We start from the raw sequence: 144,179 nt of genomic DNA, 5'->3' as shown, positions 1-144,179 counted from the left end.
AAAAACTAGATATAAGTGAGTTGTCTTCTATCAGAGATTCCATATCTCTCAAATTGTAAGTCTTAAATTCTTTGATTAAAAACCTTTAATTTGAAAAATAGATTGTCAACCTCCAAACTTTTGTTTACTCAGAAATTCCTCAGACTAGGTATCCATAGCAAGCAAAAAAATCATAATGAGATCAAGGTATTAACTCAAATGCATTTCCCAGCTTGTATGCATAACATTTTCCACAAAATGTTGCTGTCATAGTTCCGATAAATGAGACAGTTCAAACAAAATGCAGGCATTTTGACAGTTGCATTTTTCCTGCTTGCCTAACATTGTTTCCCAGAATTACAAACCCGCCTTTTTAATGGTGCAGGTTTCTCAGCAACTACTTTGTCCATTTGTTAATTGATTTTGATGGTAGTTGAATTGCCAACAGCATTATTGATCTATTTGGTGCTACTCTAATTGGATCTGTTTTCTCCCAGTTTTCTTCATAGCAAAAGTTTGACAGTTCCCAGTGCCCAACCCTTGGAAGGTTTCAACACAGGGGAATGTATGTTGCAACATACTGTAGTGCTTATGCCAAACCCATAGTGCAAAATATGTGACATCTGCCCCAGTTTTGACAACTGCCTGAGGAGCAGCATTCTTATGATATTGTCATCAAATTCTTGCCACACCATATCAAGGAGGAAAGTCTCACAGGGAGGGCAGAGCAAGAGAGTGTCTGTTCAATCAATCAAAATTTGTTGACATCATGACAAAGAAAGGTAAGGCAGATAGAAAGTTATAGAAGCCCAGTCCCCAAATCCAAACTATGAAAGTTCCACAGGTCCAGTCAACTTTACCTGTTTTATACCATATAATGACAAATGCAGCATCTGATCAAACTTGAGTAATACACACAGGACACAAACTTGAGTAATCTACAGGACAGTGCTCCCTGCCCCTCGCCATATTTTGTTGTTGGAAAAGACTTAAATCCAGTCTGAGCCAGTTGGGGGAGGAAATATGGGAAATATTGTAGATGAAGAAGGATTGTTTACAGCACAGGGCTTTTAAATGTTGGTTTGGCAAAAATGGAGGTTTCCTGTGATTTAAGTAAGTCAATGTAGACCCTAGAGTCACATTTGGTACCTTACATATTCAAATGAATGAAACTATCACTGGGAAAAACAAAAAGAATGCTTAATATAAATTTAATAAAATCAAATCAAATCAGAAAGCCAAAACAAGCAAAGAAAGAGAAAATACCTTCATTTGAAAGAGAAAATACTTGTTTTAAGAAATTAAGGTACCTACTTCAAACACAGCTGGTAGTCTAGTAACTTTGTAGCTTACCCATTCTCTCCTTTTTGTCCGTTCTACCAATAAATGTTTGCCATATATGGTGCTAAGCTCCCACCATTCATATTTATCCATTTTCAAAGCTGTATTTTGAATTGTAGGCACATGCTTAATTAGTATACAAAAAAGCAACATACTCTGCTAAGATATTCAATGACTGTTTCCAATCAACACAGGTGTAACAGTCTAAATGTGATTTTGGCCGTGGCACAACTGCTCTTGAAAAAGATATAGTGAAAAGTAATGATCCCATGAGCCCCCTAAAAGCCCCCGGTCTGTTTTATGCAGCCCCCAGTCTGTTTTATACAATTCAAATTCAGCTACAAATCACATTTTCAACAATGACATTTTGCTGTTGGGAATACCGCATGGAATAAAATTGGTGTTCCAAGCCTTTCCAAAGCTTAATGAACCTATTTTCCACAGCCCCTCTCCCAAAGCTGAATTTTGCTTTTGCCCCAACTCATCCAAAAAGAAAGTGAATGGGCCTGTATTTAATTTACTCGAAATCTATCCAAAGCATCAATCAAGTCTTCAGGACTGTTCTGATGCATATTAATTGAAAAATCCAGCATTGGATTTTTGAAAAATTGAAAAAAATCAATTTGACACTGCATTGAAAAATTTCTTTGACTTAGTGGAGGAACACAAACTATTTCTCCATAGGATTGTTCTATTTATGAAATATAGGAGCTATTTTCTTGAAGAATTACTTTCTTGAAGCACCTGAATGGTTTCTACTGGACAAGCTGGTTATGAGTCCTTCTAGATAGGAGGACAAATCATATGGCTATCTCTTCTCATTTTTATATAGAACTAATAATAGTGTTCTGAAAGTCCAGGTTTATGCTTTCAGCACATTTAGAATGAATTTCAATAAGGCAGGATATGGTAAGCTACCATATAGCCTTCTAGATCATAGCTTTTCAACCAGTGGTACGGGTACCACCTGTGGTACATTGGCACCTGGCAGGTGCTACGCAAACATCCTAGAAAAGTGGTAGCAGGGGAGGGGAATGAGCTGAACCAGTGGCAGCACTGCACAAGCCTGAGCGAGAGACAGCTGGAGCTGCAGGGCTGTCGGCTCAGCAGAAGTGCCAGGATCAATGCCGCTTTCCAGCTGATCAGCACTTGTTCGGGGCTGTCAGGGCTCAGTGGAAGTGCCAGGATCAGTGCCAGGCTCCAGCTGGAGCTCGGCACTGATCCTGGTGCTTCTGCTGAGCCCTGAAGAAGCACCAATCAGCTGGAAAGCAGCACTGATCCTGGCACTTCTGAGCCTAGAAGAAGCACTGATCAGCTGGAATGTTGCAGCATCTCCAGGGTCTTGTGATTTACATTCAGATGCTTGGCAACTGATTCATATTTATGACAGTCACAGTGTCCCAGCACCGTGTGAAGTGACCAAAACCTGCTGCAACCACCCACCAGTTGGGGGGGGAATAAAAACCAAACAGCCCACCCCCACCCCATCCCTGCTGCCAATCCTCAATAGAAATGCTCACAACAATGAAAACCTCAGACAGGAGGAAGAGCGCCACCGGGCGGGCAGGCAGGTGTCTTGCTCAGCTGTGGTTTGAGGGGCACTTTTTTCAGGGCCATTGTAACTTTGAACAGTCACTAAGTGAATTGTTGTAAGTCGAGGACTACCTGTACATCACTTTTTTCCTTTTTTTTGTCATCACTTTTTTGACATCTTGCTAGGCGACTGGTGGTACTTGGATATTGCCATATCCTAAAAGTGGTACGGTGAGTGAAAAGGTTGAAAAGCCCTGTTCTAGATGTTTTTAAACTCTAATTCCCAACAGCCTACAACAGCTTGATCAGTGGTGGGGGATGCTGGAAATTATAGTCACCAATATCCAGAGCCCAGCCATTCCCTATCATGCAATTTAATAAACTCACAGGGTATCCTTATGAGACCATTAGCTAACGTATCATTGCTTGCTTGCTTGGATGCTGGCATTAGCTTAGTCTACTCTACTATTTAATGGTTGTAATTTCAGCAGATAGGTTCACACACAGGTTTAACCATGACTATGAGGCCTCGTGGCTGCATTTGGTTAATATGTTAAACTTGATTAAATTTAAATTTGATTAATTTTTATGGCCTGGTTTTGAATAGAAACCCAGCTCTTTTAGTTAACATAGCACATTATGTCAGTCTAAACAATAGCTTAACTTGGAAATGAATCTCTTGTATTTTATTGTTGGCTTTGACTCCCTTTATTATTATACTAATGCTATTTTTCTTCTCTGTACATGTTGACTTCAGACTTGAAAGATCATCCAGTCCAATTACTTAATAATACAAGAGTGGTGTTGCCACAGTATCCACAATAGGAAGTCATCCACAAAACTGTTCTTAAAAACAATACTAGAGAATCATAGAGAATCTGCCACTTCAAAAAGCTTGTATTATAGGAAATTCATGTCAGATATGCTCTAGTTCCTGCTTCATGAAAACATTGGTTTACGCCTATTTGCAGAGCAACACAGAACAAATTTACTTCATCTACACATCTTTCAATCATCACAATAAAATCAGTTACAGAACCAAATTCTATATTGGTTGATCATTAAACTGCAACTGCATTCAAGGCATTTCCCTGATAACCTGCTTTAATCGTATTCTCTTCTCCACCTTTTCCTTTTTTTATAACAAATGGTGGCTTATTAAAACAGTATGTCAAAGGAACTGCATGTTACTGGTATAAACCAGTTCTTAAAAATATTTGCCAGCCCTAGACACACCTTTCCACGGAATCATTCTTCATTATTCAATAACCTGCCTCTGCCCCTTTACCTGTGCAGAACAGGTATTGAGGTCCTGAACCTAAATGAGGTGTTTTCTCTCACCAATGCTGCTTTGTGTCTCATGATTCACAGGAAGAGCTAAAAGTATAGCAAATATATCACTTACTTTTATTGAACAATTTAGGACCGTATTTCTCAACTTGGCAACCTGAAGATGTGTGAACCTCAACTCTTGTTGAAGTCCACACATCGTCAAGTTGCCAAAGTTGAGAAACACTGATCTAGGAAAATAAGTAATGCAGTATATAAGGGATATCCACTTGCCTCAACTGAAGATGCTGCAATATCCTTTGCCTCATCAATTTCTCAACAATATCTTTGCAAAGATGCATCTATAGTCATTTCCTAACAAAGAGGCTATCATATAAAAGACCCCATTTTCTAGGCTCATTAAAAGTTAAAATATTCATGCTAGGTAAGATATTGTTGTTGTTGTTAGTTGCAAAGTCATGTCCGACCCATCGTGACCCCATGGACAACATTCATCCAGGCCTTCCTGTCCTCTACCATCTTCTGGAATCCATTTAAGCTCACGCCTACTGCTTCAGTGACTCCATCCAGTCACCTCATTCTCTCTTGTCCCCTTCTTCTCTTGCCCTCAACCTTTCCCAGCATTAGGCTCTTCTCCAGTGAGTCCTCATTAGGTGGCCAAAGCATTTGAGTTTCAACATCAGGATCTGGCCTTCTAAAGAGCAGTCAGGGTTGATCTCCTCTAGGACTGACCGATTTAATCACCTTGCAGTCCAAGGGACTCACAGGAATCTTCTCCAGCACCATAGTTCAAAGGCCTCAATTCTTTGGTGCTCAGCCTTTCTTATGGTCCAACTTTCACAGCCATACATTGCAATTCGGAAGACCATAGCCTTGACTATATGCACTTTTGTTGGCAGGGTGATGTCTCTGCTTTTTCGTGTGCTATCTAGATTTGCCATGGCTTTCCTCCCCAGAAGCAAGCATCTTTTAATTTCTTGGCTGCAGTGCCCATCTGTGGTGATCTTGGAGCCCAGGAAAATAAAATCTGTCACTACCTCCATTTCTTCCCCATCTATTTGCCAGGAATTGAGAGGGCCGGATGCCATGATCTTGGTTTTCTTGATGTTAACTTTCAAGCCAACTTTTGCACTCTCCTTATTCACACACAAGAGGCTCTAGTTCCTCTTCACTTTCTGCCATTAGAGTGGTATCATCTGCATATTTTACACTGTTGATATTTCCCCTGGCAATCTTAATTCCAACTTTTGATTCATCTAGCCCTGCCTTTCTCATGATGTGCTCTGCATATAAATTAAACAGGCAGGTTGACAGTATACAGCCTTGCCAGACTCCTTTCCCAATTTTGAACCAATCAGTGGTTCCGTGTCCAGTTCTCACAGTTGCTTCTTGACCTGCATATAGGTTTATTAAGAGACAAATAAGATGGTACTCCCATCTCTTTAAGAACTTGCCACAGTTTGTTGTGATCCACACAATCAAAGGCTTTTGTTCTGTACCAGCCTGCTACCGGCCCTGCAGCAAAAGCAGGGACAACCCCTTTACAAACGGCAAGAGGCTGGAATAAAGCCTGCCAAATTTATTAACATAAAACAGAGCAAGACAAGACACCAGCCATGAAAAAGGAGCTATGAAACAGGAACTATCCAAGCGGTTGCCTTCAGCAAACCAGCCCTCTCACACATTCCCCTTAAATACAGTTTAGGGCGTGGCCTCTCTCTGCCTCCTTCCGAGGTGCCCCATTGCCTTCCTCTGTTTACTCCTGATTGACTGCCTCCTGCATCGGGCGTCCTTGAACAGGGCCAGCTGTGAGTCATCTTCATCCACGCTGTCAGGCTCACACAGCTGGGTCTCCATCGTGACCAAGTGGGAGGGGCCCGGCTGAGGGCTCTGCGGAGCCTCAAGGCTATCATCAGCAAGCTCTTCAACACCCCCCTCCTCCTCCTCTGAGTCGTCCGACCCAACTGCCGAACCCACAGGCTGACCCTGAATCACAACAGCTTTAGCATAGTCAATGAAGCAGAAGTAGAAGTTTTTCTGGAACTCCCTAGCTTTCTCCATGATCCAGCATATGTTGGCAATTTGATCTCTAGTTCCTCTGATTCTTCGAAATCCTGCCTGTACTTCTGGTAGTTCTCGATCTACATACTGCTGGAGTCTAGCTTGTAGGATTTTAAGCATAACTTTACTAGCATGTGAAATGAGTGCAATGGTGTGATAGTTTGAACATTCTTTGGCACTGCCTTTCTTTGGAATTGGAATGTTTGGCACTGCCTTTCTTTGGAATTGGAATGTAAACTGATCTTTTCCAATCCTGTGGCCACTGTTGAGTTTTCCAAATTTGCTGGCAAATTGAGTGTAGCACTTTTACTGCATCGTCTTTTAAGATTTTGAATGGCTCAGCTGGAATACTATCACCTCCACTAGCTTTGATGTTGCTCAGCTTTCCTATGGCCCACTTCACTTCACATTCTAGGATGGCTGGCTCGAGGTCAGTGACCACCTCATTGTGGTTATCAGGGAAGTTAAGCTCATTCTTGTATAGTTCTTCTGTGTAATTTTGCCATCTCTTTTGAATCTCTTCTGCCTCTGTTAGGTCCCTGCCATTTTGGTCCTTTATCATGCCCATTTTTGCATGAAACATTCCCTTCATCTCTCCAATTTTCTTGAAGAGATCTCTGGTCCTCCCTATTCTATTGTTTTCTTCTATTTCTTTGCACTGTTCATTTAAGAAGGCATTCTTATCTCTTCTAGCTATTCTCTGGAATTCTGCATTCAATTTGGTGTATCTTTCTTTTTCTCTCATGTCTTTCACTTCCCTCCTTTCCTCAGCTATTTGCAAAGCTTCCTCAGACAGCCATTTTGCTTTCTTGCATTTCTTTTTCTTTGGGATGGTTTTAGTTGCTACTTCTTGTACAATTTTACGAACCTCCATCCATAGTTCATCAGGCACTCTATCTATCTGATCTAATTCCTTAAATCTATTTGTCACCTCTACTGTATATTCATCAGGGATATGATTTAGTTCATACCTGATTGGCCTAGTGCTTTTCCCTACTTTCTTCAGTTTAAGCCTAAATTTTGCAATGAGAAGCTCTTGGTCTGAGCCACAGTCAGCTCCTGGTCTTGTTTTTACTGACTGTATAGAGCTTCTCCATCTTTGGCTGCAGAGCACATAGTCAATCTGATTTCTGTATTGGCCGTCTGGTGATGTCCATGTGTAGAGCCATCTCTTGCGTTGTTGGAAAAGAGTGTTTGCTATCACCATCGTATTCTCTTGACAAAATTCTATCAGCCTGTGCCCTGCTTCATTTTGTACTCCAAGGCCAAACTTGCCTGTTATTCTGGTTATCTTTTGGCTTCCTACTTTAGCATTCCAATCCCCCATGATGATAAGGACATCATTTTTTGGTGTTAGTTCTATAAGGTGATGTAGGGCTTCATAGAACATGTCAATTTTATCCTCTTCAGAACTGGTGGTTGGGCCATAGATTTGGACTACTGTGATATGGAATGGTTTGCCTTGGATTCGAAGTGAGATCATTCTGTCATTTGGGGGATTGTATCCCAGTATTGCTTTTCCTACTCTTTTATTGACTATGAAGGCTACTCCATTTCTTCTGAGGGATTCTTGCCCACAGTAGTATACCTGATGATCATCTGAATTAAATTCACCCATTCCTGTCCATTTTAGTTTGCTGATTCCTAAGATGTTGATGTTCAGTCTTGTCATCTCTTGTTTGACCACGTGTAGCTTGCCTTGATTCATGGATCTTACATTCCAGGTTCCTATGGAGAAAAAATCTTTACAGCATCAGACTTTCCTTTCACCACCAGATACATCCACAGCTGAGTGTCATTTCGGCTTTGGCCCAGTCGCTTCATTCTTTCTGGCGCTACTAGTACTAGCCCTCTGCTCTTCCCCAGTAGCATATTGGACGCCTTCCGACCTGAGGGGCTTATCTTCCAACGTCATAATTTTTTGCCGTTTGGTACTGTCCATGTGGTTTTCATGGCAAAGATACTGGAGTGGGTTGCCATTTCCTTCTCCAATGGATCACGTTTTGTCGGAACTCTCTGCTATGACCTGTCCGTCTTGGGTGGCCCTGCACGGCATAGCTCTTAGTTTCATTGAATTATGCAAACCCCTTCGACACGACAAGGCAGTAATCCATGAAGGGGAGGTAAGATATACTACTCAGCTAATAAATTCCACAGGGCAGTCCTTTCCACATCAGGAACAATGTGACAAAGTATAGGCTGCCAAACATAGTCCTCAAAATGTAAAATCATATCATGGAGTCTAGAGGGGTCCCTTGCTCAGTGCAAGAATCAGATTAAAGTCTTCTGGCTGTTTACAGGAATGCATCCATTGTAGCAGAGACCATCCACCTGATAACTAGTTTAATGGTAAAATTACTCTGTTTGGAAGTTTTTCCTAATATTCAAATATAATCTGCCTTCCTGTAATTTAAACTTATCATTCAATGTGCTGAATTGGTAGAGAAGATTCTTGGCTTTTTTCAGTCTGGCTCTTCTTCAGATACTTGCAGAGTCACGTTCCTTCAATTTCCCTTCTTAATAACAAACCGATCCTTCAATCTTTCATCTGAAGATTTAATTTCTAGTCCCCTGATCAACTGCTTGCATTTTTCTGAATGTGCTCCAGGGTGTCTGAATTAAAGTTGCTGCCTAGAACTGGAGACCATAATCACAGAGTAAACCAGAGAATCAACCACACAGATATTTAAAGGAAATAATTTTTGGGGTCCCTTTTGTTCAGAATTCAGGCCCTAGAATAGGAGGGAAACAGCACTGACCATTCTGATGGATATTCTCAATTATTGAATTGAATTGAAATTGAATTGAATTTATTGAATTTATATACCACCCTTTTCCCGTAGGACTCAGGGCGGTTTACAAAGTATTTAAAAACGTCAATACAATACAAGAGTTAAAAACAGTTAAAATAATTAAATTTGATCCCTGAAAAATATAAAACCCCAATTAAAAAACTTTCAGCCTGGGCCGGAAAGCTCAAAGAGCCAGGTCTTCAGGTCCCGGCGGAATGACCGAAGGTCGGGGGCAGTCCTAAGCTCCACGGGCAGCTGGTTCCAAAGGGCAAGCGCACCCACTGAGAAGGCCCTCCCCCTGGGTGTCATCCGCCGACAGTCTTTATAATTAGGATCGCTTTCTTACTGAGCCTGTCATTGGCATTCAAGTAGTATTGTCTGTAGTGTTATTATTGCTCAGACTGGGAGAGATTTCTGTTTGAAAGTGTCTGTTTATTGCCCTGATAGATTTGTTGTAAATAAATAAACTAAAGAAGACTTAAAAACTGTACTATGCATAGCCTAAAATTGCACTCTACTTTGTTGTGGCCATATCATATTGATATCTGATATTCAATTATCATTTCAAGTTTTTTTCACAACTACCATTAACCAAATATGTGATTTCAGCTTCCTAATGCGAAAAGCTTTGCATCTGTCATTATGAGTTTTCTAACTATTTATCTATCCCATCCAATGTTATGTCATTTGCTCATCCAAGCCATTAATAAATAATCTGTCAGTGTTGAATGGGGAACCTGACACATCTGAAGAAGTTATCTCCTTCCAGTATGTTGGGGAACTTTAAATGATTATTGAATCAAATATCAATATACTATACAATATACTATACAATATACACTATCTAGGCCTGACTAAAATGCAATAGTAATCAGAATGTCATGGAGCACTTGTCAAATTCTTTAATATATCCCCTCTCACTATTACAATGACAAATCAAAAATGAAATAAGTTAGTTTGATAAGGCGTTATAGATTAATCCATGCTGATTTCTAATGATCATGACATTGTTTTCAAGGTGCTCACAAAGCAACTGCTTTATGAATTTTTCTAGAACAGGGATTTTCAACCAGTGGTACGGGTACCACCTGTGGTACATTGGCACCTGGCAGGTGGTACACGACCATCCTAGAAAAGTGGTAGCGGGGGAGGGGAATGAGCTGAACTGGTGGCAGCACCACACAAGCCTGAGCAAGAGACGGCGGGAGCTGCAGGGCTGTCAGGGCTCAGCGGAAGCGCCAGGATCAGCACTTCGGGGTTGTCAGGGCTCAGTGGAAGCACCAGGATCAGCGCCAGGATCCAGCTGGAATGTTGCAGCATCTCCAGGGTCTTGTGATTTACATTCAGATGTTTGGCAACTGATTCATATTTATGACGGTCACAGTTTCCCAGGGTCATGTGAAGTGACCAAAACCTGCTGCAACCACCCAGCAGATGGGAGAAATAAAAACCAACACCCCCACCCCACCCCACCCCCGCTGCCAATCCTCAACAGAAATGCTCACAACAATGAAAACCTTGGACAGGAGGAAAAGCGCAGTTGGGCGGGCAGGCAGGTGTCTTGCTTGGCTGTGGCTTGGGGGCACTTTTTTCAGTGTCATTGTAACTTTGAATAGTCACTAAGTGAACTGTTGTAAGTTGAGGACTACTTGTACTTCATCACTTTTTTCCTTTTTTTTTCATCATCAAGTTTTTGACACCTTGCTAGGCGACTGGTAGTACTCGGATGTTACCATATCCTAAAAGTGGTACAATGGGTGAAAAGATTGAAAAGCCCTGCTCTAGAATCCCAGTACCAATGTCAGACTGGCTGGTTTAACATTCTCATTCTGTTTCCTCTTGGTTGAAAATAGGGACATTTGTATTCCTGTAGTCATTGAGCAATTTATTCAGTCTCCAGGACTTCTCCAGGATAATGTTGATGCTTAGTCAAAACACCTCAGCAAATCTTCCCTACCTTGCAATTCATCTAGTTCTGGACATTTCAATTCAAAATAAAGGAGTATTCCCTTAGGTAACCTGCTCCTATTCTGAGCCTTTATAGTTGTGTGATGGAATGTATATTCTACAGTTGGTGGAAAGTTTTTCTATGTTCTCACTGAACAACTGATTCGCTGATTTATTTTGTCCTTAACAACCTTCACCAAACACTAAGGTGAGTTATCATCAGGAATTTTTTTAAAAGGAATTTTTTTGTGATGTGTTTTTTTAAAAAGAACAATTTCTAAGATTTTCCCCGAAAGTCATTGCTAATAATTTCCCTGTAGATGGAACCATGAGGAAACAATCTGGCTGAACAGGCTCCAGGGTTGGTCATCACCTGTTCGCGTTCCTCCCTCCCTCCCTCCCTCTTTTGTACCTCTTTTTCTCTGCCCTAAATCTCCATGTGTTCAGCCTACCCTGGAATATTTCATCCTAAATTCTAATGACAAATGCACCCACAAAAATCTTCCTGTATTTTTCCTTTCTTTCACTGGCAGCTTTATTTTTCTTTTGTTTTTGTTTTTACCTATAACAATTCCTAACATAGAATTAGTTGGTGTACATAATTTCCATCAAGTACTCCATCATTACATCCTTTTTAGACCAGTCATTATCAGTTCGGACCACCAAGTGAAGTTACAATTTTAAAAAATTAGATATTTACTACCTAATTTATGCTTTGCCTAGAATAATGATTTTTCCTTACACAGACATGCATCGCTACCTTTCCCAATCCTTTTTGAAGTATTTGAAATCATTTTAATCACTCAAAGTAATGTAGTATTCCAAGTAGAAGAGAATATTTATAGCTCAGGGTCGAGTGTGAAATTCTTGGTTCTCTCTGAGACTGATGGTTTGCTGGCAAATGTTTCATTACCCAACTAGATAACATCATCAATCTAATTTAATGATGTCAACAAACTTGGCCACATCATTATTCATGTTGGTAGATTACTTCATTGAAGAAAATGAAAAAAAACCCTCCTCCATCTAAAAGTTGAACTTGAAGCTTTTTATTGTACAATTTACATAACTGTAAATTACAATTTATTGTCCATTTACATAAAAGGCATTGTAATACAAATATATTTTAAGGTAGATATACTGAGTTTCCTTCACTATCTTCTAACAAAGACTTGTAATCCGGGGGTCAAAGATTAGGAGTAAATATTAATAAATTTACTGTTAACATGTAATAAAGTACATTATTTTTATATAAGATTTCTAAAGAAAGTTCTTTACAAAAAACACACACACACATATGTCTGTAAAATCCATAGAACATGGGGTTTAAGAAGATTTCCATCTCAGCAGAGAGAACACCATATGGATGACATAAGTCAGTGTGACTGCATATGCAAAAACCTAGAAGAGAAGAGAAGAGGATTTAGCTTGGCAGTCACAGTTATGTGCTCTGGCAGTCATTTTCTAATTTTCTCCTGGCTTTTCCTGACCTTTTTGCAGAACAGCAGCCTTACAGTGCATCATTTTTTCTTGTCTTTGCTATTAATCTTCTGTCCCAGCATAAAAACATTTTCTGTTTAGCCCCTTCTCTCTTCTTAAAGGTAAAGGTAAAGGTTCCCCCGCACATGCGTGCTAGTCGTTTCCGACTCTAGGGGCCGGTGCTCATCTCCGTTTCAAAGCCGAAGAGCCAGCGCTTGTCCAAGGACGTCTCCGTGGTCATGTGGCTGGCATGACTAGACGCCAAAGGCGCACGGAATGCTGTTACCTTCCCACCAGAGTGGTCCCTATTTTTCTACTTGCATTTTTACGTGCTTTCGAACTGCTAGGTTGGCAGAAGCTGGGACGAGTAACAGGCGCTCACTCTGCTACATGGCACTCAGGATTTGACCCGCCAAACTGCCGACCTTTTGATCGACAAGTTCAGCATCCTAACCCACTGAGCCACCGCGTCTCTCTTCTTACTTTAGTACAATCAGCTTTTGGGATCATAGGCACATTAATTGTATGCTGATTTTATATATACACACATGATCACAGCATAACTATCAGCCGATCCACCGCAATTGGATGGTATTACTATTGCAGAGTATTAACAATTGCTTCTAACTATGAGGATCTGCTCTTCTAATGTTTGTGTAAATTGTACATATATATCCACTGTATCCATGTTGCTTTGCAGATGTACTCTAAGATTGTAATACTAAATATTATTAACACTTAAAGTTTAAGAGCACTTCTACACTACCAGACTCTCCATCTCCCAATATCTCTGATTCCAGGTTAAAATGTTCCCCAAATTTATCGAGACTATTTGAATACCTTCCACAATCATATCCTAGGCTCAAGGACACATTGGTGTGTTTGGGAGTTCATAGAGCAGACATGTCAAACACAAGGCCCGGGGGCCAGATCCGGCCCGCGAAGTGGTTTCATGTGGCCCGCGAAGCTATCCTGGAAACAGTGAGGGAACGGCCCCCACTGCCTTGGCCCTGGCCCAGAGACCCTCCTTCTGCCAGACACCCTCAGATCTGTCCCACTCCTACCCAGGCCCCCATAGGCACCCTTGATGCAAATGATGAAGAGCTGGCCATGCCCACCCAGTAGGCCACGCCCACCCTGGCCATACCCACCCGGCCCCTTGAGGGCAACGGCAATGCTGATGCGGCCCTCAATGAAATTGAGTTTGACACCCCTGAGGATCAATAGCTAATCAGTGCTTGTCTTTCTGGCTGATCTTCTACTCATAGACTTGCTTTTGTAAGAATAAAATTAAAGGAGACCCAGAGGATAAACTGTCTGGAGATCTTAGTGAAGGTCTAACTTTAATAATTAACTCATAATATAATAAGCTGTATCGCAATAGCTAACCACTGGTCACAAAGCTATATCATCACCAGGGGTCTTATGTCTGACACAGGGCTGGCGAGTTCCTAAATCTATTGCAGCATCCAATAACCTGAAAAGCAGAACTAAGTAGGTATGACTATCTCACTGAAATGAATAGAACTTTGTTTAGTTTTAGCTGGCCACACTTTGGGGATTTTATGAGATTTGCCACAGGGCAAATGTTTATACTATATTAATGAAATAAATGTGAATAATCGTATACTCAGCTGAGTATCTTACAAAGAAACTTTAGAATCTGTATTAATTGGGGTTCTCACTGGTATAATTTAGATGAGGAATTTCAGGTTATACAAGAGTGGACTCTCTAAACATGTTCAATTGAATGAATATGTTAGAGGTGCCACAATCCCTACATAAGCAGAATTTATTATCAAGGCCAAAGTGGTGGTTCCTGAAAGTAACATGAGTTAATCAGCATCAAAGAGCTGAGACAAAGGCAATGCACAGCAATAAAGATCTGTCTTCAACCCCCCACACACCTAGTCACGACCCTTCACCTCAATGTTAATTCCTCACAGGAAACTAATTCTGATTCTTATTTATTTATTAACGAAAAATGTAAGAAGTCATATCTATTATTACTGTAATAAGTTATGTTCAGCCTCATGTGTTCCTCTATATAACATTCTAAGATTTAGAAACTGCAATTCCTAACATATGTAATATATATGATACAGGCTTAAGCTTTCTTCCCGTATTTGGGTAGACTGGGTGCCTCAGAAAAAAACACTTGTTATATATCTCCTCCCCGAGTCTCCTCCCTCCCTGACACAGCTAGCAAAGTGAGAAGAGCCTGTGGCCTAGAGGTTAATACAGCTGCCTAATGTGCAAGCAACCCAGGTTCAAATCTCAGAAGGGTATGGCTAGCTTATGAGAGCCAAAAAGCTTAAAATAGCTGTATCAGTCTCCCTTTAACTCTTTGTTGACAATTCAAATTTATATATTTTATATATATGTGCTAAATTTTTGGATTGCTAACAAAGTGTTAAAGGGGGACTTTAACTCTTCGTTAGCAATCTAAAAATTTAGCACACAAAATGATGTCACAGTAGCAACTGCTGCCTGTGGATGGCCCTAGATTGGGCTGATACAGGCAAAAGATTTGTGTATCAAAAAACACTCAAGACTCTGTGTGTGTGTGTGTGTGTGTGTGTGTGTGTGTGTGTGTGTGTGTGTGTAAAAATTTTTTTGGATTGCTAACAAAGAATTAGAGGGAGACTGATATGGCCATTTCAAACTCATTTGTTCTCATCAGTCAGCCATACCCTTCTGAGATTCGAACCTGGGCCAATTGCACATTAGGCAGTTGTTTAACCTCTAGGCCACAGGCTCTTTCTCGCTTTGTTAGCTGAGAGGCAAGGGAGATATGTGTTAAGTATTTGTTGAGTATTTTAGAATACCTTGCAAGGCCCAAATACGGGCCAAATCTTATTGCCTGTATCAGCCTAACCTAAGGCCGTCAACAAGCTGTAGTCACAACTGTGACAACTCATTATTTGTGTAATTATTTTTTTTGGATTGCTAACAAAGAATTAGAGGGAGGCTGATATGGCCATTTCAAACTCATTTGTTCTCATCAGTCAGCCATACCCTTCTGAGATTCGAACCTGGGCCGATTGCACATTAGGCAGTTGTTTAACCTCTATGCCACAGGCTCTTTCTCGCTTTGTTAGCTGAGAGGCAAGGGAGATATTTGTTAAGTATTTTAGAATACCTTGCAAGGCCTTAGGCTGATTCAAACCTGGGCTGATTATATATTAGGCAGTTGTTTTAACTTCCTGAGCCAGGAAGTTAAAACAACAATCTCAGGTATTTGTCAAGGCTTTTTGAATGTACCTTGCTAATTAACTCTTTCATTCCTGCTTTGGCCTGTCTCAAGGCTTATCCACAGGATATAGTCAACTATGACAGCTCATTATTTGTGCAAATTATTCAAATTGCTAATAAAGAATATATATATATATATGCAAAGGTTCCTGCACACATGCGTGCTAGTCGTTTCCGACTCTAGGGGCTGGTGCTCATCTCCGTTTCAAAGCTGAAGAGCCAGCGCTTGTCCGAGGACGTCTCCGTGGTCATGTGGCCAGCATGACTAAATGCCAAAGGCACACGGAACGCTGTTACCTTCCCACCGTAGTGGTCCCTATTTACATACTTTTGAACTGCTAGGTTGGCAAAAGCTGGGATGAGTAACAGGCGCTCACTCTGTTACATGGCACTCAGGATTCGACCTGCCAAACTGCCGACCTTCCGATCGACAAGCTCAGCATCCTAACACACACTCTCTCTCTCTCTCTCTCTCTCTCTCTCTCTCTCTCTATATATATATATATATATATATATATATATATATATATATATATATATATATATATATATATATATATATGTAAATTACTAACAAAGAATTAAGGGAGACTGAAATGCATTTCAAACTTATTAGTTTTCATCAGTCAGCCATACCCTTCTGAGATTCGAACCTGGGCTGATTGCACATTAGGCAGTTGTTTTTACCTCTTGAGCCACAGGATCTCTCTCGCTTTGTTAGCTTCTGCAAGGGAAGATATGTGTCAAATACTTGTTAACTATTTAAATTACCTTGCTAGGCCCCAAACATGGGGCAAATCTTTATTTCCTGTTTCAGCCTATCTTGAAGGCCATCGAACAGGCAGTAGTCACACCGGACAGCTCATATATATATATGGGGTTTTTTACGTTTTTTACTTTTTTACGTTTTATATATGTTTTTGTAGATTTTCACGGGTACAGGTATATAGGTCTTTGCGTATTCAGGTCTTTTCCCGTGTAAGTTTGATAGTGTCTTGGTGACGTTTCGACGAGGTCTCACTCATCTTCTTCAGGCTGGTGTCTTCGGCTTTGTGCTTGTGTGAGCAAAGCGTGATTGGAGCTGCCATCTCTCTATAAATATCAAGACAGCCTTCGGCACCGACCAAAAAATAGCCAACATCTTAAGAAACCCCAAAGACAAGATCCAGCTTGAAAACCAAGGAGTCTATGAAATACCATGCAAAATCTGCCCAGCCACATACATTGGACAAACTAATAAGAGAATAAATGCACGCATTGCAGAACACAAGAACGCAGTCAGAAAAGAGGAAAAAACTTCCTCCCTTTTCCAGCACCTTAAAGCAACAGGACATGAAATTGACTTTGAAGGAACAAAATTAATCTCCAAAACTGAACACTACAACAAGAGAATAATTATGGAAGCCATCGAAATAGAGAAACACCCCCACAACATGAATAAATGTGATGATACCTCCCACCTACCAGACATCTGGAAACTAGCCCTAGTCAACAATAGAGTTCCAGCCATGAAAACCGACACCAGACCCACAGCAACACAGGACACCACCACCAATCATCCTCACCAGACTCAAACCAAAACCCACCCCATAGACGAAATGCAACCACCATCCAGAAGCCAAACCACGGCGGCATCTCCAGCTGCTGCACCCCCCACGACCCCACACAAAGCAAACTGACACATGCCATGAACACAAGGCCAGACCACAAACTCAAAGCCAAACCAAAGCCCGGGATGTTACACCACAGCCTTCTGCTCAGGACATTATATCACAGAACTCAGGAGGTTACAGTGCTAAAGCTCAGGATGTCACAACACAGCCAACCACCCAGGATGTTGCAGCACAGAACTCAGGATATCACTACACTAGAGCTCAGGATGTCATCACACAGCCCATTATCCAGGTCGTTACAGCACAAAAGACTAATGGGCACACAGCCAACACCTCAGGCACACAGGATGTTACAAAACAGCCGACTAATCCACAAACAATAAGCCCATCAACCAATCAACATGTAACTACACAGCCAACCAACCCGCTTACAGCAAGAAAGCCAACACTCCACACACCCTCACCAATATTTATAGAGAGACGGCAGCTCTGATCACGCTTTGCTCACACAAGCACGAAGCCAAAGACACCAGCCTGAAGATGACGAAAGCCACCAGCCTGATGATGACGGATGGGATTCCGTCGAAACGTTGCTCCTACATATATATATATATATATATATATATATATATATATATATATATATATATATATATATATATATTATCTATACACTCTTTTTCTCTATAGAGTCACCCAGAGATGAGGACGAACTCAATACATGATATACATAGACAGTTTGTTTGGGATCTTGAATTAAGCCCCAATTACTTCCAAACCATGCCAAAGGGTGTTATATATTTGCAATAAACTTCAAATCACAGCCAAAGAATGAGCAGTTCTTAAATCACTAATGTCCGTAATGTCAATTTCTTTTATGACTATATATGCCTATCATTTGAGGAGAACCATAATTCAGAGGCACAGCACATTCTGGTTTCAGAAAATTCCAGATTCAACCCTGAGAACTACCGGTAATTATCCATGAAAAAAAACTGTAGGTAAGCAGATACTATTGGGATAAACACACAAATAAACACACAAATAGCCTCACCCATTATAAAACACGTTTTTAACAAAAGTCTTCATTGCAAGCAGAGCTGTCATCCAATCAGAAATAGCCTTATATCTGTTACTCCATTAGCTGAATTTGCATATAAAGGTAAAAAATAGCTCTGAAGCAGCACCCAAATATATGAGAAACTGGCAAGATGTTACTTTAAGACAGTAATTGTCTCTGACATTTTTATATTTTAATAATAAAATAAGAAATTGCTACAAAATTAATCAAAAAAATTGTACCCTAAAAAAAATCCAGTTCATCTTAATTTGTAAATTAAACCCAGTTCTCTTTCTGTTTCCCAGTGCATATGGAAAGCAGCAGATTGAAGAAGACTGGCCTAATTAATGAATCATTTCAATTCTAGTTGAAGGTTATATACTCACCACAGCTGCTATATCTATTTGGTAGTTCTTGAATTCACCCACAATCTTCATGCCTATTGTAATGTAGGCTTGCAAAACTGCTGCACTCAAATAGAAAAGTGATGCAATTACCTGGTAGAAAGCATCCTAGGGGAAAAAGACACCAGAAAAACAAGTCTTAAGAACTCTGCAAATTTTGCTATTTATAGGACAGCCACCAACATTCCCCTGTCACCCTTGTGCCACTATAAGCACCTAATATGAGCAGATAGCTCAGTTTGCATTCCTTTTCAACAATGACCATTTATAAAATGCTGTAACATCTGTAATTACTTTTCCTATTTGTGCCAAGCATGGCACATCAATACCCCAGCCTCCTTTTGCTTATGCAATGTTCTCAAGTTGTTGCCTTCTGTTCATCTATAAGCCATACTGAATCAGCTTGAACTCAACTTAAGAGGAGACTGGACAGTCATTTGTCCAAAACGGATAAGGTTTCCTGCCTGAGCAGGGGGTTGGACTAGATGACCTCCAAGGTCCCTTCCACCACCACCACCACCATCATCATCATCATCATCATTATCATCATCATCATCATCATCATCATTATTATCTCAGAAAAATGCTAAGAAGAATGCTGTGGCTGAATAATTCACTATGCAAATGGTGACAATAGAAGAAATTTGTTTTCTGAGCTGCTATCTGAATTATTTCATTGATGGACTGCTGGCACAAGGTTGGTTTTAGTATGTAGTGGTACAAGTGGCCAAAGCATGGTGAGCTTGATTATGAGGACTTCAAGAGTTAAATCCTATACAAGTTAAAAATGAAAAATGTAGTAACAAAACTTATTGAACGATGATTTTAAAAATTATAACATTATTGAGTTTTGCTGCCTGTACATTGAAGAAAATTCATGACTTATCTTGCTGTCATTGTATTTTTCAGTGGGTGAAGGAAGGCAAAAGAGGATCAGTTATGCTTGATTTAATACTAACCAACAGGGAATATTTGCTTGAGGAAGTGGAAGTAGCAGAAAGAACAGGAAAAGCTACCAACCGTCTGACGTTGGAATTCTTGATTTTGACCGAAATGAAATGTGTCTCTTGGTCTTTAGAAAAAGAAACCCTGAGCAACAATGAGTAAGATTTCATGGCAGGAAAAATTAATGAAAAAGAAGTTCCAGATGGATAGGAATGCCTAAAAAAGAAATACTAAAAGCATAATAGCAATCAAACAATTCCACTGGGTGAGGGGAAAAATAGAAGACAAATAAAAGAAGCAAATATGGCAAATATTCCAATTCTATTCTATTCTATTCTATTCTATTCTATTCTATTCTATTCTATTCTATTCTATTCTATTCTATTCTATTCTATTCTATTCTAAAATCAATTTCTTCACAGTGATATTTGAGAATATATTGAAATAGTACTTGATTACAAATTATGCAGATCAATAGTATGATGTGGCTGCAAACAAATGAAAATCTGGTCTACATCAATAGAAATACAGTTTCTAAATCACGAACAGTAGAATCTGCATTGATTAGACTCCATCCTGAGTTTTGGTTTGCACACAAAATTTTAGGAAGGTTTCAGAAAAACTGAAGGGCTAGAATAAAAGAGGATCATGATTAATGGTCAGCTTAATCAAAATGTCATGCTAGAATGATTGATCCATTTGCAGACATAACTAATGAATGAAGTCATTCCAGAATGAGCAGGAAGACCTTTTCCATCCCAAATCATTGGATCAAACATGGGCATAGAATGACTAGGAGGACATAAGAGTTGCAGAGATGAGTAGTTCAACCATTAATTCTGAGGTATGGAGGCATTGTAGAAGACTAGAATCTGAAGATAATATTCCAGAGATCAATGAAAACAGTGTGTCACAACATCTCATTTCCAAACTGGAAATAAACTGTAATGATGTCCAGATTTGGACTTACTGAAAATTGTACAGAGGCTATCATATTGTTCTGATATGTATTGTAAGTAGAGAGAAGAAAAAGGGCTAGTTTGATTCAGTTCATTAATATAGCTTTTGACTCAATGTTCTCTCTAGCCAAGAACCACAATTGCTAACATCTTCCCACAGACCTACATCTCAATAAAAAAAAGATTACTAGTTATCATTTCTTAATTATGCACCTAAGGAAAAATTGCTTTATATTGTCTGTTATTTTAATTATTCTTAACTAAGAAGAAAATTCAGGGTTATAAATCTAAGTTTTCCTTAGGTGTATAATTTGGGACTGAAAATTTGTTAAATAAATAATAGTAAGTATGGTAATTTATCATTTGATGGTATGAATCTTGCATATGATACATGAATGAAAACTGATGAAGGGAATGGAACTTATAAGGGTGAATGAGCTGGACACATCCACGAGCTCCAATGTTAGGATTTCTGGAACATTCTGATAAGGAAACAAAAATTACTACACTGACATCATTTGAAGCCATTTGCTTCAATACTTTGAGGATGCATCTTCCTTTTGTATAGCTCACCAATTTATCTGCATCATGTGAGTTAAACTCAGGAGTGAAGAAGGATATAATGCATTGTTGTAAGATCTGGCAATATGGAAAGAGGTAAGAGTTAACATATGCAGTATTAGTCTCTTTGAAGTGACTTACCAAAGCAACCCAAGAACTTTTTCCACCGTGAGCTCCACATAAATATAAGAGGAAAAGAAGTGTAGAAATTACAAAGCAAAACACTGAGACAAACATCACCCAGCCTTGACCCATATGATCAACAACTTTGGTAGAAGCCACAAGAATCCAGACCAGGCCACCAAAGACCTACAAGAAAATATAAAAATAGTTTATCAGTAATAAATTAACATGGCTAGATTTTCACAGTGTGCTAAACCAGAGGTCCCCAACCTTTTTGGCACCAGGGACTGGTGCCAGGGAGAAAGGTTGTTCCATGGACCAGAGGGAGTGTGGTTTTGAATACTGCTTGCATCCTGAGGATGGAGCTTTGCTTGTTTGTGCAGCCTGCTTTCTGGCATGCTGCAAACTGGTGCCAGTCCACGGACTGGGAGTTGGTGACCCCTATGCTAGACTATGTTAAAATAGACTGGGTAGCTTGTGGTTAAACAAGTTGTAGAAATCCAGACATGTTGCCTTTACAAGTCTTAAACAGATTTAGAAAAATGGCATTAATTTTTTAAAAATTCGTTTATCTCCATACATCCTCCAAGAGTACTGTGGTGTACAAGATTTCCACCATCCTGCTTTATCCTTATAATCAAACACTGAGAGTGTCTACCTCAATGTCACTCTTTTGAATGGAGTGAAAATTTTGTCTTTCTGATTTAGGTTTATATCAATCCCAACACCATACTTATAGTACTGACCGGAATGTGCCTTGAAATTTACAAAACGAGACAGTTTTCTGTGTTTCTGATTAAAATGGTGTCTTTGGGAAAGAATAACAGAATAACAAACTTTGAAGGGATCTTGGAGGTCTTCTAATCCAAGCCTCCTTTCAACCTGATGTTCATCTGAGAATCTGATGAATTCCCCTTCTATCCCCTTGTCTAAATCATTGATGAAGATATTGAAGAATACTGGGCCTAAGACAAAGACTTGGAATACCTCTCTGCATATTTCCCTTCATTTAGATGTAGTTACATTGAGGGCTACACATTGAGTGCAATTGGTCAGCCAATTACAAATCCATCTGGTGGTGATGCTGTCTAACCCACGTTTTCTACCTTATCAAGTAGGAGGTTGTGGTCTACTTTATCAATGTCTATACACCAATGCACAAAGTATGAACAGCAAACAGGGTGAACTAGAAATTCAGGTTAATGAGGGCAGATATGATATTGTTGCCATTACAGAAACATGGTGGGATGAAACCCACAAATGGAACATGCAGCTAGAGGGATTTAAATTATTTAAAAGAAACAGACCAAATAAAAGAGGAGGTGGAGTTGCTCTCTATATAAGAAATAACTACATCTCTACAGAAATAGAGCACAATAATAAAAACTGTAAACTTGAATGTATTTGGGTCAATATAAAAGGGGGGGAATGACATTGCCATAGGTGTACGCAATAGGCCATCCAGCCAAACAGAGGAAATAGATGAACTTTTTGCTAGTCAGCTAACTAAAGTATGTAGGAAGCACATCACAATAGTCAGTGCTTTTTTTGTAAAAGAAAAAGGTGCCAGAACTCACACATGTCATACAACCCGCCTTGCCTACCCCACAATGTTCTATCCAAAAAAGGTGCCAGAACTCCGTACTGAGCGTTCTATGACAAAAAAAGCCCTGACAATAGTAATGGGGGACTTTAACTACCCTGATATCAACTGGGAGACAAACTCCGCACCAAGTGGAAGATCAAACAGATTCCTGACAAAACCTAGCAGACAACTTTGTCACCCAAAAAGTAGAGAAGGGAACTAGGGGATTAGCCATTTTGGATCTAATTTTTACTAACAGAGAGGAAATGATAGAAGGTGTTGAAGCCACAGGAACCTTGGGAGGAACATTATTGAAACACAAGCAATAGAACACAGTCAAACTAGTGTCTTGGACTTTAAGAAAGCTAATTTCAATAAACTTAGAGAGGGCTTAGGAAGAATTCCATGGATGAGAATCCTCAAGGGGAAAACAACTCAAGAAGCTTGGGAAATTTTGAAAAGTGAGATAATAAAAGCCGAGTCTAACACAATACCAACGAAGAGGAAAAATAACAGCTCTCAAAAGAAACTAGCATGGCTGCATAAAGAACTCTCTGACAAATTGAAAGATAAAAAGGACAGGTATAGAAAGTGGGAAGAAGGGCACATAATTAAGTCAGAATATCAGCAAATACCCAAGCCTGCAAAGATGAAGTCAGGAAAGCTAAGGCTCAAAATGAACTAAGGCTTGTGACCAAAGTCAACAATAACAAAAAAAGCTTCTTTCAACATGTTAAAAACAAGAAAAAAAGTGAAGGAAATGATTGGTCCATTACTGGATGAAAGTGGCAAGAAGGCGACAAGCAACAGGGAGAAAGCATAACTATTTAACTTGTTTTTTGCATCTGTCTTTACACAAAGGGAAAAAACAGACCAACCTATCAAAAATAGTGCCATAAAAAACAGAATAGAAACACAAGTTAAGATAGGCAAGAAAATGGTAAGTGAGCACCTGTCCAGCCTAGTTGAGTTCAAATCACCAGGACCAGATGGATTACACCCCAAGGTTCTCAAGGAACTGGCAGATGTGATCTCAGAACCACTGAACTATATTTTTCAAAGATCCTGGAGCACTGGGGAACTACCAGAGGACTGGAAGAGAGCTGATGTAGTTCCCATCTTCAAAAAAGGGGGAAAAATGTATCCAGGAAATTACAGACCTGTCAGCCTGACCTCAATACCTGGGAAGAGTCTGGAAAAGATAATCAAACAATGAATCAGTGAGCACCTAGAGGCAAACAAAGTGATTACTAAAAGCCAACATAGGTTTGTCAAAAACAGATCATGCCAGACAAATCTTATTGCATTCTTTGACCAAGTGACAAAATTAGTGGATCCCAGGAATGCTGTGGATATAATTTACTTGGACTTCAGTAGGGCATTTGATAAAGTAGACCACAACCTACTACTTGATAAGATAGAAAAATATGGGTTAAACAGCATCACCACCAGATGGATTCGTAGCTGGCTGACAGGCCGTACTCAGCGTGTGGTCCTCAAAGGAACCATATCTACATGGAGGGAAGTGTGTAGTGGGGTGCCCCAGGGATCTGTTCTGGGCCCAGTGTTCTTCAACATCTTCATCAACAATTTGGACGAGGGGATAAATGGGGAACTCATCAAATTTGCAGATGACACCAAGCTGGCAGGAATAGCCAGGGCTTTTTTTCTCATAGAACGCTCAGAACGGAGTTCTGGCACCTTTTTCGGATGGAACCTTGTAGGGTAGGCAAGGCGGGTTGTATGACATGTGTGAGTCCTGGCACCTTTTTCTTTAACAAAAAAAGCACTGGGAATAGCCAACACTCCAGAAGACAGGCTTAAGATACAGGAGGATCTGGACAGACTTGAACACTGTACGCTATCTAACAAAATGAAATTCAATGGTGCAAAAAGTAAGGTTCTACATTTAGGCAAGAAAAACCAAATATACATGTATAGTATAGGGGGTAGCTTGCTCAATAGTAGTAACTGTGAGAGGGATCTTGGAGTCCTAGTGGACAATCACTTAAATATGAGCCAGCAGTGTTCTGTAGCTGCCAAAAAAGCCAACACAGTGCTAGGCTGCATTAACAGAGGAATAGAATCAAGATCTCGTGAAGTATTAATACCACTTTACAATGCCTGGTCCAAGAATGCAATAAGATTTGTTTTTGACAAAGCCATGTTGGCTTTTGGTTATGACTTCGTATGCCTCTAGGTTTTTGCTGATTTGTTGTTTGATTATCTTTTCCAGAATCTTCCCAGGTATTGAGGTCAGGCTGATAGGTCTGTAATTTCCTGGATCCATTTTTTTTCCTTTTTTGAAGATGGGAACTACATTAGCTCTTTTCCAGTCCTCTGGTAGTTCCCCAGTGCTCCAGGATCTTTGAAAGATATAGTTCAGTGGTTCTGAGATCACATCTGCCAGTTCCTTGAGAACCTTGGGGTGTAAACCATCTGGTCCTGGTGATTTGAACTCGTCTAGGGTGAAAAGTTGCTCACTTACCATTTTCTTGCCTATTTTAACTTGTTTCTAATGTTTTTTACATTACTGTTTTTGATAGGTTGAACTGTTTTTTTCTCTTTTTGTAAAGACGGATGCAAAAAACAAGTTAAATAGTTCTCCTTCTCCCTGTTGCTTGTCGCCTTCTTGCCACTTTCATCCACTAATGGACCAATCATTTCCTTGACTTTTTTTGGTTTTTTTACATGTTGAAAGAAACTTTTTTTTGTTATTTTTCACACATCTTAGTTCATTTGAAGCTTAGCTTTCCTGACTTCATCTTTGCAGATTCGGGCTATTTGCTGCTATTCTGCCTTAATTATATGCTCCTCTTTCCATTTTTTATACTTGTCCTTTTTATCTTTCAGTTTATCAGAGATGTACTTTCAGTTTAAGATCTCAAACCAAGTCACATGACATGAAAAACTGTAGCTTGATAGCACATTTCCCATGATCACAAATGATGACAAAGAATCTAACTGAAATCCCATAAAGGCAAGCTAAGTACTGGGAGATGTCACTTAAGTGTAATAGATTTGTCATCTAACACTTTGCTTACAGATTTAGGGTTTCAGAAGTTATAAAGCCTCTTCCAGTGAGAAATGGGACAGGATTTTTTCTCCCCCAGCCTGAATGGGCTTCAAGTCATGAGAATAACAAGGGCTATAGGCCAGGTTTGTTACTGGATTCAGGGCTCTGGTGTCCTCAAAATCAGTGGGAGAAGTGAACCAGTAAAACTGTCAAGATCCAGAAAGTATAAACAGAAGTATTGGCAATGTTTTATTTCAATATTGCTTTGCTCAGTTGTGCCCTTTTATCTTTGCTTACAATTTCTGTCTCTCCATCTCTTTGCCTATGTGCCTGCAGCAAAGTAACAAATGCAAGCTTTCGTAGGATGATGCAGGCCTCCTATAACATGGTATAGCTATCTTATTCTCCCACTATTTTCTTTGTTCTAGCACTATTTATTTCAAAAGCACTTGCCCTGATAAGCCTGGTTAAAAGGGGAAACTGGGGTTATTTATTTAAAGGCTTGGCCTAGAGAAGGAATTTCCTGTTCCATTCCATTCATATTCCAGGTGAAAGGATGAAGCACCTTCTCTTCAAAAACAGATTGTGGGAATTTAATTACCTGCCTGAGTGGGTCACTTTCACTTGGAAACAGCTACAACCAGATCCCCTGGAACTTAAAGGAGAATGGAGTATAAATAGGGCAGGTATGTACCCTCTGTTTCCCATCAGGCACCTTGCTACAACTTACTACTGATAGAGTTAACAAGTTATCACATTTGCATGTTGTTTACATTTTTCTTTCATAACAAAGATCCTTGCACAAGGGGCCTAACTATCGGTTTTAATTGAATCACAAATGTGAGCTGGGTGACTATATAAATTTATTAAAGAAATGCAATTAATTGTTACACAGTAATTCTGCGTTGGCTGCAAAAGCAGACATAGGCTTTATTCAAAAACTATCACCCTACTCTAGTTATAAATAATCTTCTTTCCAAACTTCAGTGTAACTATAACAGTCAGCTATACTCCAACCCTTTCCAAGAAAGGAAGAGCTTTGGGTTCAAGGATTCTCAAAACACCTTGCATTTTTGTCATGGGCAGATACACAATATTTCATAGTTTATAAACACTCCCTTTCAAGTAGCTACATTACCACTGCATCAATCTTTCCTTACCCAATTCATTGACTGTGTTTAATGCCTACAAGGTCTTCTACTTTGCATTAGTGTTTGTCAGATAGCAAACAACAGAGAAGCAGCCAGTGACAGACAATTCTAGGATAGGAAAATAGGCTGCATGTACTTAGCTATCAAATGCTTTATCTGAATCTGCTTGGTTGAGCTTTGACAACCATGATTTAGGAGTTTTAAGATGTTTTGAGAACCCAGACAACTGCGATTCAGTAAATACTTTTAAACAAATCATGGCTTCAAATGATGTGTCAATTGGTCAATACTTTATCAGCTCCCCACTTGGGAACAGCTTCCTTATTCCTTGATTTCCCAACCTTGAAAACATTTTCATTTGCCCTTCTCAGTTAGTTTGGTTGCTCAGTTAGTAGTATGGGTTTTTTCAAATCTTCTTGCTTGCAAACATGGATAGAAATTCCTCTTAAAGTACAAGCACTTGGCTGAAACTCTTCCTTCTAGCAGCCACTGTGACAAACAGCAGTGCTGAATCCAACAAGGGTTCTTGTTTTTACCAGTTAGAACCAAAACTCTACAGTTGGAAGCAGAGTCAAGGGGCTAATTAGATGCTATATCTTCTTACACCTTCCCTAGGTTTACTGCTTAATTTACTGTGCAGTTGTCTGGTAAATTGCTCCATTGAGATGGCTGAAATTTGATTTGGGGAGGATTTGTATCAGAGTGCAGGAATTTATCACCCAAGGATTTTGTGAAGACAAAATAGGGAGAGAAAATTCCTCTTAAACTTTCTCATCTTGAATTACTCAGAGTAAGGGCCCTAAATATACAACATTGCTATTTTCCTGGCCTGTGATTTCTATTCTGCTTCAGTTGGGCCAAATCTAAGCAACTTAAAAAGTCATACAAAACAAAAAAACAACATACTATAAACCGCCATCATAGACAAATTTTCCCTAAAAATTGTACCACCTCTTACTCTGAAAACAATACTTCAGCATTATCAAAATAATTATTTTCTATACTATATAATAAACAAAAATAGTACATGGGAACTTTGAAAAGATTGCTCTCTAGTAAAATGCAGTGTTGTTTCTGATGTCTCTTCTAGGTAATAGAGAAAATAATGCCTTCCAATTGTAATTTAAATAATCCCTGTAGAAATTTACCCATAATCTGGATTTCCCTGGACAACATATATGGGACAAGAAGTTGTGACTGAAGACACGCACTTTGTCTGTAGTCTGTCTCATGGCTCTTTTCATTTCAGCCATCATAAGTAGATTAATTTGAATGGGGATGATCCAGGACAATGCATGGATGATTTACCATAGCTTCTTGGAGGAAATCAATAAGAATAGGCAATAGGTCAGCAATTGTGCAGTAGGTGAGAAATCGTGATCACTGTACCCCCCCCCCAATACATCTAAAAGGCAACAGCTTTAGAAAAGGCTGCAGTGTGTGCTCACATTCCAAACCCCACTTCTCCCCTAGGAAGAAATCTTCTCTGTTTCAGGAGTTCAGCTTGTTTGTGGAAAAACAGAAAATAGCGAGGCCCGAGGGAGGCCAGGCCAAGTAGCCCCAGATAATGCAGGCTTTAAGTTTTTGTTGCTAGGTGGAAATATTTGTTTTAAAACACCACAATAACAATATATTATTAGCACTGCTAACATGTACTGTTTAGTTTCCTTGTACTAAATTGTAATCACCAAGTCTTGAGTTTTCTGATCCATTCTTTGAAGGACATCTTTATGGACTCTGCCACAAAAGAGCTTTCTATTGCTTTAGAAGCAACTCTGGAACTGGATGTTCTTATGATATGAGATAGAGATGATAGATAGATAGATAGATAGATAGATAGATAGATAGATAGATAGATAGATAGATAGATAGATAGACAGACAGACAGACAGACAGACAGACAGACAGACAGACAGATGAAAGAAAAAGAAATGATAGCTGGATTGATTGATTGATTGATTGATGAGAGAAAGATCATTTTTGGTATGGCTCAACTATAACTCATCTACAAGTGAAGCAGGGGTGTTTCCTTTTTCACAACATAGTAGAGTTGATGAGTGGCCTGTTTTCCCAGGGGTGCACTCTTGCCTCACCCCACACCCCAAATTCAAGGCAGCCACAATTCTCCCCATCTGCTTCCCCACAAGCCTATTTGTATGGTCTGCAAAAAATATTTCATCCCACTCTCACCAGTGGGAAAACTCGTTACAGCCATTGAGAGAAAGCCCACTTCTCCAGTTCAAGTTCCTGGATGCAGCTAAGAAAATAGGCTTGCTAGCTTTGCATCTGTAATGTATGTGAGTGACATACAGGATAACAACTACAGGAGGCGCTGTGCTGGACAGCTCCGGTAAGGAGCCGCATTCGGCGGGAAAACCTCACAAGCCCATTGGTTGACAGCCTGGCGGGAAACCCAGGTTTGAATCCATTGGCTGAACGCTAGCCAATGGACAGGTACAAAAGGACTCAAAGTAACCTCCTTTCCCCAGTTCGCTTTGTTCCAGTCTGCCGTTCCAATAAAGACCAATTGTAACCTCCACATGTGTTTGTGTTACTGCTTCAAACATAATAGCATCTGTTTCTTTTACTAACTGCTCAGGCTTTCTGGTGAACAGAAACAAATGTATGCATGTGCTGAAAGCCAGGGTGGCACACAGTTTTTTATTTTGTTTCCGGTAAGGGTGGTAGGGTAAGAAGATTTTGTAAATCCAACTGCAGCAGTTCAGGAGACAAACATTTATTATATGCTATCCTGATACCTGTGCTCTACCAATGAGCAGCCGGAGGGGCTCAAAATGGATCTCTGCATGTTCTCAGCAATTAGAGATCAGTGGAAGTGAAGATTATTGTTCTGAATTGTTAGAGAAGGAATGAAAGGGGGAAATCATTGACAGTGCCCTGTAACTGTGGGTAGAGTTACTTGCAGAAGTACAGCAAACGTTTCCACTGCCCATGTTCCAATCATTATTTCACTCATTCCACTTCTCCAGATGACAAGAAGTTCTTGGAGCAAAGATCCAAGAAAGGATGGTGAAAGATTACCAAGTTCTTACTGGTATTTTGTAATATTTGCATCTATTTGCAAATATACAGGTTGAACGTAAAAAGATGAACAACTTAAATATTTTAACAGTCAAGAGCACCAGGAGACTTCAGCAATTTCAAATCTGCCACACTAAGATGTCTATGAGTCCAAATTTGTCTTTTCTTTCTTTGCTTATACTTAAGCTGCTGGTTATGCAATTGCCCTGCTTGGTTTGCAGAAAACAATGTCTTCTTATTAGTAAATTTGTGTTGCTTCCTACTCCTGATGCACATAAAAACAAAAGGCAATGCTTCAGTTGTACAGTTGCAGCTGCAACTTTGACCTCTTCTGCCCTGCAGACACATCTGGTGAAGGGGCAATTCTAGGAGTACAAATTAGGACAAGGAAAGTCCAAACATGCAGAGCCAATTTATCATTATTTTGCTTCTGACCAATGAAGCCAAACCATTCCTTTTCCACTGAACACAGCATTATAGCTAAATGTTCTTACTGAAAATGCATAAACTGTATGTAATATCCAAAGCTGTAGCTTTAGCATATATGGTGAAAAAAACATAATCATTGAGCACCTTAATTTAGCCAGTAGTTGGGTTTGCAGGACATGCATATTCATACCTAACTGAACTCAAGCCAATTTTCTTTGTCTATACAACAGGATGACCCATCAGTTCACCATGGGGGCCTGAATTTCCACAGCACACTAGCCTAAAGTCACTGGCTTCTGGTTCAGTATATCATGAAAACACAACCAGCATGATGGAGGTTCTACACCGTGAATCTAAATTTCAGAAAGTAGGTGAGCACTATAGTACTTGGGAATGAGGAGAGACACACTCAGCAGTTGCTAGTAATGAAAACTGGGACATTACAGAATGATAGGAATGTTTCAATAAGGGCTCTCCCTTTCTCTGAACAATGTCAAAGAGCATAGCTGCCGTGCTTACAGAATAGGCCAAAGTCATTTTTTTTCTTCCATCACAGACCTTAAATGGCATCTACAGTCCTCCTCCTTTTTTTTACAGATGACCCCCCCCCCATTATGGCTTGGACTTGGAACCTACCCCAGGACTTAACTGCAACCAGACTCTACTGTTAGGCAAGAAATACTGTAGATCTGACCTCATGCACAAACTGGATTCCTCTGCCATGTCCTACAATTTGCAATGTGGTGGGACAAGAATAACTGCTGCTGAATACAAAATTGGCTTTCTGAGATACAGTAAAATAGATTGTTTTAAAATATGTGTTGCAAGGTGTGTCACCAGATTGTACAATTCCTTTTGACCACCCCCTGCTCACTGCTTAACAGCAGTTTACTAGTTTCCCTTAGATAGCGGTAGAAACTGTTTAGACCAGACATGTTAAACACAAGGCCCGGGGGCCAGATCCAGCCCGCGAAGTGGTTTCATGTGGCCCGCGAAGCCATCCTGGAAACAGTGAGGGAACGGCCCACACTGCCTTGGCCCTGGCCCACAGACCCTCCTTCTGCCAGAGACCCTCAGTTCTGTCCCACTCCTGCCCAGGCCCCCATAGGCACCCTTGATGTGAACGATATAGAGCTGGCCACGCCCACCCAGTAGGCCATATGCACTCTAGCCATGCCCACCCAGTAGGCCACGCCCACCCAGGCTATAACCACCTGGCCCCCCGAGGGCAACCGCAATGCTGATGTGGCCCTCAATGAAATTGAGTTTGACACCCCTGGTTTAGACATACAGTTTACCCCAATTTGCATCTGTTAATTCACTGAGTTATTATAACACTATCTCCTGAACTTTGGGGGAGAGTAGATTCAGGGCAGAATTTTATAACTTAAGGCAAGCAAGAGATTTCCAGCTTGAACACTGCAGTCACTTGCAGGAATGAAAACTGAATGCAAGTTGACATTTAAATATTTTCTACCCCCACTTTTCCCCAAGTCATCTTGTTGCCCACTTTTTTTCCAGCTAACTTGAAGCTCAGAAAAAAATGTATCCTAGATTCCCTTCTTCCACTAGCATCTCTCCTCATGTCTCATAACTTTGTCCATGGCCAAGTTGAAGTGCTAGCCCTCCATCCTTGAGTTAGTAAAAAAATTTTTTGAAATGTTCTGTTCCTTATTGCTGGTCCATATCCTATTTCAAGTCACTGGAGTTACCTAACTTCCTTCCAAGATAATGGGTGACAAACTGCTAACACAGCAGCCCCAAACCTTTTGGGCACCAGGGACCAGTTCTGTGGAGAGAGGTTCTTCCATGGACTGGAGAGGGCATGGTCTCATGCGCTGCCTGCATCCTGTAGATGGGGCTTCACTTGTTTGTGCAGAGGAGTTTCTGGCATGCACCAGTGCTGGTCCACAGATTGGGGGTTTGGGACCCCTGTCCTAACAGATTTTTATAAAACTTGTGGCTGTCTTTTTATTCTGCCATGATAATCTGTTTTACTAACAATAGAACAATATTTTAACTGTTTCATTGACATGTGCTGGGAATGTCCTATTGGACAATCACTTAGATATAAGCCAGCAGTGTGCTTCAGCTGCCAAAAAAGCCAACACAGTGCTAGGCTGCATTAACAGAGGGATAGAATCAAGATCACGTGAAGTGTTAATACCACTTTACAATGCCTTGGTAAGGCCACACTTGGAATACTGCACCCAGTTTTGGTCACCACAATGTAAAAAAGATGTTGAGACTCTAGAAAGAGTACAGAGAAGAGCAACAAAGATGATTAGAAGTCTGGAGGCTAAAATATATAAGGAACGGTTGCTGGAATTGGGTATGTCTAGTTTAATGAAGAGAAGGATCAGGGGGGGGGACATGATAGCAGTGTTCCAATATCTCAGGGGTTGCCACAAAGAAGAGGGAGTCAACCTATTCTCCAAAGTGCCTGAAGGCAGGACAAGAAGCAACAGATGGAAACTAATCAGGAGAAAAGCAACCTAGAACTAAGGAGAAACTTCCTGACAGTTAGAACAATTAACTAGTGGAACAACCTTCCTCCAAAAGTGGTGAATCTCCAACACTGGAAGTTTTTAAGAAGAGACTGGACACCCATTTGTCTGAAATGGTATAGGGTTTCCTGCCTGAGCAGGGTGTTGGACTAGATGACCTTCAAGGTCCCTTCCAACTTTTACTGTTGTTGTTGTTGTTGTTATTGTTGTTATTGTTGTTGTTGTTATTATTATTATTATTATTATTATTATTATTATTATTATTATTATTATTATTATTAAAGGCAAGACTGCATGGACAATCAGAAAAATACGTTAATAGGGCATGTTTATGCTGTAGTTAGTTATAAGTGGGGAAAGGCCATTAATGAACTCTTGAGAGTCTTAAGAAGCCCGGCTGGTGCATCAAATTCAATCAATATCCTTTTTTAACTATGGTTAACCAGACACCTTTGAGACATTTGTAGGCTGAGAACTAGTATGCAAAAGTTGAGCAACACTATCACACTTTGCAGTAGCAAATTCTAATGTCTTAACTATTCATTTGTTAAAAATAGAGGGACACAGTTTAGAGACCATGGACTATACTTGGCCTTGGGTTAACAAGCTGAATGTTACATTCCAAAAAGTTGTTATAAATAGGATAAAAAGTTAATGGACTTAGTCAAAATCCAACTTTGATATGATGTAAAGTTCAATATGATTACATAGTATTACTTAAATACAATAAGATTATAACATATTTAATAATTTACTCCTTATTTCACATTAAAAATTACAATTTGGACACATTTCTTTGGAGGGATTAGAGACCATACCCAAACTTTTGGTTGCTTTGGTACTTCAGAGTGCATATAAATACTCTGTTATATGTTGTTTTGTAAATTCTTTTCTTCCTTGAGCTATTTATAATCATTCATTCAATGTCCCATTCTGGCCAGTCATCTCCAGCTCGGAAGCCTTCATGTGTTTGTTTGTCTGTCTGTCTGTCTGTCTCTCTCCCTCATCTCTCTCTCTCTCTCTCTCTCTCTCTCTCTCTCTCTCTCTATATCTATATCTATATCTATATCTATATCTATATCTATATCTATATCTATATCTATATCTATATCTATATCTATATCTATCTATATCTATATCTATATCTATATCTATATCTATATCTATCTATCTATCTATCTATCTATCTATCTATCTATCTATCTATCTATCTATCTATCTATATCCATATCCATATCCATATCCATATCCATATCCATATCTATTTATACTGTATATACACATATATAATATATATATGCCCCAATATGCATCACTTTACATTTTTCATACATGTAATCTTCAACTTACAACAGTTCATTTGGTGATTGTTCAAAGTTACATCATTGAAAAAAGTGACTTATGACCATTTTCCACACTTACAACTGTTGCAACGTCGCCATGGTCATGTGATCAAAATTCAGATGCTTGATAATTGATTCATACTTATGACAGTATGAGTGTCCTGGGGTCCTGTGATTACCTTTTGCGATCTTCTGACAAGCAAAGTAAATGGGTAAGCCAGATTCACTTAACAAACATGTTATTAACTTAACAACTGCAGTGATTTATTTAACAACTATGGCCAAAAAAGGTCATAAAATGGGCCAAACTTCAACAAAGAGCCTTGGTGGAGCAGTGGGCTAATGCCTCCTTAAGTAACACCAGCTGCCTGCAATTAGTGCAGGTTCGCATCCCACCAGGCTCAAGGTTGACTCAGCCTTCCATCCTTCTGAGGTAGGTAAAATGAAGACCCAGATTGTTGGGGGCAATAACCTGACTTTGTAATAATGCCGCTTGGCGGGTGGGCGAAAGCCCTAATAAGCAGGCATATACATAGAATGAAGGCTATTGCTAAGCACATTTGATTTGTGCTTAGATTGTAAGCCGCCCTGAGACTTCGGAGAAGGGCGAGATATAAATGGGATTAAAATAAAAAAAAATAAAAAAATGTCTCACTTATCAACAGAAATTTTGGGCTCAACTGAGGTCTCATAAGTCGAGGATTACCAATACTGAATTATATTTGCCATTTTATTACCATCCTCCCATTCTGGAGAGAGACTGCTGAAACCCATCACTGTCCCCTTTTAACCTTCTAAAAATTTATTAGCATTAACAAATCAGCTATCACCCTTACCTTCATCTTATAATATAAAACAGCACCAAGACTATCCACATAGACTTTCTTGCCTGACCAAGGATATTAAATGTCCCAAATTCAAAGAGGGGTTAGTCAATATATTTGAGTGGTCATGTGAATTTTAAAAGAAATGGCAGATGCATGAGCAGAAGGAGGAGGAGAGAGGAGTTTGCAGTTTAGTAGACTAGGCTTTGTTGATGCACAGTGTAGGAGCATACCTCTACATTCTTGTTAGCTGTACTACAAATTCTTCCAATAAAGTTTGATCTTTTTTTTTAAGACAGCCTGCATCAGTCTATAGCACACTATCTGGTTTAACAGGTTTCTGTCAGCTGCTCCACACAAAAATGAAATGGGCCATTAATTCTTCTTCCTCTTTCCTTCTTCCCAGCACTGGAGCCATAAGTCTGCCCCCCCACTGGTATTGCACCACCCTCTTCTTTATCTTTGCTCACTATCAGGTTCTCTGCTATTGTATCAGGAGGGTGGGAAGCAAATTTTAAACAACCGAACTATGTACCCATTCTCTAATCTTTCACTGAGTAGGCACCACCTCTATAAGTCTTACTATTTGCTATTTCCCCATGGCTGCAGTTTATTATCAGTTTAATGGTGAAAATAAAACTGGGTGTGCTGGGATCTTGGGCTTTTGCAACAAGTACACACTGTGGCCACAGCTTTCCTGCTACCCTTAAGCTTTTGGGGTAGGTATATTTGCCCAAACACAGCAATTGCTGGGGGGAAATAATGTCAGAGTGCATTGCTTTTATGCACAGCAGCTTCTAAACTTCTGTGTTTTTTATTCTTGCCCTGTACACCGCCCTGAGTCCTTCGGGAGAAGGGCGGTATAGAAATATTAATAAATTAAAATTAAATTAAACTACACTCTGGCAACATACTCATTACTTATTTCAAAGTGATAGCACTCCCATTAAGAAGCATCCCATAATGATTCCCATTGGGAATAATAAACTATAAGAAGTCCGGAAAAGTTCTTCATAGTGGCCAAGCAAGGAAGCCTTTAGGTATGAAACCAAGGTGAAAGCACCATCCTACTTCGTCCCTTAGTACCTGATATTGAGAAATATGGTATTTCTCCTGCTGGAGGCAGTATGTCTCATTATCACTAGCAGAGACAGAATACTTCTATTTTACAATCCCCATTTGAGTCCTGTAACAATGCATCATGTTCCATTTTTAACTGTTACTGTCCTTCCTTTCTCCGTTATCTTCGGCTGCAAATGCAGAAACTCCAATGAAATACATTTCTGCAACCCAGTGCTTACTCTCTGTTAACTTTTCCGTTGTTTGATTCATTTAATTTTTTTTAAAAAAAAATCTTGTCTTGAGAGAGAGAGAAATACACAAAGGGTAGATACTTCTGATAAAATGTGTTAAAGTTGGCCTGTAAAAACCTGAGTCATAATCAGGTAGGTGTTAAAGTCCCACATCAATTTGTTTCGAGGAATGGTGAAAGATTCCTCCACACATTCTGCTTGCTTTAACTGAAAGACATCATTAACCTTCTGTTGAGGGCATGAATGCTATTCTCCTCCCAGGTGACCCACCGTGAGGGCAATTTCCATCCATAAATTCTTGCTCTGTTACAAAAACAGTGTTTTTTAACTTCTGCCAGCACTAGCCATTCCAAGTGGCCAGGTTTCAATGAATTGTCCCCAAATAAACTGGCCTCTGTTACTGGCCACCTGAGCCCGCCACAGGCTCACCCCCAGCTCTGGCCCGTGGCCACTTGTTTTCAGAGCTGCTCATCTCTGGTCAGGGTTGTCTTATTGTACCAAAGATCTCCGTTATCTCTCTTGCCAATTTAAGCAAGGCGAGGAATATGGGCAGAGAAGGAAGGAAATCCGGGTGTTTTGGTTTTCCCAGCCCCACGGAGATTCTCTTCCTTCTACAAAGTGCAGAAGGAGAATGCAGGTTTTCTGCTGTCAATTTTTTGATCTTTGTGGCATTGGAGAACTGGTACCAAAGAAGGAATTCCCTATTCTCATTCTCCCCTCAACACACACACACACACACATACAGAGAGAGAGAGAGAGAGAGAGAGAGAGAGAGAGAGAGAGAGAGAGAGAGAGAGAGAGAGAGAGAGAGAGAGAGAGAGAGAGAGAGAGAGAGAGAGAGAGAGACCTCTGATGCAGGCAGAATCTCTGACCAGGCAGAATAAAGGTTGGAAATGCAGCTATGGCTTCTTTAAGGCAGCATAGTATTTTTGTTACTTTCCTTCACTTCCAAGGAGATTATTATGCTGTTTTGTGGAAGAAGTTAGTTTATTTTATCAGAAATACTCACAACGTAAAGCTAAATAAGCACTCTTTGGAATATGGAGGATAATTCCCATTTAAACTAAAATAACAGAGTCCCAGGGTACCACAAGAGGCTGTGATTTAAAAAAAAGTATAATTTTTGAATTTTGCACATTATACTAGTGCTCTTTTTTTTACACACTACAACTTGACTGCTGCTTGTTTACATACTCCAATTTAGCCATATTGCTACTGTTGTAAATGTTGAAAAAGAGGTTTGTGTAGGTTAGAAATATAGAGTGTTTTTCAATAATCCAGGCCACGGTTGTCCCAAAGGTGTTTTTCAAAAGGCAACTGGACTTCCTTGAGTTTGTTTTTTTCCTTGAAGATGCTTTGCTTCTCATCCAAGAACTGAACAAACTTCTTGGATGAGAAGCAAAATGTCTTCAAGGAAAAAAAAATCAAGAAAGTCCAGTTGCCTTTTGAAAAGCATCTTTGGGACAGTGCAGGTTAGAAGTAACTTATATTCTGTCATTTTCACATTTTTTGGCTGTTTTTGTGAAATGGGTTCCCTGAGGTCTGAAAATTATAGGGTAAAAAAGGTTCAGAAAGGCTGCCTTAGACAGACAAGAAACATGCAGACAGCATTATGGAAAAATAAAATAGCAGGTAATATGTCATCATTAGTCTGCTGTGCTATCCAAAGACTGAGAAGGACTTAAATCTGGATTCAAATTGAAAAAATGTCTTGCTTCTCAATAACTTTTGGGGTTGGAAAGGAGAGTGATCTTGCTACATTCATCAGATGTTCAAAAGATGATCAACTCCATCTTATAGATTCAATTTTCCCCATCATACGATCTTCTATAGGTTGGGACCACAGATGCCATAACTTGCTACACACACACCCCTCAATTAATCCTGTTAGCTCTAATCTCAACACATCTGGAAAGAAACAGGAGATGATAACAGTGAGCTGTGGTTGATCTGGTATAGATTAATATTCACATATTTTAATACTTCAGTTGGCATTATTGTGTGAAAATGGATATAACTTTGTTGCTTCTGTATTCACAGTGTTAATCGTCTGCTCAGAAGTCTCTTGTTTACTTACATAGCCACAATACTTTATAGGCAAATCCAAAGTCTTCCACTTGCTTTTTTCCCTTTTAAATCCTTTTAAAAAGCTATTAAAACAGTTTTATAAGTTGCCCAGATTACTGTTGATTTGTTTTTCCCTCTATAAACCTGTCATGAACTTTACTTTCGTTTCCAGATTTCTCACACATCACAGTAATTTTTTAAACTGCAATCTCACATCTGTTGCATGAAATGTTTCTTATATGTAACAATAATTTAAAAAAAACAATATTTTTTTAATAAAAAAAGAAAAAAATGAAAAAACAAATAAAACTGACTATTTCAGCATAAGACGCGTTGTGATTTGAGCAGCTTGAATTCCTCCCTCCTCCCACCAAAACCAGGCATGCAGTACAAGCTATATGAGACCTCTCCAACTGCCCCCTTATTATTATTCTTGACCAAAAACTGGATTTGATGTAAGCATATTCACAGGTTGCTAGATTTCAAACTCCCAAGGACTTAGACCCCATCAAAATATTTTGATTTTACAAGGTTGACTTGGCTTTTAAGCTAGGAATTGATAGAAATCTTATAAGCATGGCACAGCTATATTGATTCACACTGGACAATGCCTCTTCACCAATTTACAAAGTTGACTGGTGAAAGCTTTGAAGATTTTAAATGCCAAAAAGTGTTGAAAGATCAAACCTCTGATGCCATAGGAATGACTTAAAGTTCTAGATCAGACATGTCAAACACAAGGCCCGGGGGCCGGATCTGGCCCGTGAAGTGGTTTCATGTGGCCCGCGAAGCCATCCTGGAAACAGTGAGGGAACAGCCCCCACTGTCTTGGCCCTGGCCCAGAGACCCTCCTTCTGCCAGAGACCCTCAGATCTGTCCCACTCCTGCCCAGGTCCCCATAGGCACCCTTGATGCAAATGATGTAGAGCTGGCCACGCCCACCCAGTAGGCCACGCCCACCCTGGCCATACCCACCCGGCCCACTGAGGGCAACCACAATGCTGATGCGGCCCTCAATGAAATTGAGTTTGACACCCCTGTTCTAGATTGTACACAGCAAAAAAAATAAAAAAGAATATAAAGTTGGATTATTTAACTAAGAATAAACTATTTTTTTGATGTTTCTGGTAACGCCTAAAGGACTTTTCACTGAAATAAAATTCAAAAGCTGCTGATTTGTGGGATGTGAATAGAGAAAACTTAGGCTATGGGGAGAAGAGGTTTTTTTTTATCTGTTACTTTAAATAAGGGTGAAAAGTTAGTATATCTGCTTATGCTGAGTGTCATGAAAGTTGGAAGCCATTTCTTTATTATTGTCTTTGTTGCCTTTTTCTTTTCTCTTATATTTTTGTCTTTTTTTCATTTTTTTCTGCAGTTTCTGCACTTTTATTTTTCTTTTTTCTTCTAGTTAAATTTGTTTGGTTTTTCTATGTTTATTAAAAACTTAAATAAAATTATTAACAAAAACAAACTAGGGAGAAGAGAGGAGAGGAGAGAAGAGGAAGTAAACTTAATCTAAAGAAGTTGTAAATAGATTTATTTCTTGTCAAAAATGGCATAATAATTTTGATTAACAAGTAAAGAAACCATAATTATCAATATTCTGTTCAGTAAATTGTCATGCTATCTGTGAGTTAGAAAGAGTAATTCAGATTATAAATTCAACCCACTGTTTGGTATAGGAATCCAAATTAAAGCACCCCTAAAATATGGCTGCCACTATCAATCCAGTGTCAATGTTTGCAGCATTGACACTAACGACTATTTTGAGAAGATTAGAAAAGCCTGAAGTGAAACCTCATATGTAAAACTAATTGGATAATGTGATTTATGACGTGTAGATAAGGGCAGGGATTGTGTGTGTGTGTGTGTTACGATGGGTTTCGGGGGAGGAGATTTCAGATTCTGGCAACGTCCATGAGTGCAGATGTTTCGTTTCATTATTAAGACTTTTTAGATAAACAATGCTTGCCTTTTGTTTGAACTGTCTCATTTATCGGAACCATGACATCCAGCTGAAATCTGCAGAGGATATGTCTCCTTTAGATAGTTTCAGGAAAAGGGAGCCTATCACTCCAAAGTAAATTATTTTATTGTTAGGTTGTTTTTAATCAAAAAATTTTTAAAGCAGAATATGTTCTCCTACAACTTAAATTTATTTATATGTTTTATATAGTCACGTGGTGGCTCAGTGGGTTAGGACGCTGAGCTTGTTGATCAGAAGGTCGGCAGTTTGGCAGGTTGAATCCCGAGTGCTGCGTAACAGAGTGAGCGCCTGCTACTTGTCCCAGCTTCTGCCAACCTAGCAGTTTGAAAGCACGTAAAAATGCAAGTAGAAAAATAGGGACCACTAAGGTGGGAAGGTAACAGCATTCTCTGCACCTTTGGCATCTAGTCATGCCAGCCACATGACCACAGAGACGTCCTCGGACAAGCGCTGGCTCTTCGGCTTTGAAATGGAGATGAGCACCGGCCCCTAGAGTTGGAAACGACTAGCACACATGTGCGGGGGAACCTTTACCTTTTTACCTTTATATAGTCACCCATCTCATACAAATGATCTGCACAACTTACATGCATTAAAAACCAACTATTCCCCACAACACATAGTCCCAGCATGCCAACGATTCCATTCACAAAAAAATAAATCACAGAGTTCATCTAAAACACCTGACCCAAATGCCTGAGGAAACAGCCAGGTTTTCAATGCCTTGCAAAAGACTAATCAATACCATCTGAATCTCCAGGGGATTCTATTCCATTGGGCAGTCATTGCTAATGAGAAGGGAAATGTAGGCTTTCCACAAGATGGCATTATTTGATAGAAGGGATCCTGAGCATGCCTTCTCTTCTAGATCTGCTGGGGAAAGCAGACACAATGAGAGAAAGATGGTTCTGCAAGTACTCTGGCCCTATGCTATGTAGAGCTTTACAAGTGATAACCATCACCTTCAATTGAATTGAACCCAGAAGCCTACTCAAAGCTAGTACAGCTCACAGAGCAGTGAGGATATAGTGGAATAGCAAGAAAGGCCAGAAACTGCTCATAATACTACATTCTGGACCAATTGCAGCTTCCAGGTGCTCTTCAATGGTGGTTTCATATACTGCAGAGTGTATTAGAGTAACCCAAATGGGAGGTGATTAAGGAGAGAGTCACCATGAGCAGGGACTCCAGATCCAAGGGTAGAACTAGTGTGCGCAAGATGAACCCGTGCAAAAGCCCCCTTGGCTATGGCTGCCATTTGATCTTTATGCGGAAGCAAGGAGGACCCCTAAACTCTGCATCAACTTTAACTGGGGAAGTGCACCATCACTCAGAATTAAGATTCAAAGTCCCAAGAACTGGGGTGCCCTAGAACCCACAGCCATTCTATCTTACCAGGAGTGGGCTGAAAGTTATTCTTCCTCTCCAGACTATCATAGTCTCCAAGCAATGGTTGGCCCAGAGTGGAGAAGTACATTGATGATAGTGCATCCCATGTTGATGATTATCTTGCCCAGTGGCTTCTTACATGTTAAATAGAATGAGGGGAAAGTGTAGAGACCTTAGGCTCAACTTGCCCCCCTCCAAGCAACAATGACTGTAATCAGTTCTGGAAAAAGGAGGGAAAGCACTGTGAAACAGTGCCTCCCATGCCCAACCTTCTGAACTGGTTCAGAAGTGTTCATGATGAACAATATCAAAGGTCACAGAGAGATCAAGAAGAAGCAGGACGGATACACTATCCCCAGTTCAAATCCAACAGAGGTCATTGCCAAGCACAATCAACGTTGTCCTAATGCACTATTCAGCTCTGAATTCTAACTGAAAATATTCTTTCAGTGGCCTCTGGAGTTATAATCCAACCACCTTCAGTAAAAAGGGAAGGTTGGAGATTGGCTGAAAATTGTCCAAATGCCAAAGGCAAATTGATTTACATACATGCAATTAGAAGAAATATTTAAGTTAAATAAAAAGAATCATGGGTTTAATTTTGTTAAAAATGAACTGGAAACCCTACTGTGTGGTAGTGATGAACATATTGTTGCTAAAGTTTATAAAATGTTATTGAATTTAAATCTGGAAAATGAACAATTAAAACATTGTATGATTCAGTGGGCAAGGAATTTTGGGTACAATTGGAAAGCATGTGGAATAAAGGATTAAAATTTACATGAAATTATAATTTGAAAGAAAATGTTTACAAGATGATGTACCATTGTTATTTAACACCAGACAAGTTATCAAAAATGTATAAAGGTATTTCCAATGAAAATTGGAAATGTAAAGGTAAAGAAGGGATTTTTTACCATTTATGGTAGAAAATATTGGAATAGGATTCAAATGTTAATACAGAAAATTCTTAAAGTGAATATAAAAAGAAAACCAGAGACTTTTCTCTTGGGGCTAATGGACAAAGACCTGGAAAAAAATTTGGAACTTTGATATTATATATGTTGGCAGCAGCGAGATTACTCTACGCTCAGAAATGGAGGGCTACATTGATTCCCACAATGGAGGAATGGTTAAAAAAGCTGATGGACCTAGCAGAGATGGCTAAACTGTACTGGTTAAAGAAAAGAATTCGCTTTTATTGCTACGTGGAAACCACTTTCAAAATCTGTGCTTGAAGTTGAAAAAAATGAAATTTTGGTTTTGGTTTTACCAATTAAGTAGACTTGATGTTATCAAAATGGCTAGTTTATATTATTTTGTAAAAGTAAAAGTAAGTTGAGGCTTGAAGTTTATACTTTACTTTGCTGCACCAAAGGAAGTTGGAAGTCAATGACTTTTTTTCCTCCTCCCTACCTCACTTCTTTATTCCCTTTTCCCTTCCCCATCTTTTCTGCTATTTACTTTTGTATTTTCATTGTATCTTATACTATAAACTAATAACATTTTATACGCAAATTGTCCAAATGTGTTAAGTCCAGTATACATCTGTTAAGTGGGGGCAGCCTCCTTCAGGAAACATAGAGTCTCTCGCCTCCCATAAAAAAGTATTCAGCTCTGCACAAGTCCAGCAACCTCCAGCTCCCAGGAAACCTTAATCAACCAGGAAGGACAGAGATCTAAAATACAGGGCGCTGAACTCATCCCTTCAAGGACCCTATCCAGTTCGTTAGAGCTGACAGAACTCTTAGAACTCTTTCCAGATAAATGGGCAAGACTGTACCTCAGGCAACTCCACAGAACCTGTATAACTGGTGACTCCCAGGGGGAGGTCCTTCTCTGTGGGCGCTCCGGATTTATGGAATTGGTTGCCGGTCGAGCTACGGATGGCGCCCGACCTTCGCTCCTTCCGACGCGATCTGAAGACGCATTTATTCGAACAAGCCGGCCTGGCCTGATGGGGGATGGGTTTGGGATTTTATTGTTGTTTTTTAATATATGTATTTACTGTTTTAGTTTGGGCATTGTATTTAATTCTTTTTTAACTTTTGTATTTTTGTATTTTTATATATTTGCCCTGTTCACCGCCCTGAGTCCTTCGGGAGAAGGGCGGTATATAAATAAAATTAAAAAAAAACTGGATTCCAGCTCTGAATAACTTTATCCAATAGATGTCTAGAATAATCTTTTCAATGGCCCAACAAAAGTTCCTGTAGCTCCTCCTTGCCCAGAAGGGACTGGGTTACCTTAAACAAGACCACTGGCCAGCTGTCTCTGGACACCATAAAGGTAGAGAAATAGGTATTCTTCACCTGAGATATCACATGAAGTAGTCCTTAAGTAAGGATTGTAACATGTCGATCAAATTCACTCTATTTTTCATTATTTCAGATACTGTCATCTGGGCCAAAAGAGAACATGTCTCAGACACCTTTTGTGTACCACCTCTCTGGATACTAGTAGTGTGTTGCCATTTCCCACATCAGTCTTCTCTTCTTAAAACTGGGGATAGCAGATTTCTCCTTAGAGAAAAATTTGTGTAATCCTCTTGGCTCTCCAATTTGGCTTAGAAACACCATTTTCACAACCGAGGAACACTGGGTTTGCTTCAGTACTGGATGTAGCTTTAGGGAACAGGTGTCAAACTGCCAGCCCGCAGGCCAGTTGCATCATGTGGAGGCCGCGCCCACCCCAGGTCCAGCAATGCAAAAAAAGTTGTGATATGTCACGACACGTCACGTGACGTGGTGAGTTTGAAACCTGTGTTTTAGGGAAAAGGTTTATTGCTTAACAAGTTGGGATAATTAATTCTTGCTTACTCTTTCTTTCAACATAACATTCTATTCTGCTCCTGAAACCTGCAACCCATCCTAATCAATTTCTTAGAGATCAGAAAGAATTTCAGTGGATAATGAGATATAATAACATTAACAAAAAAATGGGACAGAAATCTGGAAAGGCAGCTGTTTTGGTTTTATCCACTTTCAAAAATGTTAAGCACTTCAAATTATATTTTAAAAATTCATTATATTTAGAATCAAAAAGAACATCACAGCTGTATTAATCAGATAACCCAGTAGGAGGCTAAAGTGGTAACCAGTAAACCAAAGTCACCATTATTCATCATGTAACCCTTTAGGTTTAAAAGCAAGATTGCGGGACTTCCGCTGGCGGCGCGGCGCTGAAGACAGCCTCCCCTGGCTGCCCGCGGCTCAGCTGTTTGTTTTTTTGCCTGAAACAGCGCCGATCAGCTGTTCGGGCGAAATTGAAGCCCCCTCCTCGGGAGAAGAGGAGGGGGTGAGGCCCCAGGTAGGGGTAGAGTTCTCCGAGGCCGCCTGAGCTTTGAGCTTGGGCGGCTGAAGGATCGAACTCCCCCGAAGCCTGGGTTGCTCCCAGCTGGCCGTCGTCTCTGCTCCGAACTTCCTGGAGCAGAGCCAGGCGTCTGCGAACCAGCCCTGCCTGATGAAAGGACTATGATTTAAAGGAGCAGGCAGAGCGGTACAAGAGGAAAAGGTGAAGAGGACTATTTTACTGTACTCTCTAACTTGTTGGACTTTTTAAACTTTAATTGAAAGTGCGTCATAATTGAGGATTAAAAGATGGCGGCTAAACCTCCCTCTAAAACTCTTCGGAGTGGAGGATCCTCGCCGGTGCAACAATCATCACTACAGGCATTGCATCCTCCTGAAGTGCTGACATCGAAGGATTTGCGAGATGCCTTGGATAAACATGCCCAGGTACTTTTGGAATCAATTAATCAATCAATTGCTGATAAATTTGCACAGATGGAGGAGAAATTGGAGAAATTTGAGGAAAGAATGGAAGAGAGGATGGAACAGAAGTACAGCGTGATGAAGGTAGACATTTTGACTTCAGTGCATAAAGTGGCGGAATGTGTGGAAGATTTAGATGAAAAAGTGGATGATTTGGCTCAAAGGAATGCTATACTAGAAGTAAAAGCACGGGAGAATGAAATTGAAAGAGGCAAGTTGGAAAGGGAGTTAAGCCATGCCCAACATTACCAGATGCAGTTTGCTGTCAGAATTAGAGGCTTAAAAGAGAATGTTAAAGAAGATTTAAAGCAGCTGATCTCTGAGGCTCTCGAAGGGGTATTGAACCAGCCAGCATCTGAAATAAGAGCAGCTATGGATAAAGTGTTTCGGGTGAATTCATGGATTGCCAGACAGAGAAAGTTGCCTAGAGATGTGGTGGTTTATTTTGCAAAAAGAGAAATTAGAGATCAAGTTATACAAGCTGCCTATGATGTTAAGGTTGTGATTGCTGAACAAGAAGTCTTGGTTTTAAAAGAAATTCCTCCAAGGATTTTAAGGGGAAGAAAGGACTATACATTTCTTGTGCAAGAGCTCAAGCAAAGAGATATAAGGTTCAGATGGGAGATTCCAGAGGGGCTGATGGTGATGTATGAAGGTAAAAGGTATAGGCTGACTACTGTGAAACAAGCACGTGATTTCTACAATAATGTCTTAAAAGCAACCTCATTAACGCTCTTGGAAGCTGGAAAGGGATCTGGAGAAGAAGAACAACAAGAGGAGGAAACAGAGGAAAATGGTGCTGGAGGAGATCAAGCTACAATCTCTTTGGATGATCCTAGAGAGCAAAGAGTGACGCGTGCTGCTTTAAAACGAGCAAAGAAAATAAAAGAACAAGATCAGCAAAAGTCTTCAGATTCTTCACATCGCATTCATAGCCAAGCTGTGGGAGGAGCACGGCCTAAAGTAACCAGTCCTATCAAAGCTGTGGTCCAAGAGCTTTTCGAGGATATACATGGCAACTAAATTTTTAACCTGGAATGTTAATGGACTAAACTCACCGCAGAAGAGGAAGAAAGTTTTTCAATATTTAAAACAATTTAAGATAGATGTTATATGCCTGCAAGAAACGCATATTAGAGTTTTGGATCAAAAGTATTTATTGAACTCGAGGCTGGGTACGCAATTTGTTGCTTCTGCAGAGAATAAGAAAAATGGAGTGGTTGTTTATGTTAAAAGTGCCTTAACAGCGGACCTAATTGAAGCAGATAAGCATGGAAGATATGTTATGATCGAGCTGTTGTTTGAAGGTAAAAAGACGCTTTTAGTTGGATTATATGCTCCAAATCAACAACAAGCTGACTTTTTTAGTTTACTTCATACAAAGCTTACCCAGTTGGATTATAAATCCTTTATTTTTATGGGGGACTGGAATGGAGTTATGGATGTACAGTTGGATAAGGCTGGAGCCTTTAAACGCATTCCAAGTCACGCTAGACTGCCTAAATCTTTTTTTGAAATGAAGGATGACCTGGAATTGCGAGATATTTGGCGTGAGAGACATTTGCGGGAGAAGGATTATACATTTTATTCTGATAGACACCAATCTTTTTCGAGGATTGATTTTATTTTGTTGACTAATGATCTTCTTTTGAGAACTAAAAAGGTGAAAATCTGCGCAAGAATTATCTCTGATCACAGTCCAGTGTGGTTGGAGATTGATAAGGAAAGAGGAGATAGACGCTCATGGCGCGTAAATGAGAATTTGTTTAGAAATCAGAGAAATGTGGAAGAATGCAAACAGCGGATGAAGGATTTTTTTGAGATGAATATGAATAAGGGTACCTCTATGGATATGGTTTGGGATGCTAGCAAGGCCTATATGAGAGGGGTGTTGATATATATGAATAATAGACATAGACGTGCAGTGGAAACTAGAAGGAAAGAACTGGAGAATGAAATAAAGGAAAAAGAAAAGGCTTTGATTTTGAACCCAGAGGAGGTGAAGATCAAGGAGGCTATTAGACTGTTACGAGGACAATTTGATAAATTAATGGCTGATCAAGTGGCGACCAATCTGCGGTTTGCTAGGCATAATACTTTTTGCAATGCTAATAAGCCAGGCAGATGGTTGGCTTATAGACTGAGGAAAAAACAAAGGGCATCTAATATAGATAAGATTGAGCATAAAGGAAGGGTTGTGTATCAACAGAATCTTATTAAGGATGCCTTTGTGGATTTTTATTCGAAATTATATACTAAAGAGGACATTAATGCAAAAGATATTGATACGTATTTGGAGAAGGCTAGCATCCCGGTTCTTACGCAAGTACAAAAAGAGGGGATTAACCAACTGATTACAGAAGAAGAAATTTTTACAGCTATTAAGGAACTGAAGGTGGATAAAGCACCAGGCACTGATGGCCTGACTGCGGCCTATTATAAAAACTTACAATTAGAGATGATGAAACCGTTAAAGGAACTGTTCCAGACAATCCAGAGGGGGGGAAAGGTGCCCCCGTCTTGGAGAACAGCTTTTATCTCTTTGATTCCGAAGGAAGACCAGGATGCTACTTTAGTTAAAAATTACAGACCGATATCGCTTTTAAATACAGATTATAAGATATTTGCTAAGGTTTTGGCTAATAGACTGATGAGGGTTCTGCAACAGGTGATTCATGGGGACCAAACGGGGTTTATTAGTGGAAGACAAATGAAAACCAATGTGAGACATATAGTTGATGTGTTAGAGTTTTTGGAAAGGCACAACCAGATCTCTGCTGCGCTAATCTTTTTAGATGCTGAAAAGGCTTTTGATCAATTGAACTGGCAATTTTTGTTGAAAGTTTTAGACAAAATGGATTTTGGGGAAAAATTTTTACAACCGATTAGGGCATTATACCAAAAACAAACTGCCCGAATTATAGTTAACAATAGTTTGACAACAGTATGTAATATTGAGAAGGGCACAAGGCAAGGCTGTCCGCTATCGCCCTTGTTATTTATATTAACATTAGAGATACTATTGGTTAAGATTCGGAATTCGGAAAAAATTAAGGGGATACAAGTTGGAGATCAGGATTACAGATTGAGAGCATTTGCAGATGATCTGGTTGTTACAGTGACCCAGCCAGAGAACTCTGTTGTGGACCTGATGGAGATAATAACACAATATGGGAAGGTTTCTGGATTTAAAGTAAATATACAGAAAACTAAAATTTTGGCTAGAAATATGACAGTTTCGCAGAAGGCTCTCTTAGAAGGATTAACTGGATTTGAGATTGTTAAAAGGGTTAAATATTTGGGGGTGATTTTGTCGCCCTCTAATACAAAGCTATATAAAAATAATTATGAAAAGTTATGGGGGAAAATTCAAAAAGAACTGGAGAGTTGGGAAAAATTGCAATTGTCTTTGTTGGGACGGATCGCAGCAGTGAAAATGAATGTCCTGCCCAAATTTTTATTCTTATTTCAAATGATACCGATTCTTAAGAAAGACTCTAACTTGGAGGAATGGCAGCGTGGTATCAATAAATTTGTGTGGGCAGGGAAAAAGCCACGAGTTAAACTTAAGATTATGCAGGATACTCGTGAGAGAGGTGGCCTTAAAATGCCTAATTTTAAATTATATTATGAAGCTGCTGCACTAGTAGGAATAAGTGATTGGATTAATTTGACACAATCGAGGTTATTAAATCTTGAGGGCCATGATCTGTTGTTTGGCTGGCATGCATATTTGTTGTATGATAAGAAGGTAGATACTGTGTTTAGGATGCATATTTTAAGACAGGCATTGCTGAGAGTTTGGAAGAAGTATAGACATAAGTTAAGCAGCAAGATACCATTGTGGGCAATCCCAAAACACGCAATAGAAAATATACATGCTGGTTTCAAACATGATGAGACTACTTACAAGGAAATTTTAAGTTTGGAAAGGAATATTTGGTGCTTGAAATCATATAGTTTCTTGCGAGAAGAGAAGGTTGTTCAGACTTGGTTTCAATATATTCAGTTACAGGCCAGGTGGAAAGAAGACCAAAAAAATGGATTTGCAACGACTGATGAAAATTTGATAAAGCAAATTAGAAATCAAGGACCAGCACATATTAAACGGATATATCTTGCATTGATAGAGATCGATTCAGAAACAGAGCTTGTTAAGGATTGTATGATAAAATGGGCCCAAAACATTCAGGAAGTTATTACAATGGACACGTGGGAAAAGATCTGGGTGAGGAATGTAAAATTCACTCAAGCTCAAAGTTTAAGAGAGAACTTTTACAAAATGTTTTATAGATGGCATCTAGATCCTAAAAAGCTTGCAAGTATGTATCCGAATTATCAGCCTAAATGTTGGAGGTGTGGTGATGAAGAGGCAACATATTTTCACATATGGTGGACATGTAAAAAGGTCAAGGCTTTTTGGATAAAAGTCTGGTGGAATATGCAGAAGATTTTTAAACGGAGGATAAAGTTTTGTCCGCAATTTTTTTTGTTGGGAATAATTGTTGACGCTACAGTTGTGGACTCTAAGTTGATGCTGAATTTAGTTACGGCAGCAAGACTTTTGATAGGTCAATATTGGAAGAAAGAGGAACTGCCGACTATACAAGAGTGGATTTTAAAGGTTTCCGACTTGGCAGAGCTGGCGAAGATTTCGGCCTATTTGAAAGATTACTCGCAAGAACATTATATTATGGAATGGAGAAAATGGATTGAGTTTATCCAGAATAAGTATAGGGTCAAGAAGTTTTATCTAGCATTTGAATAAGTCTTCTTTCGTTTTCTTTTTTCTTTTTTTATTTTGTCTTCTATATATATTTAATAATGCTAAGTTTTGTTTGATCCTATATAAGTTAGAGAGTGATGGATTTTAGAATTTATAGTTGTTAGTATATGGTTGTTTATGATTGCCTTTTTATATATATATACCTTGTATTTAGCTCTGGGAAGTCCGGGGGGGGGAGGGGGGTTAGGGGGAGGTGGGGGGGGAGGAGGGAGGGGGGGAGGGGGGGGAAGGGGGGAGGTAGGGAGGGGAGGTAGGGAGGGGGAAGGGGGTTTTTTAAAGGAAAACTGTATTTTTAAAACTTTTCAATAAAAAAAAAAAAAATAAAAAATAAAAGCAAGATTGCGGTATAATACTTTTCCTTATACCGGTAATTTGTACTGAAGTTTTTAATAAACACAATAAATTAAACTAAAAGAAAAAAATTAAAAAGTTCAGAAAGTGCAAGAAAAAAGAGAGAAAAGAATAGAAGAAAAAAGAAAAAGGCCAATAGAAAAGACACCGTATGGACTTTTTGCTAACCAGTACTGAATGGGGAAGCTTTAAAGGATTGTTTATAGATGAGAAAAGGAAAGAAGAGATTAATTTTCTCTGCTACATTTTTATTTTTTTATTTTCTTTCACAACATAATAGTTTTCCTAGACCATGTACCAATCTCACATTCTCACTTTACAATATAGCTGGGGATTATAGTTGTTGCTTAAAAAAGTAACATGCTGCACATTTCATGATTTTTATAAATGCATAATACAAGTGGAATTCACCATATGACATATAGTCCAATCAAAAAAGATGTCACCTAGGATCCATATGTGAATGGTATGAATTCAAATGTTAAAGGTGCGGTTCCACCCAGACATTAGACCAGGGGTGTCAAACTCAATTTCATTGAGGGCCGCATCAGCATTGCGGTTGCCCTCAGGGGGCCGGGTGGGTATGGCCAGGGTGGGCGTGGCCTACTGGGTGGGCATGGCTAGAGTGCGTATGGCCTACTGGGTGGGTGTGGCCAGCTCTACATCATTTGTATCAAGGGTGCCTATGGGGGCCTGGGCAGGAGTGGGACAGATCTGAGGGTCTCTGGCAGAAGGAGGGTCTCTGGGCCAGGGCCAAGGCAGTGGGGGCCGTTCCCTCACTGTTTCCAGGATGGCTTCGCGGGCCGCATGAAACCACTTTGCGGGCCGGATCCGGCCCCCGGGCCTTGTGTTTGACATGTCTGCATTAGACTCTTAATTGACTAATGTAGTGACCTGCCACAATCCCTAGAAACACCAGAACTAATAAAGCAAAGGTTTTGGAATTTCCCCATACTTTATCCTGTTCAGCAGTACTGTAAAACGCAGGTCTATGTCAACAACCAGAGATTCCCCAGACAGAAGGAACTGGTAAAAACATCTGATTTAATGTGATTTACATGTCAAAGCTGAGACTGACACAATAATTCCCTGATTGCAACTGGAAATTCTGTCTCAATGACAGCTAAGGACATATTTTTCAAAATATGTCTTTCAGTTAGGACATATTTTTGGTTGAACACCCTGAGAAAATATTATTGGCTAGCATTTTGTTAACAGGACAAAAAATTTCTGTTCACGTAGGCATTTTGGATTATTCGGTCTCTCTTGTTGTTTGATTTTGATTGCTAAAATATTTATATCTTGTAGTTAACCTCCTTAATTCTATAAAAGAAAAGAAAGTTTGTGCGCCTTCTGTTATGAATGGAGGTTTAGAAAAAGATGGCTTGAAGGCCAGATTGTATATCAGAATAATCATGCCACTGGCATTTTTTAATTATTGGATGAGGAAGTCCATAGAATGATATGTCTTCTTCTTCTCAAGAAATCAGCAACTAATGGCCACTCCAGGTGTGAAGAGAACATTTTAAAGGTCTTTTGGGGAAACTGTGGGACTGGAGGGGAAGTTGCTCCCCCTCCCACTGAGACTATTTTTGTTAGTTAAGATAGTTAGCTGCCATTTAATTTTCCTGCATGTATAGCCCTACTGACAAACCTACCATCCTGCACTTGGCTACAATTAAAACTTTAGAAGACAAAAGCTGAATCCATTCAATGCCCAATGAAGTCTTTGTCTTAGGCTGTGTAAACTAGACCATCACAATAACCAATAACATGTTTCTCAGTTTGTGCAGAGCCTGATAGAAGCATACAGCATTTGTGCTTTGGTTATCTGGGATTAGAGTATTGCATGAACCCATTCACAGAGGGTCAACCAGTATTCATAGGGAAATAACCTGATCTTTTAAAAGAATTGCTTGGACATGTCTCATGTGTAGAGATTAAATCTGTGCAAAGCATTAAATGCAGGACACATACAGTAATAAACATTTAAATTCCTTTAACTGAAAAGGCATATCCACAACTCAACCCTGCCCTGCTAAGTCACTAAACATGATTAATCTGGACAATCTTAGTATTTATTGTGAGCACTTTAAGATTTGAAGAGGATATCAAATCTCCCAATGAAGAAGGAAATACTACCTTTCTGGGTAGCTCTTTAGTAACCCCATGCCTTAAGTCTTAAAAAAAATAAGTAGAGCTTCAATATACTAGCTGTTGTGATTCAGGGTCAGCCTGTGGGTTTGGCAGTTGGGTCGGACGACTCAGAGGAGGAGGGGGGTGTTGAAGAGCTTGCTGAGGGGGTTGAAGTTCTTGCTGATGAGAGCCCTCAGCCAGGCCCCTCCCACCTGGTCACGACAGAGACCCAGCTGTGTGAGCCTGACAGTGTGGATGAAGATGACCCACAGCTGGCCCTGTTCAAGGACGCCCGACGCAGGAGGCAGTCAATCAGGAGTAAACAGAGGAAGGCAATGGGGCACCTCAGAAGGAGGCAGAGAGAAGCCACGCCCTGAACTGTATAAAAGGGGAATGCGTGGGAGGGCTGGTTTGCTGAAGGCAACCGCTTGATTAGTTCCTGTTTCATAGCTCCTGTTTCATGGTTGGTGTCTTGTTTTGCTCTGTTTTATCTTAATAAATTTGGCAGGCTTAATTCCAGCCTCTTGCTGTTTGTAAAGGGGTTGTCCCTGTCTTTTCTGCAGGGCCGGTAGCAGGCTGGTACAGAACACTAGCAGACATAGGTAAGAGCATCTACAGGCTCTTTTAGCATGCAGATCTAAAAGTCAACTTAAGGCTATTGCTACCAATTAGCAGGGTTCCTAAAGAGGTATAAAGTCACTAAGCTATCATCTTTTCAGGCGCAAGTATTTCCCTGGAAAAGCATCTGTTGAATGCCCACCGTAAGGATCAAGCTCCTTGTTTCACTGTAAAGACATAGAATGTTGGAAACTCAAGTTCAAAACCTCATTCATTCTTGAAGTTCAAGAATGGAACTTCAATGGCTCTCTCTGCCTTGTCAGTTTCACAGAGTTGTTCTAGGGCAGGGGTAGGCAACCTCGGCTCTTTTATGACTCATGGACTTCAACTCCCAGAATTCCTGAGCCAGCCAAGCTGGCTCAGGAATTCTGGGGGTTGAAATCCATGAGTCATAAAAGAGCCGACGTTGCCTACCCCTGTTCTAGGGGAACAGAAAATACGCTCCATGTATATACTTTATACCCTTCCAAGCTCCCTGAAAGAATAAAAGTGATAGTTTCCCAGGGTGGACTTGGTGAGCTATGAAAAAATAATAATTCTCTGCTAAATTTGATCAACTCAAAAACCTGAGAGCTGCACTGGACAAAATACTGTCAATCTCTCTTAGCCTTTACAATCACTGCAACTGTAGCTACTCCTCTAGTCATTCACATTCCAAACATGTGTTCTACATATTCTAATGTCTATTAAAGGACCCAAGCCCTCCACATGAGAGAGTGGTGTTCCTTGTTTCTCCAGAAAACAGTGAACTCAATAGACCTTGAAGATTGGTTTTCTGTACACAGGTCACCAGTTCAGCCAAATAATTAGCTACTTGAGTGCCGCACACCTGCACAAATGCACCTGCTATATGCATGAATTAGCAGAGTATAACCTTGAAGGTCAAGTAAAAGTGCTCTTGGCATTTAAAAATAGAGATTTTTAACTCTGAAACCCATCAAAGTGGAGTGGGAGGCCCATGTTACCTCCTTGCTAGTCTAGTTTTAAAAACACCCCTTGCTACCCAGCAGCGTATTATTGATTTCAGAATTTAATTCACTCTAGTAAGCTATTCTCCAAAGCACCTGAAAGCAGGACAAGAAGCAACGGATGGAAACTAGTCAAGGAGAGAAGCATCCTAGAACTAAGGAGAAACTTCCTGACAGTTAGAACAACTAACCAGTGGAACAACCTGCCTCCAGAAGTGGTGAATGCTCCAACACTGGACGTTTTTAAGAAGAGACTGGACAGCCATTTGTCTGAAATGATATAGGGTTTCCTGCCTGAGCAGGGGGTTGGACTAGATGACCTCCAAGGTCCCTTCCAACTTATTATTATGATTGTTATTATGATTATTATTGCTTATTCCACTAAAATGTATTTGGTGTTGGGAGGAAAGGTATAGCAAAACTGGAAAATCTAGAAATGTTGCTTTCAGAATCCCTGTGAAACAAATCTGAAGGCATCTAACCAGGGCTTTTTAGATTACAGCCCAAACTTCACAATAAAGATAGACAGTTTTTATATTCTGTTCTACAGCAAATAAGCTAGATTTTTCAAAGAAGAAAAAGCTTTACTCACAAACTCAGGAATAACAAGAATGTCAGGAAAGGAAGCCAGGACTGTAGCACCACTGGGTAAAGCAGCTGTGGCTGTTGCTGAAGACATTGTGCTGTTTCCTTTTCAAAATCACACACACACAAACAAGTCCTCACTCTACACAGCTAGATTCTAGTTTCCTTTCCTCCTCTTGGGTATGTGATATCTTAACTGTTCAGCTACCTTAAAGTTGCCTGCCCTCCAGGGATGGAGCTCAGGATAGGTGTGGCTAAGCAAGCAGAGGTACCTGCCCATACTCTTTATGTGACCTTAGGAAAGTAAAAAGACTGTTGTTCCAAAGCATAAGTCTTTTTGTCGTTGTTGTCGTCTCATAATTCTGCAAGCACTTTTGAAGGATCATATGTAGAGGGCAAATGTAACTAGAATAATGGGTAAGTAGCTCTGAACTAGTTAAATAATAGAAGCCAAAGTAACAAAAAACTGTATGAAAACAGCAGAAATCATGTCTCTGGATCAATCATGAGAGATGATGCCTCAGTCACTAAAGGTGGTGCAACACAGAATGCCCAGTTAGAAGTCTGGGAACCAGGATTCAAATCTTCATGCTACAAAGAAGTTTAGTGGGTTAGGGATAACGGAGAAATCAGTGTGATTTGCTTGTTTTATACAAAATGAATTTACTCCTCCTTAGCTAGGCATGGACCAAGCAGTCTGAAAATTCTGTGTGTATGATTATATATGGCTATTGTTTTATTTACATTACTGTCAATATGAAAGACTTTACTTAAATGCCAGACTTTTTTTTGCCCAAAGAATTCCCAACCAAAACTTAATGCAAGAACTCAGCAGAGGGAAGAAAGATGTAAAGGCAAAGTGGGATGCAATGAGCAGCTATTTGTTACTACATGCAGGTAGTCCTCAACTTACAACCATTCATTTAGTGACCATTCCAAGTTACAACAGCACTGAAAAAGTGACTTATGACTGTTTTTCTCACTTACGACCATTATGGCATCTCCCATGGTCACATGATCAAAATTCAAATGCTTGGCAACTGACTCATATTTATGACGGTCTCCGTGTCGTGTGATCACCTTTTGCCAGCATCTGACAAGCAAAGTCAATAGGGAAGATTCACTTAACAGCCATGTTACTAACTTAACAACTGCAGTGATTCACTTAACAACCGTAGCAAGAAAGGTCATAAAATGGGCAAAACTCACTTAACAAACGTCTCAGTAACAGAAATGTTGAGCTCAGTTAGGGTCATAAGTGGAGGACTACCTGTACTCACTTTCAGCAAGGAATGGAAATGCTTCCCCAAAATGTGAGTTGCAAAGAGTGATTTGAAGGAAGAGAAGTCAGAATTAGTACAGAGGCACTTTTCAAGTACAAAGAACAGGAATGGAGAATGAAGAAAGAAGTTATCATGAAACTGAAATAATAAAACTGTGACCAGGGATCTATTGGGATCTAAGAGCAGAGTGGTAAGAAGCAGCAAAATTAGGGATGACTTGGGGCCAATTTATTTTCCAAAACACCAGAAGGCAGGACGAGAAACAACGGATGGAAACTAATCAAGGAGAGAAGCAACCTGGAATTGAGGAGAAACTTCCTGACAGTGAGGACAATCAATCAGTGGAACAACCTGCCTCCAGAAGTTTTGGGTGCTCCATCACTGGAGGATTTTAAAGAAGAGGCTGGACAGCCACTTGTCTGGAATGGTATAGGGGTCTTCTGCTGGAGCAGGGGTTGGACTAAAAGACCACCAAGGTCTCTTCCAACTCTGTTGTGTGGAAGGAAAAATAATTATAAATATAAAAACAGATTAAAATTTCAAGAGATTAAATCAAACTAAAAAACGTGTTTAGAGCAGAGTTATGCTTTACAGAGCAATCTTTAATTTAAGACAGCAAATCTTGTAGAAGCAGCCTTTATTTGTCAGACTGATTGTCTAATCCAAGTCCAGTTGAAAAAACAATAAATCCTAAAAAGGGGAAATGGAGGCTTTGACATTATTCATCAAGAATTAGAATACAAGCAAGGTCCATATTTTAGCCTTCTAGCCACAGTCTTCCACTGTCTGGTGAATTCTATTTAAATTATAATTATTTTTACTGTTTCATCTCTCTGTAAAAGTTAGTATGTGCAAGATTTGGGGAAAATCAAACTCTTTTTTTCAGCAATGCACAAATGATCATTTACAGTAATGCTTTGCATGAAAGATGATCAAAGAACAAACCAATATATCATCCAGAATATGATCTTGGGGGACAGTCTTTTTTTGCATGAGATCCTTCACCTTTAAATGCATTATTTAAGCTGTATAAAGGTAAAAAGGTAAAGGTTCCCCCGCACATGCGTGCTAGTCGTTTCTGACTCTAGGAGCCAGTGCTCATCTCCGTTTCAAAGCCGAAGAGCCAGCGCTTGTCCGAGGACGTCTCCGTGGTCATGTGGCCGGCATGACTAGACGCCAAAGGCGCATGAAACGCTGTTACCTTCCCACCGTAGTGGTCCCTATTTTTCTACTTGAATTTTTTATGTGCTTTCAAACTGCTAGGTTGGCAGAAGCTGGGACGAGTAACAGGCACTCACTCTGTTACGCGGCACTTGGGATTCGACCTGCCAAACTGCCAACCTTCTGATCAACAAGCTCAGCGTCCTAACCCACTGAGCCACCGCGTCCCTAAGCTGTATACCAACTGATAAATAAAATGAAAAACATGGCAATTTCCTAAGCTCCGATATATGTTAGCTGCTTTTTCACCCTTCTCTCTTTCTTATCCTTTTGCCTGCTCTATGAATAAATGCATTCACTTTCTCTGACTTCCCCCAATCCATGGGTTTGAATTTTCCCATAGACACTTGGCACATTGTGAAATTTGTTCCTTCCACTGAAAAGCCATTTTGTTCTAAGACATACACTCTGCAAGTGATTAATGTGTTGGGTGCCTATCAGTCAAGCTGATTCCCAGCAGTTGCCATTTTGACATGTCTCCAATAATATTCATTTAACAATTTATATGCTGCTCATCTTGCTATATAATACATTATACTTCTTCTAAGGATACTCTGAAAACTCTTCGATTTCTCTACCAAATTTCTTGTCTTCTTCTCATTTCCCTGAATCCTTGGCAGGTATATTTGCCCCGAGTTGACTTATCAGGGAGATGGGTAACATATACTAAGTTGAATAAACGATTTTTTCCCCTAGACTGTCATCTGCTTGCAACATTTGTTCAAAGAACATGACTTTGCATTGAATGTCACTTCCAGGGAGACCTTGGCCTTTATTTGACCAAGAGGGAGTGATTGGTTCATCTTGCAATCCATGATAAGCATTTCCAGATCCATATTTAGAAGGGAATTATTATAAATTATCATTGAAAAGATCTTTAAATATTATGATCTCTATTTTGTGGAAATATCCTTGTACTTCAGGATCATGTCTAAGTTTGTCATTGCCTCTCTCCCCAAGATTAATTTTCTCTAGCACATTATTCACATTTATCTATTCTGGCGCTCAAGAAATCTAAAATATCTTTACTTTTTGCTTCCAGAGTTGATGGAAAATGGTGGCCACAGAAAAGTACCCTCTATTTTTTATGCATGTCAAAAAAAAGTCAAGGTGATGGCCATAGCCATTCAGTTAAAACCCTGCTTCTTTTTTATGTGCATCAAGCAGGTAAAATAGAGATAAGGCTTTTACCACATGGTTCTGATATTTTTGACAACACCTCCCCCCACGGACACCACTTCTTTGCTTTTAATTGTATCTTCACTAAGCATGTTGGCTAATACTATTTTAGGCAACTGTGCATTGCAACTTTAGCTTCACATCTGCTATACATAAATTAGCTTAAGAAAATCTTTTCCAGATTTTAACTCCTTTCTCCATTGTGACTAGTGATTGCAAGTTGTGTTGTCAATCTCTGGTCAACACTGTGGACAATGGGTGAATTTAATAGTAACTCAGACTTTTTGCTTTCTATTTTTATTTTCGTAATGAGCTATCCCCATTCTATTTTCCATAATTCAAACAAGGCATCTTTTGGCCTCCTGATTTATCCTTGTCCCCAGGTCTTTCACTCTTGCTATTTTTGTAAAACAATTGCCGCATATATGTTAAACAGATATGAAAACAAGTTACATCCTTCTCTCACTGCCTTCCTCATTCTGAGCCATTCACTTCCTCCAAATTCAGTTATTACAACCTTTAGCAAAGATTTCTGATATGAATAATGAAGACATTATCTTTAAACTGTATGATTTGTATATTGTAATCAAAAGCTTAATTCTAATTAAGTAATAAATAAAGATACAATTCCTTGTTTAAACCTCTTGCTTTCTCCAATATCTATCTTATTCTGGTTATTGGTTTTCTCATTGCTCTGCCTTTCCTTTTTTGAAAATAGGATATGGAAGGAGAATATTGCCTGGGGCGGGAACCACAAATGAAGTAGGAAGTCATCAGGCAAATGCCACAATCTACGAACTAAAATCAGATATCGTGATGTAAGTACAAAATGGTGGTATTTGTCTCATAGCAAATACCATAGTGGCCTTATTTTGGCATCATTGCAGTTTGCTGCAGATGCTGCTGTCAAAAACTTACTTGGTCATTTGGCATTTTGTTCTGTATATATTACTCTGTTCTTCTTTGGCAATACTGTACTTTGCTTGTGCAAGAAATTAGTGCAATGGTTTGGAAAGGTGTGAATTCTCTTGCATAACTGTTTTTTCAAGATAAATAGGTACACTGTTCTTTTTTAAGCTTTAGGCCACAACCTTCTTCTATATGTCTTTCTAATTGTCATCAATCTAATTGTCTTTTCTTTTGTAGTTTAGTGGCAATTTCACCTGTGCTTTGCAACTTGAAAATGTGTTTATTTTTGCTTGTACCTCACTTTCCACTAAAGCTAATTTCTGAATGTTCTCAGTACAGTTTTCCCATTTGTAAAGGATTTTTACATATTTCTATATTTCTTTAATCACATTTCTATCACCCATTTGAAATTATTACTCTTGAATGTTCTATCTTAGTTATAAAATTTCCTATGATTTCTCTAATTTGCTTACAACATTTCTTTTTCCTGTCTTGCTTGTAGTGGTGACAGTATTAACCCTTTCTTGTCTTTTATTCCTTATTTGTGTTCAGTTACTGTATGTCTGCTTTATTTATCATCCTATTTTGACCAGCCTTCAGTGGATACATTGAATTCTATTTTCCATGCAGATAATAGTTTAAGCTATTAGGTGACTATGCGGCCCAATAATTTTGTGTTTACTTTATTGTTTGAAAATTTTATTGATGTGTTGTTGCTATTATTGTGAGTTGCAGTGAAATGGGTAGCAAGGCAAGGCCAATTCCTTTGGCCTGAGCAACAGCCAGTCTCTCTGCTCACTCATGTGGCTGCTGAATGACCTCTGGATATTTCTTCCTATCGTAAGTCCTTCTACTGCAGGGGTGTCAAACTGCTGGCCTGCGGGCCGGATGTGTCATGCAGAAGCCACACCCACCCCATTGCCAGCAATGGCAAAACCGTCCTGATACATCGCGAGTTTGACATGTCTGCTCTACTGGGTCCTTGTCAACCTCATCTCAATCAGTTAACATGCTTATTTTCATGTCTCTTTTCCTCTTCCCCAGCCCTACTCCACAGTTCAGATCTGCCTTGTAACAGATTTAGCCTCAGCTCACTGTTTTACGTATTTTATGTATTTGCTTATTCTGATGAGCTGACAATAACCAACCTGTAACATCTTCATGGTACAATCCTACACATACGGGTTGAAAAATATGTCATTTTATCTGAATTCTAAGTATCACTGGTCAATAAGAAATAATGCCATTTGTTTGGTTCTGATTTAACACTGGTCAACCCATCTACCAGGTTCAGTGGCACTAACTCATAAATAAATACTTACTCTAGAGAAGAGAAAGGCCCTCCAGCTATTATAGCATAGTATAAATCATCAATTCTTAGCCATTCTAGCAATGAAGGAGGTTGCTGGCAACAATAAGTCAATCATTATAACATTGTTGTATCAACTGAGAGCCTCTCACTTGGATAGTCTTAAAATAAAACAAAATTTGTCACCAAATTAACTTTTTTACTTAAATGATATGAAACGGGTCAAATACAAAAGGGCAAGTGAAATCATTCATAATTAGTAGTCAAGATGATTATTACTTAGTTTCAGGAGTTTCATGGATTCTATTGTTGGTCTGAAGACAGTACAGGTGGAAGACAAGTATAGCTATTTTCTGATGTCATACATCAGGGGTGTCAAACTCTCAATGTCATGTGATGTGTCGTGACATATTGCAACTTTTTTCCCCATTGACGGCAATGGGGTGGGTGCGGTTTTGCCATGATGCATCCGGACCATGGGCCGGCAGTTTAACAACCCCTGTCATACATGAAGTCAGAATTGAAATAATTTCAAATTTGGGAACCTCTCAAGATTTGGTTCTTGGACATAGTTTGAGTTGCAGTTGAGTTGCAGAAAGCAACTTTTATTAACTTTTATCATATATACAGTAAGTGTTTGGCAAGTGAGTCTCTTGCTCTCCTCCACTAATTAATAAAAAGGAAACTAAAGTATGAAAACAGTAAAAACTGAATATAGTTATGTGATCTTAGTATTATATATTTTAACATTCCATAAAAATTGGGGATGGAAGTGAATTTGCCTACCTTGGAGTTTATTGACTAATAAAGTATATTATGAGGGGTCATTTATAATAATAACTGGATCTAGTATTTCAAATAGTGGAAACAGGTATTTAGCTCACATACAATCCACCATGCACAGATTCTGAGAATGTAGGGTGTTTGCAAGAAGGGTCAAAGGATCAAGATGGCAGCTCAGCTGCGCAATCAAAACCCTGCCCCTTTTGTAAACCTCTTTCATAAAAAACCTGATGGTTGACTAATTCTAGAGCTTTTACTGACCATGCTGTTGTCATGGAGACAAACTAAAGTTGAATGCAAAGACAGCATTCCAATCCCTTGCCTAATACTACAAACAAGATAATCTTATAAGTCTTGGCAGAGAGACATTTAGTAGTTGGAGCCTGAATTCTGACAAAAGAGATACCTGTGGCAGATGATTCCTTCAATGCCATTTTCTTCCATATAAAAAGGACTTGGAAACCTTTCTAAACTAGGGTTTAACCAACCAAATCAAGCCAAGCAATAACCATCCTTAAAACAAGGCATGTGAAATAGTCGGCTTTGCATGACATAACTCCTGGACTGGATTCATCCAATCACATAGGAAGTATAAACCCTCTACATTGGGATTTTTCTCCATTCTGTTCTCAAATAATATTTTGTTAGGGTTTTGCAGGATTAGTAGCTTTACTCTAGACAAGAAATCCTTTTAAAAAACTGTTTACCTGTGATAAAGGATTATGAGGAGTCACTTGAACTATTTGTTTGGGTTATTTTTGTAGGTGTCAAATAAAATAGAAATATATGTATAAATCTTTAAAAATGGATTGATTTAAAGTAGATATGACAATTGCTATTGTTTCTTTTTTTAATTGAGAGCTTGATGCTTATGGTGGTTTATTTCAGTTTTTCAAGAATTTGATTTGGAAATGGAAGAATTCTGCACTGGAGTTAGAGAATCAGTGTGTTGATTAAATGCTGTAACACAAATAACACCAAATTTATCAGAAAGCAGAGACCAAGAATAAATTCAAAAGACATAGTCCAGTATAGCACTAAAATAGCTTTGATTGCTCTTCTTTATGAGATAAGAGATGAAGGAACACAGCTCTTTAAATTCTTCTTGATCTTCCTATATCATTTAGCACCAAAGGGCATAGTGTCATTCTAGATCAACTATGTGAGTTAGATACTGAAGACACTGTGATGAAGTAATTTCCTTTCTATATAAAAAGTTCCAGAAAAATATTGCGGGGTTTCTGATCATCCCATGGCAGTTCCAACCTAGCAGTTCAAAAGCACATAAAAATGCAAGTAGAAAAATAGGGACCACTACGGTGGGAAGGTAACAGTGTTCCGTGCGCCTTTGGCGTCTAGTCATGCCAGCCACATGACCACAGAGACTTCCTCAGACAAGCGCTGGCTCTTCGGCTTTGAAACAGAGATGAGCACTGGCCCCTAGAGTTGGAAACAACTAGCATGCATGTGCGGGGGAACCTTTACCTTTACCTTTACTATTACATATACATATTTATTTATTTATTTATTTATTTATTTATTTATTTATTTATTTATTTATTTATTTATTTATTTATTTATTTAATTGAATTTGTATACCACCCTATTCCCGTAGGACTCAGGGCAGTTTACAGGGCAGTTAAAACCATGAAATACAAAAATTAAAATCAATTAAAACAATTAAATTAAATTCAAGCCCCAAGAGTAAATCTAAAACCCAGTTAAATTAACAACCCCACAGTCTGGACCAAACAGATCAAAGAGCCAAGTTTTCAGGTCCTGGCGAAATGAGCGAAGGTCGGGGGCAATCCTAAGTTCCATGGTTAGTTGGTTCCATAGGGCAGGTGCACCCACAGAGAACGCCCTTCCCCTGGGAATAACCCACTGGCATTCATTAACTGGCAGTACCCTGAGAAGGCCCTCCCTGTGGGGGCGCACAGGACGATGGGAAGATGATGCCAGCAGGTGTTCCCTTAGATAGTCCGGACCCAAGCCATTTAGGGCTTTATAGGTTATTACCAGCACCTTGAATCTCACCCGGAGGGCAACCGGAAGCCAATGTAGCTCACGGAGAAGAGGTGTTACACAGCAGTATCGGGAAGCTCCCATCAAAACTCGCACGGCTGTATTCTGCACCAATTGAAGTCTTTGGGTGGTCCTCAAGGGCAGCCCCATGTAGAGGGCATTGCAGTAGTCTAACTGGGAGGTCACGAGCTCATGGGTGACTGTACATAGAGCATCTCGGTCCAGATAGGGATGCAACTGGTGCACCAGGCAAATCTGGGCAAAAGCCCCCCTGGTCACGGCTCCTATATGATCTTCAAAACTGAGCCGTGAATCCAGGAGGATGCTCAAGTTGCGAGCCCTATCAACAGGGGGTAATACCTCATCCCCTATTGCTAATGATGGAGAAGGCTGGTCAGCCCGAGATGCCAGTATGAAAAGCCACTCAGTCTTGTCAGGATTGAGACGAAGCCTGTTTCTCCCCATCCAAACCCGGACCGCCTCCAGGCAACAGGACATCACGGCGAGGGCATCACTGGGTTGATTCGGGGTGGAAAGAAAAAGTTGGGTATAATCAGCGTACTGGTGATACCCCACCCCGAAACCACAAATGAGCTCACCCAGCGGCTTCATGTACATGTTGAACAGGAGGGGAGAGAGGACCGACCCCTGAGGGACTCCACAAACGAGAGATCTCGGGGTGGACCTCTGTCCTCCCATCAACACTGACTGCGAGCGGCCCAGAAGGTAGGAGGAGAACCACTGTAAAACAGTGCCCCCCCACTCCCAGCCCCCTGAGACGCCACAGTAGGATACCATGGTCGATGGTATCAAAAGCCGCTGAGAGGTCTAATAGGACTAGGACAGAGGAACAACCCCTGTCCTGAGCCCGCCAGAGATCATTCACCAGTGCGACCAATGCCGTCTCCGTGTTATGCCCGGGTCTGAAACCCGATTGGTATGGGTCAAGATAATCAGTTTCCTCCAGGAACAGAGGGAGCTGATGTGCTACCACACTCTCAACAACCTTCACCAAAAAGCAAAGGGTGGAAACAGGATGATAGTTATTCAAAATTGCCAAGTCCAGGGTGGGCTTTTTGAGGAGGGGCCTCACCACCGCCTCTTTCAAGGCAGCAGGGAAAACACCCTCGCTCAAAGAAGCAGTTATTACTGCCTGGAACCAGCCTCATGTCTTCTCCCAGGCTGCATAAGCCAGGAGGGGCACAGGTCCAATAAACAGGTGGTAGAGCTCAGCCTCCTCATGATCCTGTCCACCTCATCAGGGGTCATAGGATTGAACTCAGTCCAGATAACACTCTCAAGACCGCTCGATTCCTCCCTGTCAGACTCTGTCCAGTCAGAGTCCAAGCCTGTATGTATGTGTGTGTGTGTGTGTGTGTGTGTGTATATATATATATATATATATACATACACACACACACACACACACACACACACACACATATATATATACTGTGTATGTGTTAAGTGTTTGTTAAGTATATAGAATATCTTGCTAGGCCCCAAACGGGACAAATTTTATTTCCTGTTTCAGCCTAAGCCAAGGCCATCCACAGGCAGTAGTCACAGCAGTGACAGCTCATATTTGTGCAATCCAAAAAATTTACACACACACACACACACACATAATTTTGTCATTTTGCCCTTCCTGAATCAGAGGAATCGTGTAGGTACAGGGAAGCTAACTTAAATCATTGGAGGCTAAATGGCAGCCTACAGTGATTTATTACTGTATATGGCATTAAGTTAGTTTTGACTCTTAATAAACACATAGATAGATTTCTTCCTTGATGATCTGTCCTAATTTGGTTCTTCAGGCCTTCCAATAATGCACCCTCACCACTGTAACTGAGTTTGTCTATCTACCTTGCTACTGATCATCCTCTTTTTCTCTTTCCTTCCACTTTTCCCACCATTAGAGCCTTCTCCAGAGAGCCAGGTGGTCATATAATGTGTCCAAAGCAGGATAATTTCAGCCTGGTCATTTATGACTTGAGTGAGACCCCAGGTTAATTTATTCATTAAGAATGCATTTAAAGCTATTCTCTGCCCTCACCTGGGCTTTTCTGACCATCTCTCTGTGTTGCTTATCCCAACATATAAACCCCTATTACTTAGAGAAAAACCAACTGTGAAGTAGGTGAGGGTTTGGCACAGGGAGCTGCAGAAGCATTACAAGATTGCTTTGGGGCATATTTAAAGAAGCTGCAAAGGATAACCTACATATTAATGTAGAGGAGTATGCCACCACTGTGTCTGCATATATTCAGAGGTGCATTGAGGTTGTCTGTGTCCTTAAAAACATTGTTGTGTGGGCCAATGAAAAACCTTGGATGACACATGAGGTTTGCAAAGATGTTGAAATCAAGGAATGTGCCTTTTAAATCTGATGATATGATGGTGTTTAGAATAGCCTGAGACAATTTGAAAAGCACCATAAAAAGAGCACAGCAAGCCCATTGTCAGAAAATTCAGAATTTTTTCAGGACCCTACAAACACCAGGCATACTGTATGTGGTAAGGCATCCAGGCCATTACAGAATATAAAGTGGTTCCATTGTCTTCTAAGGGCGACAGTACTTTTTAAATGATCTGAACACATTTTGGGGGGAAGATTCGAGGGATCAAATAGTATCCCTATGAGGAAAACTGTGCCTCATCCTGATAAGCAAGCACTTAGCTTTGATGTTACCTCTGTCTGGAGGACATTGCAGAAAGTTAACATTCAGAAAGTAGCGGGTCCAGATAATATCCCTGGGCGTGGAGTGTTCAGAAGAGTTGGCTTGTGTTCTTACAGATATTTTCAATCTTTTATTGCAGCAGGCAGTGGTCCCTTCATGTTTTAAGACTGCAATTGTTTTGCTAGTGACTAAAAAGTTTACTATTAAATAGCGGGTTCTTTGGCGCAGGAATGAAGACGCGAAGCTGAGTACAAGGTAACTCATAGTTTATTTCGTGCAGAAACTGTACTGGGGAAAAGGCTGCAACTAGCCGCAATATATAGTCTAGCCCCTAGTTGGCAGCCAATAGGTTTGAATCAACCATTGCTGCCTGGAGATAGCCAATTGCAGCACAGGAGACTTGTAGTCTGGGTTGCTGGAGAGCCATTAGCTGCTCCAGCAACCCACATAGTATTCTTTAAGAGCCCAGTACATAACATTTACGATCATGGTTCTTAATGATTATCATCTGGTTGCACTTATGTCTGTCATTATGAACTGTTTTGAAAGGCTGATAAAGGATTTTATTGTATCTAGGTTCCCTCCAGAACTTGATTCACTTCAGTTTGCTTACTGGATGAATCGCTCCATAGAGGATCCATTTCCTCTGTACTCGTGTGTGAATGCTGTTTGTTAACTTTAGTTCAGCATTTAATACAATTGTTCCTCACCATTTAGTAGAAAAACTGGGCCCTTTGAGGCTTTAATACTCCTTTGGACTCTTCATTTTCTCACTGATAGGCCCATTTTATATATATATGCAAGTTAGAACTAATATTTCACCATTTTCATGAGCACACGTTCTCCTCAGGGCAGTGTCCTAAGTTCACTGTTGTTCACTCTGTTGTGCAAGGTTTGCTACCAACCATATGATGACGTATGTGGATGATATAACATCTGTAGTGGGCCTTATTCAGGATGACAGTGAGGGTGCTTACAGGGAAGAGATAGAGGATTTGCTGGATTGGTGTAATAAGAACAGTTTGATTCTAAATGTAGGAAAAACAAGAGAGATCATTGTCAATTTCAGAAAAGATAGGCACAGCCATACACCTCTGTGTATTGACAATTCTGCTAGGAAGGTAGTTAGTGGTATTAAGTTTCTGGCTGTGCAGCTAACAAGTAGGTTAGCTTGGTACCTCAACAGTGAAACACTGGTGAAGTGGGCACAACAGCAGCTACATTTTCTGAGTTTTATGAGAAGAACGCATCTTTATTCCCCAGTCCTTACCACTTTCTGTAGAAAGACAGTTGAAAGCATCCTGTCATATTACTGTTTGGTTGGAAGTATTACTGTTTTCAGACAGAAAGGCTGTGCAGAGATTGGTGAGGACAGTAGAAAAGATTACTGGAAGTTCACTTCCTTCTATCTAGGACATGGCATATAAGCACTGCTTGACAGGGTCCCCAGTATTGTCAAGGATGCTACACAACCTCTCCATGATGGGTGTACTTTGTCACCTTCTGTGTGGAGGTTTCATGCTATCTGAACCAGAACAACTTGTTGTTGTTGTTGTTGTTAGTTGCGAAGTCGTGTCCGACCAATCGCGACCCTATGGACAATGTTCCTCCAGGCTTTCCTGTCCTCTACCATCTTCTGGAGTCCATTTAAGCTCACGCCTACTGCTTCAGTGACTCCATCCAGCCACCTCATTCTCTGTCATCCCCTTCTTCTATTGCCCTCAATCTTTCCCAGCATTAGGCTCTTCTCCAGTGAGTCCTTCCTCCTCATTAGGTGGCCAAAGTATTTGAGTTTTAGCTTCAGGGTTGATCTCCTCTAGGACTGACCGGTTTGATCGCCTTGCAGTCCAAGGGACTCGCAGGAGTCTTCTCCAGCACCAGAGTTCAAAGGCCTCAATTCTTTTGCGCTCAGCCTTTCTTATGGTCCAACTTTCACTGCCATACATTGCAACTGGGAAGACCATAGCCTTGACTATACGCACTTTTGTTGACAGGGTGATGTCTCTGCTTTTTAGTGTGCTGTCTAGATTTGCCATGGCTTTCCTCCCGAGGAGCAAGCGTCTTTTAATTTCTTGACTACAGTCCCCATCTGCAGTGATCTTGGAGCCCAGGAAAATAAAATCTGTCACTACCTCCATTTCTTCCCCATCTATTTGCCAGGAATTGAGAGGGCCGGATGCCATGATCTTGGTTTTCTTAATGTTTAGTTTCAACCCAACTTTTGCACTCTCCTTCTTCACTCGCAACAAGAGACTCTTCAGTTCCTCTTCACTTTCTGCCATTAGACTGGTATCATCTGCATATCTTAGGTTGTTGATATTTCTTCCAGCAATCTTAATTCCAACTTTTGACTCCTCTAGCCCTGCCTTTCTCATGATGTGCTCTGCATATAAGTTAAATAGGCAAGGCGACAGTATACAGCCTTGCCGGACACCTTTCCCAATTTGGAACCAATCAGTGGTTCCGTGTCCAGTTCTCACTGTTGCTTCTTGGCCCGCATATAGGTTTCTCAAGAGACAAATAAGATGTTCTGGTACTCCCATCTCTTTAAGAACTTGCCACAGTTTGTTATGATCCACACAATCAAAGGCTTTAGCATAGTCAATGAAGCAGAAGTAGATGTTTTTCTGGAACTCTCTAGCTTTCTCCATGATCCAGCGTATGTTGGCTATTTGATCTCTAGTTCCTCTGCCTCTTCGAAATCCTGCCTGAACAACTAGAACAACTATAATAACATTATACCATATAATATCAACCTTAACTCTCAAGGCACTTTTTCCACTATATGTTTGATTAACACATGCATACATGCATACACACGTATATGTATTGCATTCAGAAAATATTCAGACCCCCTTCACTTTTTTCAGTTTGGTATACTGCAGCCTGATTCTACAGTTATTGAAATTCATTTTTTTCTCATTAATCTACACTCAGTACCTCATAATGGCAAAGTGTACCTCACAGTCTGTGTTTTGCCCTGAGAGGCTTCCATCTAGCCACTCTGCCATAAAGCCCAGATTGATGGAGGGCTGAAGTGATGGTTGTTCTTCTGGAATTCTGTCCCACATAGTCACTCTGACTGAGCTCCAGAGATCCTATCAGGTTCTTGGTCACCTCTGTTATTAAGGGCCTTCTCCCCCAATTGCTCAGTTTGACTGGGTGACCGCTCTTGGAAGAGTCCTGGTTGTGCCAAACCTCTTCTATTTGACAATTATGGAGGCCACTGTGCACTTAGGAACCTTCAGTGCAGCAGAAATTTTATTGTAGCCTTCCCCAGATCTGTGCCTTGCAATAATCCTGTCTTTGAACTCTACAGGCAGTTCCTGTGACCTCATGGCTTTTGCTCTGCTAGAGTATGCATTGTCAGCTGTGAGGCCTTCTATAGAGAGGTGTGTGCCTCTCCAAATCATGTCCAATCAATTTAATTTACCACAGGTGGACTCTAATCAAGATATAGAAACATGTTAGCAACAGTTAAAAGAATTGGGGGGCACCTGAGCTAAATTTCAAAGGGTCTGAATATTTATGCCAATGTAATATTTCAGTTCTTTTCCTTTTTAATAAATTTACAGAGATTTCAAAAATTCTGTTTTCACTTTGTCATTATGGGGTACTGAGTGTAGATTAATGAGAAAATAAATGAATTTCAACAACTGTAGAATCAGGCTGCAGCATAACAAAACTGACAAAAATGAAGGGGGTCTGAATACTTTCTGAATGCATTGTATATTTGTGTGTGTGTGTGTGTGTGTGTGTGTGCATGTGTATTCTTTTGACAGCGAGCATTGGATTTTCATTTTAATGTGTGTTGTTGTATACACAGAAAAGTAACAATAAAGATTATCTTATCTTCTATCTTATCTTCAATGGGGCATCTATTTGTTTTCTTGGCAGTTCATACCGGTAGTATTCAGCAGCCTATAGACTGCATCCCCTGCATATATGAGATTTTAAGTTCTTACTTGATTCAAAGCAGAAGTTCAGTGTGTAACAAGGCTTGTATCTGCCAGTTTATTTGCTAGATATATTTCTTCCTGGACCAGGTTTTTAGTTATCCATGGTTTTAATTATCTTTAATTATTTATGGCTAATATACTTCGCCCTAAGATTGCTAGAAGTACAGCCAGTATAGAATACAATTATGAGGTGTATCATGATGGGGCAACTAAAATCATATGAGACAGATTTGCTTATCTGAGCTATAGCCAAAGTCAAGATGTTGATATTTCCACATAAAGACACATACCAGGAGTGAGAAATGTGTTAATGCCATACTCTACCTTGCACTTTGCGCAGGCTGCCAGAAAACCCTTCCTAATTACAGCTGAATATTAGCAGTCATTTGGATTTCAGCAACAAACCACTTGGAAATACTTTCTATAATGTTTAGAATTGGTGAGTTACTTATCTAATACACTAAATGATAGTATAGGGAAAAACAGCATCAATGCATGAAAGCTATTAGATATTTCACATGATAGCAAAATGGATCAATGCTTGTTTTCTTTGTTATTTAACCATGCCCATACACATGCATGGCTTTGTTTTGCTTTGAAATGTTTATTTTTAAATTTTAGGAAAAAATGAACTATGAAGGAACCATTTTACATTGAAATAAATTGTCCTCTCTTCCAACGCCTCTCTTCTACATTCTAGAAGGCATTTGGCTTGCCATTTCCAAAAATAAAACATGTGTTTCAATTATTCATGTACTTAATTTAATTATCCATTACTATTTTAGTTAATTATAATCCCAACCCCACGGGATAAGATATCATCAATATGTTGATGATACTCAGCTTTACATTTCCATCCTGGTGACCCAATGATGCTGTAACTGCCCTTTCATGGTTCCGGGAGGCTGTGGGGACCTGGATGGGGGACAACAAGCCTCAACTGAACCCTGGTAAAACAGAGTAATGTGGGTATGCAGAGCCTTGGGATCTGGAGGCTTGTCATATTTAGTTCTGGATGGGTGGCACTACTTAGTAGCCTCATATAGAACAGGTTGCAATAATACAACTGGGGGATGACCAGGGTGTGAGTGACTGAGCGCAGGGCCTCACGATCCAGAAAAAGGTAAAATTGGTACAGCACATGAAATTGTGTGAAAAATCTTGCAGCCACAAATTCCACCTGCTGTTTGAGCAGGAGTCATGAGTCTAGGAGAATCCACAGTTTGCACACTGGCTTTTTCTGGGTGCTTAACCCCTTCCCAAATCTATGTGCATTTGTATGACAACCAGGACAACCCCATCCTCTACACCCATTATTCAGTTAAATATATTTTGCTGCAGGACGAAGAAAGGCAGAGTACACACTGAGAGCCAATGTGGTATAGGAGTTAACCAGGATTTAAAATAGAAACTCCACCCACACCCAGAGACAAACATGGGGTGATTCTAGGACAGCTACTGGACTGGCCCCAGTGCACACTTAGTGGACCAATGATGTAGGTAAGTTGTTCTAGACATTTTTTAGCTCAAAACCTATCTGGGATAAGGTAAGCTAAACTAAACTCTAGCTAATCTGGCTTTTGCTATTAGTCTTTCAAGAAAAATAGCTGGAAAGAAAGAAGAGCTAATTAAAATAATATTTCTCATTACCCATTGCTAAGGCCTGGTAGCACAGAACAGGACCTAAGCCACATCTACAGTATAACTGAACTGCCTACCTGGCCAGAAGGGAAGAACCTAGTGATATCATGAACTTTGCTAATAGTTTCCTGACACATGTGCTTAAGGGATAGCAGGAAGTTCTAGAAGAAGTGAGTGGGGATTTCCTAAACAAATGTATGTATGTATGTATGTATGTATGTATGTATGTATGTATGTATATATATATATATATATATATATATATATATATATATATATATATATATATATATATATATATATATATATATATATATATATATATATATATATATATATATATATATATATATATATATATATATATATATATATATATATATATACATATACATATACATATATATATATATATATATATACACATATATATATACACACATATATGTGTGAAAGCCCTAATAAGCAGGCATATACATAGAATGAAGGCTACTGCTAAGCTTGTAAGCCGCTCTGAGTCTTCGGAGAAGGGCGGGATATAAATGGAATTAAAATTAAAAAAATTAAAATTAAAAATATACATATACACACATATACATATACATATACATATACATATACATATACATATACATATACATATACATATACATATACATATACATATACATATATATAAAGGTAAAGGTTCCCCCGCACATGCGTGCTAGTCGTTTCCGATTCTAGGGGCCGGTGCTCATCTCCGTTTCAAAGCCGAAGAGCCAGCGCTTGTCCGAGGACATCTCCGTGGTCATGTGGCCGGCATGACTGGATGCCAAAGGCGCACGGAACGCTGTTACCTTCCCACCGGAGTGGTCCCTATTTTTCTACTTGCATTTTTACGTGCTTTCGAACTGCTAGGTTGGCAGAAGCTGGGACAAGTAACAGGCGCTCACTCTGTTACGCGGCACTCGGGATTCGACCCGCCAAACTGCCGACCTTCTGATCGACAAGCTCAGCGTCCTAACCCACTGAGCCACCGCGTCCCTTTTATATATATATATACACACACACACATATATATACACACACACACACACACATACATATATATAAAAGAAGAAGATGTGACTAGGTTAAGCATGTGGGTGGGACAGGGCCCCCAGCTTTCAATCCAACCCAAACAGCTCATGGGGTTATTCTTGTGGAGAAAAATTGAAGAAGGGAGAATTATGAATAGCTCCTTGAGCTTCTGTAAGAAAGGCAACATAGAAATCTAGTCTACAGTATATATTTAAAAGAATAGATAACCATGGGAATAATAGAAGACTGCTGGAAGGATTCAAATGGCAGGAACCATGTGGAGGAGGTTTTAAAGCCATGGTCTTGATCCACTGGCCCAAATTTACAATTTCCTAAATATTTTAGAAATTGTTTTATGGTAGAAACCAAGGTTAGATTTAGATTTGTTTAAAGAAGGGGATCTTTCTCTTTCTTACATCTACCAAATGGACACTGAAACACATTTTCTACATCTGGTGAAATAATTGTCATGCAATCTTATGAGAAAATGGTCATTTGTCACCAAGAGACCAAAGGTCATATTAAGATGTTGTAATTCTGTATTTTCTTGTCTAGTTTACAAGATACATTATTTTTCAAAATTCTGTAAGATAAATGGAACAGTCAGTATGGCACAGCTTAAAGAGAACTGCCCTTAGGTTGGAGAAACCTGGAATACTTCTGGAGAAATAATGTATTACTTAATTGCCTCTCCTTGTATACAAACTTTTATACAGAGCTTAGACAATTTTCTCGCACATTTGTTACATGCCATGTTTTTCCCATCAAGATATTGGCCTTTTCTTTCACTAAAAAAAATAGCATAAGGAAGTAAATAGTTATCAATACAAATAGCCATCAGCTTGGAAGCAGTACCTAACTTCAATTCTCTGTCCTATCCCTTATAGGTCCCTTATTTATTCTGCACTGCACTGCAAAATATGTTGGTGAAAAGGAACCATTTTCTCAGTCAAAAAGCTCCTTTCTGTTAAGTAGTAATCAGCACAGATTTCTCAGGAGCTGCTCTGACAAATGAATCACTTTATTTCATTATTTGATTATTTATATCCCGCTTTTAATATTTTTACAAATAACTCAAGGCGGAGAACATATCCAATACACCTTCCTCTTTCTATTTTCCCCACAACAACCACCCTGTTGGGGGTTGGGCTGAGAGAGAATGACTGGCCCACAGTCACCCAGTTGGCATTCATGACTAAGGGGAGACTTGAACTCACAGTTTCTCACTTTCTAGCCTGTTGCCTTAGCCACTAGACCCAAGGGGCTCTCCTTTTGGATTGCATTGTCAAAAGCCTAATCGGAAGGACACAAAGGCATGTTAACAAAAGACATATGGACCAAGCGCCCCGGGTACATCCATGGCTACCAGATAACTGTCTCAGTCCAGAAGTAATCCAAGGAAGGAGCTTCTAGGTCAGGGGTGTCAAACTCAATTTCATTGAGGGCCACATCAGCATTGCGGTTGCCCTCAAGGGGCTGGGTGGGTGTGGCCAGGGTGGGCGTGGCCTACTGGGTGGGCGTGGCTAGAGTGCGTATGGCCTACTGGGTGGGCGTGGCCAGCTCTACATTGTTCACATCAAGGGTGCCTATGGGGGCCTAGGCAGGAGTGGGACAGATCTGGGGGTCTCTGGCAGAAGGAGGGTCTCTGGGCCAGGGCCAAGGCAGTGGGGGCCGTTCCCTCACTGTTTCCAGGATGGCTTCGGGGGCCACATGAAACCACTTCGCGGGCCAGATCCGGCCCCCGGGCCTTGTGTTTGACGTGTCTGTTCTAGGTAGTTATTCAAGAAACAGTGCAGTTAATCTGAAATATGCATGTAAATAGATGAGCTTGGTTTTTGGCAAAGACTGCTTTACCCCACCCCCCTTAACCCAACTTTTTTCTAGAGACATTTCTGCCAGATATCCAGGAACAGCTCGAAATCGTAGACAGGTGGGTTGGAAGGAGAGGTCTGACTTTTCATAAGAACTGCACCAAGAGGGAGTTTTACAGCTGAGCAGAGAAGACAGAGTATGCTGTGTTATGTAGTCTTCCAGTAGAGCATTGCAGACACCTGGTGGCTACTCAGACAATTACATCTGGCAGAATTAAACTATTTCATATTCATATTCATCTACATTTTGAATTAATTGTTATATTAAAACAGGTGGGTTAGGTCTCCCAAAGATAGCACGGTTGGCACCTAGCTAAACAAAATGTGTCCCAGCTGATCTCCACTTCTAGACCAGAACACAGATTTAAGGAAATCAACAGATGATATTCTTTTTTTAAAAAAACAAGTTTTATTAGTTTTTCAATTTACAACCTATATATTTAGAAAGCATCATGATACCTGGTTAGTCATCAGTTGAGTAACAGAGTTTTCAATACATAGTTCGGGTTACATTATCATAACATTCTTCTCTATTTCCCTCAACATTCAATACAACATATTTAAACTAACAAATTTCTAATGTCAATTAAAGAAGATTTTGTCAATCCAATTTCAATAAAGTATATCTATATCTTGTTATTAAATTTTATCTAATTTTGATGTTAATTACAGCCCAAAGTTCCCTTTTCTTATTACACCAAAGATTGTATCATCTAACATACACCCAATAGTTAAATAGCTAGCTTCTACCTAATAAACATTGTTTGTTTCATATCCTAATACATCACAAGTTATCAATTGGAGAGACTATATTTATCAATCTACTTATACTTATACATAACCAAAATTTTAACATCAAACGTCAGATCCATAAGCCAAATTTCCATTATATCAATATATAAATTTATAATATTTGGAATAAGCCTAATAAGTACTTAAACACATTTTAATTCTATCTCACGAATATTTTCTATTTCAGATCCTAATAAGTCACTAATTACTAACAAAATGACCTATGATAATTCTTTAGGACAGGGGTGTCAAACTCAATTTCATTGAGGGCCGCATCAGCATTGCGGTTGCCCTCAGGGGGCCAGGTGGGTATGGCCAGGGTGGGCGTGGCCTACTGGGTGGACGTGGCTAGAGTGCGTATGGCCTACTGGGTGGGCATGGCCAGCTCTACATCGTTTGCATCAAGGGTGCCTATGGGGGCCTGGGCAGGAGTGGGACAGATCTGAGGGTCTCTGGCAGAAGGAGGGTCTCTGGGCCAGGACCAAGGCAGTGGGGGCTGTTCCCTCACTGTTTCCAGGATGGCTTCGCGGGCCGCATGAAACCATTTCGCGGGCTGGATCTGGCCCCCGGGCCTTGTGTTTGACATGTCTGCTCTAGGAGTTCATTTCTTAAATACAGATGATATTCTTCATGGCTAGGGCTATGCAGATCTCCTGCCAATCGTTGAAGTGCCAATTCCTACTACAAGAGTAATCAGGGCTCCTTCTCTAAATTTAACTTCCTTTCCTTTAAGAGTTCTCTGGTTTTGGTTTTGGTTTTTTGCAAAGATACATAAAGAATTATGTAGTTCACGATCTATTGAAATACTCAACTATTTTCTTATGGTTGCACTTTAAGGGTTTGCCATTTTTCAAACATTTTACCTATTATTTAATAAGCAGGTTTTTATTTATTTACTTTATCAAATTTTGAAATCATCCATCTCTCACACAGAGGGACTCTGAACAGTATATATCAGTGGTTCTCAACCTTTCCACCTTGGTGGCCCAGCCTGGCGTGGGTGTGTGTGTGTGTGTGAGTGGTTGGTGCGAGCAGCAGGCACTTGCATGTTGCATCACTCACGCGAGAGGAGGGTGCTTGAGCAGAGGGAGCTTGTGCTCACACATGAACCTCACTCACATGAGTGGATGGTGCTCACGTGTGAAGCTCCATTTGTGAGAATGGAGCTTTGCACATGAGCACTCTCCACTCGCACCAGTGGAGCTTCACATGTGAGTGCAAGGACCCTCCACTCGCCCATGTGGAGCTTTGCACAAGCACGCTTCCCCATCGCTCATGCGGCCCAGTTTTGAACAAGCTGCAGCACTACTAGGCCGCAGCCCTGGGATTTGGGACCCCTGGTGTATATGGACTGAATTGAGGTTTATGCCCTTTTGCTCTGAAGGATAATGAATTAAAATTATCTCCACATTCCAAACTCCGTGGGATTTAAGCTATTACAATTATAAAAACAAATAAGTCTGAGGTGAGGTGGGTGGGGAGAGGCAGTCATTTTGCAATTGCCAAGAAAAAGAGAAGCACTATTGAAAAAAAAAAGCAAATGAGCAGCAGAGATTTAAAAAATGACTGAAGAGGTCTCTGTGGAAAAGCGAAGAATGAAGTCTAAATTAAAATAGTCTAAAGATTAGCCATTTCTAAGGAGACACTACTTTGTGAATTTTAATCTTTTTTTAATACTAAAGACACAAGGTTTTTTATTTTTTTATTTTTTTTCCTAGCCAATTTCTCTTTCTTCTCCATCATCTCCATCTTGATTTCTTAATCCTGGGTTTCTTCTTTTTTCTTTTTTGTTATTTCTCCTGGGAAAAGGAAGGTGTATATAGGCGTGCTTGTGTATGCATGTGCACTTACATTAATGTGTCTGAGAATGATTTGTGGGCACTGAAAGGGAGAAGGGTTGGCATGACCATGAAGGTGCTTACCGCAAGAAGGTTGAGGGTTTGGTGGATTGGAGTAAGGAAAACAGCATAGTTTTGGGGGGAAAACAAAGAGATCATTATCGATTTCAGAAAAGGCAAGAACAGTCACATCCTCTGTGCATTAATGATTCACCTGTGGAGATGGTTACCAGGAACAAATTTCTGGGTGTGCAGTTAACAAGTAGGCTGGCTTGGTCACTCAATAGTGAAACACTGGTGAAGCGGGCACAGCAGTGCCTACATTTTCTGCGTTGCCTGAGAAAAGCACATCTTCCTTCCCTTGCCCTTACCACTTTCTACAGAGGGACAATCAAGAGCATCCTGTCATACAGCATCACAGTCTGGTTCGGAAGCATCACTGTTTCAGACAGGAAGGTGGTGCAGAGAGTGGTGAAGCTGGCTGAAAAGATTATTGGCAGTTCCCTCCCTTCCATCCAGGACATAGAACATAAGTGTTGCTTGAGCAGGGTCCGCAAGATTGTCTGGGACACGACACATCCTCTTCACGACCTGTTTTCTTTATTACTTTCTGGGAGGAGGCTTCATGGTATCCAAAGCAAAACATCCAGACTCACAGTTTTGTTCCATACAGTATTAACCTGTGAACTCTAAATCTTCCTTCTTCTATTAGGTATTCAAGATGGACAGTGATTAATATTTATATGTTACTTATATGTAAGAGGGTAGGTCTATACATATGTTGTATATAGTATGTACATATGTTGTATATAGTATGTTTAAATGTGTGTTATGTATGTTTACACTTTGAGAGCAAGCAACTAAATTTCATTTTTAATGTGTGCCATTGTGCCCACAGTACGTATGTGAATGCATACATGCATACCTACAAACCTATATGTGTATACAGTTTATGTGTGTGTGTGTGTGTGTGTGTATGTATGTATATATGTATGTATATGTATATATGTTTATATGTGTGCATGCAGGCATAGTAATACTGATAGTCCTCATAATTGAGCCCAAATTTTCTGTTGGTGAGACAGTTGTTAAGTGAGTTTTGCCCCATTTTATGGCCTTTCTTGGCACAGTTGTTAAGTGAATCACTGCAGTTGTTAAGTTAGTAACACGGTTATTAAGTGAACCTGGTTTCTCCATTGACTTTACTTGTCAAAAGGTTACAAAATGACCTTGGAAAACTGCAACCATCATAAATCTGAGCCATTTGCCAAGGGTCTGAATTTTGATCATGTGACCACAAGGATGCTGCAAATGGTTGTGAGAAAAACGGTCATAAGACACTTTTTTCAATGCTATTGTAACTTTGAATGGTCATTAAATGAAAGATTGTAAGTCAGGATTACCTGTATACATGCACATTTACATGCTTTTTAAGGGGAGGAATGTTCAGTTCACAAGGGAAGCTTTGTATTATACAGAATTTCTGTCTGTGTTTATAATTTATATATATTTTTACCCATTCCTTTAGAGAACGTAAAATTAGGTTTCACTTTTCTTTTGTATGACATGCTATGAATTACTTAATAGATTACTTACTAATTAATTACTTTCTAATGTAGACTTCTGTGTTGGTGAAAATGGCTCTTTGGGATCTCTTCCAATTCTGTAATTGCTAATTTCATTATTTCTGTGGTTCTTGCTCCTTTCTGATGATGAATTTCTGATGAGGGACATTTTCTGAACACTTTATCCTAAAAATACATCCAGCAGAAAAACAACTTGTTGCAAAAATATCAAATCCCTTCTAAAGGAATTGAATGATGCAACTGGCAGCACTCTGGTGATCTTGTCTTGGCAGCTAACCAGGGTGAGAAAGGGTTAAAATTTAGATGGGAGACTACCAGCTTTTCAAGTAGCATTAGGAGGTGGGGGGAAAAATTTTTCCAGAAGAAAGCAAAGGCAAAAGCTTTTCTATCCTTGCCAGGAAAACAACATGGATGTGGATGTGAAGTCACCAAGCATCAAACTCAATCAGGAGGCCCTTTTACCTTTTTAAAGTATAGATAGTCCGCAGCTCAGGACCCCAACTGAGCCCAAAATTTCCACTGCTAAGCAAGACCATTATTAAGTGAGTTTTGCCCCATTTTACGACCTTTCTTGCCACAGTTAAGTGAATCGCTGCTCTTGTTAAGCTAGTAACCCAGTCATTAAGTGAATCTGGCTTTCCCATTGACTTTGCTTCTCAGAAGGTCGCAAAAGGGGATCACATGGACACTGCAACCGTCATAAGTACATGCTAGTTGCCAAGCATCCTAATTTTGATCATGTGACCTTGGGGGGATGCTGCAAAGGTTGTAAGTGTGGAAAATGGTCATAAGTCACTTTTTTCAGTGCCTTTGTAACTTTGAACAGTCACTAAATAAATGGTTGTAAGCTGAGGACTACCTGGAATGACATCATGGATGTAGCATTTGTACTATTCTTTTATAGATTTATAATACTACATGTAGTCCCTGTTTAGTGACAATTGGTACTGGCAATTTGGTCATTAAATGAAGTGATCATTATGTGAAACCATGGTTGTGCTTATGATCTTACTTCAGTTTTCCTTTGCTTTACAGACTGAGAAGGTTGTAAATGCATGGACTGGTTGTAACATTACTTATTTATCACCGTCAGAACTGCAAACAAGACAGTCAATAAACATGGACTACCTGCATTCACAGACAAAGCAATGCGTACTAATTTTTTCTTACTAGAATTGCCTAAAATTGTTGATAAAATTATGTGCTAAATTAATACATTTTTTTGCATCTGCAATGTCACAACCGCACTCACAAAGCAGCAATTTAAACACTCACATGAGTTCAGCAAAGGGAGAAAGTCAGTTATATTTATTGGCAAAAGATAGTTAACTGAAACATCAATTATAAAACAGAACTAAAAATACAAGTTTACCAATAAGTTACTTCATGTTTCTACATCAAAACAAACATTCAATATACTGTAATAACAAAGAGCAGAATACTTTTACATATATCAACATTACCAAAATGGATACTATTTGCATAGCATTTTCAGATTTAGTTAACATCAGGACAGGATGAGTGTTCCTTCAGTTCACAGGAGGAATCTTGCTGTGTGTGTGTGTGTTTGTGCGCGCGCAAACGCACACGCAGGTAGGTAAACAGATGGTATTTTGTATTATGTTGCCATTTTAGCTTCGTACTTAAGATAGAAATCACACATAAAGTTAATGAGATAAAAATCATTTATATCACAGCTACCATAATATGTGTGAATTTCTCTTCCTAGACATCTTGGTAATTATTCCCCAGGCCATTTGGAGGCAACAGATTATTTGCTGTAGCCTAAATATTAATTTGTTGCATCCAAATGGGAAATAGTTTTCAAGCAATGTTGCAGAGGAATCCGAAATTCTCTGGAAGCTTTATTGATTAGAAAACAGACACAATTTCCAGGGTTGCCAACCACTACACAACCTTTCCTATGACTTGCAAGAGATTGGATGATGGATTTTAAGGTACACACACTGAGTAATGCAGCATAGCTGGCTCAGGAATTCTGGGAGTTGAAGTCCAAGAGTCATAAAAGAGCCAAGGTTGCCTACCCCTGATATATACTATACAGCAGTGTTTCTCAGTCTTGGCAGTTTGAAGATTGTGTGGACTTCAACTTCCAGAATTCCTCAGCCAGTTGAAGTCCACACATCTCCAAGCTGCCAATGTTGAGAAACACTCCTATACACTATTTCATTTATGGTTCGTGTCAAGGAGAAACTGACCTCAGAATATGACCCAGAATCTTTGGCTAAGTGCCAGATTCCATAGCAAACCAACAATAATTCCTTCACAGAAGAGGAAATGTGAAGATAGTTCACTGAAGACAGAAAGTTCAAAAATCCCCCCTGTTTTATGTACATTATTTCTGGAGACTTTGATCTGAGGAGGAAAAAATAATGATTTGGGATAATTACAGGCATGAAAAATCAGGAATCACATTACAGTAATTGGAGTAGTTTTACATACAGAACTCAGTAGCATGCTAAAATACAGGTTTTAACAAACATGTGTGCGATGGTCCCAGCTGATGAGTGAATTCAATTGCAACTGAATTATCTTCTTAAATGTTAACTGTTTGTCTGGGTATACAAACTCCAGCTCATGTCATTTCAGTGGTAATAGTTGCTGAAGGCATGCAAAATATACAGCAGTGTAGTGATAAAGGCAAAGAACTGAAAAAGGAAAAAATGGCAACGTTACCACCTATAATTTCCCTATTCCCAAAGCAAGTTAGCATATCAGACTAGGAATAGCTTTAAATTCAGTTTCAAATTCAGTTTCAAAATGAGTCAAAAACTAACCTTACACCTGTTTCTCTTCCAGCTACCCAGCTTGCTGGGTTCTTGAAGGATAAAATGAAGGTGAAGAAAATCTGACAGAACACAGTAGAAACGAGTTTTGTCACATAGTTTTTAACTTTCCAGGCTCCTGGCCTCTAAAAGGTGTTAGCATGCAACTTCTATTTTTATAATGACATGGGAGCTGTAGTCCTTCCCCCCCACCCCCACCCCCAAAACCCCCCCACAAATCCAGGTGACAAAGAGCAGGCCTTCCTAATGAACCATGAGTTTCTTTGTATAGCTGTTTGGCCTCGGAAGCAGATTAAATTTACCATTAACCAACACGAACGTGTGGGATGAACAAAACATCTTACGCCAGCAATGCTTCTCTGATGCTCAGGGCTTTGTCTTCCCCAGCACTTAGGCTCCTTGTTGAGTTAAACGCCTACAGTCTGATGGAGTAGTTTAGTTTTCAAGTCCCTTTCACAGTTTACACTCATCCACATCCTGAATTAATTACTTTATTTATTAATTGGAGAACTTGTAGAACAATTGGCAAGTCAATATATTTTATCAACTCTAGCTCTGTATTTTCATGTCTTGTTTAGCTACAACCCTGTGCCGAAGGAAAAGGAAGGCTTCTTCCATACAAAAGTGTTCTTCCTTATAAATCCAGTATTAAATAGGTAGGGATAGACATGCTTGACCCAAAGCAGGCCATGTCCTACGTGAAAGTTAATACTGCTTTACAACAGGGCTTTGTTCATACTTGAGCCATGAAGAGTCACATTTGGCCTTTGATGGGGGGGGCTGTATTTCAAAGGATAACAGCTGCAGCCAGAGCAAAATTAAATTTACAAATTTGTAATGTAGTTTAATTTAATTTACTCAAATTAGGTGCCACCTGATAGTGGGGTTCACAGTATAACAAAAATGTTTTAAAAATCAACAAAAACAGATGAGAAGAAAGAAAGAAAGAAAGAAAGAAAGAAAGAAAGAAAGAAAGAAAGAAAGAAAGAAAGAAAGAAAGAAAGAAGGATGGATGTACATGTACATGTACATGTAATATAAAAATAATACCATTAAATTTAATCTTTATGTCATTTCAACAAATTTCCATTGGAAATTTCATCAACTTTCATCTTACTGGAATACTTTGGGAGATTTATAAATATTTTTGGTACACATGGCAATCTTTAAGTCAATTGAAATGTCCCTGTTGTGATGAGTAATGGATTTGTGTGTTGTTTCCCAAAGAAAAACCACTTTTTACCCAGTGCTGGGTAATTTACCAGGTTCAAAAAGCACTGATTTAATGCAAACAACAATTCAGAACAATTATCTAGCTTGTGACCTTTGAGTTACAGCTGTTAAGAGCTTCCTTAGAGTGACTGGACTTAAGACTTAGTACTTTCTTCATAAAAACAGCAAAGCATGTATTTAAGGGAAAGAGTATTATGATGGGAAACAGATGAAGCATTTGAGGGGGTAAAGGAACACTTTTTGAAATGTTGAGCCTAGCAGGGGCTCCCCTGCTATTTTCATTGTGGTTCCAGCAATAAAATGTCACCAGCAAACACTGAAATGGGAGGTTTCGAACAGAACAGATAGATGATGCTCAGGTGATGTGAGATTCTTACCGTGGCTGCAACATTGAGCTGATAGTAGCGAGGGATATGTACTGTTGGCACTTCAGTCTCTGAACGGATTGTTGCATTTGCCTGCAACACAGCAGCGCTCAGGTAAAAAATGCCTGTGGCTCCATGGTAAAGACTATCCTAAAAGAAGAAAGAAGTAGATGTAAAAAAAAACCAACAAGAAGGAAATGTGGAATTCTTCAACCTGTATATGTCATTATGCAGAATTGTCCATTAAGTACAGATGAAAGTCATCCTGGTAAGCAGCCCATTCACCATCTGAGATACCCACTTCAAATCTTTTTAAGCTGCAGGAGTTGTTGCCACTTACCAGAATTTTCCAGGATTCATAGTTTTTATGGAAGCCAAACAGGTAACTCAGGAGGAGCAGGAAGGAAATGACAAAGGAGCTGACCGAGACATACATGACCCATCCTTGCAGCAAAGGGAAATACACAGTGGTAGCTGCTACAAGGATCCAAACCCAGCAACCAAAGATCTGTCAGGGTGAAAAAAGTTGAAATATAAATGATTATCACTAAACTTTTTTCCATTTCATTTCCATTGGTTTAGTCTCTGATGTATGCCTGTATTTATTTATTTGGTTGATTGGTTGATTTATACATTTAATTAAAATGCAACTCTGGAGCAGAAGGCTAAAGTACAAATAATGCCATCATATAAAATGATCTATCTTAAAACAGCACAGTAAACACACTGACAGCAACACAGAGATGCACAAAATGTCCACCTGAAACTAAGTTGGAAAAGAATTCTGCACCAATCATTGCTGGACCATTGCAATGTATCTCAGGCTCTAAAAACTGAATGTGTCTGAAACCAGTTCTAGCTCTTCCTTGTCCAGGATTATATTGGCTATATAATGAATGACCCTCAGCAAAAATAAGTATTTATATTATTTAAATAATGAATTGTAAATATCTTTGTAACATGCTGTTATGATAATATGCAACATCAGCAGGATGTTAGTCCAAATTAAAAATATTAATCCATATTAAAAATATTTCTGTTGGATAAATAACATATGCATATTTTGTGGTTAATATGAAGTAGACAAACCACCAATATTTTTTTTCAAAGAGGGCACAAAAGAGAACCAGTCCCTCACCTCTTTCTTTATTTTTTCTTTGAACAAAAAAAAATGACAGAGCAAAAACTTTTTAAAAAAGTTAAATCAAGAACAAAATGTAAACAAATGCATGAGAGAGAGAAAAATGAACTAGAGAATGGCAATAGAGTGTTTATATTATAAGAATGTATGTTGAATCCTAAGGAGAAATACTAATATTTTAAACAATTATATTCAATATTTCCATCCTGAACATCATATGGTACAAACCAAGGTAATTCATTAAGAAAACTGTTGTTAAAAAAATAAAACCTGAAGATAACAATTGGGGGAAAGGGGTTGTCAGTTAATGTCTATTAAATCCAATTTTAAGTAAATGAAGTAATTTATGTCACTTGCATCACTGAGTCATCATTTGCACAAATGACATAAATGGATACATATTCCCTTGAAACACCAATTATGGTGTTACGTATCAATTCACCACTCTGCTTTAGAAATTAAAATGTGAAATAAAACCAAAATCTGAAGAAAAGTGAAAAGTAAATTTTTGTCAATTGCATTCAAAGTTCCCTAAATGAAATTCTGAGGAATTCACCCTATAGCTAATAGCTGGTGACCAAACTGGACTATAGTTATTCTTCATTGCAAGGTTTTATCAATGATAACGTATCACTGCTACGTTATCTGCCAAAGCAATTTCAAAAGAGGGTCAGTCTTATTATTGAAGTATTTTGAAAAATCAGTAAATGACAAGTTATCTACTCTAATATGGTTTTTGCTGCTGCTGCTGCTGCCACCAGAGCATTTTTGAAAATAGCAGGTGGAAGGAATTAGGTCATTTATTTATTTATTTGATAGCTTGATATTTTTAGTCTATTATTGATTTATATCCCACCTTTATTATTTTTACAAATAACTTAAGGGAGTGAACATATCCAACACAACTTCCTTCTGTTTTCCCCACAAAAACAACCCTCTGAGGAGAATTGGACTGAGAGTTAATGTGACTGCCCCAAAGTCACCCAGCTGTGACTTTTCATGGCCAAGGCCGAACTAGAATTCAGGGTCTCCCACTTTCTAGCCCAGTAATTTAACCACTATAGCTAACTAGCCCTTATGCAATAACAGCTATTTGCTGTTCTATTTGAAGCAGTAAAATATGAATAGAATTTGACATGGAATAGTATTTTGTAGTTGAAAAAGAGTAGATCATTTTTTTTCTCATAGGTTTACAGGTTTATTTTAAAGCTATGTTCCAGGGCAGGTTGCAATCAATTAATGTAGATACAATTACTCATCCAAGGTCAAACCACTCCCTTTCACATTCATGTTCAGGAATTCAATTAACCATCTGATTACTTAATATTATTTATCTTATCTTGACACTGGAACGTAGAAACCAGAACTTGCAAGGTTCTACACTAACTCAACAGCAAAGGTGTGTATTGGCAGAGTATAGAATATATGATTAGAATATGAAGTTGGCAGTTACAATTCCAATCACATTTGTTCTTTGTGAATTCGGTAGAAGGTTAGCTCCATGACTAATGGACAAAATGTTTGATTTGATATATCTCCTTGATTATGAACAGCAGGACAATTTATGAAAAAAAATGTGTGTCAAAAATGTATTAAAACTTGCTTAACATGGTAATATACTTTAGTCTATTTTTTTCTAAAAATGTTCAGACATTACAAATCTTTTATTAAAAAAACAATGTGGATAATTATAAATACTTAAAATTACTTATTCCATAGAGAATTAAGCAGCCTTGCAAGTATATAAATAATTGTGCTAAACAAAGGTTGATCTTAGCACTTTAAACAACAAAATCCCTCATCCTCATCCCTACCATCTGTCACCATATTCTGAGCAGCGGAATAATAGTACATTTATAGTTCAGTTTTGTGCATATTTATTGTATTCAGCAAGGCTTCTCCTTTTAGAATTGTGATCTAAATAATCAACATACATTTTTAAAAGTATAATATTATATTAGGATCAACATAAATTTGAATTCCTGTCTCACAAACAGCCTTCTTCATCCTTATCCATTTCTCACTCATCTTGATTGTGATTGTCCTCAAAGGGAAGGGTGGACAAATGTCATCATATGCATCATTGTGTCAGTGCAATTGATCCTATGACATCATTTTGCTTATACTAGACCTCTGGCTGGCTTAAGATTGCAATCCTATCTTTCCAGACAACAGTTGCCTGCATACTTGCCTTTGTGTGCAAGCTCTAGGTAAACATGCATCAAGTTATGTTGCAGATGCACCTACCTATTGTTCCCTGCTAAAGACACATGTTTCTAAGCTCTCATGCAAAGGATTGTGTTACATAGGCACCTGTACCACAAACCTAGCCAGGTTCAGTGTTACATTTGTTTTGGTGGATGCCACCCATGAGTGATATTGACTGCCTATTTTCCCTATGTGTCATCAATAAGCTTGTAAGCCACCCTGAGTCTTCGGAGAAGGGTGGGATATAAATGGAATTAAAAAAAATAAGCCTTTTCAACAAATCCACATTAAAATAATAGCCAATTGCAGTCATGATCAACCAGACCAGAACCCTGCCTAGTCCAACATTCTTTTTCTAGTCCAACATTCCCATGGGAAATAGGACAGATTAACATCTTCTTTGTTATTTCCGGCAACAAATACTAAGAAGCATGTTGCTATTCATTGGATAGAGAGGGAGAGAAAGTGTAGGATAAAGATTAACCCTGAGAAGTCTTCTCCAAGAGTTATAGCAATATGTGACAATCTAAACTGATTGTAGAACAGGACATAAATAGATATGGCCACCATTTTATCCAATCTTCTCCAATTCCAAGATATATTAATAATGGATTAAAAGCAAATGTGGTTATCTCCCTAATACTAGATCCTAATAAAGCAAATTCTTGGTATTGATAATATCCCAAGACTTGTCTCTGGCATCTGTAGGTATAACAAGAAACAACTCGCTCAAAATCTTGAAGAAGTCAATGTAAGCAAAATTCTGTGCTGAATAGGAGCAGTGATCTGATATCTGATTCTTATCTGTTTTGCACAAAATGTCAATTTAGAATCAAACAGAGATACTTAAATAGGACTTCCTGAAATATTGTATGTATAAAACTAGTCATTATTCAGGGAAAAGATTATGAAACAGACAAGGAAAAACAACTGTGATTACATTTGAAGGATATATCGTTTGTGAAAATATTTCAGCATGAACAGTTTGTGAACTTTAAGAGTCATTAATTCCAAAGAATATGATTGCCCTGCAATTCTCTTTGTCTGTCAGGTTCTTGTATACCTACTTCAGCATACTTTGTAATGGTGTATCCAGAAGTACCCAGCACTCCCACTTCATTTCCAAGAAAGAAAAAAAAACAAAAACAAAAACTTGATCTGAAGATGTTAAACTCTTTATTACCCACCAACCAGCACACACCCACTGAATGCCAGTGAGCAAGGATCACTGCCAGGAAAGCTAATGCTCCCACTTGCTGAGAAATTATCAGACAGGTTCTTCAAGGTGGAAAGTGTAGGAATACGCGATGAAAATTAAAAGCATTCAAAATGAAACCTCCACATATTACCGTATTTCAAAAGCCATAGTGTTATCTGTCAATGTTATTTTGTTTCTAAACTGTAGGTTCTTTCCAACTATAATTGTAGTTTCTACAAATTCTCAAAAAATAATAGCTGGTGCAAAATTCACATATGCGAACACCATGCTGTACATAACTACATTCTAAACTGAACCAGTCAGATGCAGGTTCAAGTCTATGCTTAGCTACAGCAGCGTTTTCCAACCTTAGGAACTTGAAGATGCGTGGACTTCAACTCCCAGAATTCTGGGAGTTGAAGTCCACGCATCTTCAATTTCCTAAGGTTGGGAAATGCTGAGCTACAGTATTACATTTTGTATGAGTCGTTTTTCTAAAGTCAATTTTACTTCACAGAGTTGTTATAATATATTAGCATTTGTAGCTTTGAGCTCCTAGAAGAAAGGTAGGATAAAAATACAATTAAGAAAAAAATGTGATTTTATGAGCTGAAGCTAGTTTTGATTGCAGAATATGGCTGCTCTAGTGACATTGTCTAAGTTGCTTCTGCCACACACACAAAAAAGGAAAGAAACAACTGGGACCCAGATCTGCTTGAATATTTTAAGGGACAGGAACAAATAAAAAAGATTTAGGGTATCAAAAATCAAAAGGCATGTTCCTGCATTTCATCCTAACTTTGATTCTCACCTAAGCAGTCATATTTCACTTTATATTTAGTTTTTGTCATGATATTCTTCATGAATAGCCTTCCTTGCCCAACACTCAAAGAACTAAATATTAATTTAAAATATATGTATCACACAGAATTATAAATTTTAAATTGACCTCTTCCCATAAGTTTGTCATTTCTAGCAATTCACCAAACTTTCATGTTGCTTTCTCATGAACACTGTCAATTATTGTGTCACTTGTGAAAATGATAATGGAAAACAGAAACCCTCTTCCACTGAGCTGCCCATTTTTTATGCCTGAGCACAACCACCGTTACTATAATCATTGGTTCTTCTGTGCCACCATGGACTTGAAGATGCATTGCCCACATTGAGTAATGGTTTCTGGAACAATTTTGCAAAGAAGGCATTAACTAACATGCTTTTGTTTTCTTGCTTGCTTCATTTTTATTATAAGCCATCAGCCCCACAAGGTAGACCAGACAAAAAAAAACAACTCCACAAGAAGGCTAAAACTGTTTCTATTAAGATTCGCCATGATAACAGAATCTTCAAGTCTGGTTTTAATGTACCCTTCCCACTTTTATACTTCAGTGGATTAGGGAGGTATCTGTCTGTGCTGCTTCCAAATGTTATCTGGGTAGCTTGGACTTAAAATATATTTTACCAGTGGTTGCCTTGGCAACCGCGACTGCATCAAGGTAATCTTCTTTACTATTTACACAATCTTTGCTGAATAGTTTTCATATAAATAAAAAATACACGAGCACCCATGCACACACACACACACAACTCCAGTTGATTTAAAATCCATTCCTCATACAATGAGAATGCAATTAACATAAAGAAAAGAATCCCTCTGCCATGTTTTATAACTCTTGAATATAACTTCCTGAAAGGCCTCAAAGTGAAGTATAATACAAACTGCACTGCTGCTACTTCCCAGTGAATTTCATTATCGCACCATGTAATGATGACAGTTACTTTGATCTGCTATTTTTTTAAAGATAGGACAAATTCCTGAATGCCAAGTTCCACAGATGGATGTAACCATAGGGAATCTCCAAGACTGTCAACTTAATCTGAATTCAACTGCATTTAAACGAGGACATTCTATTAGGGTTCCCCACCCCCCCACCCCGCTGGATATATAAAATCCAAGATACCAGCTGAATCCTCAAGAGAAAATAGTTCTGTATCTTTTGTAACCCAAACCTCAATGAGACTGACATAATTATTTTTTGTGACTCAAATCTAGAGACTTATTAGGAGTAGGAATGGGTGAAAGGGCAGAAAGTCCTATTCCTCTCTCTTCCCCTTTTATTCTCCCCTACAAACAGCCCTGTACAAAGCCTGGGGAATCCTGTTTAATGAACTAGACTGAAAGTGAAAATGCTTCCATCTCTCTTCTTTAGATATGCTATTCTTTGGGGATGGGGTGGCGGGTTTAATGAACTCTTGAATTCCTTAATGAATTAATGAATTTTCTAAGTTGCTACATGGACCTTCCTTCTGTTCCTGAATTAATCAGCTCTGCTGTTTCTCCCTTCTGAAGCACTTTTAGTTGAATCAACCTTTATCCAAGGAATCACATGCCTAGCTACAACTAGCCTGTACATCAATCCTTTTTGGATTACGGTATTAATTGTGAATATCTTCACAATTCACTGTTTGAAAATATTGACCCATATCTTCAGAGAGCAAGTCCTGTATGAGCACAACATCTTACTCAACCTCACAGCAGCCTAGTTGAATAATCGGAGAATAATTAGGGAGGGTGGAAGAAAGATTCCCCAAACCCTTGTAAACCAGACTGAATACTGTAATGAAATATTAATATCTCCAAGCTAACCATTCCATTGCTGACATAGTTTCTAGCTATAGTTTTCTGAAAATTAGGAACAAAGAGTCAGTCTTAATATACATCCAAACTGCTATCATATGATCAGCTTCATGGTTAGGGTATTATATGTTTTACATATATGAATAGACAAAGAAGTTTATACATTTGTACTTATGTCCTCATATCGATAAGTCCTCACACTTATGACAATCACTGCTTCTCTATAGTCAAGTGATCAAAATTTGGGTGCTTGGCAGCCAACATGTATTTATGATGGTTGCAACATCCTGGAGCCTTATGATCACCATTTATGACATTCCCAGCTAACTTCCAACAAGCAAAGTTCATGGAGAAAGTTTTATTTGTTTATCAACTGCATGATTCACTTAACACTATGACAAAGAGGTCAGAAAATCAGGTTCAACTCACTTAATACATGCCTTGCTTAGCAACAGAAATTCTGGTCTCCATTGTGGTTGTAAGTCAAGGACTAACACAGCTCTCTTCTAACAAAGCTACAACTTTGCGCTGTATGCTAACTGTGGATAGATGCTTTAGCTCCTTAAAGTGCACATTTTAAGAGCAATGGGAAGAAGATATAGGGCATGTGCTTTGATGCATAGCTGATAAAAATATGCAAATCTTGAACCATAAAATGAAATATGGAAAGTTTACCAATCTTCAAATAAACCATTCATTAACTATGAGCATAATTAGCATAAAACATATGTGCATAAATCTGCATATATCATATAAGTAGCTAGTATCAGGAATCATCACTATGAATTTGTACACTATTTGTGTACTTATAGTGACACTACATAGTGTGCAAAACTGTTCCATTTTAAATTGGAGATAGATATTTTAAAAAATACAACAATATTAAATTAGTTGACTTACCAGTTCTGGCAAGACTAAGGCATATGGTATTGTTTTTAAAATGGCCAGTCCTGAAGGAATGTCTTCAGGTGCTGGGCATCCAGGCGTTGGTCTTGAAGATTTGGAATCCATTTCTATTGTCTCTGTGTAGCTCTTGTTACGATCTGCTATCCACAATTACTTCTGCAGCAGAACTGTTGGCATGTGAAGCTTAAAATAGTATCCAGTGGCACACCCATGTGGACGTCAAAGGTGAAATCAGTTCCAGCCTGGCAGGTAGATGTAGTCATTGTGGAAGAATTTCATACCACACCAAGACTAAGGCAGCTCATCCATAAGAGATCAGAGGTCAAGTATCCTGGTGGATATATTTGTATGTGATTAAATATCCTTTGGTAGTAGAAGGAGATGAACCTACAGATTCTGACTCTTTCTAAAAGTGTTCTTTTTTGAGGATCGAGTTCCCCTTTGGTTCCATTCTGAAGCATTGCCACTGGAAAGTTTCTTGCTATCTATCTGCATTCTGAATCAACAAATCCACCTCTAAGAATAATGCAAGAAATCTTAAATATCCTCTAGTCCGGTGTCTCTCAGTCTTGGCACCTTTAAGATGTGTGGACTTCAACTCCCAGAATTCCCCAACCAGCAGTTTGCAAGATTGAGAAACATTATTCTAGTCCAGCCTAAATGGAGAAATTTGGTAAGTCATCCCCAATAAATGACTATCCAGCTGAACCTCTGTTTCAAAATCTCCAATGGAGCAAGTTGTGTTTTTAATTTTAGGAAGTTACTCCGAATATTGAGCTCAATTTTCCTCGATTTCTGCCCACTAATGTCCCACGCTTCAAAAGAGAACAGCTTTTTTGTTGTCCCTTAGACTTACGTTCTGCACCCTAAATATGCTTAGCTCACAGAATATGCTTGCAAGTCCTCATCTCATCCTATATCTCTTCTGACTTCCTTCAACTTCTCCACATCCCTTTGAAGTACAGTACTCAGTACTATACACAGCATACAAGCGTAATTTATCTAGAGCTGAATAAAATTGAACTATTTTCTTGCCTGTGTCTTGAGATCTTAAACCTCTGAATTAGTGAAGCTACGTGACCACTCCTACAGCAGAAAGGATTAAAAACTCAAGTTACTTTTAACTGCTTATTTTGGAAGGTTTTGCTGCTTAAAAGCTGCTTTACGAGTGAGCATACTGCTAGGAGAAGCCAACAAGGAGGGGTAGCAATAGTTTAACAGAGGCACAGAGAGGAAGAACCTAAAATCTGCTTGTGGAATTAATGCCTGCTTTGTTGTTTTGTTCTGCAATCAATACATGGCGTTATACATGTTTTTGAGCAACAATCATATTGCTTCAGGAACTCTCAGTGCTAGCCTTGAACTCATTTATTCACTTTTCTAAAGAATGTAATTTGTCTTTGGGTCTTACATGGCCTTTCTTTTTAATGGGGAGCAGGAGGTAACAGGGAAATTAATTTCTACTACATTTGAGCATCCTTTGCCAATCCTTCAATTAATGCAAAATAACAAGATGCCACCCAGTGGGCACAGGAATGCATTGTATAAGAACCATGAAACATACAATTTCACTTGTACAATCTTTCCCAAAGGGTAGGTAAATGATCACTGAATTGGTTATTGAACCATAGTACTTTTGTAATGGGGACTTGTTGTTTTTCCCCTTAGTTACTGTCTTCATATTGCTATTCAAAAGCTTGTTTTTAATTCCAATGCAATTGAAATAGAATCCTGTGCCAAGAGGTTAAACAGTTTACATGACTTTGTTTCAGCACATTCTTTCATTTTTTGAGCATTTTCTCCTTGGGATAGAATAACAGAGTTGGGGGGGGAACGTTGGAAATCTTCTAGTCCAACCCCATGCTCAGGCAGGAAACCCTACACCATTTCAGAGAAATGGTTGTCCCAATCTTTTTAAAAACTTCCACTGTTGGACCATCTGGAGGCAAATTGTTCCCAATTAATTGTTCTAACAGTCAGGAAATTTCTCCTTAGCTCTAGGTTGCTTCTCTCCTTGATTAGTTTCCATCTGTTGCTTCTTGTTCTGCCTTCAGATCCTTTGGAGAATAGCATGACTCCCTCTTCTTTGTGGCAACCCCTGAAATATTGGAACACTGCTATCTTGTCATCCTTAGTCCTTCTTTTCATTAAACTTTTCATTAAACTATGATAGTTCATAGAGAAAGTCTAGTAACTACATACTGAATTATTCTCATCATTTTAACTATGAACGTTTGTGCTTTAAACAAGGATGGCTGTGAGGTTTTATTTATTGGCTGGGGCACATTAGTTTGTGTAACCTTCTTCTATATTTTTGAGAATAGTATAAACCAGGGGTGGGGAGTCTTGGCTCTTTTATGACTTGTGGACTTCAAGCCCACAAGCTGAAATCCACAAGTCATAAAAGAGCCAAGGTTCCCCACCTGATATAAAAATCTGAAATAAAATGAGCAGAGGTCCTTCATTTATATTCATCAGATGTAAACACTCTATAAATCTACTTTGCTAACAGTTTTGCAAGCTGCTGTAAATCTATACATAGATATATCCAGAATACATGTTTTGTGTTAATTAGAAATTATACATCATACAAACACACCCATATAGGGGAAAACCACGCACCTCCAAGAAATACTGTAGTGTTGAGGACTACCGTATAAACCTACCTACTCATTTTCTATATGTTCCTGATCTGAGATGAAGATAAGTACACAGCAAGGTGCTTAGCCTAAAGTATGTTTAATTATATACATATTTTAATTTTGGAGTTTGAGGCAAGGAATTTAAGTCTATTAACTTAACCTATTTTTTAACCATTTTAAGGGCAGCACTGACATGTTTGGTTGAACAGATTCCATTGTCTTGCTGTTAATTGATTGGGAACACATCCAAAAACATGACTAGTTCTAGCTAGCCTTGTTAAACCAGTTTCTTCTCTACAGCTATATTTCTGTTTTGGGATCTTTATGCAAATTAAGGCAATTGTTATTTATTTCAGTGAGATGTGTACCTAGAGATCAGGACAAAATCCAATGGTGAGTTTCTGAAATAAGTAATTGATAAGTAGATAATGAAAATGTGCTTTCAGATGTACTCCATTGGGTCTTTCAAATTCTGTGACACGGCTTTCAGACTGCTTTTAAGTCTTCAGGCAAAAACAAGAAGAAAGCCCTCTACACAGGGAAATTCCTTTTGGGTAAAGTTGAATTTAGCACTATTTGGGAGACTTTCTACAAACCAGTCTCATTTCCTTCTCAAAAAACTACACCAGTATCTTTGCTTATCATTCTGGAGCGATAAAATACCTGGCAACACTGAAAAAGGAAAATATGTTGATAAGCCCCACTAAAGTACTAACATAGCAACACAGATCTGTCAAGTTACTTCCCTCCTACCAAGCAAAAGGCAATTAGGATGGCAAATTGGTCATTAAACAAAGTAGTAGTTATGTGAAACACTCTATGTGTGTGTGTGTGTGTGTATGTGTGTATACATATACATATGCATATACATACACACACACATACACACTGTCATAAATACAAGAATTGGCCACAAAGTTACTTTTTCATTTCCACTGTAACTGGTCGCTATATGAGGCAGTCATTAAATTAGAACTATCTGTATAATTTGTCTCACATTCAGTATTTGTAGTAGATACCAACATTTATCAAATTAAATTTGCTTAATGTAAATAAATATAAATGAAATAGGAAAATAACTCCATGAAGACAAAAACATGATAAAATATCTTTAGTATGCATTTACTTCCTTCATAAATATACAAATCAATAACCAACATGATAGTTAAATTTTTAAAAAGTTTATCAATACCTTGCGTTTATGAACTTGGTATAAACATTTTAGCCAAATGATAAAAATACATTTTGGAACACATTATCAATTCTATTTAATTAGTTCAGGTTGGCTTGGCAATTGGTAGATGAATAGCCACAAATGTCTTTCATATTAGAGGACTATTTTTTCTAGCCTCTCCTAAAAAATCATATGCAGTTTCCATGACATCAAAAGCTTTGTGAGGGCTTTCCAACGATAGCAGAGAAGATAGACTGCTGCCTCTTTCTCGATTTTTCTTCAGGAATTCAGCTATTATTCGCCAACGAGTGCCTTCAGATTCTTCTTCTGCCCACTTATACTCTGGGAGTGACACAGACTGAAGAAGCGGATAGACGGTGTCATGGTAAACCAAGACAAACATTGATTTCAGAAAATCCCGGTCTCTCTAATTAGGAGGAAGAGGAAGCAGAATACTTAAAATGTATTATTCCCAAATTTCAGACTACATCATCATGACAGCTATTTAATATGGATTTCAGAACAGATCATGTCTTATATAGTTCTATAACCCTTATAGAAGAGCAGGTCTTCCAAATGGGCTGCATGGATATATCTGAACTAATATCAACAGAATAAAAATTCTGTAATAGGATAGGCAATGTTAAGTAATCTACTGAATATATGAGATAAATACAGCAAAAGAGTAAGATCAGGCTTTCTTCTACTTGCACCATTATTAAACGTTTATTTTCATGAAGATGAATTTACTAAGGAAGATGTTCAGCCGAAAGACAATAACCTGTTTAGACTGAAAGTTTTTACAGGTAGTCCTTGCTTGATGACCACAACTGAGACTGAAATCTTGGTCATTGAGAGAAATGGCCGTTAAGCGAGACTCCCACAGGATTGTTTTGCTCAACAACAGCAATCCTGGCATTCTGGACTGCAGTCGTTAAGCAATCTCCTTGGTCATTAACCAGATGGAAGAAAGAATTGCCCGCTGAAGGGTTTGAGCTCCACTTTCTTATTTATTTATCTAAAAGATTTGTATGGCTGTTCATCTTAGAATAACGCAATAACAAAAAAAAAACATGATTCAGAATCTAAACAAGGACAATATGAAAAACTTGAACATTGTTACAGAGATGCAACAGTGGGAAACTCAATAGAAGGAGAATACTAAATTTACTTGGAACATTATACTTAGAATTGGTACATTCTACTGTTGGATATTATTCAACTCTTGATTGCTAAAATAAATTCAAATGGTCCTTGACTTATAACCACAGTTGGAACCAGAATTTTAATCACTATGGGGTTAAGTAAGTCATCATGTGACCAAACCTGATTTTAAAACCATTTTTACTGCAGTCATTAAAGAAATCACACAGCTGTTAAGAAAACCTGACTTTCCCAATTAGTGTTTGTTGTAAACTGGCTGGTAAGATCACAAATTGCAATCATGGGGCCACAGGATGGTGCAATTGGTTATAAATGCAAACCACTGCAGGGATTTTGCAACAGTTATAACTTCAAGGATAGGTCCTAAATCACTTTTACACTTTTTAGTAACTTTGAGAAGTGTTTAAATAAATGGTCCTTAAGTCAAGGACTATCTGAAATTATTTTTCTAGAAAATGTTGGAAATGTACCCAAGAGTCTGGATCCCTTTTTATATGTTATTGCAGTGTTGTAAAGCTGGACAGAATCAATATTGTATATGCTAATAGCTGGAAGAATGTTATATCCTTTTTATTGCAAAAGACATTTGACTTACCCTTTGGAAGAATGGCTAATTAAATTGTGGAAGTTTGTTTTGATGTCCAGATTAGCTTCTTACATAAAAAGTAAATCTGATGCAGAATTTAATTCTAATTGGAAATGATTCTTGGATTATGCTATATCTGAAATGTGGGTTTTCTTATCTATAGAATTATATATTATTCCAATTTATAACTTTCAGCGTTGATCTGATGTATCCTTACGTTTATAGCTTTGTCAGTGATTAATACTGTGCTGATCAAACATGTTCAATTCAAAGTCCAACAGGAATAATTATCCATATCTTATTTCCTGTCTTTCACATGCTCAGTATTTTTCTTATATTTCTTTCTACTTAAATTCTTTCAAAACATTAAATCAAATTTCAAATTCAAAAATAAGAGAATAATGAAAAGAAAAAATAAGGAAGAGGAGGGGGAGGACCTAACCCAAAGTAGACACACATGATGAGTCTTATCTTTATTTTTAATGCTTCCTATCACAACAGAGTAATGCTCTGCTCTATCTTTAAAGTAAAATTATAGCAGTAGATATCCATATAAATTAGCTGAGTTCATCTTATTCATATACTAAATTATAGCAAATTAAGCCATCAATTTAACATTTGTATCACTTCCGCTTTGTACCAGCTTGCCTTCCAGTGCAGCTGGGGAAAAAAAAGGCATAACTTGAGCTTCAACTTCTTGGTTAGGTCCCACAAGTTGACTATGTTCCTCCCTAAAGTAGGCAACTTTTTCTTTTTCATACCTTGTATTTAACTTTAAAAGAGAGAAAAGAAAAAATACAGAAAAGGAAAGACAAAGAAGGAAACTGAGAAATTAAAAAATGCAATGTAAAAAATAACAGCAATTCCATCATCACAGGTTGGGATATCGGAATAGATTCTACTCTAAACAGTTTGCAAATAAAAACAGCTGAATGAGATGGCCAAACTAATTTTCTGGCTACTGTGATCACTGAAAACAATTTAGACATGTGCTGCAATATATTGTGGAAAGAGAGCCTTTACATCCAGTTAAAGTCAAAGCTACCTAGACATAAAGATTTGCTGGACAAGACACTAAGGACTTCTTGGGGAAAAAACACCCTTCAACAAAATGCACAATTTCTGCAGGACTCTTCCTATCAAGAAGCTGTGGGGTGTCTGTGTGTGTGTGTGTGGGGTGTTTCTGCGCAATGAGACATAGGGTCACAATTTCATTACATGTTTAAAGTACTGTCTTCCTAATTGAAAATGCTTACCTTTTCTGATCTCTTCAATGTACTTTCTTTCTCTGCCCAGGAACTCTAAAAATAATAAATTTCAAAACTTTACAGACAGTTGTCCAATTTTCAAAGTGTTTTTATATAGGTACAGAGGAATTAGAAGGACTGTGGGGTTATACTCTGTACTTCTTTGTGGTTCGTTGTATTTTACATTACACCAACAGAAAGTTGGGGGTTCTCACAGGATTTTCAAATCCTGAAAAAGACATGCTATTCCAAAAACCCCTGAAAAGCTCAAAGAAAGAAAAGACCTAGATTCTGGTTTACTATAAGAGATATGAGGTGAGTATAGTTCCGCAAAATATAATTCAAAACTGTATTTTGAATCCTAAATCCACTGATATTTTCCTTTAAAAAAAGAGTTGGGTCTATAGTTCGTATCAACAACATTCCATCCATGGGAAATATCTGTTACATACTTCTGTTATAAGCAATAGAAAGTGATTTCTACCAGTCCCTCTATGTCTCCTGAAAAACTGCATTACAGGACTGTGATATCCTCTTCAAAGTAATTTAAAAAATCAATTTTAGTGGTAATCTTCCTAGATTGCATTTCTTTTCATTAATAAGTATACCATTTTTTAACTAATTGAATCACTGAGAGCTGGGCAGCATATACATAAGTTATTATTAAATTATTATTTTCGCATTTAGCACACTCTTTCCAATATTTGAGTGCTATCAAAAGACACCCTCTTAATCTACTTGCCTTACTCCACCTAGGCAAATGCATGTTTTCCAGGTTTTTCTCACTGGAACCAATATTTATATTCAATTTACATCATTGGAGAAGTTACCAGAAATCATTCCTGCTATAATGAACTACTAGAAATTCAAAAGTTTCAGAGCTTTCATTTCAACAAGCCACACCCTGTAGTTGAATTCCAACCTCTCCTAAGCCAGCCTTTCTAAATACTTGGAGCATTTTACTTCAACTTCTATTTACTTTACTTCTATGCTATTTCTTGAAATTTAATACCATGGTAGTGTCTCAGGAGAACTGTTGATAGAAATACGAAAAGGAACTGAAACCTGTCATCTGAGGTCTACTTTCATACTTAGCAATGAAAAACATTTTACTCACCCTGAGTGCATCCATAATATCAGGCTGTTCCATGAGTTTAGGAAAAGTTGCCAAAATTGGATTGCTGATCAAATCTGTAAGGGGAATCAAAACATATAACCTATTCTTATGGCTGCTTTAGTGACATTTTATGTATGACAGAAGCAATTTAAAGAAAACTATAAGCACTACCCTTATACAAGTAGTCCTCGAGTTACAATCAGTTGCTCAGCAACAGTTCAAAGTTACAATGGACCCCCAAAAGTTCTGACAGCCCGGATTGACTGTGGTTTGCGACATTTTTGCCAAAATTGCCCCATAGTGAACAACTATTGTGCTTAACAACCATCCTGTTTGTTCCCTTTGTTTGTCAGAGGCATCATTTAAAACATTTCTAGGTTGAAAGGATTAGTTGGTGACATCACCACTGCCTGGGGGAGTCACCTGGGGGAGCTTTCATGTCCCTGTTAAGGAGCTGAAGCAAATGACAAGAGCTCACTCCACCACACTGCAGCCCTCGGGTCTTGAACACGTGCTTGCTAACCTCCAACCTAGTGTCCTAACCATGTGAGCCACTGTTCTCCTATCCATGTTCGCTTAATGACCACCACAAAAGAGACTGTAAAATCAGATTGATCACGAGATGACCTGCTTGGTGGCACAGAGTCTCAGTGGTGCAGTGGTTAGAATGCAGCATTGCAGGCTAATTCTGCTGACTGACAGCAGTTCGATTCTTACCGGCTCAAGGTTGACTCAGCCTTTCAGTCTTCCGAGGTCAGTAAAATGAGGGCCCAGATTGTTGGGGCAATATGCTGACTCTGTAAACCTCTTAGAGAGGGCTGTAAAGTATTGTGAAGTGGTATATAAGTCTAAGTGCTGTAGCTATTGCTATTTATAACTGTCATGATTTACAAATGTGGACATTCCATTACGGTCATAAATTGAGAACTACTTATATTTTAAAAGAGCTGACTTCCATTTCTTGGAATACACCACACACACACACACACACACACACACACACACACGTATATAATTAAATAGTACAAGTAGTCCTCAGTTACTGCAGCAATGGATTGCTGTCACTGAGCAATGTAGTACTAAAGCAAACCATCACATGACTGTATTGTTTAGTGATGGCAATTCTGGCAGCCCCAACTACCATCATAACCCCAAGACATGCAGGTTGTTAAGTAAAAAGGTGGCAGGACTCCCAGATAAGGAGCATGGGGTTGCTGCAAAGGGGAGGGAGGCTGAGGATGGCTGGGTAGCCCAGCACAGGCTAACTAAGGGAGACCAAGGAGGACCTGGGAGGGTCAGTAGAGGCTGCACGTGGAGGGAGAGATGTGCTGTAAGGGGGAGTGACTTACCAGAGCAACTTGTAACCTTTCCTGCTAGCTTCCCCACTGACTTTGCTTGTGGGAAGATCATAAATGGCAATCATTTGACCAGAGCTCCCTGCAACAATGCAATTATAAAATGGACAGCCAAGCATTTGCATCGTGATCACATGACCACAAGAGTGCTATGAGGGCTGGAACTTCAGGGACCAATTGTATGTCCATTTTTCTCAGTGCCACTATAACATTGAACAGTTGCTGAACAAATGGATGTAAGCCAAAGACTACCCGTATGTCCCAAACTGGGCTTCCTAACTCTCTGTTGCTGTACAAATGAATGAATTTCATTTGAATAATATTATTTATAGTTCTTGACTAACAGGAAAACCATTATCCTTTAATTTGTGCACTTTTTCAAATAATTCTTAACTAAAAAAATCAATCCAAGCACTTGTATCCTACATTTCATAATATAGTTATTATAACATCAGTCATATTAAGAAAATCTGCATAAAACGAGTATGCTGGGAAATATTATTTAAAAAATTAAAAACGGATGGAAATTGTTATGTACTGGGCTCATTAGTAATACCACGTGGGTTGCTGGAGCAGCTAACGGCTCTCCAGCAACCCAGACTACAAGTCTCCTGTGCTGCAATTGGCTATCCCTAGGTGGCAATGGTTGCTTCAAACCTATTGGCTACCGCCTAGGGGCTAGACTATATATTGCGGCTAGTTGCAGCCATTTGCCACTACAGATTCTGCACGAAATAAAATATGAGTTTCCCTGTACTCCGTTACCTCGTCTTCATTCCTGCGCCAAAGAACCCGCTATTTAACATTGGCGACGAAGGTGGGATCCTGCTTCACTGAAAAAAGGAGTTGAAGTCTACGAGGGAAAGGCAGCGCACGCCAGAGAGAAAAGGCATTTCCCCCCCTCTCAAGGTCGGCTAGCAAGCTACGCTAGCGACCTCGTGCTCAGTGGACTCATTCCCTGAGCCTGGAAGCAGGATTCGGAAGGAAACGCAGGAACCAGCAAAGAAAGAATGCCGAAGGTCTGGAAACTTCGAGAATTTGACGTGAAGCACCCGGAAGAATGGACATCCTATTTGTCCCAGGTAGAGAACTACTTCAGGGCAAATCAGATCACGGAAGAAGGGCTGAAGGCCACAACTCTACTCTGCATGTGTGGCCCAGCAACCTTTGATTTGGCTGAGAACCTTTTCGCGCAGACACCTATTGAAGTGGTCTCCTACGCAGACCTCAAAAAGAAGCTAACCGGACATTTCCAGCCCAGGATGTCTGAAATGGCTTGGCGGTTCAAGTTCAACCAAAGAGTGCAGCAACCTGACTACGAGACCGGCTCGTCTGTGGCCTACGGGACAGAACGCTTCAGCAGAGACTCTTTGCTAGACCAAACTTAACATTTTCTGAAGCGCAAGACGAAGTGATAGCCAACGAAGCCGCCGGGGGCAAGTTCAGGCAATACAGCCCGCCAAAACATCAAAGTTTGAAGAAACAATCCACCTTGAGGACACCAAACGCACCGTGGAATCTTCCGAGGAAGAAGAGCCCGAAATCAACAGACTCCAAAAGCAAACCAATGCGCAACACCGCAACAGCCTGCAGTGAGAGAACACTTGCAAGGCAGTTCTCTTACCTAGATGTGAGGGGTGCGGCGGCAACCATTTTCGCACCAATTGCAGATTAATCAGCCACATGCAGAGCTTGCACAAGGACAGGCCACATCGCAGTGGTTTGCAGAGCCCGCCAGAGAGACTGGCCACCCAAACACCTGTCGGAGGAACTGACTAGGAGAGGTACTGGGGCCCAGGATCCAGTTAGTGTGGGGTTTTTCAGAAGCCGTAGAAGCGTGTGCCACACCAGGGCTCAACGCCCCCTCAAACCCAAACTCAGGCTCTTGGTAGAGCTACAAGGAGTTCCATGTAAGATGGAATTGGACTCTGGCTCTGCAGTCTCAATCATTTCTCAAGACACTTTTAATTTCGTGTGTAGGCGCAGTAACAATTGGGCCAAACTAAGGCCCTCAGATATAATCCTAACCAATTTTCAAAATGCTCAAGTTAAAGGAGAAGCCACTTTGACGGTAAAATTTAAGGGGTTTTTTTGGGCACCTGGATGTCACTGTAGTAGGGAGCCATAGAACAAGTCTCATTGGACTCAATTGGTTTGATGCCTTAGGTATTCAGATTACTGGCATAAACCAGACACAAACTGCAAACCTTGTGTCAGTATGTGAGGACTATGCAGATGTTTTTGATTCAGCCCTACGAACATACACAGGCCCGCCTATCTCATTTAAGCTAGATCCCAACGTAGTCCCAATCAGGGTTAAGCCTCGCAGGGTCCCCTTTGCCTTAAAACATAAAATTGATTCAGAAATCAATAAGCTTGTAGAACAGGGCATGTTACAGCCTGTTGATGGTGGGGAGTGGGAAACTCTTATAGTCACTCCACTTAAAGCCAACGGGGAAATTCGCATTTGCGCTGACTATAAATGCACACTAAATAATGCTCTCAAGCAACATGCTTACCCGGTCCCAGTGGTCAACCACATTTTAGCCTCCTTGCAAGGGGGTACTATTTTTGCTAAACTTGATTTAGCACAGGCCTATCAGCAATTGCCGGTTGATGAGGCCACAGCTGCGGCTCAGACAATCGTGACTCACAGGGGGGCTTTCAAAGTTAAACACTTACAGTTTGGAGTCAGTGTTGCACCGGGCATTTTCCAGGGAATCATGGAGCGTACACTTAAGGATATTCAGGGCATCTGCCCTTATTTTGATGATGTTCTTATTGCAGGGGAATCCCCAGAAGTGTTAGCCAGTAGGCTCAGGGCTGTTTTGCAGAGGCTTCAAATTAAGAAAGAGCAAGTGTAGTATTGGGGTTCTTTCAACAGAATTCCTGGGTTTCCAAATTGATGCTAACGGCATTCACCCTGCTGATTCTACACATGACATTCTTGGGCCTCCTAAACTTCTACCACACATTTCTACCTCATAAGGCCGCACTAGCAGAGCCCCTCCAGAGGCTTCTAGATAAGAAAGCTCCATGGAAATGGACTAACTTACATGAAAAAAGTTTCCAGGACTTAAAAGCACTATTGTCAGAAATGTCCACTGTAACTCACTACAAAGAGTCTAAACCAGTATGTCTTGCATGTGATACATCTCCATATGGGGTGGGGGCAGTTTTAAGCCACATAGAAAAAAATGGAACACAGGTCCCTATAGCATTTTACTCAAGGACATTGTCCTCTGCTGAGCGCAACTATGGTCAGATTGACAAAGAGGCCCTAGCCATTGTTGCTGGAATAAAAAAAAATCCATGAGTATTTATATGGCAGGGACTTCACGGTCTTTACAGACCACAAACCTCAGTTGGGACTTTTCACAACAGACAAACAAACCCCCACATACTTTCTCCAAGAATGCTGAGATGGTCTGTTTTTCTATCTGCATACACTTTTAAATTGATTCACAAACCGGGCAAAGAAATGGGCCTTGGTGATGGCCTCAGCAGACTACCACTGCCACTAATGGAACCAGATCCAGCTCCAGCTGCTAGAATACTGTCCATACAGGACATACCTGAATTTCCCCTCCATGCAGGGGACATTGCTGCTGAAACTGCCACAGATAAAATACTTAGTAGAGTATTGTCATGGGTATACATGGGCTAGTTGGATAAAAGCCCAGGTTCTGAATTTCAAAACTGTTTTGTCAGAAGGCATGAGTTATCTGCCCACAAGGGGTGTATTCTATGGGGAAACAGAGTCATAATTCCCACTTCCCTAAGAGACAGGGTTTTACAGTCATTACATGAAGGCCATCCAGGCATTGTCAGAATGAAAGCTTTAGCTAGAAGCTACCTTTGGTGGCCTGGCCTTGATAAGAACATTGAGGCACAATTCCATGGTTGTTATACATGCCAGCAATCTAGGCCTGAAATGCCACAGGCACCAATTCACAGGTGGGAGGAAACGCACATTCCCTGGTCTAGGATTCACATAAGACTACGCTGGGCCCTTTCAGGGACAGCTCTTCCTGATAGTAGTGGATAGCCACTCCAAATGGCTGGAAGTAATTCCAGTTCCTAACATGACTACTGCTAGGACCATCCAGGTGCTGAGAAAACTCTTTGCCACACATGGGTTGCCAGATGTCTTAGTTTCAGACAATGGGGCCCAATTCACTGCTGCTGAATTTCAGGCCTTCCTTAGAGCTAATCTCATGAGACATGCAACGTCTGCACCTTTTCATCCATCTTCTAATGGTCAAGCTGAACGCATGGTGAGGACAACGAAGGAATCACTCAAGTGCATTGTCACAGGTGACTGGCATCACAGATTGGCAGATTTTCTACTCTGCCAGCATTCTACACCCTGCACTACTACAGGCAAAAGTCCTGCAGAACTACGTTGGGGGAGGCGATTGATCACTAAACTGGACAGGCTCCATCCAGACAGAGTGGCAGCAGAAGCCTCTCGACCAAAACCCCCGAGGGGGCTGCACATGGGCGATTGGGTTTGGGCCAGGAACTATGGTCATGGGAATCTGTAGGTTCCTGGTCAAATTACCAAGGCATCCGGACCCCTATCTTATGGGGTTGGAGGGAGGGCGAGTTGTCAGATGACACATTGATCAGCTCAGGAAACGGTTTTCAGAATGGCCACTAAGTGAGGACTGTGTCATAGGTCCCTCCCAAGGTCCTCAAACGTGTGGCCAAGCCAGCCCTCACATGGGCTCTCTAGACTTTTCTGTCATAACTGAGGTGGAACCAGAGGGAGAAGTGGGGAGTCCTGGAATGCAACATGGATCCCCTGAAGGAGCAAGCCATCCGAACCTCAGCAACCGCTGCCCCTATTCTGCTGATCAGTCTGACTCTGGGGTGGGCCAACCTGGAGAGGCCAGCCAGAGAGCATCTAATCCCCTTGACTCAGGAGCACAAAGGGACACAAGTCTACCCAGCCCACTGGGTAAGCTGGTAGACCACAAAGTGAGTGGAACTCCGAGACGTTCCACTAGGGCACACAAGCCTCCTTCATATCTCGCTGATTACATTGTAAAATAAAGAGCTATAATATTGTTGTATTGCTCTATGCCACTATACTACAGAAACTAGTGCTATAACTGTCTAAATGTGCTATCTTGAAGCCTATTCATTCAGACGTTGTTAATAATGTTGTAACCTACATGGGTTGGTTTTTTTCTATTACTTTTATTTTAGTGTGTTTTGATAATGAGTCTTGATAATTGCATTACTAATTGTGTTAATATTGTCTGATCTAAGAGGGGAGGAGTGTTATGTACTGGGCTCATTAGTAATACCACGTGGGTTGCTGGAGCAGATAACAGGTCTCCAGCAACCCAGACTACAAGTCTCCAGTGCTATAATTGGCTATCCCTAGGCAGCAATGGTTGCTTCAAACCTATTGGCTGCCGCCTAGGGGCTAGACCAGAGGTAGGCAACCTTGGCTCTTTTATGACTTGTGGACTTCAACTCCCAGAATTCCTGAGCCAGCCATGCTAGACTATATATTGTGGCTAGCTGCAGCCATTTGCCAGTACAGATTCTGCACGAAATAAAATATGAGTTTCCCTGTACTCCATTACCTCGTCTTCATTCCTGCGCCAAAGAACCCGCTATTTAACAGAAATTAAATAGGATTGACCCATAACTGAAGACATACTGTATATCAGATACCTAAGAACAAAAAGAGAAAGTCACCCATTCCTAATATAAAAAAATGAAAGAGAGCAAATATTGCCAACTCTTACCAGGCTAAGCAGGTAAATTGAGTGGGTGATTTCTATTCATAAGCTGCATTTACTAGATGTTATTTGTTTGTTTGTTCTAGAATAACTTTATGCAACGTTAGGTGACATAAAAAAGTGCTTATTCATGGATTTAATTAATTTTCCAGAATGAGCTATAAAATGCAGTATTTGTCAGAGCTTTTCTTCCTCGCAAGCTGTTAGTGCATCCCATCATCCCATTAAGCAAAATAGTCCAAATGCTGATCCTATGTAAAGAATTGGTGATACATTATAGTTGACTTTATTGCCATATAACCCCAGATCATTCACCAAAATAACAGCAACTGATAAAATTAGAACATATATAATATGTTCTAAGTATATAATACTTGCAGTTCTGTCAAAAAAAAGTGAGGAAAGAAATGAGTTGCTATAGAATCATAAGGAACTCTCAATCTGCAAAAACAATTCCTTCCCCTGCAAGAAATGGCATATTGCATAATAAACGCTGAATCCATGGACAAGAAAGACCAGTTATACAATTTAGAAAAAGGGCAGGTAATTTTTTTGTCACAGCATTTCTAGCTACACTTACCTTAATAGATTAGTATTATTTTTAAAAAGTCCAAGAAAAATAAATGCATTTCATTTTACATTATCATTATCATACCAAAAATGGATTTGAATCAGAAAAAAAGAAAGAAAGGGATTTTCAGACAGAAGACCGTAATTACTAGATGGTCCTCATCCAGACTGCAAGATGCTTATTTGGTCCAGGCACGGACTTGAAATACATGTTTGGTTTCAGCAGACTCAAAACATTCATGTTCTAGAAAAAAAATGTGTTCTGGGGTGGGAGACTGTGGAGAAAATGAGATGTCACCCATAGCAGCTGCAAGGAACAGAGATGCTGAGAAGACTGAGATGAGATGGAGAGGCCAGTCAGGTATGTTGTGCTTGAATTCAAGCAGAGTGACAAGGCACTGAGTAGATCAAGCAGGTGAATTGCTGCACAGGTCATGCAGAGGAAAAAGTGGAAAGGGAAATGAGGCACAACATTCAGCCATAAGACACCCCCCACACCCCCCAATATTTTTCAAAGGAAACCCAGAACAATTTAAAAGTTCTGGGCTTCAGTTCAGCCAGGCCAAGACCTACTACAAGCAATTCAGTCAAAGCTCCAAGGCACAATTTGTATTATTCTTTGAAACACATTTTCAACAAACCGTAAGTCACAATGTATTTTGTAAATATCTTACACAGAGGCTGTTACAGTCACATCTTTGTTACAACATTAAAAATAAATGACCGTAACCAACCGAAAGCAAAAGAAATATGTTTTATAATACTGCGTGAAATATCACTGGGACAGCATCTTTTTATCTTGGAAGCATCTCCAATCCAAGCCTGAATATTGAAAGTATTTGCTGTATTTTCTGCTCCTTAAAGCTGCAACTCTTACCTGCATGTTGCATATTTGGTCTGTCTTTCAAGAGTACATCACCAAGGATCTGACGATAAAACAGTATGAGATGCATATAGCACATGCTGCCAATTAATACTTCTGGTAATAGGCTGATTAAAAAATGAAAATACAGCATTCATTTCAGGCATAATCTCAAGTGATGTTTGGGCACATCATAATATAAATTTTCTTTCTGCCCAGATCTGAATGATTGCTATGGCAATCAATTAGTGATTTTGGCATTAAACCTAGAAACAAATAATTCAACATTTTTTTAAAAAAAACACATTTAATTCAGACAATTCCAAAGCAGTTCTATTAATCAAGATCTAACTATAATGCTTTTTTCTAGACTACCTTTTGAAAACTATAAACCCACTGCTCCCAGTAAGGTAGATAATATAATTTTTTCTTTCTTTCAAGATGTTTAATTTCTTGTGCATGAGAAAAACTGTGCTCAAATCTCATCAGGCTAGTACTGTTGTTAAAAAGAATTAGATTTCCATACTTTATTTTATTTAACTTATTTAGAGACCACTAATCTCCCTCAGAGCAACATATATCACATAATCCAAGAAGAGTATTTTGTTCTTGTACTTATTTGCTTTTAAATATGCAAACCCGTTTACTAAGGATATTTTTTATTAAAATGGTTTTAAACTGTTCAATTAAATGGATTAATTAAACACTGTTGTCTTTTTTGAATTATACTAATTTTATCTACCGGTAATTTTATCATGGAAGCTTCCTCTATTAATTCTTCTGGTTTACAATTTGAGATACTTCATTCTTTTTCCACTATTATTTGATGGCATCATTTATTACAGCTGTACACACTTCGGAAGAAATTTAGAAGAAGTATTTTATACTTAGTCAAAACATAACACTTTTCTGTTATTCATTAAAGGAATATGAATAGCTGATACTGCTTTAAGGTATCCCAACTCCTAAAAGTTAGAACAACTATTAAAACAGCAGCACCATTTTTCAGAGTTAGAAGTTAGGAAAAAAAAGTTACTTTAAGGAAATAGAGAAAGATACTACATTCATGAATCATTTTTGAATACTTTTAATTGTTTTATTTGTACATTTTAATAGCTTTTATACATTTAGTAACTTTGAGAAGTTGACATTTGATAACAAAAGACATTTAGTATTTTATATGTAATAATAGAGCCAGTTACATTTATTGCAGAGCTTTATTTCAAGTTATGAGACTTTCAACATGATCTGAAAAATCTCAAAACTGATTTTGATGGTGTGAGATTGTAGGCATAATGAAATATCTATTTCCACAGTAAAAGGTAAACCACAAAATAACTAGTGTTCACTTACTTCATTATTCCTTTCGATCTTGTGCTAATAGACCTCAGTTTTAATAGAAGTTGTGGCTGCTTCCTCAGTGTTATCATATGATGAAAAACATTGCTGCTGGCTTTAGTAAAAGAATACATACAGTCAAACATAGTGACAGAAGAATCCCATAAATTGTTTTTTTTTCCTGCTGTCAGCAATGTCTCAACCTAGTAATATATTTTATTCTGATTTCATTATCTTCAGGCTTGTTTTGTTTTAAAATTATTCTAGTCATATATTTCAGCCCCTTTTATCTCTATACAGTAGATAGAATACAAGCATACTGCTATTCTGTTAAGAAATCACTCTTTAAATCACTCTTTTCTTGATGATTTTTGCTGCTTGATATAACATTTACAAACGGTTTTATTTATTTCAGTAATAATTTTCTTTTTCTATCGCTAATATTTGTTGCTCTTAAACTATATACAAATGACAGAGAGCTGAGAGTTTTGCTTTCAATTCCCATTTAATCCATGCTTACTGCCACATTAGATGTTTCCAAATCTGACAATAAAACTCAAATAGGATTTCTGACTATGTAAACTGAGACCTTTCATTTACTTTTTTATTTTGATATAAAATAAATTATACCTCTCCTTGAAACTGAGGGGTCCACTTCCACCCTTTTTTCATATGGAGTCCCACCATTCAAAAGCAGCTCATATGTTCTGCAAAATATTTAAATGATACATTATACAGGAAAATAGTAAGTAATTCTTCTATAACTTACATTTCTTCTGAATTAGCACAGGATTGAAATTACAGGAAAAATGCTGGTTTTTTCTTGCACTAGGAAGACTTAATGAATTGTGTTGGCTTATTCTTTTGTTGTTTATGAATGTATTGGTTTATCATAGAAAATAAAATACAAAACAGTAAAAGCGCGCCTGTCCTTTGGAACCAGTTACCCGTAGAGTTCAGGACTGCCCCTGATTTTCGTTCGTTCCGCCGGGACCTGAAGACCTGACTCTTTGAGCTTTCCAGCCAGGACTGAGAATTTTTAATTTTTAACTTATTGTAATTAAATAGAGCCTTGGTGGAGCAGTGGGCTAATGCCTCCTTAAGTAACACCAGCTGCCTGCAATTAGTGCAGGTTCACATCCCACCAGGCTCAAGGTTGACTCAGCCTTCCATCCTTCCAAGGTAGGTAAAATGAGGACCCAGATTGTTGGGGGCAATAAGCTGACTTTGTAATAATGCCGCTTGGGGTGTGTGTGAAAGCCCTAACAAGCAGGCATATGCATAGAATGAAGGCTACTGCTAAGCTTGTAAGCCGCCCTGAGTCTTCGGAGAAGGGCGGGATATAAATGTAATAAAAATAAAAATAAAAATAAATAAATAATTGGTTTTTTTAAATCAGAGTTATAGGGTTTTTAGATTTTTAATCAAGGATAATTTAATCTATTTTAATTGTTATTAACTTGTTATTAAGTTCAATAAATAATAATAATAATAATAATAACTTTTTAAAAAGTAACATGAATACATCTAATAATGATGACTGAATTATGTCAGCTATAAAAATTCTCGTTGTTATATTAGTGCTCCAAACTTGGTGGTAAATGGCAATGAAATCATTTTCTAGTACTCCCTAGCCTGTTTTGGATTTAAGGGGAGCCACAACCAGAAAATTGTTTGTAAACTTCAGCTTCTACTAGTCACTTTGTAGTAGTTAAAATTTTATCTTTAAGTTTGTCAAAATGTTTTCACTGGAAATATGGTAACACTAAATTAAGCCAATCAGAAAAAGTTTCCTTCTCACAAAAAAGCTCTTTACAGATGTAATAAGTATCATTATTCTGATTTTAGGTTTAGAATAGAATAGAGCTGAAGGGGACCTTGGAGGTCTTCTAGTCCAGCCACCCAGAAGCATAAGAAAAGTGAAATTATTAAAACTGGCAGATTACAAAAAAAGAAAAATATTTCCAGATTATTGAAAATCTGTACAGAAAAAAAATTCATCAATTATAAATAGTAATAACAATAGCACATGGACTTACATACTGCTCCATAGTGTTTTTACAGCACTCTGAGCAGTTTACAGTGTCAGCATATTGCCCCCCAACAATCTAGGTCCTCATTTTACCAACCTTGGAAGGATGAATGGCTGAGTGAACTTGAGTTAGTCAGGATTGAACGCCTGTCAATGGGCAGAGTGAGCCTGCAATATTACATTCCAACCAATGTGCCAACATTACTCAGTCACGTATAAAACTACACACAAACACTTATATAGCAGTGCTTTTGTAAGAAGCACATGGTTTGGAGCAATAAAAATTCACTATGTGCCTGCTTCTCAAAAAGCTGCTACTATTGCATACCAAGTATTTTATAGGCAATATATCTGTTTTATTTCTACTACGGTAAGCTCTTGGTATCTTTTCCTGTTCAGTATTTTTTTTCTGGCGCATCCCATTTTTCTAGACAAGATTGCTTCCTGATTAAGGATTCTAAACAATGGTATCTGCTGGAGGGACAGAATTTCCTCCAGCTATCCCCATTTAAATTTGCTTGGTGGTGGGGACTGAAAACCTTCTGGAATAGATTTGGGATATATCTGCAAAATAAAATGGTGAAAAAATAAAGTCTCATTGGAAGACTGGATTTCTATTCATTTAACATCAAGTATAGCTTTAACTGTTATCAAAAGACTGTGAAGCTCAGGGTTGTAATTTTTAACTATAATGTTCCAAAATTTAAATAATTAAAATACATGGTTCCAAATGTAAATTATTGTCATAGGTGTCGGGCATCAAAGAATCCACATGCAGAATCCTGGACTTATATTGGACTAGGATTTCAGTTCTTTGCCAAGGAACCACATGGCAAGCATTATTTTCAGACTCTAAATAAAAATAACCATGCCATTTTCTTAGAAACTATCAATATAGCACAAAATAAACTATTATATTTGTACATTATTCTTTCTCCCAGAGAAGCCCAAAGCACATACTATCTAAAAATATAAAAATAATCTAAAATCTTTGATTTCAATGTAGGCTTTTTCATACCATGAACTGTAATCAAAAATATAATTTCTACCTGTGTTACCTACAAGGACGATCAAAGAACACAGAATTTCCTTTCCCTGCAATGGGAAAATGTAATCCCTACAGCACAGGAATGTAACTTAAAGATGTTTAAACTGAAGAATGTAATAAAAATTAACAAACCACTTTTACAGACTTCAAGGCAGATCTCCCTTATTAGAATAATTGACAATACAGATTGTCTGTGTATATTTTTAAAAATTGCTTAACACAAAGGAGTTTTATTTATGACTGCAGGCAATAATATTACAAATTAGGAATAACACAATAATACAGGAAACTCTCCAAAAAAAGGAAATTATTATCTATTTCTAGCTGGCATATTCTCAGACCATATTATTTTAACATCTTTTAAGCAGTAAGACTTGATTAACAAGATTAACACCCTTAGAAACTATTAAAGGGCTGCATACCTATTACATGACATTATTAAAACCAGACCATGCAGCACATATTTAGCACAAGCCTTAGGGAAAAAAATGTTTTTTTGTGACAATAGCCAAGCCTAGCTGAGAGATCTCTGGTATGGCAATTTCCCTGGACTGAGTTCATGGAATGCAGAAACCATCATCATATTTGGGTGGGAAAAGGAAATAATGAAGAAGAATTAGTCAGTTTTGGGGTGTGTGAATGTGTGCTTTAATTATACTGAATGTAAAATAATACTAAATCAATTTGAATGAAGCTGGTTTAATAAAGTTTGTCAGAAGAAAAGATAAGAATGCATACTGAAGTATTATCATACCTCTTGGCAGAGAAAAATTGTATATATAAAACATCACTGAGTGAGTGACAAAAAAGAGCAAATAGAATTTGGGAAGAGGTCAAAGAAGAAGATGGAAATGGAGGGAACAGGTCTCAAGCACAGGGGGATATGTCATATTTGTTTTCCTCCCTGAAAACGACAAAACATACATATGCTGAAAATGGAGGTTGACTATCTTTGAGGAAGAAATCTACAGCAGGCTTGTCAAACTCGCGATGTCACATGACATCACACAACGTATCATGACTTTTTCCCCATTGCCAGCAATGATGCATCCAGCCCGCGGGCCAGGAGTTTGACATGCCTGATCTACAGGGATCATCTGGCTAAGAGATAAAAGCACTGGTAACCATGACAAGAAGTGACCAAGATCTTGAGGTTCAAGATATTATAGAAAAGGAAATGTCAGCATAATCAACACAATTCACACTTGTCTTGAAGAGACACATTTTTTAAAAAAAGCTTAGGAAAGTACTATGTGAGACCCTATGAATAATAATAATAATAATAATAATAATAATAATAATAATAATAATAATAATAATAATAATAATAATAATAATAATAATAATAATAATAATATATAATATATAATATATAATAATAATATAATATATAATAATAATGGTGGTGGTGATGATGATGATGATGATGTTGGAAGGGACCTTGGAGGTCATCTAGTCCAACCCTTAGTTCAAAGGGAATAGAGGAGGGAATTTCTCAAAAATACAATACTGGAAGTACAATTGCACACCATTCCAATGAGAAGAAAGGGAGGCAACCTCAGCAACTGCTGTAGATGTGCATTGTGATTTAGAATGAGTTAACACTTAAAAAGGACCTGTGTTAGAAATAAAAGATAAGTGAAATCACCAAGAAGCATACCTGCAAGTAGCAAGTAACAACAGAAAGAGGGACAAAAATACTAACACACAAAAGGAGAATAAACGCACCAAAAAAAGCTAAAATCAACAACAGCATTTTGGCCATATTAACAGCATAAAAGGAAAAGAGGAAAGTGTGATCTTGCTGCTCAGAAAAATTGGCAGGTCTGTTTCAGATGATAGGGAGAGAACAGAGCTTCGGCCTTGACTCACAAAGAAAAGTACGTGCTATGGACCAAAGCAGAACTGAAAAAATAAGAGAATGGTAATTCTATGTAAGCAGAGAGAATGGTTGGGGACTGTCAAGCTATGATAAATGTACTGAAGTATCCAGGATCAGATCTGGTACCTTTGAAAGTCTAGAAGAAGTTTGCAAAAGTCATCTTGGGATCCATTTGTGAGAAATCATAAGGTCAGACGTAGTGCAAGAACATTACAAAACGGCAACTGTTGCTCCCATATATTTTTTTTAAAAAGGAGGAAAAGTGAACCTATGTAATGGGTTTAAAAATAATAAGGCATGCCAAACTAACTTGATCTCTTCTGACAGAATAATCAGTTTAGTCGACTAGACAAGTTTGCTAGACATAGTGGTGTGTCTTTAGGAAAATATTAAGGGTGGAAGAAAAGTGAACAAAACCGTACAGCATAACTTCCTCCCATACTCTAAACAGTTCAACGTAATATAAATTACGTTGATGAGTTAGATAAAATTATTATGTTTACAAATAACAGAAAGAGATATTTATTCTGAGATCGGATGGCCATCTGTCAGAAATACTACACTAGTAGATTCCCAAAGTATGCAAGGATTAGAATAGATGATCTTCAAGGGTATTTCCATTCTTTCTGTTGTATAATTGCCATAATGAAAAAAAAAGATGGGGTTAAAAACTTGTCATCTATTTGCTTCTGTAGATTATTTTATATTTCAAGTTGCTTAATTACTTAGCAGTAAAATCCCTGAACCCAATGAGATAGTTAAATAAACACTTGTTTAAAGTTTAATTCTAAATACTCCAATTGAAAGGAATTGATAAAAATAGATAAAAGCTGCTCACGGATACTTTGACTTTGAAATACAATTAAGCTATTAGATTCAATTTAAAATATTGGATTTTTTCCATTTAAAAATTAAAAAAATGTTTTTTTAAAAAAGCTGTCCCTTATAATGTTTTCACAAGACCTCACAAAGGGCCAGCAGCTCCCTCAGGAGGACATGCCTTGTCAGCAGCAAAAGATGGTGAAGATCAGCTGGGGGCAACAGGGGTAGCAGTCAGCAAGGTGGCCAAAAGGACAGAGATGGGGGGGAGGGGAAGAAAAATAGGCAGGTAGGGGGAGTTGAAGCACATACTGCGGTCATAAATGTGGGTAGTCTGCCAAGCACCCCAATTTTGATCACATGAACATGGAGCAAAGCAACAGCCATTATTTTCGGTCATAATAACTGATCATAACTGCCACTTGTTCAGGACCATCATAACTTTTAATGATCACTGAACAAATGGTCAATAAGCAAGGACTACCTGTATATCTAATTGAAAGTTCTGTTTAACTTTTACTAAACTTTTCCCTTATCCCGCCCCTTTTAGCCCCTCTTAGGACACACTCCTAAATTTATCTGCCTTCTGTAACAAGAAATATATAGTGGAAATCTAATTTCAAATAACAATCCGTCCAACATGAGATTCCAGGGCACCTAAATAAAGCATAAGTCAGTTCCTCCAACTTATGAGCAATAAACATGTGATTTATACTTGTAAAATTTGCAGTTCTGAATACTGGAATTTCTGGTTTAACTGATGCAATATTTTTTCACATCTGGCACAGGACTACAAATAGGAAATTCAACATTTATCAACTGAATTGTCTTATTATGGCTCCACCTTTTCTCACTCTTCACAAAAAAAACTTACTTGGAAGGAGTTGGAAGTCCACTTGAGTCAAAGAGTTTTAGAAATGCCCAACCACAGCTTAATTCTCCTCTCTCACCTGTTGACTAGAAAAGAATGAGAATGAATAAGAACAATTTAATTAGGCACAATTCAATCTCAGATCTGCAACACTTGCACTATGTCTGTTGATGGCTACAACCCCCAACCCCATTTTGCAGCCCTTAAAGTGTTCTGATTACCCCACTAAAAGTAGCAATGCAATTTCCTGATCTTTTTGCCACAAAAAGGTGTAAAATATGTACACACTGAGTATTAGATTCACAATCTCCCTAAACAGAAAGCTTGTAGAAATCAATGATAGGCTTTCCTCCCTCTCATTTACATACCAATGCCAGGTTGTTATTCAGTACTGTTAACTATGCAAACAAATCATGACCAAGAGAAAAACTACTCAGAATACTGGCTATTACTGTTAAGAAGATAATCAAGCCTTCACATTCAGACAGACTATTCTTTCATTACATTTTAGCATAGTGTGTTTTGTGAAGCAAATTTGTATGGAATGTAGATTGTGATGCTCAGCACAAACCTATTTCTAAACTCACTGCAATCCCAAGTGACTAATCATTCTAGAAATAACACAGTATCAGGTACAGAGAGTTTCACATAACACTTATAAACAGTTTTTGATATTTCATTACCAACAAGAACAAAGGTGGCGATCTTGATGGTCATTAAAGGTAAAGGTTCCCCCGCACATGTGTGCTAGTCGTTTCCGACTCTAGGGGCTGGTGCTCATCTACGTTTCAAAGCTGAAGAGCCAGCGCTTGTCTGAGGATGTCTCCGTGGTCATGTGGCCGGCATGACTAGACGCCAAAGGCGCACGGAACGCTGTTACCTTCCCACCGTAGTGGTCCCTATTTTTCTACTTGCATTTTTACATACTTTCAAACTGCTAGGTTGGCAGAAGCTGGGACAAGTAACAGGCGCTCTCTCTGCTACGTGGCACTCGGGATTCGACCCGCCAAACTGCCAACCTTCTGATCGACAAGCTCAGAGTCCTAACCCACAGAGCCACCGCATCCCTATTGATGGTCATTACCATCGCTTAATTTTTGTTTCTATAACTAGACCCTTTTTTGTATCATTTTTATTTAATCTGCTAAAAGCCCTAATAAGATGTTTAATCTCAAGACAAAGCATCTAAAAAACAAGCTGGTTGACCATTCCATGAAAAAAATTAAAAAGAACACATATTAAATTGTGCCAGTTGCAAAAGAAGTGGATTTTTATAATACTGAAATCTACTATTGTTTCATTCCTATGGATTATCATGCCAAACACTTCTCTTGCTAATCCTTTTGCTTCTCCACCCAACACAGTCTGCTAATAGAGTTTCATATACTGAGTCATCTTTATGGACTTACATTATGGTAAGTGATTCCAAGTTCAAACAATAGTCCAATTTCTGGAGATGGATTATTAGATCTAATGAAACAATCACCATCAAGAATACAGGGCAAAATGCCAGTAACCTACAAACAAACAAAACAAAATGATCTATTTTCTTTTAAATATTTTTAAAATTCTATATAAATCTGTCTTGTAAACATTTGCCTTTAGTTTCTCATAAAAAGAGCCAGATTGTTTTAAGGTATCGGGCTAGAAACTGAAATGAGAGTTCCAGCCCAGATTTAGATAAGAAACTTTGGGCCTGTCACTCTCTCTGGCCTAGGAAGAAGGCAACAGCAAACATTTCCAAAAAAGTTGCCAAGAAAACTGTATGGCATTCTCCACACAGCTAACCAGTAAAGATGCACAGAAACAGTCTCCCAAAGAGCCCCATCAAACCATCACAGAATCCTAGGGTTCCATGGGACACAGTTTAAACAACCCTGTTTAAGTGTATAATATTTAACGAAACATAACATATAGAAATGGCTAGTATATATTATTATGTAAAAGTAAAAGTTGAGGTTGTATGTTATTACCTTATTCCACTGTGCCAAAAGGAGTTGGAAATCAATGCTTTTCTTTTTCTTTTCCCCTTTCCCCTACACTTTTTCCTCTTCCCCTTCCCCCCCTTTTCCCATTATTTTAATATTTCTTTGTATTTTATATTCTTAAAAACTAATAAAAATATCAGATACTACCATACTTGCCAAATCTTCTGGACAGGTAAAATACACCATATCAAATCTTTATACATACCCTTGGAGAAAACGTCCAGGTTTTGGGGTTTTTTGATTGCCATGTAGCTCTTACAGTATGAATGTTGCTCAGAATCTAGAATAACATAAAGCAAAGGGAAAACCCACTGCATCTAGTGCATCTAAAACAATGAAGTAATAAGGGGAATGTAACATAAAACCAAGAAAAAAACTGGTGGCAAAAGGATATAGTTATAGGCAGTTATTAGAAAGATTTAAATAAACAGTTTATGGTTTTGAACACTCTAAGAATGAGTTTGAAATTTCAATTATATTCAAATGATGAACATGTAATTGCTAGATGTGTGAACTTTCACTGAAATTTGAAACAGAAGAACAAGTGAAAGAATGTATGATAAAGTAGGCTAAAAGTTTAGTTAAATGAATCAATGGAAAAGTATGTGATTGAAAGGACTGAATTTTACATTATGTTACAATCTTAAATAGAACTTTTACAAAATAATGTACCTTGGTATATGTCAACAGAGAAACTGTCTACAATTTATAAAGGCCAAATTTATGTTGGAAATTTGAAAAAGAAAGGACATTGTGTTTTTCGTGTTTGGCGGACATGTCAAAAAGAAAAAGAAAAATTTGGATTCATTCACTAATTCAAAGGATTTTAAAGATTAATATACAGTTGAAATCCAATGCTTTTCTTTTGGGATTGATAAACAAACAACTGGAAAAAAGTCATGGAATTTTGTTTTTCTATTTGATAACAGCAGCAAGATTGTTATATGCATGATGATGGAAAGATTCAGCACCTATCCACAATAGAGAAATAGTTAGTGAAGGTGATGGAATTTGTTAAGATGGCTAAATTGACTTCTTCGATCAGAAAAAAGACAACATCTGTGTCCCCACCTGCCTCCCCCACTCACAGCTCGGCAGATGCCTTAGTGGAAGCTTGGGAAAGGGCAGCCACTGAGGCTCTTGACCGAGTTGTACCCTTGCGGCCCCTGACCCGATGCAGATCCCGTCGAGCTCCATGGTTCTCCGCGGAGCTCCGGGAGATGAAGCGCCGGAGACGGGGCCTAGAGAGCGGTTGGAGGTCCAGCCGATCCGAATCCGACCGATTGCGACTAAGAACCCATATTAGGTCTTATCTCGCTGCGATAAGGGTGGCGAGGTCTAATCACTTCGCTACCCTTATCGCGCCCGCAGATAATCGCCCGGCCGCTCTGTTTAGGGTGACTCGCTCCCTCCTTAATCAGGAGGTGAGGGAGGAACCCTTGCAGGGTCGTGCCGAGGAGTTTAACAATTATCTGTCGGACAAAATCACTCGGATTCGGACCGGTCTGGACTCCGACTGGGCAGAGTCTGGCGATCAGGACGCGGGTGGTCTTGTCGATATCACTTGGGAGGAGTTTGATTCTGTGACTCCGGAGGAAGTGGACAGGATTATGGGGAGACTGAGCTCCACCACATGTTTATTGGACCCGTGCCCTTCCTGGCTGATTTATGCAGCCCGGGAGAGGACACGCAGCTGGTTCCAGGCAGTTATATCAGCTTCTTTGAGTGAGGGTAGCTTCCCTGCCGTCTTGAAAGAGGCGGTGGTGAGGCCCCTCCTCAAGAAGCCTGCCTTGGACCCAGCTGTATTGAACAACTTTCATCCGGTCTCCAACCTTCGCTTTCTTGCGAAGGTTGTTGAGAGTGTGGTGGCGCATCAGCTCCCTTTGGTCCTGGATGAAGCGGATTATCTAGACCCATACCAATTGGGTTTCAGGCCCGGGCACAGCACGGAGACGGCATTGGTCGCGCTGGTGAATGATCTCTGGAGGGCTCGGGACAGGGGTCATTCCTCTGTTCTAGTCCTATTGGACCTCTCAGCGGCTTTCGATACCATCGACCATGGTATCCTGCTGCGGCGTCTCAGGGGATTGGGAGTGGGAGGCACGGTTTTACAGTGGTTCTCCTCCTATCTCCAGGGACGCTCGCAGTCGGTGTTGACAGGAGGGCAGAGGTCGACCGCGAGGTCTCTCGTTTGTGGAGTTCCTCAGGGGTCGGTCCTCTCGCCTCTCCTGTTCAACATCTATATGAAACCGCTAGGTGAGATCATTCGTGGCTTTGGAGTTGGGTATCATCAGTACGCTGATGATACCCAGCTTTTTCTTTCTACCCCAAACCACCCCAGTGATGCCCTCAACGTGATGTCCCGTTGCCTGGAGGCGGTTCGGGTCTGGATGGGGAGGAACAGACTTCAACTCAACCCCGACAAGACCGAGTGGCTTTGCATACCTTCATCCCGGGTCTATTCGGATATTCCATCTCTTTCTATGGGGGGTGAATTATTACCCCCCCGTAGATAGGGCTCGCAACTTGGGAGTCCTCCTAGATTCGCGGCTTACCTTGGAAGATCACATGGTGGCCGTGACTAGGGGGGCTTTCGCCCAGGTTCGCCTGGTGCGCCAGTTGCGGCCCTATCTAAGCCGGGATGATTTATGCACGGTCACTCACGCGCTCGTGACCTCTCGTCTAGACTACTGCAACGCCCTCTACATGGGGCTTCCCTTGAGGACCACCCGGAGGCTCCAACTGGTACAGAATGCAGCCGCGAGAGTTGTGTTGGGAGTTTCCCGATACTCCCACGTGACACCTCTGCTCCGTGAGCTGCATTGGTTGCCAGTTGTCTTCCGGGTGAGATTCAAGGTGCTAGTAATGGTGTTCAAAGCCCTCCATGGCATGGGGCCGGAGTACCTCAGGGAACATCTGCTGCCGGCATCAAGCTCCCTGCGCCCTGTGCGTTCCCACAGAGAGGGCCTCCTCAGGGTGCCACCGGTCAGAGAATGCCGTCTGGTGGCCCCCAGGGGGAGATCCTTCTCTGTGGGCGCCCCGGAGCTATTGAACCAGTTACCGGTTGAGCTCCGGACGGCGCCCGATCTGCGCTCCTTTCGCCGCGATCTGAAAACATACTTGTTCGAGCAAGCCGGCCTGGCCTGAGGGGGGATTGGTGGGGGTTTTTTTATCATTCTTATTGGGGTTTTTACTATGTATCTATTGTATTTTAATCGGGCATGTATTTAATTATCTTTTAATTTTTGTAAATTTCTGTGTTTTATTCTTGCCCTGTACACCGCCCTGAGTCCTTCGGGAGAAGGGCGGTATAGAAATGATAATAAATTAAATTAATTAAATTAAATTATTGCTGACTGGAAACCCTTTATGAACTTTTTGCATTAAACAGAAAAAAAAATAATTTATGATTTATAGTTTTGATGGTTAGACAGGACAGATTACAGAAAGAAGAAAGCTACATTATAATTATAAAGTAAGAAGTAAATTTATAATTGTATTTATGATGTAAAGAAGTTTGGAAACTACTTAGGATATCCTTTTTTTCTTTTCTATTTTTCTTTTACTTTTTTCCTTTCTTATACTTTTAGCTTGCTCTTCTATTTCTTTTTCTTTTCTTGTACTTTTAGCTTGCTCTTCTATTTCTTTTTCTTACTTTATATTAGTTTGTATTAGTTTTTATCTTCCTTTTTAAAAAAAACCTTTAATAATAATAATGAAATGATAGTAAAGAAAACACTCCAATTATTTTCAGTATTGGTTTAGAGTATCGGCTTTCTCTATCAGTTCAAGTGAATTAAAACTATGGATCCCATTTAATATAAAATGGTGAAAGATCTTCTCAATTATTTTTATAGTCAGGTGAATCACTTGATTGATATTTAGCTATATAAAGAGCATCAAATCAGTCACTCAAAACTCTGATAGAAGGAAAGACTTAAATCTAGTCAATGTGACATTCTAACAGCAGCATGTACAAAAAAAAACCTGGTAAACATGTTCAACTTACCCGGTTGCCATCAAAAAGGCAGAGTCGGATATGTCTACTGAGGACCTGTATACTAATATCAGGAAAAGGAATGCCTTTGCAGTTCCATAAAGTCATAACTAGTGATATCCTAGTTGGTCTTGGCTGAATCTGAAATAGATAAAATATGACCAACCATTAAATATATTTGGAAAAATAGAAATGTAGAGTACTATTGTGTTTAAAAGCTGTACATATAATTTTAAAAGATATTCTTATACAACCACTCTTTGTTTAGCAACTACTTTTGTTAGCACCTAATCATAAATACAACAGTAATTGACAGTAATAAAAAAATCATTTTCTGACATACATGCATGTTTATGAACAAATTTCATGCACCTGAAAACAACTTTCAATATTAAACTGATTAAGGTCTGATCAGTTATAGGTAGCAATGACAGCCAACTGAAGAGTTCTAATTAACTAATTAATATCACAGAGCTGAGCCTATTAACTTGCAGTTAATACTTAGGGAAGTGCAGCTCGGGAATAAATAGCCTATTTAAGAAATCTCTTCATCCTGCAAGAGGGCAAAAAAAAGTAGAGGGAAAAAGCAGGTCATGCATAGAACATTGTTCAAAAGAACTTTATCTGTACAGGACAGCAGCAACCAGTGATCTTCACACTGGTCTCTGTATCACATATTCATTTAGCAACTATTTCACTTAATAACAAAGTCACTGAACCAGACTGCAATTTTTAAATGAAGAGAGGGTGTACTTAAGAGCTACATAACAGATTTTCCAAGCTGACAAGGATTCTCAAGTACCAATCATCACCAATTCTGAATATTTTCAATCTGCATCCCAATTTGGTCCTTCTCTAAATTCATTCTAGCTTTTCCTTCTGCTTACCAACTTGTTGATAAGCCTCCTTTTTGACGGAAAAGATAACTTTAATTCTTAATTTTATTCATATGGTTATCCATAAAAAGCAACATACGTTCTTCCTAGGGGACATACAGTCTTAACAGATTTGTGCATTTATTTATTAAATTTAAATGCCACCCATCTCACTATGGATGGATAGTAGATTAAACTATCTGAGTACACTATGTCCCCAGCATTCACTGGTCTAATCATTTTGTTTTAAAAAAAAGGAGTAAGATTTGTCTATCAGGATCTATGTTTTACAAACCTATACTAGCTTTTACTAATCACCTTTTTACTTTCTAAATGCATGCAAACTTTAATTTAATTTAATTTATTATCATTTCTAAACCGCCCTTCTCCCGAAGGACTCAGGGCGGTGTACAGGGCAAGAATAAAACACAGAAATTTACAAAAATTAAAAGATAATTAAATGCATGCCCGATTAAAATACAATTGATACATAGTAAAAACCCCAATAAGAATGATAAAAAACCCCACCAATCCCCCCTCAGGCCAGGCCGGCTTGCTCGAACAAGTATGTTTTCAGATCGCGGCGAAAGGAGCACAGATCGGGCGCCGTCCGGAGCTCAACCGGTAACTGGTTCCATAGCTCCGGGGCGCCCACAGAGAAGGATCTCCCCCTGGGGGCCACCAGACGGCATTCTCTGACCGGTGGCACCCTGAGGAGGCCCTCTCTGTGGGAACGCACAGGGCGCAGGGAGCTTGATGCCGGCAGCAGATGTTCCCTGAGGTACTCCGGCCCCATGCCATGGAGGGCTTTGAACACCATTACTAGCACCTTGAATCTCACCCGGAAGACAACTGGCAACCAATGCAGCTCACGGAGCAGAGGTGTCACGTGGGAGTATCGGGAAACTCCCAACACAACTCTCGCGGCTGCATTCTGTACCAGTTGGAGCCTCCGGGTGGTCCTCAAGGGAAGCCCCATGTAGAGAGCGTTGCAGTAGTCTAGACGAGAGGTCACGAGCGCGTGAGTGACCGTGCATAAATCATCCCGGCTTAGATAGGGCCGCAACTGGCGCACCAGGCGAACCTGGGCGAAAGCCCCCCTAGTCACGGCCACCATGTGATCTTCCAAGGTAAGCCGCGAATCTAGGAGGACTCCCAAGTTGCGAGCCCTATCTACGGGGGGTAATAATTCACCCCCCATAGAAAGAGATAGAATATCCGAATAGACCCGGGATGAAGGTATGCAAAGCCACTCGGTCTTGTCGGGGTTGAGTTGAAGTCTGTTCCTCCCCATCCAGACCCGAACCGCCTCCAGGCAACGGGACATCACGTTGAGGGCATCACTGGGGTGGTTTGGGGTAGAAAGAAAAAGCTGGGTATCATCAGCGTACTGATGATACCCAACTCCAAAGCCACGAATGATCTCACCCAGCGGTTTCATATAGATGTTGAACAGGAGAGGCGAGAGGACCGACCCCTGAGGAACTCCACAAACGAGAGACCTCGCGGTCGACCTCTGCCCTCCTGTCAACACCGACTGCGAGCGTCCCTGGAGATAGGAGGAGAACCACTGTAAATCCCCTGAGACGCCGCAGCAGGATACCATGGTCGATGGTATCGAAAGCCGCTGAGAGGTCCAATAGGACTAGAACAGAGGAATGACCCCTGTCCCGAGCCCTCCAGAGATCATTCACCAGCGCGACCAATGCCGTCTCCGTGCTGTGCCCGGGCCTGAAACCCGATTGGTACGGGTCTAGATAATCCGCTTCATCCAGGACCAAAGGGAGCTGATGCGCCACCACACTCTCAACAACCTTCACAAGAAAGCGAAGGTTGGAGACCGGACGAAAGTTGTTCAATACAGCTGGGTCCAAGGCAGGCTTCTTGAGGAGGGGCCTCACCACCGCCTCTTTCAAGACGGCAGGGAAGCTACCCTCACTCAAAGAAGCTGATATAACTGCCTGGAACCAGCTGCGTGTCCTCTCCCGGGCTGCATAAATCAGCCAGGAAGGGCACGGGTCCAATAAACATGTGGTGGAGCTCAGTCTCCCCATAATCCTGTCCACTTCCTCCGGAGTCACAGAATCAAACTCCTCCCAAGTGATATCGACAAGACCACCCGCGTCCTGATCGCCAGACTCTGCCCAGTCGGAGTCCAGACCGGTCCGAATCCGAGTGATTTTGTCCGACAGATAATTGTTAAACTCCTCGGCACGACCCTGCAAGGGTTCCTCCCTCACCTCCTGATTAAGGAGGGAGCGAGTCACCCTAAACAGAGCGGCCGGGCGATTATCTGCGGACGCGATAAGGGTAGCGAAGTGATTAGACCTCGCCACCCTTATCGCAGCGAGATAAGACCTAATATGGGTTCTTAGTCGCAATCGGTCGGATTCGGATCGGCTGGACCTCCAACCGCTCTCTAGGCCCCGTCTCCGGTGTTTCATCTCCTGGAGCTCCGCGGAGAACCATGGAGCTCGACGGGATCTGCATCGGGTCAGGGGCCGCAAGGGTACAACTCGGTCAAGAGCCTCAGTGGCTGCCCTTTCCCAAGCTTCCACTAAGGCATCTGCCGAGCTGTGAGTGGGGGAGGCAGGTGGGGACCCCAGCACTGCCTGGAATCTCGCGGAATCCATTAAGCGTCTGGGGCGGTACCATCTAACTGGTTCCACACACCCACGGCGGGGGGTGGCAAAACGGAAGACCAGCCGCAGGAGATGATGATCGGTCCATGACAGGGGCATAATAATTGGGGAGCCCCCACCAAGATCATCTAACCACCGCCCAGATAAGAAAACTAGGTCAAGGGTGTGGCCTCCCTCATGAGTCGGTCCTGAAATTACTTGCGTCAGGTCCATGGCCGTCATGGAAGCCATGAACTCCCGAGCCAACTCAGATGATCCTCCCAGAGATGGTAGATTGAAGTCCCCCTAAACTATAAGTTTCGGGAACTCAACCACCAACCCAGAGAGGACATCGAGAAGAAACCCACTACTTGACAATATTTTGTAGGATTTTCCTTGGCATTGATGTCAAACTGATTGGTCTGTAGTTTGTTGGATTCACTTTTTTTCTTTTTTAAAGTCTGAAATGTTAGCTCTTCTCTAATCTTCTGGAACTTTCCCTATACTTCAATGTGGCACTTTCGCTGCACTCCAATCCTCAAAGGCTGCAGTCTAAGGCTCTGAGAACCAATCCACTGGTTCCTTTACAACCCTGGTCTATATTTCATCTGGCCCTGACAAGCTGAATTTATTCAGAGCAACTAGTTGTTTTTTCACTACTTCCTAGTTTTGACCTTCATTTCTCTTCTATCCAACATGGTGCAACTTCTGGTTGCAACTTCTAAAAGACTGAGTCACTTTTTCCTTTTAAAAAAAGACAGAGGCAAAATTGGAATTAACCAGGCCAGGAATTAACCAGGCAACCATGTTGCCCATCATCATGTTATCATTCTTTCTATCAGCAGACTGACCATTTCCTTGACTTTCTCCTTGTTTTGCACGATGTCTATGGAGATTCTCAGTCATCCAGGTCATAGTTATCCCAAAGATGCTTTTTCACAAGGCAACTGGACTTTGTTTTTCTTTGAAGACGTTTCGCTTTTCATCCAAGAAGCGTCCTCAGACTGAAGAAGCTTCTTGGATGAAAGCGAAACATCTTCAGAGAAAAACAAGAAAGTCCAGTTCTCTTGTGAAAAAGCATCCTTGGGACTTGGTTTTGCACATTCATTCGTTCGTTCATTAAATTTCTATGGCTGCCCATTTCAGTAAATGACTTTGGGCAGCTTGTAATTCAAAACTTATATATACCAAAGAATTCTTTTTGTTATATTTTGCATTCATTTCAAGCTTAACTCATTCTTAGACTTCCTGACACCATCCTTAGATTTAGATTATTTCTTGATACTGTTTTTGCTACATGCCCTTTTTAATATTTTTTTAAACTTATTCTCTGTTGTTTATCAGAGTTCTCTATGCAAGCACACTGGTTCACCACTCTCTCCCATTTGTATTTGGGCCTTTAATATCTCATTTTTCAGTCTCCCAACTTTCCTGAACTGTTTTCCCCTTCAGGATTTTCATGCATGGAATCTTTCATATTTATTCCCTTACTGGAAATGAGCTTTCCTAAAGTCTAGAATGCTAATGTAAGTACCTTCAGTTCTCCCTGTCTGCAGTATGATGAATTGCAGGATGACATGGTCAACCTCTGCCAAAGTTCCTATAACTTCCACTTCCTCAAGCTTTACTTCCACATTAATAAGTATTAAATCCAGGACAGCTAATTCCTTGGTTCCTTTTTCCACCCTTTGTATGATAAAGTCATCTGAAAGAACCTATTGGATCTCCCATTTGCTACAGAGTTTGATTCCCAATTGATGTTAGGTAGTTGACACACACCATTACCACAGTTTATGTTTCATAGACATATTATGGCCACCTGATTTGTGATGAGTTCATCTATATGTTTGGCTGATTCGTAGTACACATGTACAACATTGTCAATGTTTTTTTTCCATATATTCACTCAGACATTTATGGCAGGCTTTTCATTTTTGGTGTCACAAATTTCCCTATAGTTATTTCTATCTATGCTATCACCCTTCCCTTTTCTTGGGTCTTATTTTTTTGTCCTTCCAATATCCTTCCAGTACTTATATCCTTATATAATCTTCCAGTACTACATTCAAATTATGGCTTCCATTCCACCAGGATTCCATAATATCAACAATGTTTGCCTGCTTGTACTAGAACTCCCTCTTTGTTCTTTTTTTAAAAACAAGTTTTATTAATTTTCTAATTTTACATCCAAATATTTATGAAGCATTGTGGTGGTTGGGTGATCAAAAGTTAACAATAACAAATAACAAAATCTTTTATGATCAGCTCAGGTTACATCAACAAGAGTTCCCTCTCCAGTTCCTTTAATTACAATAACATAATCAAATTAATACAGTTCTAATTGTGACACAATCAATTAGAACAATTTTCAATATATTTTCACTTATACATATCCAAGTCCTGTTGTTAAATTTTACCTAATTACACTACAGGTTCCAAAATAGCCTATAGTATCTAGAAAACTTAATTTTCTGGTAACCCACATTTCCCCTATTTGATTATATAATAATTATCATATCTAAAATACATTGTTCATTTCAGTGCATTCTTATTTGTCAGTTTTTCAAAAGAAATCTCCCCTTTATAATCATTAAATTGTGGCTTTAATAAATCAGTTCTTTTTTTTATTGAAGTTTTTCAATACATTTTATCTTTGACAAAACAAAACCCCTCCCAACCCACCCCCCCTTCCCAACCCAGCCCAACCCTCCCTCCCTCCCCTTCCCCCCTCCCCGACTTCCCAGAGCTAAATACAAGGTATAAGAGTAAAAACAATCATAATCTACCATATGCTAACAACAATGAGTTATTAAGTCTATCGCACTTTAACTCTTGTAAAATGACTACAAGCAATATAAATATCACATCAATACTTATTCAAATGCTAAATGAAACTTTTTAGTCCCATATTTATTCTGGATGTAATCAATCCATTTTTTCCACTCCACAATATATCTCTGTTGCGAATGGTCTTTCAAATACGCCGAAATCTTTGCCATTTCCGCCAGGTTGGAAACTTTTAGAGTCCATTCTTCTATAGTCGGCAGTTCTTCCTTCTTCCAATATTGCCCTACTAAAAGTCTTGCTGCCGTAATTAAATTCAACATCAATTTAGTGTCCACAACAGTAGTGTCAGTAATAATACCCAGTAAGAACAATTGCGGAGAAAACTTTATCCTTCTCTTAAATATCTTCTGCATATTCCACCAAATTTTTATCCAAAAAGCCTTAACCTTTTTGCAGGTCCACCATATATGAAAATACGTTGCATCTTCACCACCACACCTCCAACATTTAGGCTGGTAGTTCGGATACATACTTGCTAATTTTTTGGTATCTAAATGCCATCTATAAAACATTTTATAAAAATTCTCTCTTAAATTTTGAGCTTGCGTAAATTTTACATTTCTCACCCAAATCTTTTCCCAAGTATCCATTGTAATAATTTCTTGCAAATTCTGAGCCCACTTTATCATACAATCTTTAACAAGTTCTGTCTCTGAATCAATTTCTATCAATGCAAGATATATCCGTTTGATATGTGCTTGACCCTGATTTCTAATTTGCTTTACCAAATTTTCATCAGTCATTGAAAAACCAATTTTATGATCTTCTTTCCACCTGGCCTGTAGTTGCCCATACTGAAACCAGGTTTGAACAATCTTTTCTCCTCGTAAGAGATTATGCGGCTTCAAATGCCATACATTCCTTTCCAAACTTAAAATTTCCTTATATGTAGTCACATCATGTTTAAACCCAACATTTATATTTTCTATTGCGTGTTTCGGTATTGCCCATAGAGGTATCTTACAATTTAACTTGTATCTATACTTTTTCCAAACTCGCAACAGAGCATGTCTTAAAATATGCACCTTAAACACATTATCCACCTTCTTATCATACAATAGATATGCATGCCAGCCAAATAACAAATGACCTTCAAGATTTAATAATCTTCCTTGTGATAAATTAATCCAATCACTTATCGCTGACAAAGCAGCATGTTTGATGTTTGGTGTAGTATAGTTATCATTAGTTCAACCTGATCTTCTTCTTCTTCCACTTCCATCTGGCTCAGGTAAGAGGTCATGTCCGGTGTTTTGGTTGTTGTTGGGTTGGCTAGATTCTCAATGTACAGTATTTGAAGGCCTTTGGCATCCTCCATCTTAGTGTTGCTTTCTTCGGCTTCTGTTGTTTTTTGGATTGTAAATTTTGTAGTTGGAATCAAGATTTGGGCATCAAGGTCCTCAGTAGATTGTATTTGCTGTTCTTTAGTGTCCCCTATTTTGATGTTAATTTCCTCCTCTTTGTTTGGTTTTTGAATTGTCAATTCATCAGTTAAAGTCACATTTTGGTTCGGTGGATTTAAGCTGTCAGATTTATTTTGCAGTCTTGCTTTCATTTGTTCAGCCACTGCCAGGATTGTTTCAAGTATGAGTTTATAGTCAAGTGGTGGAAAAAATAGATAGGTGTTTTGTGGAGGCTGTTTTTAATAAAAGCCAATAAACGTCCACCTCCACTATTCCTAAAAGTTGTTTTGCCAGGTATTGCCAGTTCTTAACTTTAAAGATAATGTCAACGTCAAATGTGAAATTGAGCCAAATCTCAGAACAGAGAGGTTTGCTTGCTGTATCAGGTTTCATCACAAGATGTCCTCACTAGCCTGTAAAATCTTTTCCAAACTTATAAAAATCTGATTTTTTCCCTTTTTGCCCTTCTTTCACAACTTAAAAGGTAGATAGGATAGTAGGTTCCTGTAAAATTGTTTTAATAGCCCAAGAGTTCCAAAAGTACAAATACAATTGTTTGATTATTCAGTTAATAATTTCCGTTTCTTTTAAGGCTTTAAAATTTTAATTCGCCAAGTAAGTAGTCACCACTTTTTCCAAAGCAGGAGAGACAATTTTCAGGAAAGTCCCACAGGAAAGTAGTTAGGGGATTAAGAAAGGTATGATCTCACCCAGATCTTCCAGATTGCTTCATTGTGCTTGATAGTGCTTTTGGCTTTCGGCAGGGAACAGCTTAATGATCGGCCATATTAATGGCCGATCTCTTCTTTGGGCCAGAGGAGATGCTCCGGATCAAGTGAAGGGCTACCGCCCTTCCGCGATCGCAAGGAGGGCCTCCTCATGGTGGTCACCCCTCCAGGGCGACTTTTTACCCTTTTCAGGGTCCTCCGAAGATAGATCGGACGGCGGGGAGAGGTTTCTTCCCGCACGTCCGCTGGCACCATGCGCGCAAACCGGAAGCCTCCTCTTTGTTCTCACTCCCTGTAAACTCAGGTGAAAGCATCTGAGTCTTTTAGTATTGCTTTATAATGTTAGTATATACTTTATGACATTCTACCCAGACTTTTGCACCATTACACACAATTTCGTCATCATATGTTATCTTGAAGACACTAGCCTTTAGGTTCCTGCTTAAGAACAAGTACTTACACTGCCTTTTTCAGGGCTCCAAACTAGATCTTGGAAAGAAAGATTGGAAGGTGTAAGCACTGGTTGCAGGAATGAAGATGCCTGAAATTGATTTCCTAGAAAAAAATAGATAAAACACATTAAATTGTGTTGATTTCCCTTTATCTTTTATGATTACTGGGTACATAGTCTTTGATAGGGTTTAATAGTTAGAATTTTCAAATTTGAAGCTATGCTTTTTTAATTTATAAACTAAATAACATGGCTTGAATCACAGATAATAGCTTTTTTTAACGATGAAGCTGAGATCTGCAACCAAATTATGAGAGGGAACTGACTATCTCAATTACTTAACATATCTAGCTAACTGACATATATTTTCAAACATGTTTTTATTTCATTCAGTTTATACTGTATAATAGACACTTTAAAAAATCTTATTTTAATAGGAAGGAGGCATTTAAAATTCTGTTATATAATTTCTTTCACTATGGCTGTCCAAAATCTAAACTGAATAATAATAAATCAATTCAATTAGCATTAAAGCCAACAATCTGTGATAACATTTTTTAATGTTGTTATATAATATTTAACATTGTCCTATCAAGTTTCAGTTCTCCTTAGAAGCATCAGCATTAGATTTAGTGGAATAATTTTGAAGAAGACCTACCTTCATCCAAGAACTGTGCAAGTGTTGAAGGTCGAAATCCAGCAGGCACGGCTCCCATACTTGTCAGGGCATCTAAGGTATTATGCTGTTCATTTAGACAGATATTTTATTAAGGAAAGGCTTGTCTGAGTCAGTAGAATGGGAAAGATAGCCCCAAAAAAAGTATTTAGAGCTTCATGAGCAAACTACGGTTACTCGCGGAAATGTGGAGAAGGCAACCCACTTTATATTGTGGCACGAATTATCTCGATGTCCTGATGGATGTCTCTCCACTCTGCTGCAGTTCTAGGGAAGATATCAAGATCTATCCATGATTTGCTGATTTTCAATTTACTTCTGTTCCCAACAGTGGATATGGCAAAAGTCACTCAGTGACATGCCTGCTAAGGAGAGCACTCCTTCCATTCTGCCTGTGTTTTCTGCACTTGCTGCCCCATTTTCTTTTTCTAGTGCTATCCTTCTGCTTATTCTGCTATTTGCCCTCACCACCTTATTTCTCTTGCCCAGCCTCCAGACTGTTTTGTTATCCTATTTTCATTCACTTTCCCGGGTAATTAATGAAGTTGTCCATTTTCATTTTTTTAACACTTAATGAAATATCTGCTGCTGAAAGTTTCAGCAATTCTGTTCCAAGATCATGCTAGAAATTAGGATGGTAATTGACTCTGAGTAAATAAAGAAAAGATTGTGCTGCTAATATTTATTCCAGTGTAAATATTTTCAGCTTGCTCACTGTGCATTCCACAGTAGGAATAAAGTCAGATGCTTGCTCTTCAGTCACAATCTTTTGACAAAATAAAGGTGATGCTTCAAATCATTACTGATATATAAACGTAACTTTGCAAAATACAAACTAACCTCTGTGAGGGCCTTTTTGACAGCACTCCAGTGAGAGTCTGTTCTGCAGATAGTACAAACATAAGGAAAAAAGTACGATCATACGTGAGCTTATGGGAAATATATAGACAAGCAAATTAGCATTCAAATCAGATTGCTTTATGGGACCAATTCAGAAGGCTCAATATGGCGTTAAAGCCTTAAGCAGCTTGGGCCCAGAGATCTTGAAGAAGTTCCTAATTCTGTACAGGTTTATTCCACACATTTAGATCTTCAGTAAGACTTTTTGAATACATTTAAAACCAAGAACTAATTATTTTTTTATGGTGGGTCCCATATTATAGACAACTTTGGGAATAAGATTGAAGCTATGATTTTGGATGGTTTTTTAAAAAAATTCTTACACATTGCATATAAAATTGCTTACAAACTGAGTAAGTTCTCATAATATACCAATTGATGATGATGTATGTTTGTATTAAAGCCTACAGTCTACCTTTTCAGAATATTGGCTCCACCTGCTGTTTCATCTGCCACCTCAATGTCATCCTCTGTTTCCTCTTCACTTGGCTCTTCTTCCTTGTCTTTTGCCTATCACAAGAAGTACACTGATCAGCCAAACTGCATCCTTATTTTTGTAATGGAATAGATGTTCTGACAGCATGATGCAGAGTGTTAGCCTACAATGAGCCTGATATCTTTATTAAAAAATAATACTCCATCATAAACAGCAGAAGCTTCTAATGGAAGAAGTACTTTTCACAAATTCCCCACACGTCTAAAGCCCATCACACTACTTTTCAAACTGTTCTAGAGATTCCCTGATAAATCAGAATAGATAACTGACAGCTGCCTGACAACCCAAACTAAAGAAGTTTTTCACCTTCATCATCACTGTTTCTTTTCTAACTAAAGTGGTTGGTGCATCACCTTGTCCACTCAAAACCTAACATCCAGAATAGACAGTGCCCTATTAGTAAAAATCTGCAACTCTCTCATTGCTGTGTTGAGATAATTGCTGATTTTGAACTGATAAGATGGCGTTTATTTATTTAACCCAGCCTAGGTTCTTAGAATAGTACTCAGGCCATAAATATTTGTATAAATAACTACCATAGGTAAACAATCCATACAATTTCCAGCAAAACTTTGTAAATGGACTGATTCCAGAGATGCTGGCACTGTCTTTCTTCCATATAGGCATATTCAATCAACAGTAAGACTCAAATATAGGCAAGTTTTATTTCTATCAAAAAAATATAGGTTTTACAGCAGGCTAAGGAAAAATATTTCACTTTTATACAGTGCAATGCTACCACTGTGCCATCTTACAAAAGAGCAGAGATATCAACAATAATTAAAACAGTTAAAACTGAATAGAAAGGGAAAATGCACACCAACCATAAGATAGGTTTTAGGGACAAGACCTTTCTCCCCTTTCGAATTTTTAGCCAACCACCAACCATCAGGCTTTTTCTCAATGACAAGAAGAACTTCTTCTTTCTTCAATAATGAAAACAGAGAAAGTAAAAGAGGGTAAGTATATTAACACTGAAAATCTTTGAGCACTCCAATACAATGCACAGAACATATGGTATATGTTTAAATGTTTGTTTAGTATCAAATGTGATCATTATTCTCATTTTACCAACTGCTGCAAAATGTTACTAAAGATGCTAGGAGACATAAAAAGAAAGCCAAACTGTTTTGCAGATATTCTGAACAAACAGAAAACCTAAAAGTTAATTTGATGTCTAAAAATGTACATTCCATTCAGCTTGATATAAATTATTTTCTTTAAGAATAAACATTTCAATCACATAAACATTGGTAGATTTATATCACTGCACCTATACAAACCTGCTGTTCCACTTGGCCCCCCTGCTGCAAATCTAAACCATTCTTTAGACAATGCATACAGCCCAGGCCAAAGTTAGGGAAGGCAATGATGGGTTGGTCTCAATTCTCCATGCTGCATTAAATGCTATGGGGCACAGATCACAACAAAGAAGACAGGGAGTAGACACAAACAAGTGGATCTAGTGGACTCAACAAATGCTAGACTTTACTTGCTTTAATTGTCAAATCCCCTTCTTGCTGTGCAGCAAAATCACCAAGAGCGATGAATTCTGTATTAAATGAAGTGTCTAGTTTACTTTCATCATCATATTCATCATCCTCATCATCCTCGCTATCTTGCTCTTCTTCATCATCATCATCATTTTGGGTACTTTCTCCTTCTTCCTCATTTTCTATCTCTTCATCTTTCTGCTGTTCCTCTGGGCTGCCTTTCTTTTTCAAATTCCTAACAACAAAGAAATAAAAACAGAACGAACTAGTGTTTTGAAAATCACTTATTTTAACCAGTCCTTGGTTTAACTAATATGTAGCTTGAATTGGCAGTACACAAATACAAGAAATAATCAATGCTTCTGAATTTTTAGGAAAAAACAGGTTATATCTTGAATGCCCGAAGTAAAACTGATTTATTGAACATAATTTTATCTTATTCTTCTTAAAAATACCAAATGCATTACAAAGATCATTAAAAATATAATTTATATATTTTTTAAAAATTAAAACGTAATGTTTTTAAAATTTATAAATCAAAAATAATACATTTAGAAAATAAACTAAACGAAGCCAGCAATTCAAAAGAAAACAGGCATAGCTTTTTCCTATTCCTGAAAACTATAAAATCTGGCATTAAATGAGGTTAGGCAGCTTCCACAAAATGGAAACAGGTATCAAAAAGATATGCACAATGCATTTTGAATGCATTTAAATTTCAATACTGTCATATATCTTAATTTTATGTTATAGGGAAGAAGATATCCATATTTGAAATCCATGCTGCATTTGCTTCCAATCTTTGTAAAAAACGTTTATACTAGTTCTGAAACATGTCCATGTTTAAATTTAAGCAGACTTGTGATAGTTGGCTATAACAAAAAAAAATCTCTTAAATTTACCTACATGTTGGAGTCTTTGACTACATTGTCCTGGTTAAGGACTGCAGCAATTTTTTCCAGCTGCTGAGAAAGCTTGAGCAATTGCTTTTCTTCTTCTTCTTTTCTCTGATTATAATTTCCTACTGGTGCAGGCTCATCTGACTGTGTGATAAAAAAACACATAGGATCTTAGTTTATATTTATATCTTGCCATTTCTCTGGAAGCTCAAAGTAATATACATAAACATTTCCCTTCATTTTAGTCTCAGAGCACCAATCCATTGAGATAGAAGGATCAAAAACATCCATGTGAGAGCCACGGTTAAGAGGGAGTTAAATTTGAATTTTTCCAATGTTAACCTCTGCATGATACTGTCTTCCAAATCACAGTTAGGAAAGATGTGCTAGTTATTTATTACATGCAAACATTCACATGGTTCTTTATGCTGAAAAAGAACACATTTGTTCTGGTATAGATTATTAGTATTATTTCTATTTAAAGAATGGATTTAATTTAGAATGACAGAAATTCAGATAGCAAGTATATATTGGAACCTGGAAAAAAGTAGCTTCTAATTTTGATACTAGTTTAGCAAACAATATCTTGGAATCTTCCCTCTCTTTTTTTTGGATAAGTATTCTGCCACAATTGGAAAAGGCATTCAACGCCGTGATGTCTGTAAAGATCAAAATCATGAAAGCCATGGTATTCCCTGTAATACTTTATAGAAGCAAAAGCTGGACTTTGAAAGAGGGTAGGATGTTTTGAATTTTGGTGATGAAGAAGATTCCAGAGAATTCTGTGGACAGCCAAAAAAATCAAACAAATTGATCACTGAATAAATCAACTCAGAGTTCTCACTTGAGGCACAAACGACCAGGCTCAAATTATCTTACTTTGTACACATTATGTGAAGACCAAACTCACTACAAAAGTCTCTAATGCTGAAAAAGATGAAATGAAAAAGAGCATGAAAAGCAACAAGTTACAGTAGCACTGAGTGCATCATTGCAATGGAGAAAATATGTGTGTGGTTAGGAGGAGTCAAAAATCACTTGCTGGCACATAATCAATCAATGAACTGTACCACTAATATTTACTTTCTTTAAATTTTGAAGCTTTAAGGCATTTTCATCCACAGATTTCTTCAGCTCCAAACATCTATAAACAAAAAGACCATATTTTATATGCTGTCTACCAACCATCAAAAATATTACAAATAATACTCTGCTTAAATTTAATAAAACAAGTTAATGATGCCAAGGTGAGCAGGTATGTTAATAGCATACTGCCATAATCATAAATTCTTTGTATATAGATACCCCTAGAAAAGGAATAATATTGATGCTGAAAGCTATTCAAAGCCTGTTACATTTGCCTAGCTGAAGAATAATTAAATCCCTCAGTTGCTCATTCTCCTGCAGAATCTCCACAACAAAAATCTACTTCAGGGTAACCAAAGGTGAAGCAAAGCTACCAAGTACACCTGGCTGCTATCATTTTCAAAAAAAATACTGTAGTTCTTTGACTTTGATCCTATCTAGAAAAACAAATTCATTCTTAAATAAAAATATACCCCTGGAAACATGTACTGTAGATAAATACTAACAAGTTTGTTCAAGGGGAAGGGGGATATTTGCTTTACGGTTTTTATCATTCTGAAATATAAGCTACCTGAATTCTTTGGAGTAACTAGCATATCATGAACAAATAATCTTGAATATTTTGTAAATTGGCCTTGAATCTACTTTCATAGTGAAAGCAATATAAAACGTTTTAAAAATTAACGATAACATATAGCAGTTAAAGTGAACCAACTCACCGCAAGCAATGGTATATACTGAATGCTAATATTAAAGTATAATGCATTTGAACATGAAAAATCATGACATTAAAAGCTGCACATTAATTCACTGATACTCCACTGAAGAGCAGTTCCAAATATTTATATTCATGAGCAATCTTCATTTTTTTATTTTATTTGTGCTGTAATGAGACTAGACAAATAACATTGCATCACCTCTCATCTTTGAAGTAAAATACACAAGTAGAAATGAGTCTTCTTATTTTTGATAAATTTTCTTTCAAATAAAGAAGAAAAGTTTTAGTCTCAACTATTTTTAAATCACCTGTTTACATTTTACTACCATATAAAATATTACATTTGCTTCTATCAAAAGAATACTGTAGCTAAAATGTACATTACCTCTCACTAAGGCTTTTCTTTTTTTCAGAATCCAGAGCTTTCACTGTTTTGCTTTCTTGAAGCAAAGTTTCCACCTGAAATATTTTATAATTAAGACATAATTTGTTGAAAAAAACATTTGCACAACCTCATACATTTAAGACTTTTATCTATATTGTATTTAGGATAAAAATTAACATTCCCAAAACAAGTTTTTCATATTCTCCAATATTCACACATCATCTGGCCAATATTAATAATGTTCACTAGACCAATTACACTCCTAACTTCCCCTTCAGAGTAGGAAATTCACTAAGTTTACAAATCTGTACTAAACATAGTTATCTAAATCTCATTAAGTTCTATGTATACATAAATTCTACTATAGTGCCCTCTGCAGGATCTTGCTGCTTTAAACACTCTGGCCCACTTGTTCTACTTTATGTGAGATTTAACAGTTGCACTAATGATATGAGAAATTAATGATATGAGAAATGTAACTGTCTTATCAGATGCAATTTTAAAGATTAAATATCTGTTTGAATATGTTTAAAATATAACATGGATTAACTAATTAATAAATATCAAGCGGAATAGAGTTAATAAATGAAAAAATGGGGGATATAAATGAATTTTAGTTTGAGAGAGATGTTTTTCTTTTTTTTTCTTCTGAGTAGTATTGTATTTTTTTTAATGATATGAGAAATGTAATTGTTGGGAGGACTATCATGAGGGAAGCAGCTTTGATATTTAACTGTAAATCAATTTTGAGAAAATCTTAACAGATAATCATAATCATAATAGTAAAGTTGGAAGGGACTTGAAAGCCCTAATAAGCAGGCATATACATAGAATGAAGGCTATTGCAAAGCACATTGATTTGTGCTTCTTAGATTGTAAGCCGCCCTGAGTCTTCAGAGAAGGGCGGGATATAAATGGGATTTTTAAAAAAAATCTATCCCTTCGTCCAAATCACTGAAGATGTTGAAGAGCACTGGGCCCAGAACAGAGACCTGGGGCACCCCACTACACACTTCCCTCCATGTAGATGCAGTTCCATTGAGGACCACACACTGAGTACAGCCGGTCAGCCGGCTACAAATCCCTCTGGTGGTGATGCTGTCTAACCCACATTTTTCTATCTTATCAAGTAGTAGGTTGTGATCTACTTTATCAAAAAGAAAAGTCCAAGTAAATTATATCCACAGCATTCCTCTGATCCACTAATTTTGTCACTTGGTCAAAGAATGCAATAAGATTTGTCTGGCATGATCTGTTTTTGACAAACCCATGTTGGCTTTTAGTAATGATTTTGTTTGCCTCTAGGTGCTCACTGATTCATTGTTTGATTATCTTTTCCAGAATCTTCCCAGGTATTGAGGTCTGTAGTTTCCTGGATCTATTTTTTCCCTTTTTTGAAGATGGGAACTATATCAGCTCTTTTCCAGTCCTCTGGTAGTTCCCCAGTGCTCCAGGATCTTTGAAAGATATAGTTCAGTGGTTCTGAGATCACATCTGCCAGTTCCTTGAGAACTTTAGGGTGTAATCCATCTGGTACTGGTGATTTGAACTCATCTAGGCTGGACAGGTGCTCACTTACCATTTTCTTGCATATCACAACTTGTTTTCTATTCTGTTTTTTATGGCACTGTCTGTTTTTCCCTTTGTGTAAAGACAGATGCAAAAAATGAGTTAGAGTTCTGCTTTCTCCCTGTTGCTTGTCACCTTCTTGCCACTTTCACCCACTAATGAACCAATCATTTCCTTCACTTTTTTCTTGTTTTTTACATGTTGAAAGAAGCTTTCTTTGTTATTTTTGACTTTGGTCACAAGTCTTGGTTCATTTTGAGCCTTAGCTTTCTTCGCTTTGTCTTTGCAGGCTCGGGCTATTTGCTGATATTCTGACTTAGTTATGTGCCCCTCTTTCCACTTTCTATATTTGTCCTTTTTATCTTTCAATTTATCAGAGAGTTCTTTATGCAGCCCTGCTGGTTTCTTTTGCTAACTGTTATTTTTCCTCTTTGTTGGTATTATGCTAGACTGGGCTTTTATTATCTCACTTTTCAAAATTTCCCAAGCTTCTTGAGTTGTTTTCTCCTTGACAATTCTCATCCATGGAATCCTTCCCAAGCTCTAAGTTTATCGAAATTAGCTCTCTTAAAGTCCAAGACTCTAGTATGACTGTATTCTATTGTTTGTGCTTCCATAATGTTGAATTCCAATATTGCATGATCACTTCCTCCCAAGGTTCCTGTGGCTTCAACACCTTACATCATTTCATCTTTGTTAGTGAGAATTAGATCCAAAATAGCTAATCCCCTAGTTCCCTTCTCTACTTTTTGGGTGACAAAGTTGTTTGCTAGGTTTGTCAGGAATCTGTTTGATCTTCCACTTGGTGCAGAGTTTGTCTCCCAGTTGATGTCAGGCTAGTTAAAGTCCCCCATTACAATTGTGATGTGCTTCCTACACACCATCGTTAGCTGACTAGCAAAAAGTTCATCTATTTCCTCTGTTTGGTTGGGTGGCCTATACACCTATGGCAATGTCATTTTTTCTCCCTTTTATATTGACCCAAAATTAAATGATTTTAATTTTGTGGGGAAAAAGTCTAAATGAGAATGTTGAAAACAGGACATATAATGCAACCAAGAGGACTAATTAGAAAAGAAGTTCTATATTGATGCTATTACCAATTGGATAAATGTTAGAAAAATGTTAAATTTAACCTCTTTTTGTTACTAAAATATTAAGAACTCTATTAACCTGTTTGCCAAAGAGAATATGGGAAGAAGAGAAAATCAAGGAAAGCTGTTATGTAGAGTATGATATGATAGAATTTGACTATTATTGTTGTGAAATGTGAACCCAGAAAACATGCTGTTTACCAAGCACAAGGTTGTTAGTTTTTTTTTTAAAAAATCTATACACATACACACACACAGAGAGAGAGAGAGAGAGAGAGAGAGAGAGAGAGAGAGAGGGTTACACAGTTGCACTAAGTTAATCTAGGATGTCTATATATGTATAAGAAATACAATATAGAGAAATGCTTATTCTGATATATTATACATATATATTCATCACATTGTTTCCACTCAGGAAAGGAGTATAAAATATAAAGTATAGCTTACAGTGTCTTGAACTACGAAAAGGACAGCATACCGTATAAATTTAACAAATAATAAAATAATAAAACAAAAGTAATAAAATGCTAAATCTAATGTCCATCAGTCATATCTTTTAATCCTTGTAAACCAGACATATCAAACACAAGGCCCGCGGGCTGCATCCAACCCGCAAAGTGGTTTCACGTGGCTCATGAAGCCATCCTGGAAACAGCAAGGGAACGGCCCCCACTGCCTTGGCCCCAACCAAGTCTGGCCAGGAGCCAATGTACAATCTCGTGGTGGCTATCCGTGCTGGAACACGTTCCATCTTAGCTCCACAAGGCCATCCTGGAAACAGCAAGGGACCAGCCCCAACCATGTCGGCCCTGCCCACTTGGGCACATGCTGGGGAGGTATCACCCTTTATGATAAATGAAGAAATGCACCATCGCCTGGAAGTGGCCAGCAAATGGCCCTCACCTACTTCACATATCTGGCTTGGTGGGCTCTGGGGGAGGGGATGCCATGACCAGCCTGTGCAACGGGTAACTGTTACCTGTGCAATGCCGCCCAGCCCCCAGCCTGGCAGGCAGCAGGGCACTATCACAACGCCGAGAGGCTGGACTGGGCAGTGCAAAGCTGGCAAGAAGCGCAATGCCGCCCAGCCCCCAGCCTGCCCAGTTTCACAGGCAGTGGGGCGCTCTCCTCACAGCTCCGAGAGACTGAGCCAGGTGGCGCGAAGCTGGCGAGAAACTCACTAGTTTCACACTGCCCGGCCCAGCCTCTCGGTGCTGTGAGGAGAGCGCCCCACTGCCTGCCGAAACCGGGCAGGCTGGGGGCTGGGCGGCGTTGCACAGGTAACATCGACTCTCATGCTGCTTGCAGCATCCCCTCCCCTGGAGCCCACCAAGCCAGATATGTGAAGTAGGTGAGGGCCATTTGCTGGCAACTTCCAGGCGATGGTGCATTACTTCATTCCTCATGAAGGGTGACACCTCCCCAGCTGCGTTTCTTGCCTGTTTTTCTCCCTCCCTCATTTCAAATATTTTCCTGCCACTCTGTTCTTAAGGAAGGGAGGGAGGGAGGGAGGGAGATTGTAATGAGAGGGAGGGAAGGTCTGAGGGAAGTCCTGCCTTAGTCCTGCCCTGCTGCTCTTTCACCATCCCCTTGCCCCCTTCTCCTGGCCTATTCTGGGGGTCTCCCATCCTATCGCTAAGGATGCTTTCGTTATAAAGCCAGATGTCCATGCATGGAGAGGGAGTAGGCCTCCCTCTGACCCACTCACTTTGCCCTCCTGCACCCACCATGAGCAACTTGGCTAAGGAGAGCAAGTACAGCAGCAGCAGCCTTGAGGAGAGGGTAAGCGCTGCTGGGGGAAGTGGGGCTGGACCAGGTGCCACAGGAGCTTGAGGGCTGGGCTGGGTGTTTGACCTCTGCTGTCCAGGGCTCCAGGCAGCCCACGCCTCTGTCCAACCCCCCCCCCCAGCATGGCCTGAGAAGGATGGTGAGGCTCCTCCAGTGGATCATGCCCTGGTGCTCACTCCAGTCTTACCCCCCTCTACCGGAGACCCTTGGATCTGCCCCAGTCCTGCCCAGAACATTGGAATTTTACTTGCTGTATTCACTGTTTCATTTTATAAATAAAAATGAAATACTGTATATTTTTAAAGTAAAAGATAAAAGATAAACACAACCTTATTAGATTCTTTTTACAAACATCCATTCCTGGCCTCAGACTACCAATTACTTTTCTGTCAGCATTTGCATATCTTAACATTTCTCCATTGTTCTATATTTTATGAACTTTCTACTAAGGCTTATAGATTAATCTACTTGCTCTAGTTTTCTGGCATATATACATAAAGCATATATAAAGGATATATAGATAAAGCCCCACACTGAGGGAGCTAGGTGGTTTAGAAATATGAAATGTGTGTATGGGTATGTGTTATCATTTACTCAATTTTCCCTGTTGAACACAAGTTTATTTTAGTAGAAGCGGAAAACTTCTTTAACCTATTAAATTAGCTTTTTCACTGTTGCTTACAGTTTTTTTTGAGAATGTCACTGGGAGAAATTGCTTGTCTCTAACAACTCTTTTCTACCAAATAACTCTTACTAACTTTTACCAAATAATTCTTACTAAAATCATATGCTTATATGCAGAATAGGATTACAATCTAGGATTACATTGAACGACGGTTCAGTCAAGACCGTAAAATTTTGGATTTTGGCTCGCTAGGGCGTGAGCATACATCTCCCTCTCCCCCGCCACTTTAAGATACACGTGCATCTTCTAACTTCAGAACAGTTTTCTAGGGATTCACATATTCCAACAATGAAAACGGAGGGATCACATTTGGGGAGCCATGTCAGATTTGCACTGAAACAAGCCCATACGTGAGCTCCACCAAATGAGGTTTGGAGGATTTTTTTATTTTCAGTGAACCGCCATCCTCTCTAATCGGCCACGACCGTTGCGAAGCACTGGAAACTTGTCTTCTGCAATCCCAGCTCGCTCGCTCTCCCTCTCTCTCCGAGGAAGATAACGCCAAAAGATATTTTACCTGTTCCCGCAGCTCTCGGCCCCGACTCAACGCGCTCTGCAGTGGGCCCCTTCGGCTCCGACGGCCGGGCATTTGTATAGACATTGCCGCGGTTGCTTTGCTCAAAGAGAGCGGCCGCCACGGTCGCTAAGGAGACCAACGCTGCGGCGCTTAACTAACAACGTCATCAATCGGCATTCCTAAGACCCAAAGCGAGATTTAGGAGAGAATCGCGCTAATGGCGCTACTCGTCTCTGCAGCTATCAAAACCGAGGGAGCCAGATGTTCCCGAGTAAAGGGAACAGCTGAGGGGGAATTCCCAATTTTGCTCTGCTCTAGTAACAAAAAGAATAGACGATAAAATACCATTGTTCATTATGTTTCTTGTAATTCGATGGTTTTAAGAATTCTTAACAGTCCCATCCAATTTACGCCAAGAATACGGGAAATACAAAAATATGAGTTTATGGTCATGTTAACTATATGCCTAGTAGTTGTTCACATCAGCCTATATAATCCTCCGTCCTCCAATTTTATTCCCCAAATCTCCTTCTAGTGAACTTGAATCTGATTCTCTGGAATTGTAGCCCAATACTTATTCAAATCCCATGTCCTGTATTCTGAGACACTCACTTGGGCAGGACAAAAAAGCAATTACATATCCAAAAACT

The 144,179-nt window shown here is 39.1% G+C and overlaps 3 protein-coding genes across 4 annotated transcripts; all 3 read right to left on the bottom strand.

The window, feature by feature from the left end:
• Positions 1-12,263: 12,263 nt before the first annotated feature.
• MAL (mal, T cell differentiation protein (MAL blood group)) lies at positions 12,264-55,306 on the bottom strand (the record flags this gene model as incomplete). Its single annotated transcript, XM_081320387.1, has 4 exons — positions 12,264-12,344; positions 18,737-18,862; positions 21,361-21,528; positions 55,220-55,306. The coding sequence occupies 4 exons, from the start codon at positions 55,304-55,306 to the stop codon at positions 12,270-12,272; spliced, it is 456 nt and encodes a 151-aa protein (XP_081176513.1). The 3' UTR covers positions 12,264-12,269.
• A 26,258-nt stretch (positions 55,307-81,564) lies between these two features.
• MALL (mal, T cell differentiation protein like) lies at positions 81,565-91,983 on the bottom strand. Its single transcript, XM_081315218.1, has 4 exons — positions 91,842-91,983; positions 84,097-84,264; positions 83,769-83,906; positions 81,565-82,020 (listed from the first exon to the last, which is right to left on the bottom strand). The coding sequence occupies exons 1-4, from the start codon at positions 91,950-91,952 to the stop codon at positions 81,958-81,960; spliced, it is 480 nt and encodes a 159-aa protein (XP_081171344.1). The 5' UTR covers positions 91,953-91,983; the 3' UTR covers positions 81,565-81,957.
• Positions 91,984-95,585: 3,602 nt separating this feature from the next.
• Positions 95,586-143,655, bottom strand: NPHP1 (nephrocystin 1). Of its 2 annotated transcripts, XM_081326277.1 has the most exons (20): positions 143,530-143,655; positions 137,877-137,950; positions 136,771-136,831; positions 135,695-135,831; positions 134,788-135,023; positions 134,120-134,217; positions 133,215-133,309; positions 132,740-132,782; positions 131,882-131,966; positions 131,233-131,327; positions 122,311-122,439; positions 118,507-118,581; positions 117,723-117,830; positions 116,317-116,399; positions 110,292-110,368; positions 109,677-109,776; positions 108,339-108,451; positions 99,778-99,851; positions 98,670-98,714; positions 95,586-96,090 (listed from the first exon to the last, which is right to left on the bottom strand). In XM_081326277.1, the coding sequence occupies exons 1-20, from the start codon at positions 143,611-143,613 to the stop codon at positions 95,812-95,814; spliced, it is 2,091 nt and encodes a 696-aa protein (XP_081182403.1). In that variant the 5' UTR covers positions 143,614-143,655; the 3' UTR covers positions 95,586-95,811. The 2 variants fall into 2 exon arrangements, with proteins under 2 accessions (XP_081182403.1, XP_081182404.1); XM_081326278.1 differs by lacking the exons at positions 95,586-96,090; positions 98,670-98,714 and adding an exon at positions 107,760-107,884 and having other exon boundaries at positions 99,789-99,851.
• Between the last annotated feature and the right edge of the window lie 524 nt (positions 143,656-144,179).

This window comes from Vipera berus, assembly GCF_964194415.1.
Source record: "Vipera berus genome assembly, chromosome: 1".
Taxonomy (NCBI): Eukaryota; Metazoa; Chordata; class Lepidosauria; order Squamata; family Viperidae; genus Vipera; species Vipera berus.
Note: the sequence above shows the minus strand (reverse complement) of the source record. Positions and strands in the feature narration are given on the sequence as shown.

Bases quoted from the DNA above. Each gene is read 5' to 3' on its own strand.
- NPHP1 (XM_081326277.1), bottom strand. From the start codon at position 143,613: ATGTCTATACAAATGCCCGGCCGTCGGAGCCGAAGGGGCCCACTGCAG. The intron at 133,310-134,119 runs GTTGGTGTGCAT...TTCTTGTGATAG, and splicing joins TCCCTAAAACCTATCTTATG to GCAAAAGACAAGGAAGAAGA. The intron at 99,852-108,338 runs GTAAGAGTTGCA...TTCCCCTTACAG, and splicing joins ACCAAATATGCAACATGCAG to ATTTGATCAGCAATCCAATT.
- MALL (XM_081315218.1), bottom strand. From the start codon at position 91,952: ATGGATTCCAAATCTTCAAGACCAACGCCTGGATGCCCAGCACCTGAA. The intron at 84,265-91,841 runs GTAAGTCAACTA...TCACCCTGACAG, and splicing joins CCTTAGTCTTGCCAGAACTG to ATCTTTGGTTGCTGGGTTTG. The intron at 82,021-83,768 runs GTAAGAATCTCA...TTCCTTTTTCAG, and splicing joins AGCTCAATGTTGCAGCCACG to TTCTTTGCCTTTATCACTAC.